The sequence below is a fragment of the Malus sylvestris genome, chromosome 5 (assembly GCF_916048215.2).
Source record: "Malus sylvestris chromosome 5, drMalSylv7.2, whole genome shotgun sequence".
Classification (NCBI taxonomy): Eukaryota; Viridiplantae; Streptophyta; class Magnoliopsida; order Rosales; family Rosaceae; genus Malus; species Malus sylvestris.
The window spans coordinates 8,968,244-9,112,422 of NC_062264.1; the positions used below are offsets into that span (position 1 = coordinate 8,968,244).

General features: G+C 39.2%; 5 protein-coding genes, 1 long non-coding RNA gene and 3 pseudogenes across 12 annotated transcripts in view; 8 read left to right on the plus strand and 1 right to left on the minus strand.

The window, feature by feature from the left end:
* The window catches only part of LOC126623235 (fatty acid amide hydrolase), a 7,868-nt gene extending 3,572 nt beyond the window's left edge, over positions 1-4,296 (plus strand). Inside the window, exons 13-20 of one of the 2 annotated variants that reach the window (XM_050292038.1) lie at positions 1-72; positions 189-292; positions 1,004-1,096; positions 1,972-2,040; positions 2,696-2,760; positions 3,062-3,123; positions 3,631-3,726; positions 3,860-4,296. The exon at positions 1-72 is cut by the window's left edge and continues 12 nt beyond it. In XM_050292038.1, coding sequence (XP_050147995.1) covers positions 1-72; positions 189-292; positions 1,004-1,096; positions 1,972-2,040; positions 2,696-2,760; positions 3,062-3,123; positions 3,631-3,726; positions 3,860-3,919 — 621 coding nt within the window. In that variant the 3' untranslated portion in view covers positions 3,920-4,296. Of the gene's footprint in view, positions 73-188; positions 293-1,003; positions 1,097-1,951; positions 2,041-2,695; positions 2,761-3,061; positions 3,124-3,630; positions 3,727-3,859 lie in introns of those variants that run through there. The other variant, XM_050292039.1, reaches the window with a different exon arrangement.
* A 237-nt stretch (positions 4,297-4,533) lies between these two features.
* On the minus strand, positions 4,534-9,270 carry LOC126623236 (phosphoglycerate mutase-like protein 1). Of its 5 annotated transcripts, XM_050292044.1 has the most exons (11): positions 9,105-9,263; positions 8,646-8,698; positions 7,849-7,913; positions 7,609-7,716; positions 7,378-7,457; positions 6,289-6,451; positions 5,755-5,829; positions 5,508-5,596; positions 5,172-5,291; positions 4,998-5,042; positions 4,534-4,915 (listed from the first exon to the last, which is right to left on the minus strand). In XM_050292044.1, the coding sequence occupies exons 3-11, from the start codon at positions 7,906-7,908 to the stop codon at positions 4,792-4,794; spliced, it is 864 nt and encodes a 287-aa protein (XP_050148001.1). In that variant the 5' UTR covers positions 7,909-7,913; positions 8,646-8,698; positions 9,105-9,263; the 3' UTR covers positions 4,534-4,791. The 5 variants fall into 5 exon arrangements, with proteins under 5 accessions (XP_050148001.1, XP_050147998.1, XP_050147999.1 ...); XM_050292041.1 differs by lacking the exon at positions 8,646-8,698 and having other exon boundaries at positions 9,105-9,270; XM_050292042.1 differs by lacking the exon at positions 8,646-8,698 and having other exon boundaries at positions 7,849-7,910; positions 9,105-9,265.
* A 14,587-nt stretch (positions 9,271-23,857) lies between these two features.
* LOC126622526 (protein trichome birefringence-like 12) lies at positions 23,858-30,974 on the plus strand (annotated as a pseudogene).
* Positions 30,975-37,684: 6,710 nt separating this feature from the next.
* On the plus strand, positions 37,685-47,869 carry LOC126624114 (peptide methionine sulfoxide reductase B5-like). The gene is made up of 3 exons (XM_050293135.1): positions 37,685-38,113; positions 47,312-47,468; positions 47,571-47,869. The coding sequence occupies exons 1-3, from the start codon at positions 37,773-37,775 to the stop codon at positions 47,733-47,735; spliced, it is 663 nt and encodes a 220-aa protein (XP_050149092.1). The 5' UTR covers positions 37,685-37,772; the 3' UTR covers positions 47,736-47,869.
* A 4,276-nt stretch (positions 47,870-52,145) lies between these two features.
* Positions 52,146-54,164, plus strand: LOC126624116 (uncharacterized). Its single transcript, XR_007623985.1, has 3 exons — positions 52,146-53,107; positions 53,372-53,469; positions 53,663-54,164. It is a non-coding gene; the product is annotated as an uncharacterized LOC126624116 (long non-coding RNA).
* A 1,288-nt stretch (positions 54,165-55,452) lies between these two features.
* LOC126624110 (uncharacterized) lies at positions 55,453-57,854 on the plus strand (annotated as a pseudogene).
* An 8,721-nt stretch (positions 57,855-66,575) lies between these two features.
* On the plus strand, positions 66,576-78,091 carry LOC126624109 (K(+) efflux antiporter 3, chloroplastic-like). Its single transcript, XM_050293130.1, has 19 exons — positions 66,576-66,903; positions 67,339-67,722; positions 67,822-67,923; positions 68,884-68,964; positions 69,768-69,869; positions 70,714-70,791; positions 72,061-72,129; positions 72,336-72,386; positions 72,969-73,082; positions 73,162-73,263; positions 73,351-73,485; positions 73,973-74,154; positions 74,258-74,393; positions 74,663-74,734; positions 74,866-74,967; positions 75,683-75,844; positions 76,646-76,735; positions 76,838-76,996; positions 77,494-78,091. Exons 1-19 carry the CDS (start codon positions 66,868-66,870, stop codon positions 77,770-77,772), a joined length of 2,436 nt encoding a protein of 811 aa, XP_050149087.1. The 5' UTR covers positions 66,576-66,867; the 3' UTR covers positions 77,773-78,091.
* A 28,503-nt stretch (positions 78,092-106,594) lies between these two features.
* LOC126624115 (disease resistance protein RGA2-like) lies at positions 106,595-115,623 on the plus strand (annotated as a pseudogene).
* A 21,771-nt stretch (positions 115,624-137,394) lies between these two features.
* Positions 137,395-144,179, plus strand: part of LOC126624111 (probable sphingolipid transporter spinster homolog 2) — a 9,190-nt gene continuing 2,405 nt past the window's right edge. Inside the window, exons 1-10 of one of the 2 annotated variants that reach the window (XM_050293132.1) lie at positions 137,395-137,691; positions 138,169-138,300; positions 139,057-139,158; positions 139,785-139,889; positions 140,046-140,121; positions 141,024-141,098; positions 141,285-141,387; positions 141,464-141,529; positions 142,314-142,389; positions 144,026-144,123. In XM_050293132.1, coding sequence (XP_050149089.1) covers positions 137,573-137,691; positions 138,169-138,300; positions 139,057-139,158; positions 139,785-139,889; positions 140,046-140,121; positions 141,024-141,098; positions 141,285-141,387; positions 141,464-141,529; positions 142,314-142,389; positions 144,026-144,123 — 952 coding nt within the window. In that variant the 5' untranslated portion in view covers positions 137,395-137,572. The remainder of the gene's footprint in view (positions 137,692-138,168; positions 138,301-139,056; positions 139,159-139,784; positions 139,890-140,045; positions 140,122-141,023; positions 141,099-141,284; positions 141,388-141,463; positions 141,530-142,313; positions 142,390-144,025; positions 144,124-144,179) is intronic. The other variant, XM_050293131.1, reaches the window with a different exon arrangement.

Here is a 144,179-nt window from a genome sequence, read left to right on the forward strand (position 1 = left end):
GTACATTCGACTGATATCTCTGATACGTGTGAGGATGTTCTTAGTCTTCTATTGAAAACCCATGGTTGTGAAGTAAGTCATCATCATTGTCATGTACTTTGTATCTTTTTGAAACTCATTCTTGTTTCTTAAGTTGAGGAATAACTTCTTTGATGTTAGCTGAGACTCTGCATGTCCATTTATCATAGATGGTGGAGATTGTTGTACCTGAGCTCCATGAAATGCGTACTGCTCATCTCATTTCAATTGGATCTGAGTTTCTCAATGCACTGAATCCATATTGTGAGGACGGGTATGTTTCTTTTGGGTTATCTATACTGGCAGGGGGAGGAATATACTTTTAAGTGGGGGGGTTTCGGCAAACTTATATAACATAAAAGTGAAAGTAAACGTAGACATAATATACACAAAAACTTCAATATCTTGAGAATATTTTCTATATTATGTGTATAATTGTCTGTTGTTTCAAACTTTTGAAGTGTCCTAGAATAACTTCAATACTTTAATCTTTAAATGTCTTCAATTTCCTTCAGTATTAAAAAGCCGCTACTAAGCATGTATAAAGGACTATAATTTTTGATTGATCGAGTATCTACATCGGAAGTTTCTTTTTGAATGAACTTGAGTAACGTGAATAAATTATGTTTTTTTTTTAAAGCATGCAGAGTACGAGATCACTTGAAAATTTAGATCTATTACAAAAGAAGCAACTCAAGTGTAATTCAAAAAATAATTATTTAGCATTTGAAGTTAATAGAAAAAGATTATGTAAAATGGGAAAATGTATAGACATACACTTAAATAAAGGGGCAAAAGACACTCGTGATAAAGTTCAGAAAAAAAAAACAATTTTATTATTGAAAAAACAAAACCAGAGACTTTATTTATAGAAAAGTCAAGAATTGGTGGGAGGTTGACATATGAAAGAATGATCCTATTTCTTTCGGTTTTTATTTATATCTGATGTTATTTTATTGATTTTTTCTTACTCTTATGTCTGTAGATATGGTGCAAAATTGTCATATGACTCACGCACTAATGTGGCTCTTTTCCGATCATTTTCTGCGTCAGATTATATTGCTGCCCAATGTCTTAGGTGAGGCAAAATAATTACCAGAAAACAATTATATGGCTGAAATCTTTAATACCTTTTGGGATGTTTGGTAATATCATACATTTATTTAAGTTCATTGTTGTAGTGCAAGCTTCTAGGAACCATACAAGCATCCTGTATCAATTGAAAACTGACTAAAGCGACTAAACATTTTTATGATATTTCGTTAGGATTCTTTTTATTCCTGAGGAATTGGAATCGTTTTTTCTTTGTAGGGACATTTTAGGTTCTGAAGCTTGTCAATATTAGTTTCTGTCATGCTCCAAATCCCAATTTCAAGTTTTACAGTAATATTTATTTGGAGGATTCTCAAAACAATGTTCCAGTGCCTATTAAACTGTCGTTAGTTTCCAATTCTTTGCAACCTGAAATTTGGCACATAGATTGTGATCATTGTTAAAAGAAGTGATTCATGGATCATTACTTTCAAATTTGTCTCTGATCATTTAACCAGGCATCTGTAGAAGCTCAAAAATAACTTTTTTCTCATATTGAAGTTGAATTTGTATCACCTATCCATAATGGGACCCAGTTGTTTCATCTGACTCTGCTGATTGGTCTTCTTTCCCACTTCTTTCGGTAGGGTTTTTTGCGACATAAATGGACTTGAGGTGGCCAACTTCCAGGCTTCCAGTAACACCTGCTCTTTAGCTTATAGATCCCCACTTGGCTATAACAAGCCTCTAAATGTGAATTCTGTTACATTTTAATGTTCTTTCCATAGTGAATTGCATTGCATTTAGAAATACTTGGTTTATCTCATTTGGAATTGGCATGGTATGCAAATGTTTCAAAGATCTCTGAAAATATACAGTAACTTCTTATGGGTTATGACAGGGTCACCTAATTTGTTTCAGGAGAAGGATTATGTACCATCATATGGAGATCTTCAAGAAGGTTGATGTCATAGTGACCCCCACAACAGGGTATGTAAAGCCTAACTGATTACTGAAGTAATGGGTGTGCACCTGTCCGCTCCTTATTCGTATTCTTATAATTCTATATAAAGCTAAACTAGATGGTGTTACATTCCAAGTTCCGAAAATGTTTCTCTTGTTTATTTATAGGAACATTGATGAGAAAGACCTGTTATTTATGTATTATATGTACTGCGAATTTTTCTTGTTGTTGAATACAGTCATCGTGACATGTTATTTCCATTTCCTGGGCCTCTTTCATTTACTTTTTTTAGATGTACGTTTTCATTTTCAGAGTTCTTGAAACAGATAAAGTTAAAAAAAAACACGAAATACCAAACAAGTTTATAAAATTCTCTGGGAAAATTTTACAATGCCACTTTCAATTTGGGAAACATCTTCTGTTGAAAACTCTGCAAAACAGGTCTTAGTTATATTTTTGTGTGTTTGAAGATAGATGTCATCACTAGTCAGTGGTCTTATACTCATTTTCCACCTCTATAAGTAGCGCTGTTTTTTTTTATTTTCTTTCTTTTTTTCAAGTGTGGGTACCTTTGTCATGAATGACCACAATTTAAATCATGCATTTTTTTCTTTGGTAGAAACTCAGAATTTAACTGATATGCACACTTTTTCCTTTCTCTAATTATTTTGTGCAAAACAGCATGACAGCACCTATAATTCCCCCAGCTGCTCTTAAAGATGGGGAGACAGACATGCGGGTCACAGGTCAGCTGTTCTACAATCTGAATTGAAGCTTGAGAAGATAATTATTTTTGGTTTTTAATTTCTCTCTCTGGAAAATTTTATAGCAATCTCCTGATGCATGTCAAAATCATTGAATTTAAAGTGGTTGGTAGCCACACTGATAAGTTAGTATTACTTCATTGTCGTTGGAAGAATTTGAAATGTGGTATTCTGGAAGTTTTTATCTCACACTCAAAAGACACTAGTGAACGAGAAAAAAAAATGTAATTCACTTTTTGCAATCTTTCAAACTTGCATTGATGCATGGCTTCCTTGGTTTCAGGTGATCTCATGCGGTTTGTCATTGCGGGAAATCTTCTTGGACTTCCTGCTATTTCTGTACCAGTGAGTAACTTTCTTTTTTCTTGGATTCATAATTTGGTTATGGTTACTCTGGTAGAACAATTGTGCACTATATCCTGTTGTGCTTTTTTTCGACAAGTTATTCAAAGTACTCTAATGCTTGCATCAGAGACAATACTTCTTAAAACCTCCAGTTTTGAGGCCATCTAATACTAACTTCATGGAATGGAAGCCATACTTTTGCAAGTAATTATATATTTGAAGTATTAATTTGAATTATCGAAGATTTTACCAACAACAACCACAAGGGCAGATTTCTTTTAGCTGTAACTCAAGGGACCTTTTTGTTTTTGAGTTTTTTTCGGCGACGTTCTACTTTTCTGTACTTGATTCTGTCATGTTGTTATTCTCAAGCCTTCACCTATATAGGTCAAAGGCGAAGCAAGATATTTCAAATGTTATTACGACCTTCCTCATGTCAACTGTTTTTTTTTTTTCCTCTCTTTTTGGCTGACTTTCTACTTTTCTGTACTTGTTTACCATGTGCAGGTTGGCTACGACAAGCAAGGACTTCCAATCGGTTTGCAACTGATTGGCCGCCCATGGGGTGAATCTTCAATTTTGCGTTTGGCTTCTGCAATAGAGGTATCAACTTTTCAACTTTCAGTGAATGAAGAACAATTATGCGATAGAGGTTCAAGTGTTTGGGCACTCCGCAAACCCGATGGTAGAAGTAAACAACAGTTTGAAACTAAAGCATTCTTGTGATGTTTTTCAGGAACTCTGTGCCAAGTCTAAGAAGAGGCCTGTACAATATTTTGATGTTCTGAAGTCTTAACTGAACAGCTGCTCGTGCTGGCTGGATTCGCGTTTGGAAGACTAAATTATCGATATCCTATAATAATCGCTCCACAGCATTTTCGTTCAACATGATCCATTGCCAAACGTTATTTTAGTTTTAGTTTCTGTTGGTCCGCCGTTGCAGTGTGCAATAACGCCGCCAGCGCCTTCATCGGGCGCATCATTGAGCACTACAATCTCTCACTCAAATTGTCTTATCAAATGCCTCAACTCTTTTGTATGCCATTTGTCATGACCTATGAACATGCTTGTAAGTTTTATCACTGAGGATGGAGAATTGGTGGATGATTGGGGTTTAAACAAAATTGATCCTGTATTTCCTTGAACCTACATAATTAACGAGATTGGTTTTCAGCCTTTGCTCTTATTGCTCGAAAGTCGAAAATCAAACCTAGAATCTAACCTCCGTACTATCTAATTCTATGTCGATTCGCCAAGCTCAGTTTCAGCTGTTTGTTTGCTGGACACCCAGTACTAACAACGTCTGAAATTGAAACAGGTCATTCACTACTGTCGACTGTTAAGCAACGAGGACGAAAAACGCAAACAAAGAGGACTTGCCAAGTATGCCTGTGGGAGGGGACCAAACCATTGCAACCAGAATTACTCTTTTGTCTATAAAAGTGAGCAAATGCTGATAGTTCAAGGACTAAAACGCCGATACGCGACCACAGGACACTGCTGTTTGTACTTGAAATAACCATTTACCATCATCAACAATACAGGTCTCATACAATGCAACCCTGTGCTCTGATATTTTTCATGGACAAACCAGACGCTACCATTTTATGCAAGCACAATATCCGAATTTGTCCACCACTTCTAGCGTCTTCCTTTCTTTAGTGCAATTTACACTTGAGTTCGGACCTTTTCTTTCCCACGGTACTTCTCATCAGCAACATCACTAGGGAGATCCAGCCCCGAAGGAATCTTTCGTGGATAATCAGTTGTTGATGAATCGGACCCTGCCATACTGGAGAACGAACAGAAATCGTAAGAATCCTAATCAAACAGAAGGAATCCCTTTCGTAACTAACGAAAAATCACACACTCACCTTCTGTCAACAATGACCATGGAGCGAAGCTCGCAATTTGAAAAGCTGCAATGACATAAAAGAATTAAGAGTGTTAGCCTGATAACCCGGAAAATAAATGCCTAACAAGTTTGTTAACTCTAGTACTATTGAAACATCTACTAAGCTTGTGATCCTTGTATAGAGTGCACTTACTGTTTGGACATTTCTTTTTTCATCGAAGGATGACAGTCATTTCCTAGTGCGTTTAGCGTGTGAGACAAGAACCCGTTATGAGTAACAATCGCTATTTCTTTCTCTTTCCTTGTCCACAACCTGTGAAGTGACAGGGAGGCACCAAACCCGTATAAGTTTGATCATACAAGAAAACGAGCAATAAAAAAGTATCGATCTTATGGAGGATGAGAGCATCAAAAGGGCTGATAAGCTTAAAAACTCGAAAGTTTATGAAACGACAATAGATAGCAACACCAACGGAGCATGTGCTCCATAAGATAGCTTCTTGCTTCTGATGGTTACAAGATAAGCTACCAGTTCATGAATTTCAATCCCCTAGCTGCAACTTCCTCTGTCGTCTCCCTCACATCGGCCTTCCACAATATATCCTCATCAGTTTCTATCTGTAAAAACTAAAGATATTAGCATATAACAATAAAAAAAATTGAAAAAAATTGTATAGCAATCCAAATGTACAGCCACCAAAAGATGAAAAGCACCATAAAGTAACTTAAAACCACTAATTCCTCCCCCAGTAATTGTTAGCTATCCAACTACTTGCCAGCGAAAAATCAACCGCAGGAAATAGAAACTGATAGTCGCTGATGTTCCTCCTGTTATCACAGGGATGAACGCCCTGCAACCAGAAATTTACAACATAAAATTTAAAGCCCAGAGCATCAAATCAATAAAACATCAAGACTATGCACTAACGCTACTAAGGACCAAGTTCACGATGAGTTCTAACAATTTCTTATTTAACATACAAAAATAAACAAAGAGGTTTTATTGACATCTCTTCTGATCAATTTGATCAGAAAATTCTGACATTATAAAATACTTGGCAAAGACAAGCCAAGTTAAGCGATGCTACACCACAACAATGTAACTATCAAGGGACAAATCAAATAACCAAACTTGCCTAAGAAAACTTAGCTTTCTTCCATAGATATTGAAGATAGCCACTAGGTTAATAATGTTCAACAATTGAGGTTAAACTTGACCCACATTAAGTTGCATAGGATTCACTCACGTCCAGTTCAAATAAAAAATAAAATCAAAGAAGTCAAAATAATTTGGTTATTAACTGACATACCAAATGTTCTCGACAAAGCTCTACTGCAATGATTGGTGGGCAGTTGAGATTTGAAATTGATGGGCGTTCACTATTTCCTGCATTTGCCACCATTAGAGGCGGTACATCCGTTCTATCCTTGTAACCCTCGCCTCCAAATACTCCGACAGCCGTTTGCAGAGTCCTAGTCAGTCAAACCAACTTTAATTACAGCTTAACAGAATCTAAAAATGGAAATGTTTCTCCAGGGAGGAAGAATCTTCAAGAACAGATTAAGCAAGTTCATCAATTGTAACTTGGCTATTGCATTAACAACGAAATTTCCAAAAAAACTAGGCTTAATTACAAAGAAACAAGTGTAATATACTTCTTTTCTTTTCAGTATCTTGGAAGAAGAAGATAATTTAAGATTTGGCTCAAATCCTATCATCTCTTCAACATAAAATAACAAAGAAAAGGTTCTGTTTGTGTAACCTCTACAACTCTAAGTACTTGTTATCATGTACTCTGTGAATTCCGAATCATAAATAAAACAAGTTATTTTCGTCTCTGTCATCTTGTAACTAGAACTCTGGGAGTTGCCGTCACTGACTACCAGTGTCTATTCATGTCAGAAAGATTATAATACCCATGTCCAGGAATCATACACCAAAAATTTCTCTGAAAAGAAATAGATATGTTAGACAACTCCGAAATTGTTTCTATCTGCTAACCAAAAACCTAATAAACAAAAATCTCTTGACAGAAAATTACAGTTTAATTTCCAAATGACCCCCCAAATTACCATATTTTCAACTCTAAAAACATAGTGTTAAGATCAAGATTCTTGAATACAATTACAACCCAACCTTTTTGTTTTATCTCTCCTCTCAAGCTCCTATATACACACAACTTAGTCCAACTAACCAAATTATGCCTTTACAGTTTTTCAAAATTTTTTCCATGAGAAAGATTCACGAATTGGATCCTTTTCTACCGTTATTTGTTTGTTGTACTCAACCTTTCAAGCGGAAAATATTTCAACAAAACATAGAGAGATTAATAAAAAGCACTACCATGAAAGAAAAAGACAGAGAGGTAGGCTAGATTCGGGAATTATGGCATAATTACCTTAGCAAAGGAGATGTAATGACTAACTCAATCCTCTTGGAAAGCCCACATTCATGAACATGCTTACGCAAATTATCAACCTGCCACCACAGTAAGAGAACAATTCATAAATTATCTTTGATGACAATGTCTTTACTTGTAGAAGGAAAATATTCGTTACAGACTTTGTAGTTCTCAAAGTTTTCATAACATAGTATCTGTATAAGAAAAAGTTGTTGATTTTCTTCCCACCTGCTGCCAGCCTAGTGGAGTAAGGCGTGCATCAAAATATTCAGGTTTCATGTATGCTTTGTAGTTCTTAGCTCCCTCTACATTGTGGATTCCTTGTCCATGCCTCACCTGGATGAATGGATTTGTAAAATCATGTTTTGCGAGAAAAAAGACAAGAACAAAGACAATATTGAATGTCCCTCAAACCAAAGAAAACCACAACAAACCGTATGCAAATCCAAAATCAAAGTCGGTACCAACCAGGTGAAGAGTTTTGCATCGGTGCAGCGGAAACAAACTTGGACCAGAACCATTGTCCATAGCTGCTGCTTAACCAGTAAAAGTTACTTTAACATTAGAACAGAATGAGAGTACAATCAAAATAAGGACTTCAAGCCAGTATTTGGTGAAAATTATAGATATAAGTATATAGCCGCAGTTAAAGAATTTGAAGCTTGGCAATGATGAAAATAGCATGTTAAAGAATAGATTCATGTGCATCAGTACCTCTGGCCATGAGAAGTCCAACCACAAAGTTAATAGATCTTACAATCAGCCATTACTACAGTACAAATTTTAGTAACACGGCTTGTTACTGTTTCAAAATCATCATCCGTTGCAGAACCCAAATCTCCCAGAACTATCCAAATTCATCGTTTTTATATAGTGAAGACTTCGGGGGGAAAATTGTAGTTACTAGGATGCATTCATGACTTGACATATTCTTCCTAGGAGTAAATGACCTACAACAGAAGCCTGTCACAGTACAAGTAGAGTCTATGGAAGCGAAGTGCTATACAACAGTGTATTGTCAAGACTCAGGTATTAGCACCAACCAAAGTGCATTTTATCAGATATCATGATTCATGAACAAGTTCTGTACATTTTCAACCATTGGGTGATATCACCATCCAAAGCGCAAATCATAAACTATCATCGACAACTCAATCCACTGACATACGCAAATGTTTATGCGAAAAACTTTGAAACTGTAATTTTGTCTGCCTCTATAGTGATTGGGTTAAAAATAATTGAACATAAAACAAATGAGAATGGACCTCTGGAACCAATAGCAATCCGTGTCCCTCAGTTGCATAAACAATCGTGAGCACTGGATTTCAACCAGAAAAAGAAAAAAAGAAAGCAAATTTAAGAGTTTAACCCAGTTACTTAAAAACAAAAAAGTGATCAGCATTCCCCAACGAGATGATCCAAAACCAAAATCATTCATGCAGTTTGATTGGAGCATTATAATACATAAAATGATAACACACTTGATGATGTAATTCTAATAAAGCCAGGATCTTACCATCCAAATTCACAAATCAAAGATACCAAACGATCATCTAAGATGCTATTATCCAAATCATATTACATATCCAAAAATGCAGGAAGTAAGAAATCTGAGATATTAAAACAAACCCATGTTGAAGAATTCACCAAAAATAAACTGCAAGGTAAGGAATTGGAAATATAAACAATGAATATGAGCATAGTTTGGAGATGGAAGAGTTTACCAGGGCAGGGACAGACACAGAATATACGCTAACTGCAAAAGGATGGTGATATCTGGGCGGTGGGGGAAGAGAGGAATGTTAAAGAGGAGGAGCTGTGATGGTGATATCTCTATATCTCTACTCCAAGTGAGAGACTGACTGACTGACTGACTGTCTGGACCTCCCAATTTTTTGCTTTGACTTTTAGGCATGTTTTCATCTCTCGTGTAGATTGTGTGGACCATAAAACTGGAGTCTATTGTTTTTTGTGTTTTTTTTTTTTTTTTTGTATTTACGACGAGGCTTTCCAAAACACAAAATTATTCTTTATTGCTTCATAAATCTTAAATTGGTCATTGCAGCTCTTGAAATTCAAATTTAGTCTCACCTTGCCTCATACCATTTAAGTTCGTAAACAAATCAAGATTGTAAACATGGCATGAGGGAGACCCATTTATGTTGTAGTTTTTTAAATTTTTATCAAACATTCTTCTACTAATTATCAATGAAAAACTATGACTTTTCATTTCAATTTGCCAATTAATCACAAAACTCCTAAAATCTAGTAGATATGTCTTATCATATAACATTTCTAAAAGAAATTCTCTCTCAAATAAAAGTCATTTGAAATTCTAAAATTACAACAAACGCTATTAACATATAATCATGAAACATGATATATGCATGCACATATACATTAAATATAACATTATTGGTGCGTTATGTATCTTAACTTGGGTTCGTATTAGTATTTTAGTAGACTAAAAGACAAATTGTGGTACGTTATGTATTTTTTTATTTGGTATATATCAAGCTACTTGTGCGTTTTTTTATCCTAAGTTTGATATGTACAAAGCTAATAGTACGGATGTGTAACCCTAAGATAGGATATAACTTTTTCATATATAAAGAAGTGTTCTATTGTTTCTCGAAAAAAAAAATAAAAAATAAAAAAATGTGTTCTATTTTTCTACATTAAGTCGGATAGCCTATTGAGACGCCTCTGCCCAAAGGTGCTCTTTTGAAAGCCGATCTCTATGGCAAGAACCTTTCCACACCCAGAAGTCTTCAACAAAGGCCACTTGAGAAGCCTTGTTCTTGTTGTTGTTTTTTTTGTTTTTTTAACAAACAAGTATTATATACAAGAGGGGTGAGTTTAGTCTCACAATGAATTAACAATAATGTGGTTCGAACTCACTTTTGGCAAGAATCAAACCTAAAACCTCTCTTACAAATGAAGAGTACTAAATGACTAGAAGCCTTGTTGTTGTATCTTGTTTTTTTCTTCTTCTTCTCAAAAGAAGAAACAGAAGACTAGGGGTGGAAAAAAATACCGAATATTCCAATCCGAACCGAAAAAATCCCGAAAGTGAACCTAAAAAATACCAAACAGAAAATCCCAAAAATTTCGGTATCCAATACCGAACCGATCTTGAACTTTTGGTACAGGAATCGGTCTCACATTTTCATTCTTTCAGTAATCCCGAACCGAACCAAAATGAAAAAAAAAATTATTTAATTTGAAATATATATTTGGAATTGTAATAGCCGTCGGATTTGGTTGATATTTAATCTCAACCGTTGAATACAAATCAAACCCTCAGAAACTCAGTCACTCTCTTTCTCTGTCTCTCGACTCGACCTCACTTCACCACCCTCCTCGCTGATTTCTCTCTCCGTCTTCAAATCCGGCCACGCCCACATCACACAAGTGACTCACCTCTCTCTCTACTGACTTATCACATCTCTGATCTCTCTCTCTTGACTTCTCATCCCTCAGACCCTCATTGTGGAGGAGCCTTCCTTCACGGCACAGAGGCAGAGCCATGGCCACCGGCGCCGCTTACCTCTCTGATCTTTCTCTTTCTCTCGACTTCTTCATCCAGATTCTAGTGCATTGTGCATCGATTCTCCCCCGAATCAGGTAAACTTTGGAATTAATTTAGGGTTTGAAATTTAATTTCGGGTTCAAATTCTAGATTAGGGTTTGTGAAATTTAGCACTTGGAACTGATATGGAGGTAGAAGATATGTAATGGCTGAACGATAGTATTAGAAATTTTAGTGTTTCTACCCTCTGAGCATGTTCTTCTCACCAATGGTTTTTGTTTTCATAAGAAATAAAGTAATTTTCATCGGTTTTTTACTCGAACATTTACACTCCATTCTTATTGTCTTTCATTTTGAATTTGTCACAAATTTGCTAGATGTTGGAGCTCATAAATAATTGATTCTACCATTCTTATAGGCCTTAGCTTTAGCAAAGAAAGCATTGTTGGTTGAACGTTCTTCTCAACGGGTTTCTAGGGTCTTTAACATTGTCTTTGAGGATTTGGAGGTAAGCTGCTTTATTAGTAGTGTTATTGAATTCAACTTTTCATATGTTGGTCTAGAAACAATATGCAATTTCCTAGTCTTCTATGTTATTATGATTGCTCTGCCACTAACATGGAAACAATATGCAATTTCCTAGACTTCTATGTTATTATGGTTGCTCTGCCACTAACATTATGAGTCTTTTTAAGAACATTATCATGCACTGATCTTTGATTTAGTGAGTGGAAACCATAATGGTTCATTTACCTTGATTTATGGTTGCTCTTAATCTGTGTAATGGACTTGAGATATAATTGTAGACATCGAAATTTCGGTAAATAAATGTTGACCGATAAATCAAAGTTTCAACGCTCATGTATTACATAAATTTCACACGTAGCGTGTGTCTAAACAAAAAAATCGAAATAAGTTGGAAAAGTCATCAAACAGGACACGTGTCAACACTTGGCAGAAACGACTTATTTCATCTGGAATATTATATTCAAAATTAGGCCTTGGAAAATTCTATAAATAGAAGGCTAATTCATTCATTTAAGGGAGGAATTCATATTACACCTTGAAGCTCTGAAGCTCTGAAACTCCGAAGCTCTCAAGCAAATCCCGAAGGATCAAGAAAGCCCTTTTCGTTCTTCATCAAATCCTCCTTCAAGATCAAGCCCCGACGGCCCTTGAAGAAAGTGTTCTTCGTTCTTCGTTCTTCGTTCATCATTCTTCCAAGATCAAGCCCCGACGGCCCCTTGGATCAACAATCATCCACCTTCAAGATCAAGCCCCGATGGCCCCTTGAAGAACTTCCACCAAATTCAAGATCAAGCCCCGACGGCCCTTGAAGAAAGTGTTCTTCGTTCTTCGTTCATCGTTCTTCTAAGATTAAGCCCCGACGGCCCCTTGGATCAACAACATCAACAAATCCACACGTCCAACCGTTCTTCAAGATCAAGCCCAAAAGCCCTTGGAGATCCGTTCATCACTGTTCTTCAAAGATCAAGCCCAAAAGCCCCTTTGAAGATCCGCTCAAATCCACCTTCAAGATCAAGTCCACGGCCCTTGAAGAACGTTCATCCTTAGATCAAGCCCAACGGCCCTTTGGATCAATCGCACATCCACAAATCAACACCTTACGGAGATTGAATCAGAGGATCAAATTTGAGAGAGATCGTAACCCAAAATTTTCAAATACAAATATTTGTTTGTGCACGTTGTTCTTGTCTCTTTCGTTTCAGGAATTTTCCGTGTTCACAAATTGGCACGTCCAGTGGGACTGTCTTTACCTCTCATCTCTTCCTCCGTTCAAGAAATATAAGCACACTTCCAAAATCAATGACATCAAGGAAGGCTCAAGCTGTTCCCATAACCGGCGCAAAGAACAAAGGCGCCCTCGTCGCAAGTGGTGTCACTTTGGGCATCACGACTCGAAGCAAAGCAAAGGTTACTTCTGCCACCTCTTTCACCTTAGCCTCACTAAGGGCACCAAGGGGGGAAAGACCAAGGGAATACTCTGAATCCATGCTCTCCGATGCCGATTCAAGCGGCAGTTCAGCCATGTAAGTCATGACCACTGGAGCAACTTCAATCGATGAATAGCTTGCTCAAATGAATGAAGCAATCACAAGGCTAACTCGAACTGTGGAAGAAAAATACTTGCAAATCGCAGCATTAGTCAACCGACTGGAGGCGCAGGACAGCGAGAAACCCGACCCAGAGGATGATCCACTAAAGGGAGGAGCTGGCAGAGACGAAGAACCTCCGGTGAGGAAAATAGATGGGAAGCCGAAACCAGACCAAGCAGCGGCGCTCATGGGATCTCTCTCTATCCAGCAGCTGCAGGAGATGATCACCAACACCATCAAGGCACGGTACGAAAGGAGCTCTCATGCCTCCACGTTGTACTCAAAGCCTTACTCTAGGAAGATCGACACCTTAAGGATGCCGATGGGCTATCAACCGCCGAAGTTTATGCAATTTGACGAAAAGGGAAACCCGAAGCAACATGTCGCACATTTCGTCGAAACCTGCAACAATGCAGGGATGGAGGGAGATTACCTCGCTAAGCAGTTTGTGCGCTCGTTAAAAGGAAACGCCTTTGAGTGGTACACGGACCTGGAGCCCGAGTCCATCAACAGTTGGGAACAGTTGGAAAGGGAATTCCTCAACCGCTTCTACAGTACCCGCTGCACTGTGAGCATGATAGAGCTGACGAGCACGAAGCAATGGAAGGAAGAACCAGTCATGGACTATATCAACCGATGATGTAATCTAAGCCTCGACTGTAAGGACAGACTCTCCGAGATTTCTTCAATCGAGATGTGCATCCAGGCCATGCAATAGGGTTTACAATACATCATTCAAGGTATCAAACCACGAACTTTTGAAGAATTAGCCACCCGTGCCCACGACATGGAGTTGAGCATCGCCCACCATGGAAAGAAGGAGCCAATCACCGATTTCAAAAGGGATAAGGTGTTTACTTCAAGAGCAGACAATCATGGGAAAAAGCCCGCCAAGAAAGCTATTACCACCAATACCACCCCTATCAAAACCTCATCCGCGCCCGTCAAAATCTCTTTCAATAAAGCAAGGGAGATAAAAAGAAGTGAGCCTTCCCACACCCAAGATAGGTACAAAAACACCTTGAGGGAATTGGAGCAGAAGGTATACCCTTTTCCGGACTCCGACATGAACGCAATGCTGGATGACCTGCTGGAGAAGAAGGTGATTGAGTTACCCGAATGCAAACGCCCTGAAGAAATGAATCGCATCAATGATCCCAAGTACTGCAAGTACCATCGTATCGTGGGTCATCATGTGGGAAAGTGTTTCATCCTAAAAGAACTCATCATGAAGTTGGCACAACAAGGACGGATTGAGTTCGACCTAGAAGACACAGCTGCGATGCACACCACTACGGTCGTGTTCGGATCCTTTGATCCCGTGCTTCTTCAAGAAATGCCTGACCGCGCTCGGCAATACTCAAACCACACTGCATATTCTGCACCACCGTCACTGGGGGCAAGCAACCAGGACGCACCTACTGACGATGACAAAGGATGGACATTGGTGACCTATAAGAGGACAAGGAAACCGAAACTGCAAGTTATAAAGCCAAAAGGGGAACAAGGGAGAAAGCACCGCCGTCGCGGTAATAGGAAGCCTAAAAGAAACATAAGAGCTGCTAAGCCAATATATGCTGGGGAACCTGCGGAGCAAAAGCCACGCATTCCCGTCTCCTTGCACGAGTACTTCCCGGATGACTTCTTCCAACATTGCACTATCACTGCATGTCACATGGTCGAAGTAGAAATGGAAGAACCCTTAAAAGGCAAAATTGTCGCCGCTGAGGGAGAAAATACTCTAACACCTGAAGAAGGTCTGCCAATACACTTTAGCATCGAGGAAGCGCTACAATTGCCAAATAAGATACGAAGGGCATTGGCAACGGTTTTAGCGAGTCAAAACGACCACGAAGTGCAAGAAAGCAAGAACAAAGGCTTGAGGCCTTGTCCACACGAGTGTGCCACTTGTTGTGCCGCCGAGGACACAATCCACTTCACCGACGAAGACTTGTTGCTAGGATCCAAGCCTCACAACCGACCTCTCTTCGTCTCTGGATACGTAAGGGAGCACAAAGTCAGCCGCATGCTTGTGGACGGCGGGTCAGCCATAAATATCATGCCAAAGTCAACAATGACCGCAATCGGCATCAAGGTGGATGAACTATCCCTAAGCCGTCTACTAATCCAAGGTTTTAACCAAGGAGGACAAAGAGCGATGGGCATGATCCGAGTGGAGATGACCATTGGTGAACTCAAGTCAAGCGTAATATTCCACGTGATTGATGCAAGAACTTCCTACGGTTTGCTCTTAGGAAGGCCTTGGATCCATGCGAATGGAGTAGTACCGTCCACCCTTCACCAATGTTTAAAATTTTACCGAGAACGAGTGAAGGTGATCTATGGCAACACCAAGCCATTCACCGAAGCCGAATCACATTTCACATACGCCAAGTTCTACATGGATGAAGACATGGTGCCCGAAACTCTTCCAAAAGAGATTAAATCCATGAGCAAAGCAGCACCTAAAAAGCAGGAGTGGCAAGCTATGCCCAAGAAGCAAGAAGAAGAAGCTATGCCATCTTCAAGCAAAAACGACGATGAGCTTTCTAAACATGCAACAACCAGAGGAAGTAGGACGGCCTCAAATGGACCAAGTATACCCGTCTTTCGATACATCCCGACGTCGAGAAGAAAGAATGGTCAATCCCCGTTCGAAACTGCAGCAAGCAAAGCCGATGCACGGCGGCACATAGATAATGTAAAGTTGCTCAAAACGAATGCAGTTTTGCCTTTGACACAGCTAGGCGACACTAAGGTTGTAAAACCATCACAAGGCTTCATAAAAGGCCTGCCAAAGGGGGTAGAACCAAGCTTTCTCCCAACCAAAAGGATCGAAGAAGGTTTTGATCCAAACGCCTACAAACTTATGTCGAAAACTGGGTACAACTTCACCTCCTCTGCAAATTTGGGAAAGAATGATTTGAACACCGTCAAAGACAACGAACGTGATCTCACTAAAACTCAGAAGAAGTTGGAGAATCATGGTTACGGGGTCAGCAACAACAAAGCTGGACTTGGCTTCACACCAAATGCACCGGTGAAGATCTCCAGCAAGGCAAAAAATGCTAGCGCTCAACACATCAGCGTAAGCATTATACAAGATAAAGAGGAGCCTCAACCTACCCCCCCGGACATCAGTATTCAATAGAATGAATTGTTCAAAGCCCAGAGTTTCGGCACCTAAACTCATTGGCGGTCAAAAAAAAACTTCCGTCTTCAAAAGGCTTAACACGTCAGTATCTCGAGGCTCTGTTTTCAAAAGGTTATCGAAACCTAAGAAGCAAAGCAATACGACTAGCTTTCCTCCACGACAATCAGTTATGGAAAGACTTGGAGAAGCCAAAGAGCCTTCCAAAAGAAGAAAGACGACACCAGAAGTAGAAGAGATCGATCGCCTGGCAGACAAGGATGACGTTCGAAGTTCCATTCCTTCAAGAATGAAGCGCCAAGCAATTTTGGAGGTTAACACAGTTGGATCACTGAAAGTGAAAAGGCGCACCATCATTCACACTGGACAATCTTCATGCCAACAAGCTCGAGAGGTTAACACCGAAGAAGAAGCCCAAGACGTCTTCCACATCACAATCCAAGAAGATGAAGAAGATGAAATCCTCGAGGAAGATGTCATTGCAGCACCGTCACAACTCGAAGATGGGGGGCAAGCCACAGTTGACGATCTCAAAGAACTCAACTTAGGCACAAGTGAGGAACCGAAGCCTATCTTCGTGAGTGCATTACTAAGTGCAGACGAGATAGAGAAGTATTACCAGCTGCTATTAGAGTACAAGGACGTCTTTGCTTGGACCTACAAGGAAATGCCCAGCCTCGACCCTATCATTGATGTGCATCATCTTGCAGTCAAGCCTGGAACGCGACCAATAAAGCAAACTCAAATACGCTATCGATCCGAGCTCATCCCACAAATCGAGGCCGAGATTGACAAGTTGATCGAAGCAGGCTTCATTCGAGAGGTGCAATACCCCAAGTGGATCTCCAAAATCGTCATAGTCCTTAAGAAATATGGACAAATACGTGTTTACGTGGACTTCCGAGACCTCAATGATGCTTGCCCAAATGATGACTTCCCTTTGCCAATCATTGAAATCATGGTGGACGCAACCACTGGCTATGAGGCACTATCATTCATGGACGGCTTTTCTGGATACAATCAAATTCGTATGGCTCTTGAAGATGAGGAACTAACAGCCTTCCGCACTCCAAAAGGTATCTACTGCTACAAGGTGATGCCCTTTGGTCTGAAGAATGCCGGAGCTACATATCAACGCGCAATGCAGAGGATCTTCAATGACATGCTACACAAGAACGTAGAATGCTATGTAGATGATGTGGTGGTCAAGACAAAGAAAAGATCAGATCACTTGAACGATTTGCGAGTAGTGTTCGAAAGGTTGCGAAAATACAACCTCAAGATGAACCCGTTAAAATGTGCATTTGGCGTCACATCTGGAAAGTTCCTTGGCTTTATTGTCAAGCATCGTGGCATTGAAGTGGATCAATCAAAGATCAAGGCCATTCAAAGCATGCCCGAGCCAAGAAACCTGCACGAGTTGAAAAGTCTACAAGGACGGCTAGCCTTCATCAGACGTTTCATCTCCAACCTTGCAGGGCGTTGTCAACCGTTCAGTAGACTCATGAAGAAAGATGTTCCGTTCGTATGGGACAAAGCATGCAACAATGCTTTTGAAAGCATAAAAAAGTATTTATCAAGTCCACCTGTCCTGAGGGCGCCTGTACCAAGGAAACCGCTCGTATTGTACATTGCTGCTCAGGAAAGTTCAATTGGAGCACTCTTAGCACAGGAAAACGAATCCCAGAAAGAATGAGCGCTATACTACCTCAGTCGAACGCTCACCGGCGCTGAGTTGAACTATTCCCCAATAGAAAAAATGTGCCTTGCCTTGATGTTTGCCATCCAGAAGCTCAGACATTACATGCATGCTTACACCATCCACTTGGTTGCTAAAGCTGACCCGGTCAAATACGTCATGTCCAAGCCAGTTTTGACAGGACGACTAGCTAAATGGCATTGCTTTTCAATCAATATGAGATCATCTACGTCCCAGCTAAAGCCGTCAAAGGACAAGCGCTAGCAGACTTCCTTGCCGACCATCCAATCCCAGCCGATTGGAAAATCTCAGACGACTTGCCTGACGAATAGGTGTTTTACATCGACATATTCCCGACATGGACGATGTTCTTCGACGGATCTGCACGAGCAGACGGAGCGGGGGCAGGAGTAGTATTCATGTTGCCACAAAGGCAAATACTACCTTATTCATTCCAGCTAAGCGAATTATGCTCCAACAACGTCGCTGAGTACCAAGCACTGATCCTCGGGCTCCAAATGGCAATCAACATCGAAATCGCAGCCCTTGAGATATACGGCGACTCCAAGCTCATAATCAATCAACTTCTGACTGAATATGAGGTGAGGAAAGATGACCTCGTCCCATACTTCCGGCCGGCAACACAATTGCTACAAAGGTTTGAGGCCGTAACACTAGAACACGTGCCAAGAAAAGAGAATCAAATGGCAGACGCTCTCGCCAACCTAGCCTCGAGCATGACATTAGGAGAAGACGAAGCTACAAACGTGTCAGTCTGCCAAAGATGGGTAATCCCGCTTGTCACTGAAATAGTACTAAGTGATACAAACGTTATTTCAATACTTCCGGTCAACGTTGAAGAATGGAGACAGCCTCTGATCAACTACTTGGAGCATGGAATACTTCCAGATGATCCAAAACACATCTCTGAAGTACGTCGACGAGCACATCGCTTCCTCTATTACAAAGGGACACTCTACCGGCGATCTTTTGAATGAGTACTTTTGAGATGCCTAGGCGAGGAAGAAGCCAATCAAGCCATGGAAGAAGCACACTCAGGAATATGTGGAGCGCACCAGTCCGGACCAAAGCTTCATTTCCAGCTCAAAAGAATGGGTTATTACTGGCCAAGCATGGTAAAAGACTGCTTAGAACACGCCAAAAGGTGCCAAGCCTGCCAATTTCACGCCAACTTCATACATCAACCGCCTGAACCATTACACCCCACATCTACTTCATGGCCGTTCGATGCATGGGGATTGGACGTCGTAGGACCAATTACGCCAAAGTCATCTACAAGAGAGGCTTACATCCTGGCTGCAACAGATTACTTCTCTAAGTGGGCTGAGGCCATACCCCTGAAGGAAGTCAAGAAGGAAACTGTCATCCGTTTCATCAAGGAACATATCATCCACCGATATGGTGTGCCTCGCTACATTGTCACCGACAATGGAAAGCAATTCTCAAACCGACTCGTGGACGAGCTCTGCGAGAAATACAAGTTCAAGCAACACAAATCCTCCATGTATCATGCTCCGGCCAACGGTCTTGCAGAAGCATTCAACAAGACATTGTGCAACCTCCTGAAGAAGGTAATCGGTAGAACAAAGAAAGACTGGCATGAAAGAATAGGAGAAGCATTGTGGGCATACAGGACAACATATAGAACCCCTACCCAAGCTACACCTTATTCTCTCGTATATGGCGTGGAAGCTGTTCTACCGCTTGAATGTCAAATCCCCTCGCTAATGATGGTTATACAAGAAGGCTTGACCGACGAATAGAATGCAAAGTTGCGCCTTCAAGAGCTGGAAGCGCTGGATGAGAAAAGACTCGAAGCCCAGCAACACTTGGAGTGTTATCAAGCACGACTCTCCAAGGCCTTCAACAAGAAAGTTCTCTCATGTTCTTTTCAAATGGGAGATCTCGTCCTTTCATTGCGTAGGCCTATCATCACAACTCACAAGACAAAGAGCAAGTTCACGTCAAAATGGGATGAACCATACGTAGTACAAGAAGTCTACACCAATGGCGCCTACTTAATCACGGCAGAAGACGGCTTGAAGATCGACCCTATCAATGGCAGATTCTTGAAGCGTTACTACCCCTAAAAGGCAACAAACTCTTGCTTTTTGTTCGCACGAGCCTAAACTGCATGAACCAAAGCTCCTGGCCCGTAAGAGCATAAACTGCATACATCACCAAAAAAAACAAAAACAAAAAGTATTTTGAACTACGTTATGACTTGATCCCTCCTCAACAAAGGGTACGTAGGCAACTCGAAGTGTCAAAACTTCAAATACAGTCACACCATCTAAAAGAAATAATAATAATAATAAATAACACTTTGAAGATTGAAGAGCAAATTCAAGAACATAAATGCTTTATTTCTTTGAAAGAAGGAGTTGGCTCCAATGCCATATTACAAGAAGATACTACTTGAAAACTATGTCCCTAAAACTACGAAGGCGATCTTCAAGCGAGCCTTCCAAAGTCTTCAGAGTCTCTACCTCGGCGGGGGACAAGATGGGTAACTCCATAGTCATGCCTTCCTCTCATTCTAGGCGCGAAATCTCCTCTTGGTACTGAGAAAGTGTAGTTCCCTGCTCCGCAAGAACACTTTCAAGTTGCGATGTTTCGATTACCAACTGCTCCCGCTCTCGCGTCAATGCATCTAGACGCCCCTGGACAGAAGTTAAAGCAACCTCCGTGACTTGATAATCTCCTGAAATAGCTTGCTGAAAAGACCGGACTTGAGCCAGTGATGAGTTTATCGCTGCTAGCTGATGAGCTCTAACATCTGGACTCAACTTCCCCAAGGAAATAGCACGCAAGGAAGAATACTCAGTCTAGGCGGCCATAAGTTCGACAATCTTGATCTTCAAGGATGAGGAATCAACGTTAAGGTTGTCGATCACGGAAACAAACCTCAACAAATCCTCATTGAGCAACATAAGGTCTTCCAGCGGACACTTAGAAATCCTCTCCTCGATATGACCCTTGATCTCCATTGCCGCACCAAGACTGATGCGATGGATAAGTCGCTCAGTACCGCTAAGGTTCGGCCCTCTCAAAGAGATCTCAGAGCTAGCTGGCAAAAGTGTTGGGCGCATGACGGGTTCTGGCATACCTCCACCTACACATGGCAAACTCGGGAAGTTCGGCAGATTCGGAACAAGCTCCGTACCAGGCGGATCCCCGATCTCCCTGTCTGTAGGTAGGTCACCTACAAATAGCATCTCCGTGTACAAATAGACATCTGCAGTTGCCAAATCAAGATGACAAGAAGGCCCAACCTAAAGGAGACAAAGGAAGGCGTTAGAAACGAAAGCCAAAATAATGAAAGCAGAAGGAATAAAAAAAAAAGTACATACATCTCTCTCAAATGGCGCGCGGTCATCAAATTGAGGAGGTCTAAACACTTCATTCTTCCTATGGCGAAAACTGACATCGTTGTCGACCTGAGCATCCTCAAGTGGTCGCTTGTTTGAAACTTGTTGACGCTGCTGTAAAATAAATCCGTCTTCGTGCGAGTCAACTTCATCTCCCGCCTCTTCAGAAGCATCCGGATGTCGAGGAGACAAGTGTGGGCGTTGATGAGCTAAAGCTACAGGTCTATCTTGTAAGGGAGCCGCACTCACGCAATCAAGAGGTACTAGTCGCATAGAAACCACAGGACAACCCTCTCTCGACATATCATCGCTTAAGTGAGAAGAATTGGTACCACTTGCCGTCCCCGAGTTCTTATAATGTGTCTTTGACCACCAACGTGCGTAAACACGGGTCACTGGATTACTCTTGAACTCATCCTTGGGCGACAGCGTGATAACAGCATTTGTGCATGAACGAGTACAAGACTCCCAATGCATGTACACGGCTTGTAGGGATGCCGATTGGTTCTTTTCCTTCAACTTGCCTGGCACGTTTTGGACAAAACCAAAATGCCTGCTGAAACGGTGGGGACTATATGATTGAACAATGCATCGGTCTTCTTGCCGCAGAGAAACAAACCCCGAGCGAAGACTTATAACATAAGACAAGTCTGAGGAGTGGAGATGCGAATTGTCTACGATGCCTCGCCGCACCGAGCCAACTCTCACTAAGGGGTCCATCTTCAAAACTGCACAACTTTTAAATAGCGTTCGCGCTTGCAAATCATCAAGGTTCTTCGCGGAGAGCACACCAGAATACTTCGTCATCAAAGGCCCTAGCTTGGCTTCGGTCAATGAAGAAGGCCTTGACTTATCCAGAGTCGACAAAGAAAAATGAGTGCCAAAATATTCACCCAACCAACCATACACATAGTGGTAAGGAAGCACAGCAGTACGATCTTCAGTGCTTGCCGAGTCAGAAACCATGCTCAAGCCATTGTAAATGTTGGCTAAGACCGGAATAGCAAGGCTAAAAGACTCACCTGCAGCCATCTTGCTAGCAACTTTGAAAACTCCAGGACGAACTAAGTTGACGTCGCCTGCGGGGAAAACAAACTTACAAAGCCAACAAGCTAAGAAAGCAGCCAGGTAAGACTCCTCCACATGCTCTGATGCTATGCCAGATCCTCAAATGCTCTCAACTCGTCAGAAGAGCGACGCCTGGTTGCGCCAATAACACCGGACGGGTTTGAGTCGCCCTTTGGCCTAGTGGTCTTGTTACGACCAATTTTCTTCAAAGGCTTCTTATACCTCATGGCCTCCTAGTACCAAAATCGGATCCATGAGGAAATCCTCACGCCTGATTTACCTTGAGCATCCTGGAAAAGCCTGTGATACGCCCAAAACAAATAGGGGCAACTTGCAGGCAATCCTCGATTATTGCAAAGAGAAAGGTCCTCTGCACTGGGAACAACCTCGTCGTAAAACTTGCCTTGGATCGGCAAGCCTCCTATCCTGTGAAGATCCCAAAGTGAAATCGACATCTCCCCTTGTGCTGTGTGAAGTGTGTTGGTGGCCAAACACCAACGCTCTAAGAACGCACGAATAACAGAAGGATGGCAACCGTAACTAAATAAAGATGCATACACAGCGTGGTAAAGGCCCACCTTAGTAAGCACATCCTTAGATCGGCTTAAGACATCTTCGAGCCACTCCTAATAAAACTCATCAAAAACGGCCTCTCCAGCAATAGACAGGGTACCATTCCAAGCCATGGCTCCGATGCGGATGTGATCACCAAGAAGCTTAAATGAGGCCGAATGATTGTCACCAGCATGGTGCGACGGATTCAAGATAAGAATCTTCGAAATGCGCGCATTCTTCTTCGTATCTGTTTGGACAGAATCTACCACATCCCAAGATACTTCGAAAGACCATGACTTAATATGCATGGAGTTATCTTTCGCGGGAAGAGCAAGCGCTTTAGGACTAGTCAGTGGCTCGTAAAGCTTCAACGTCGTTCCTCTGTCTTGCGAGTCACCTGCCTGAGCAAGAATGGTAAGGGTGCTGCCCTTAAAGCACTTAAAAAATACCATGACCTGAAAAAAAAAAAAAATTAGGGGGTACGCATATTATAAATAGACATTATATATATGAACATGACAAGGATGCCGTGCACCTTTTCGTATATATAATTTTTTATATACAAACATTGTGATAGTACCTGCACCTTCCATATATATATTATTTTATATATACAAACATGGTGATAGAACCTGCACCTTCCATATATATATATATTATTTTATATATACAAACATGGTGATAGAACCTGCACCTCCCATATATATATATATATATTACTATATATATACAAACATGGACGTTGTACCTGCACCTTCCATAGATATATATTATTTTATATATACAAACATGGTGATAGTACCTGCACCTTCCATATATATATATATATATATATTATTTTATGTATACAAACATGGCGATAGCGCCTTGCAAATATATATGTATGCGAATAAGCCTCACAGAGTAAAGGTTTCACAAAGGGCAGGAATGACGTGAGGCAAAGCAGCAACCAGGAAGGACGTGATGCAGTGCAGCAATCAGGAAGGGCGTGAGGCAGTGCAGCAAAGACGATGGTTGTGCAATGGTTTTGCAGTGGCGGTAAAATGCAGCGAGAATGCAGTGGCTGCGCAATTGGCTGTGAAACTGTTGTGTATCTGTGGTGTCCAGAGAAACAGACGAACCTGCGCAAAAAAATGAAGCAGCAAGCTTCTGGGCAAATAGACAGAACTACACTTGATAGGTTAAAATTTTCAAGCCGATGGGAATGGAATAAGGATCGAGTACCTGTCTAAAAGCCTCACAGGAAGGCTTACTTATACACACCAGAAATTGAAAAAAAAAAAAAAAAAAAAAAAAGGATCAACATTACAGAGCACATGCAGTGAATGATGATACTCACACAAGCAGCAGCCTGCACAAAATTCTTTTGTTAAAGCTGGTAAAAGCTTTAACAACCTGCTGGCCCATGTTGCCCGACACTGCAAGCAGCATATTTGGGGAAAAAACAAGAATATGCTGCTTTAGTTGTGTTTTGAGATTGAATGATTTCATTGCTGAGTTCACTGGCACCCTCCTCCTCTTTGTTCACCAACCCATGAGCAAGATCAAGAAAGCTGCGTCATGTCTTTCACCGAGCCCCACCTAAAGCCTTTTATGCCCAGAGTTCAAAAAAAAAAAAAAAAAAGAGGTGCACGGCACCGTGTGACATAAATATATATATATATAGATTGATTTGCATGAATGGTGCACGGCACCGTATGACAAAAAGAAAAGTGGTGGCATAGCATCAAAAAAAGGGAAAGAAAAAAAAAATATATATATATATATATATATTTGCATGAATGGTGCACGGCACCATGTGACAAAAAGAAAAGTGGTGATATAGCATTAAAAAGGGAAAGAAATTTTATATATATATATAACAATGGTGCTAAAAAAAAAAAGGTGCTCAGGCACCAACAAAAAAAAAATGTATATATAGACATTAAATGAAATAAAGCTCATTTATTGATATTTCTGATAAAGTTACAAATATATACATATACATAAGTCAAAATAAACATACAAGAGGGAGCCTTCACAAAGGCTGCTTAGGAGAAGTCTCAGTACTAGGCGAAACCCCAGGGGGAGGAGGCACCGACGGTTGATCGTGCGGAGTTTCATTACGCGGTACAGCCCCAGAAGACGAAGGCAAATGCTGTTGGAACAAACCCACAAACCTCTGATGATCAAGTAAAATCTGACCATCAGATTCATGCATCTGGTCAATCTTTATCTTCATGTTTGTAACATAGTTATGTGCGAGCATGTGCAACTGTTTATTCTCATGCTTAAGCCCTCTAATCTCCTGCTTGAGACTCATCACTTCAGCCGCCAATGATTCAACTTAACGGGTTCGGGCAAATAGGCGTTGGGCCATATTAGACACAGAACCAGCGGACTGCACACTAAGAGCCAGAGAGTCCTTAACAGCCAACTCATCAGACCGTTTGGCAAGTAGTCTGTTATCTTTGGGAGTGACGAGGTTCCTGGCCACCACCGCAGCTGTCATGTCATTCTTCATTACCGAATCCCCAACGGTAAGGGAACCAGTAGGGGATATGAAGGATGGGCGCCATATGTTGTCTGGAGAAGGCAGGACTGCCTATCCACCAAGGTTCAAGTCAAAACGACGGTCAGAGGGGCCATACATTTTCAGAGGTGTTGAAGAAAGAAGAGGTCGGACAAATCAAGATTTTAGAAGTGCAAGAAGGGAGTTTCTACAAGCGAAAATTCAAGTGTGCTTTGAAACGAAATGCGTGCCTCTATAAAAATCAACACTCGACGGGATTTCAGAGATGGAAGAGGCGAGCTCAGAATTCGAAGAGGCCAATTCAAAAATCGAAGAGGCAAGCTCAGAAATCGAAGAAGCATCTTGCTTTTCCAGACGCATTAGCACCCGTCACGCGCAAACTTAGCTTTGCGGAAATCACGGGCAATTTGTTAAAGCTCCAATCCCAGATATCGAAGAGGCGCCAGTCTTTTTCAGCCTCGTCAGCACCCGTCACGCGCAAGCTCAGCTTTGCGGAAATCACGGGCAATTTGTCGAAGCGCCGATCCCAGATATCGAAGGGGCGCCAGTCTTTTCCAGACGCGTTAGCACCCGTCACGCGCAAACTCAGCTTTACGGAAATCACGGGCAATTTGTTAAAGCGCCAATCCCAGATATTGAAGAGGCGCTAGTCTTTTTTAGCCTCGTCAGCACCCGTCACGCGCAAACTCAGCTTTGCAGAAATCAGGGGCAATTTGTCGAAACGCCGATCCCAGATATCGAAGGGGCGCCAGTCTTTTCCAAACGCATCAGCACCCGTCACGCGTAAACTCAGCTTTGCGAAAATCACGGGTAATTTGTCAAAGCGCCGATCCCAGATATCGAAGAGGCGCCAGTCTTTTTTTTTTGCCTCGTCAACACCTGTCCCATGCACACTCAGCTTGGCGGAAATTACGGATAATTTGTTGAAGATTTCTGATAAAGAAGAAAGCACGTGAAGCCATACCGATCAATCACGCATTGGTTGCCGACACGAGTAAAAGAATAATACCTCTACAGGTATTAAAAGACTTCCTATAACTGTCCACCTTCACCTTCCATAGCAAGGCAGACATACATAACCTTTCTTCATCTCCGAGAACCTTTCTTCATCTCCGAGAATGCCTTGCCAACGAAGCCTCTCGAGTCACTCAGTGTTTCTTATTCCTTGGGGTACCTCTGCAAACAAATGACACCAAAGCAAAAGTATCTCATATCATCAGGGTAGAAAGCAAGAGTATCTCATATCATGCGTTCTCCCTGTCCTTTCCTTTGTCCTTGTTCTTACCTACAAAGACAAGGATAAAGAAAACAATATGCTGGAACCTCCACTCAAACTCAGATGCCACATTTGCCTGGAGAACAAATAAGGCAAGTGAAAATGATACCTTGCAGCATGTGGAGACAACGTGCAGAAGAAACAAGCTGAGAAGAATGCAGTCTTCACAGTCAGCTCAGCAGAAGGAGTCCGAGCTGAGGAACTTAAGAAGCTGCCACATCTGCCTGAAGAAACAAGCAGAGAAAAATGCAGCCTGCACAGTCAGCTCAGCAGAAGGAGTCTGAGCTGAAGAACTAGAGAATATGCTACATTCTGCCAGAAGAATAGATAAGACAAGGGAAAATGATACATTTAAGCATGTGGAGACAAGCACAACAAAGCACATGCCGATTCATCCGCTACTTCTTCAAAATCAAAAGTATTTCATATCATCAGGTTTGCAATCACTCTGGACGGTGAACTCGTTTTGACCCTCAAATTCTTGGGTCGACTTACTAGGCGTTGTGGGCTGCACATGCCGATTCACCACCCTTGAATCAAATCCTTAAAGATCAAGTCACCAACTGGAAGAAGAGCCCATCAATCTTGAAGATCATACCGTTGACCAAACTGCCCAGGTGTGAATTAGAAAGATTGAACAAAGCAACAAGTCGTCACCTCCACCTCGTGCCTGTTTGCCATGTGTTCGAGTCAACCTTCAAGAATCAAGCCTTAACGGCCCTTAAAGAAGCTTCCAGCCAAATTCAAGATCAAGCCTCGACGACCCTTGAGGAAATCACAAGTCCAATTCAAGATCAAGTGTCTACCACCCTTGAATCAAATCCAGTTCAAGAATAAGCTGTGGAAAGTCAATAATTTGAGGAAACCAGAAAATCCTCCAACCCAGTTCAAGAATAAGCTGTGGAAAGTCAACAATTGGAGGAATCCAGAAAGTCCTCCAATCCAGTTCAAGATCAAAGCTGTGGAAAGTCAACAAGTGCAACAAAATACGTGCCGATTCATCCACTACCAAAGCCAAGGATCATCTACCACATGAAACTCCTTGTGGTCCAATTGCAACCTTCAAGATCAAGCATCGACGGCCCTTGAAGAAATCTCCAGCCCAATTCAAGATCAAGCCTCGATGGCCCTTGGATCGACATCTACAGTAAGGGACTTCAAAACGCATCTCCTACACGTGACAAGCACATGTATACGACGCACCTTGAAGTGGGGGCATTTGTAGACATCGAAATTTCGGTAAATAAATGTTGACCGATAAATCAAAGAGACAAGAACAACTTTTGTTTTCTTAAACCTTCAAGATTTTGAACTTGGTAGCATTGTTTAAGAGCTTAATCAACCCTTGTTAATGTTGATGAAAATTGGAAACATAAAGATCTATTATGGAAGTATTCTTTTACTAAACCATCTGACACATAAAAATGCTCTATTCTCACAATCACAACTTTTGTTTTCTTAATAGACTGTATGGCAACATAAGCATTTTACGTTAAGAAACTATATAAGAATCAAAACTATTGACGAAGTTAAGTCTTATCTGAATGTGTATTACAACTTCAATAGGGCAACATATAAATTTGACAAAAGCACAATACACATGATCAAGTTTGCTACATAAACAAAAGATACGATAAAATTAGCTTGACATCAATTGGGAAATGATTGCACAGATTGGTATATATGAAGTTAATGGCTCAAAAAAAAATTGTATTGGTTGCTCAAAATAGATTGCACAAACGCGCATATGACATATTTTAGCCCAAAAGCCCAATATGTCAAGTTTCCGCCTAATAGCCCAAAAGCCCAAAATTATTTCGGAATTCCCAATTTGTCCCGAAATCCAAAAACTATTTCGAGATTCCTTAAATTTGGGATTCCTGAAAATTTGGTTTGGAATCGGTCTTGAAATTAGAATTCCCGAAAATTTTGGTTTGGGAATCGGGACATGATTTTCGGTTCGGTATCCCATACCGAACCAGCCTTACCGAAGACATATGCTTGTCCATAATGGCACCAAGCTCATCTCTCCCTTCTTCCCATGGCTCATTCTACTAGCCCTCTTCCTCATTTTCCTCTACTCATATCCCTTCCCTTCCACACACCCTCTCTACCAACCTCTTTCTCCAAAAGAATCCCCACTTTCCCCTTATGCAATTTCTTCAAAGGCCACTAGGTCCACGACCCCAACCGCAAACCCATGTATGATGAGACCTGCATGGGAAATGCCTAAGGAACAAGAGGGACAACATGGGAATCATCAACTCTTGGAAATGGGTCCCTCAAGATTGCGTTTTGCATCAGATCAACCCAGCTTGGTTTCTGGGTCGGATGAGGAAGATGAATGTTGGGTTCGTGAGGGACTCGCTGAATGAGAATTTTTTGGTGTCGTTTCTATGCATTCTGAGAGTGGCTGACGCAGGTGCTAAGAAGTGGAAGAGGAATGGGGCTTAGAGATGAGCTTATTTTCCTAACTTCAATTTTACGATGGGTTATCATCGGGCAGTGTTGCTTACCAAATATGAGTAAGATTTCATGAGATTGTTTTGTTTTTGCTATTTTGTTTGATTTATGAGCATGCGTTGCGCCCTGCATTTATCTTTTTAACTTTCTACGACTGTGAAATTTGATTGGATTGTGAATTTGCTATTGTAAACCAGATTGTTGATTGGTCTAGTCTATGAGAAGAATGCAACTTTTGTGTTAGATTAAGCACTTTTGGTCATTCGTTGGCACTGTCATTAAGAGTTTTCGGGATATAACCGTGAGCTACTTAATTTTTGTATGTGCAACGCATCCTAATGAAGTCATTGGAACTTTGATTTATTCTTGCTTAAGGGAACCGGTGGTGGTTTTAGTATTTCCCTAAACTGGAATTTAATCTAGAATATTGTTAATTCTCTTTGTTTGTACCATACTTAGGACCTCTGTATTTAGATCTCGTATAAATAATCGGAGGACTCAAATGTAATTATGTAATAAATGAAAGGACAAATATGTAATAAGTGATGAGCCCTTATTCTATAAAAGGACTCCTCACTCTCCTCATTGATAGAGGCCAATTCTTAGGCCTAACTCTCACCCTCTCAAAGCCTCGCTGTCACATTATAGAGGCTCTCTCCCTCACAATTCTCTCAGAGAAATACAATATTAGTGTGGACGTAACTCAAATCTTGGGGTGAACTACGATACATCTTGTGTTATTTACTTTCTTGCAGGTTCACGGTCGGATTTACGTTGTTCTAAGACCCCTCCGATTTTGTGCATCAACACTCTTTTTTCTGAGTTTCATTTTCATGCAAGCGAGTAATGAAAATGGAAACCTCACATGCTCATAGTTGATTAAATCAAGATGGCAGCCAAAACAGGACACGCGTGGGGATCAAGATGGATTGAAAGGAACGTATCGAGTAGATGTTGATATTCCAGCCAATGAATGGGCAAGCATTTCTGATTTTTATGATGTCCTAGTTTTCAATACAGGGCACTGGTATTACTTTTCTCTTTCTGCTAATTCACCAAAGCTGTTGATTAACGAATTAATTGATTTATTTCTATCTTTTTTTTTTAAGTTGTGCCATGTCTAAAGAGTGTTGACAATAAGGGTCTTAAGATTTTATTTCCCTAACGTCATGTTTTGTATGGTCCTCTTTAGTAGTCTATTTCATTGATGAAATGGCCCGTTCGGTCCTTAATCATCAATGTGATTTTATTGATTAATCAATGCCAGGAAAAGTTTGTGAACATGGAGATAATTTAATTTCTTTTTTAACACACACACACACTCGGACAGAAAGAGAGGTTACAGTCTGGTTTTTGAAAGTAACAAAAATAATTAAAAGTAATTGAAAAACTTTTCAAAAGCAAATCATTAAGCTCACTCTACAAGTATCCAAGATTAATCCTAGTAGGTGTACCTGGGAAGCTTTTCCTCTATCGCCCTAAAAGGACATCATATGGATTAAAAGGGTCGATCATCCTAAATTTACGATTCATTTGATATTGAACACACCAGCGTTACACTCAAATCTGTTGTTGAGTTTGTTACTTTGATATGGCACCTCATTAGTTTATTACATGTCTGGTCTCTGTTATCAGTTCATATTCTGTAGAAACCAGTTGCTAAAGAATTTGTGCTTTAACTAGGTGGCATTCTAATAAATTTCCAAAAGAAAGTCCTCTCATCTTTTTATCGTGCGGGCGAACCAATACTACCGCCCCTTGATATGTCAGATAAATTTAAAGTTGTTCTTGAGAATATGGTATCATACATACAAAAGGATGCCGTTTAGAGCAGATGCCCATCCAGCAATTTGGTTGGGATAAAAGGATGTCGTTTTAGTCTGGGGCCAGGATTGCATGCATTGGTGCTTACCTGGTGTACCAGATACATGGGTTGACATATTATCAAACCTGATTCACGTTGGGTTGGAGATAAGATGGTGAACAACACTTGGTACACTTATGACTGGAAATTGCATACAAGGATGACTTTTGTAGAAGTCGAGTTGAGCAGAATCATCAAATTCTTTTTGTAACAATCGCGTCGCAAGTTTAATTGGAAATTTGTTGACATCTTTTGATGGAGGAAGGCGGCTGTCTGTTCTCTTTGTTGCGAAGGAGAATGACAGGGCACAAATTCAACTGAAACGTAACAAAATCAGACCACGAAGCAAAAAATTTGTAACAAGTGAGTAGCATTATAATTCATCATTTTTCATTGAAATTATTTACGGAGTCAAAGAAGGTTATTCCTGGATAGATCATGGTTTTCTCGATCCTCTAGGTTAAAACAGAATTGTGAAGCATTCATGATGGGGTTTATGCATGTAATTCAAACTTTGCGTTGCTTAAAATGCTTGTTTTTAAACAGTAGTTTTTACACCCAATTGTACAGGTATTCAAACTTTTGATCCTTTTCAGTTTGTGAGGAGATGTGAGAGAGAGAGTTGGTGTCATATAAGTCCAATGAATTTAACAAGGCTAGGGCTAGGGCCACAAATAATATTAGCATGCGGGCTTTGGCCCAAAACTCAGTGTTTTCTGCTTCCGAGTTCTCAACCTTAAAAACATCAAACAACCTAAATTCCTCTGAAAATGGCGTTGAGAATCCATCTTCTTTCCCTAAAACGCCCCCACCAACCTCCAAACTTCCACACCAACAATGGACGCCTATCTCTGGATTCGTTCCACCTTGGCTTGAATCTTTTCTTCCAACAACGATGTATCAGCTACAATGGATTCCATCAAGCTTTATAATCAATCATGCCCTACTTTCTTGCTTCTAGCCACATTTTCTCTCTTGATACTTGGAATTCAGTGGAAGAGAACTAAAGTGAAGGGTGAATTGCAACATTTGTTTCTACTGTTTCAACATCTCCACCAGAGGTAATTGACACTGTGATGTTGAAGACACACTTTTCAACCTCAGAAGCCCTGATCCTCTCAACATATGCTCTAAACTTCAACATTTGTTAGCTAACAACACACCTTCAACATTTGTTGGCTGACAAGAAGCAATGGACGGTGCTTATTTCTTCATGTGGGTCGTCCACTTTTATAACATATTTTTAATTATTACGAGTATAAAAAGCAGTGTAAAAGCGTTTGGTGAATTTTAATATAAAAGTTATATAATTGTATATGATGAAAAAAAATGGCATGGTAACGGGGCAGTGACAATGACAACGGTGGCAAGAACAATGGTGGCAATTATGGTGGTGGCGGTGGTAATGGTAGTGGTAGTGGTGGGGTATGGTTGTGTGCCAATAGAGGAGTGTGGTGGTTGGGGGTGTAGTGGTAAGAATGGTGGTAAGGGTAGTGACAACAATGGTGGTGTACTGGTGTTTGTTGTTGTGGTGGTTGTGGTGGCCGTGGTGGCGATTGTTGTATGTATAAAGAAGGATAATATAGGGTTTTTAGAGTGTAAGAACTTTGAACTCGAAAGAAGTGAACTTTGGAAAGAGAACTTGCTTGACGTTGTTGACTGAAAACACTTTTTTTTCTTCTTTTTGGATATACCATATATGGGCTTATAAAAATAATTTGGTACCCCAATCAAATTTGGGCCCTGGACAAGTGTCCTATTGGTACTGGGTTAGGGCTAACCTTATTTACTGAAGTAACGGAAATCAATCATGCCTATGTATCATGGTGTGCAGTGGCGAAGCTACATAGGGGCGAGGAGTGGTGTCCGCCCATCCCCTCGCCGGAAATCATGCCCAAGAGCGGTGGTTCCACCCCTCTGGTCCCGTCGGAAGTGATGAAGTTCTATGTTTTCTGGGTTCATTGTTGCTGTGCACAGTGGCGGATTTACATAGGGACCTGGGAGGTCCCAGGACCCGTCGATGACCTTGAATCTTTGCTTGAAATTTTTCGGGGACCCCTCGTACTGGAAGAAGAAGGCATGTGCAAGCTACAACGTCAGCGTCTTCACGGAGAAGACGACTGCACGAAGAAGAAAGAGATGTTCTTTTTTTAACCCTAGCTCAAAACGCTCGTTTTGGCAATTTGTTTTACTTAAAAAAAAAACAGAAAGATTAAAACAATTGGAAAAATGCTGTCGTTAGTCCTTGTTTTTGTTTTAACTCCCCAGGCCCCCAGCACGTCCCCCATAGTCCCATCCTACTTTCAACATCCCGATGCCCCCTTTTTACATGTTCACCTAATCTCCATTTCCCCAAAATTGTCAAAATTCAAGTTTGTTTTTTGGTATTCTAATCTAATCTCAATTAAATTATATTATATATTGATGGAGATTTATAGTATATTCTTGATAGTTTTATGTTTGCATACTCATTTGATTATTGGAATTTTGTTTATTGGTTAATTGGTATGTGTTTTTGTGTTTTTTTATTAATAATGTATTGTAGAAATAAGAAAATAGGAGATCAATGGTTGAGTGACAACTTAGTTATTTATATTGAGATGACCCTGCTGAATATTTATTATATGAAATTGTTAGGGTAAAAATTGAATTTTTTTATTATAGATTAATTGATTATTGATATTGATTAACTGAATTTTTGTTTATTGAATAATTTATATGATTATTGGTATTGATTGGTTTATTAGTTATTAGTCATATAGTATATTCTGCTCTAAGATTAAGAATCTAAGATTTTTTTTCTTCGCATTATACAGTTAATTAATATAAAGATACTATAATGAGCCTATTATGCGAAGTTTTTATAGTATGAAACGTCGTTGGTAACTATTGTAATGTGTTCATATTGATAAAACCATGGAAGATACTACTATAAAAGGATTTGATTGTTGTGATTTTTTTGAATCTTGCACTCTTTAAGTTCGCCCATCCCCTTGACAAATCCTGGTTTCGCCACTGATGGTGTGGGACTGGTTTCCCTCCCACATAACAATTAACAATTTAATCCACTAACGTTGTGATTTGACAATTGATGATTGATTTTTTTTTATTGAACAAACAACATTATCTACATTAAGGGGGAGATGGTGGGCTTAGCCTCACAATGAGCTAGCAATAACGTGGTTCAAATTCACGTTTGGCGAGAATTGAACCTAAGACCTCTCACTTACCAATGTATAAAGTGGCAATGATTGAATTTCTTGTTTTTCGGTCAAACATTATAAAATTTATTAATAAAGACGACTAGCACAAGAGAAGGATAGCCCAAAAGAAAGGCAACCCAAAACAAACAAGTAAAAGCACAATCCAACATAATAGAAAATACAATAAATTGAAAAAGAAAAAAGAAAGACCACAGGCTCAAAAAAGGGAAAACTCCAATTGAAACCCTAGATCTGAAAAAAAGAAATATGCCGCATCCTCTAAGCTAATTGCAGCACCTTCACAATGCCAACACCATCAAGGTGACGAACCAAGGAACCAAACATATGAACGGAAAATAGAGGTGGCCAAGCCACCCGCGTAGTCAGCACTCCCATAATCTTACCAGATAGTGCAAAAAGCACTTTAAAAGCCACCGAATGCCAGAGCATTCTTCTGAAGGAGAAACTTGGAAGAGCCATCCAATGGAATGACTAACCAAGGTTGATGATAGAGGATTCGTGAAGAGGAACAACAACTGGGGAGGAAAGATGCATAATAAGTTGAGATAAACTCAGAGAAAAATTGAGACAAGAGCTCAAAAGAAAATGAGACATAAGCTCAGAGTACAGCACCAAAGGATAACAGATGTTACTGGAGACAAGGGAAAGAAAGAAAACCAGAAAGAAAGCATAAAAAGAAAAAAAGAAAAAGGAAGGGATAGACCAAGACGGAGGGAAAGAAGGGGTTTGAGGGAGGGCTTAGTGGGCTAGAGGGGAGAAAGAAAAGGAAGAAGAGATGAGGTTGCTTGCTAACCCTAACCAGGGAGGAAGGAGTCGGGGGCGAGCAATTGGCTTGGGGGGTCTGTGCAAGAAAATGAGGGCGACCAAGGTTGGTACTTTGATAGGCTCCACATTGTCTCACGACTCTTCTAAGTTCTTGATTGAATTTATTGTTTAAATCATTAGATAAGCTATCTGAGCACCACCGACTATATCATTTGCTTTAAAAAATTGTAGTTAAACAAATAATAAAAGGGAGCTTTAAAAAGAGTTTGGGCTAAGTTTATTTTAACTAAAAATCATGCTATAATTTTATTTAATGAAAATGAATTAAATATTAACGAAAAAGCCTTAAATTTTAATACAAAGGACAAAATAGCTTAAATTTTAATAAAAATGACATAATTTTAATAATAAAAAAATTAAAAAAATGACCAGACACGCATGCCTCTAGCACAAACAATGTTTATCAAATTGAACACTATTTATGAAACTAAACACTATTTATGAAACTAAAACATTATTTATGAAATTGAAACACTATTTATGAAACTGAACGCTACTTATGAAATTGAACAGTACTACACGATTTATTGGTCAAAATGAGACAAAAGCTCAGAGCACATCACCAAAGGATAACAAATGCTACTGGAGACAAGGGAAAGAAAGAAAACCAAAAAGAAAGCATAAAAAAAATTAAAAAAAAATAGAAGGAAGGGATAGACCAAGACGGAGGGAAGGAAGGGGTTTTAGGGAGGGGTTAGTGGGCTAGAGGGGAGAAAGAAAAGGAAGAAGAGATGAGGTTGCTTGCTGACCCTAACCAGGAAGGAAGGAGTCGGGGGCGAGCAGTTGGCTTAGGGGGGTCTGTGCAAGAAAAGGAGAGCGACTAAGGTTGGTTTTGACGTCTAGGTTGGTACTTTGATAGGCTCCACATTGTCTCACGACTCTTCTAAGTTCTTGATTGAATTTATTGTTTAAATCATTAGGGAAGCTATCTGAGCACCAAACGACTATATCATTTGCTTTAAAAAATTGCAGTTAAGCAAATAATAAAAGGGAGCTTAAATGAAAAGGGCTTGGACTAAATTTATTTTAAGAAAAAAACCATGCTATAATTTTATTTAATGAAAATGAATTAAATTTTAATGAAAAAGCCTTAAATTTTAATAAAAAGGACAAAAGAGCTTAAATTTTAATAAAAATAGGGCATAATTTTAATAATTAAAAAAATTAAAAAAATGACTAGACACGCGTGCCTCTAGCACAAACACTGTTTATCAAATTGAACACTATTTATGAAACTAAACGCTACTTATGAAATTGAACAGTACTGCATGATTTATTGGTCCAATTTCATAAATAGTGTCTAGTTCTTGGTCATGTTTTATAAATAGTTCCTAGTTATATTGGGTCCAGTTTAATAAGTAGTGTATAGTAATTGGTACAATTTCATAAATAGTGCCTCTTTTTTAGTCATGTTTTATAACAAATGCTACTAGAGACAAGGGAAAGAAAGAAAACCGGAAAGAAAGCATTAAAAAAAAAAAAACAGAAAGAAGGGATAGACCAAGACGGAGGGAAAGAAGGGGTTTGAAGGAGGGGTTAGTGGGCTATAGGGGAGAAGGAACAGGAATAAGAGAGGAGGTTGCTAGCTGACCCTAACGAGAGGGGAAGGAATCAGCGGCGAGCAATTGGCTTGGGGGGGGGGGGCTCTCTGCAAGAAAAGGGGAGCAACCGGGGTTGGTTTTGACTTCTAGGTTGGTACTTTGATAGGCTCCACACTGTCTCACGACTCTTCTAAGTTCTTGATTGAATTTATTGTTTAAATCATTAGAGAAGCTATCTGAGCACCAACGACTATATCATCTGATTTAAAAAATTGCAGTTAGGCAAATAATAAAAGGGAGCTTTAATGAAAAGGGCTTGGACTAAGTTTATTTTAACAAAAAACCATGCTATAATTTTATTTAATGAAAATTAATTAAATATTAATGAAAAAGCCTTAGAATTTAATAAAAATGACAAAGGAGATTAAATTTTAATAAAAAAGGACACAATTTTAATAATAAATTTCTTTAAAAAATGACCAAACACGCGTTCCTCTAGCACAAACACTGTTTATCAAATTGAACACTATTTATGAAACTGAGCGCTATTTATGAAATTGAACAGTACTACATTGTTTATTGGTCCAATTTCATAAATAGTGCCTAGTTCTTGGTCATGTTTTATAATTAGTGTCTAGTTATATTGTGTCCAGTTTCATAAATAATGTATAGTGATTGGTACAGTTTCATAGTGTCTCTTTCTTAGTCATGTTTTATAACAGATGCTACTGGAGACAAGGGAAAGAAAGAAAACCGGAAAGAAAACATAAAAAAAAAAAAATACACAAAAGGAAAGGATAGACCAAGACGGAGGGAAAGAAGGGGTTTGAGGGAGGGGTTAGTGGGCTAGAGGGGAGAAGGAAGACCCTAACTAGAGAGGAAGGAGTCGACGGCGAGTAATTGGTTTGGGGGGGGGGAGGGGGTTCTATGCAATAAAAAGGGAGCGACCAGAGTTGGTTTTGACGTCTAGATTGGTACTTTGGTAGGCTCCATATTGTCTCACGACTCTCTAAGTTCTTGACTGAATTTCTTGTTTAAATCATTAAAGAAACTATCTGAACATCAATGACTATACCGTTTGATTTAAAAAATTGCAGTTAAGCTAATAATAAAATGATAGGCCCGCAAAACAGGGTGCATATTCTATTGCAGTTGAACTAGTCCTATCTTGAAATGGGCTTGCACGTTCTGACGTACTCTCCCCTTTCTTCCTCCAAGACCATAATCTTCAACAGCACCACCATCACACCCACTCTCTGCAACCTCCTCCGCCCTCCAAACCCTAAACCCACCTCTCTCTTCCGAACCCGTTTCACAACTTTACCCCCAAAACACATCGCAAGCGTCATACCCGCTGCTGGGTTTGCTGGGTCTTTGCACCGCAGCAAGCGGAGCTTTCGTGGCGGGGTAGTTGTAGCCATGGCTGCACCTGGGTCGACCCAGAAATCTGAGGAGGAGTGGCGGACCGTGCTCTCTCCCGAGCAGTTTCGGATTCTGAGGCTGAAAGGCACAGAGTAAGATGCACTTTTGCAATTGTTAGTTTAGTTGCTTATTTATTTTGATTTAGACTTGCAGTTTTATTGCATTAAATATATAGATTAGAGAAAGAATTCGCAGTTTTGAAGGTGTTTTGATTTATTTTTGTTTATTTAGTTGGTACTTATTACAAAATTCACGTATTTTCTGGCAAGTTTTAATATTTGGAAGAATTACATATTGATTGAAATAATGGATGTGCTTTTTCATTTTGAACTGCTTTGGTTAGTATCTTTCATTATTGTCCGGTCAGGAGTCGGTACTACATAATACATACCGATTAGAGACTGAGCTAATGTTAATTATTGTTCTTCATCTCCTTATCCATCATATCTAATCTGGAGATTACATTAATACTAGCTTGGGTTTATGGAATTCTAAATGAAGTTCATCATGTCTAGTAGCAAAGGCAGCTGCTTTTCACGAAATGAGCGAGTTCCGGTTTTTATCTAAATATAAGTGGCGAAAACAAGCATCATTAGGGTGTCATATAAAATGTTCTGCTTATAAACATTGGCATGTTGATTGCCATGATCACGACTTACTCGGGGAACTGATTAATATGATGAGAGAGATGATATGAGTTGTATCAAAAAACCAAATAATTCAGATTCGGTACTGAAATGGGCGCAAAAAGGTCCATGCTCATAATGTATGACTATGAGCCTAAAGTTGATTGTGATCCTACGGTAGACATTTATCTCCTTGGGATCGATTAATATAGACTGAAGACATTAAACATTATACAAGTGGAGTTGCAATAGGGGATGCTGCTATATTTAAATTGCAACAGTTATATCTGTACACTTACATAAAGATTTCAAGTATTAATCTGTGAGCAAATAGACCCACAATTTGTCGATCCCTCTTGAAGTTTTAGGAAATGTGATATCAGATATGTAGTCTCTGACGTAGCAAGTGTTCAGTTAATGTCTGTAATTTCTATTTCGTTTCTTTGTTAATTTCAAGAGGACCCTTAGATTCATTCTAATTACTGAAACTGTGTGCATCAACATTTAACTCCGCCTATGTCTTACATGGCCGGTCCCAAGCCCGGATAAAGGAGGAGGGGGAGGGCGTCAGGTAGTCGACAGCCGGCACTCCATGATCACGTCGAATCCTTATGAAAATGAATCCAGAACAAAATCGCGCTAAAGCTAGGGCGTCACCCGTAAGTGGCGCGCTGTGTGGCCTGAGCACAGTGATAAGTGAGCAAGGGTCGCTGTATCTCCATCGGCACCCGGATGCAGTGTTAAATGAGCAAGGGGGCCATAGAAACTTCTTTTCGAACGACTCCACTCAAAGTTGTTTGGGAGCATATGCTCCTATCAACTTTACCCGGGACACACAAAAGAAGTACTTTGATCCTATTAGACAGGGGAGGGTGAAGAAGTTAGGACAGAAGGGTAGAGTTCAAGAGAGCAAAATGCGTTTAGGAACGTGGAATATAGGAACCTTAACGGGAAAATCTATGGAAGTAGTGGAAGTTATGGTGAGGAGAAGGATAAATATTATGTGCCTACAAGAAACTAAGTGGGTTGGTAGTAAGGCAAAGGATCTAGAAAACTCAGGGTTTAAACTTTGGTATTCGGGCACAAATAGAACGAGAAACGGTGTTGGCATCATCGTGGACAAGACCTTGGTACAAGATGTTGTAGATGTCAAGAGGGTAGGAGATAGAATCATGGCAATCAAGATTGTAATAGGACAAGAACTTATCAATGTGATTAGTGCGTACGCACCTCAAGTAGGGTTGGATACGAGTTCGAAGGAGAAATTTTGGGAAGATCTTGGAGACTTGGTGCAAGGAATTGCTCAGACGGAGAAGTTATTTATAGGAGGAGATTTAAATGGACACGTGGGCAGGGAGACAGGCAACTATGGAGGTTTTCATGGTGGCCATGGTTTTGGGGAGAGAAACGAGGATGGGGAAGCTATCTTGGATTTTGCAATGGCATATGATCTCTTCTTAGCCAACACCTTCTTTAAGAAGAGAGAAGAACATGTGATCACCTACAAGAGTGGGTCGTCAAAAACACAAATAGATTTTCTTCTAATGAGGAAAGGGGATCGTATAACTTGTAAGGATTGCAAAGTTATACCAGGAGAGAGCGTGGCTAATCAACATCGCTTGTTGGTGATGGATATACATATCAAAAGAGTAAGACAAAAGAACAAGACTTGGAAGTGCCCAAGGACTAGATGGTGGAATCTAAAAGAAGAAAAACAAGTCATTTTCAAAGAGAAGGTAATCACCCAATGTGTGTGGGATAGAGAGGGGGAAGCTAGCCAAATGTGGGATTCCATGGCTAGTTGTATCCGAAAAGTAGCAAAAGAGGTATTAGGAGAGTCCAAGGGCTTTGCCCCACACCAAAAGGAATCTTGGTGGTGGAATGAGGAGGTACAAACAAAGGTGAAGGCTAAGAAGGAATGTTGTAAAGCCTTATACAAGGAGAGGACCGATGAAAATGGTGAAAGGTATAGAAAAGCGAAGCAAGAGGCGAAAAAAGCTGTCAGAGAAGCTAAGTTAGCGGCTTACGACGATATGTATAAACGACTAGATACCAAAGAAGGAGAGTTGGATATCTATAAACTATCTAGAGCAAGGGAAAAGAAGACAAGGGACTTAAACCAAGTGAGGTGCATCAAGGATGAGGATGGAAAGGTTCTTGCTACAGAGAACGCGGTTAAAGACAGATGGAGAGGTTATTTTCATAATCTTTTCAATGAAGGACATGAAATGAGTGATTCTTTAGGGGAGTTGAGTAACTCAGAAGAGTGTAGAAACTACTCTTTTTATCGTCGAATCCGGAAGGAAGAAGTGGTTGTAGCTTTGAAGAAGATGAAACATAAAAAAGCAATAGGCCCAGACAATATACCAATCGAAGTGTGGAAACTTTTGGGAGAGACAGGTATAACATGGCTCACTGACCTTTTCAATAGGATTTTGAAAACGAAGAAGATGCCAAATGAGTGGCGAACGAGCACTTTGGTGCCTATCTACAAGAATAAGGGCGACGTACAAAATTGCATGAACTATAGGGGTATTAAGCTAATGAGTCATACAATGAAGCTCTGGGAGAGAGTCATTGAGCATAGATTGAGGCAAGAGACACGGGTTTCGGACAACCAATTCGGGTTCATGCCAGGGCGCTCAACCATGGAGGCAATCTATCTCTTACGAAGATTGATGGAAAGATATAGAGATGGGAAAAAGGATTTACACATGGTCTTTATAGATTTGGAAAAAGCGTATGATAGGGTCCCAAGAGACATTCTTTGGAGGATTTTAGAGAAGAAAGGAGTACGAGTAGCATATATCCAAGCTATAAAGGATATGTATGAAGGAGCAAAGACTGCCGTAAGAACTCATGAAGGACAAACCGAAAGCTTTCCCATAACTGTAGGATTACATCAAGGCTCATCCTTAAGTCCTTACCTTTTTGCGTTGGTAATGGATGAGTTAACAGGACATATTCAAGATGATATTCCTTGGTGTATGCTTTTCGCAGACGATATAGTGTTGATAGATGAAACTCAGGAAGGGGTAAATGCAAAGCTTAACCTTTGGAGAGAAGTGTTGGAATCTAAAGGTCTTCGCCTAAGCCGATCAAAGACAGAATATATGGAGTGCAAGTTCAGTGCAAATGGAGGCCAAAACGAGTTAGGGGTGAGGATCGGAGATCAAGAAATACCAAAAAGCGACCGTTTTCGTTACCTAGGATCTATCTTGCAAAAGAACGGAGAATTAGATGGAGATCTCAACCATAGAATACAAGCTGGATGGATGAAGTGGAAGAGTGCATCCGGCGTGTTGTGTGACCGCCGTATGCCATTGAAGCTCAAGGGAAAATTTTATAGGACGGCAATAAGGCCGGCGATGCTGTATGGCACAGAATGTTGGGCGGTGAAACATCAACACGTACACAAAATGGGTGTAGCGGAGATGAGGATGCTTCGTTGGATGTGTGGGCACACGAGAAAGGATAAGATTAGGAATGAGGATATCCGGGGTAAAGTAGGAGTAGCCGAAATTGAAGGAAAGATGAGAGAAAATCGGTTACGGTGGTTTGGACATGTGCAAAGAAGGCCTACTGACGCTCCGATTAGAAGATGCGACTATGGGACAGAGGTTCAGGGCCGAAGGGGTAGAGGAAGACCTAGGAAAACTTTGGAAGAGACTCTAAGAAAAGACTTAGAGTACTTGGATCTAACGAAGGACATGACACAGGATCGAGCACAATGGCGTTCTAAGATTCATATAGCCGATCCCACTCAGTGACTTGGATTTTCCAAGTCTCCAACCGAGAAGTTTTCCTCACTCGGGAAATTAAGGGAACACTACCCCAACCTACATGCTCCACTCAGAAAGCTTCAACATACAAGCTTCAACAAAAGAAAATTCAAAGAACTTAGCGAAGAAGGCTTTGGTGTATTTAACACAATACGTTGAAATGAAGGAAAGCTTATTTATTGATATCCCCGATCAGTTACAAATATGTATATATACATGAGTCAAAATAAACACACAAGACGGAGCCTTCACAAAGGTTGCTTAGGAGAAGTCTCAGCAGTCGGTAGAGCCCCAGAAAGAGAAGGCACCGGAGGGGGATCATTTGGAGCCTCAGTACTGGACAGAACCCTAGAAGGAGGAGGCATCAGAGGTTGATCATTCGGAGCTTCATTACGCGGTACAGCCCCAGAAGACGAAGGCAATAAATGCCTTTGGAACAAACCCACAAATCTCTGATGATCAAGTAAAACCTGACCATCAGTTTCCTTCATCTGGTCAAGCTTCCTCTTCATGTTTGTAGCATAGTCATGTGCAAGCCGGTGCAACTGTTTATTCTCATGCTTGAGCCCTCTAATCTCCTGTTTGAGACTCATCACTTCAGCCGCCAAGGATTCAACTTGGCGGGTTCGAGCAAATAGGCGTTGGGCCATATTAGACACAGAACCTGCACACTGAACACTGAGAGCCAGCGAATCCTTAACAGCTAACTCATCAGACCGTTTGGAAAGTAGTCTGTTATCTTTGGGAGTGAGAAGGTTCCTGGCCACCACCGCAGCGGTCATATCATTCTTCATCACGGAATCCCCAACGGTAAGAGGACCAGTAGGGGAGACGAAGGATGGGCGCCATATGTTGTCTGGAGAAGGCGGGGCTGCCTCTTCAACAAGGTTCAAGTCAAAACGACGGTCGGAGGGGCCAGACATTTTCAAAGGTGTTGAAGAGAGAAGAGGTCGGACAAATCAAGATCTTAGAAGTGCAAGAATGAAGCTTCTACTGGTGGAGATTCAAGTGTGCTTTGGAACTTAATGCCAGCCTCTATAAAAATCTGCACTCGACGGAGCTTCAGAAATCGAAGAGGCGCCTGCTCAGAAATCGAAGAGGCGTTTGCTTTCTCAAAAGCTGGGCTGCTTAGAGATCACGAGGGTTGATCTCAGAAATCGAAGAGGCGTTTGCTTTCTCAAAAGTTGGGCTGCTCAAAGACCACGAAGGCCGATCTCAGAAATCGAAGAGGCGCTCGCTTTCTCAAAAGCTGGGCTCCCCAGAGACCACGAGGGCCGATCTCAGAAATCGAAGAGGCACCTACTTTTCCAGCCTTGTCAGCACCCGTCACACGCACACTCAGCTTTGCAGAAATTATGGGCATTCTGTCGAAGACTTCTGGGGAAGTAGAAAACACATGAATCTTACTGTTCAATCACCCACTTCCCACATGCAACAATAGCTCATGGGTACCACAGATAACTTTGCCAAAGTTCTCTGCCAAAGTTGAGCACGTGAAGCTTGCAGCTCCCACTACATCGCTCTGACCAAGAAGGGTAAAAGAATAGCAAAGAAACAGCACTAACAAAGTTTAGACCCATAAATTTTGAAGGTCTAGCTACCATATTATTACCCACAAGGGTAAAGGAACAGTACCACTGCTGGATAATTGGAAAGTCCCTGTGTGTCAACCTCTGTGCTTCGTGGCAAGGTAGACTAGCAAACATGCCCAACCTTTACTCACATTCGAGAAAACACTCCCAATAAGATTGCTTGCTCCAAAATCGAAGAGGCACCGTCCTCCGAATCTCGAGAGCCAGACTCCCAACATGACTACTTTCTTAAAAATCGAAGAGAGGGTAAAGGAACAGTACCATTGCTGGATAATTGGAAAGTCCCTGTGTGTCAACCTCTGTGCTTCGTGGCAAGGTAGACTAGCAAACATGCCCAACCTTTACTCACATTCGAGAAAACACTCCCAACAAGATTGCTTGCTCCAAAATCGAAGAGGCACCGCCCTCCGAATCTCGAGAGCCAGACTCCCAACGTGATTACTTTCTCAAAAATCGAAGAGACACTGCTCCCCGAATCTTCGAGAGCCAGACCCCCAGCATGATTGCTTTCTCAAAAATCGATGAGGCATCGTTCTCCGAATCAATCGAAGAGGCGCTCGCTTTCTCAAAAGCTGGGCTGCTCAGAGACCACGAGGGCCGATCTCAGAAATCGAAGAGGCACCTACTTTTCTAACCTTGTCAGCACCTGTCACACGCACACTCAGCTTTGCAGAAATTATGGGCATTCTGTCGAAGACTTCTGGTGAAGTAGAAAGCACATGAATCTTACTGTTCAATCACTCACTTCCCACACCGTGCTATGACCAAGCAGGGTAAAGGAATAGCATTACTACTTGTTGTTAGGGAGACTCCTATATATGTCGACCTCCATCCCCAACGGACAGGCAGACCTGCAAAAATGCTCAACCCTTCATCATATCTGAGAGGGCACTCCCAACGAAGCCTTTCGAAATATTCAGCTTTCTTTCCCCCCGATAATACCTCTGCAAACAAGCTATACTAGAGCAAGAATATCTCATATCATCAGGGTTAAAAGCAAGAGTATCCCATATCATGCTTTTTCCCTGTCTTTTCCTTTGGCCTTGTTTTTACCTGCAAGACAAGGAGAAAGAGAGCAATCAGTCAGCACTTGGAATCAAGCTTCCAGCCAGGAACTGACTGCCTGGAACCCCTTACCTGATTACTTACCTGGCATTGCTCTCGAGTACTCATCTTCAACATCTTATGTTTCCAGGGAAGATTCCGCATCTGCTTGAGGAACAGATAGGGCAAGTGCGAAGGATACAAGGAAGCATGTGGAGACAAGCGTAACAGCACACGTGCCGATACATCCATTACTCTGTCAAAAGCAAAAGTATCCCATATCAGCAGGGTGGAACGTACTCTAGATTTGATGGACTTGTTTTGACCCTCAAATTCTTCAGTCGGCCTTATACTCTGGAGGAAACCAGAAAACCCTCCAGCTCAGTTCAAGAATAAGCCTGTGGAAAGTTACTTCTTCAAAAGCAAAAGTATCTCATATCATCTCTTCTCATTTTTCTTCTCTTTATCCTTCATGCTGCTGCAAGATGGGGAGAAGGTGAACAATCAGTCGGAGCTCTGATTGCTTACCTTGTCTGTCACCTCTTTCAGCAGACCCCCTAGCTCGGCGACTTGGGGGACTCCTACTACATGGTTTGTATCGCGCTTGACCAAGCTTGAGACTACAAGTAAGCTTCAAGAGAAATTGATACATTACCTTGTGCATCTCCACCAGTTAAAGATACCACCCCTGGATGGAGGAAGAGTACTTCCAGAGAAGATGCCACATCTACCTATGAGACAGATAAGGCAAGTCAAGACGACACCACACTCCGATACTTAGAAGTTTCGTGATTACGAGATCATTCTCCCACAATATTTCCTAATGTCATTTGTACTAAATCATTCACTTGTACTCACTAAAGGAGAGCTTGAACCTATGTACTTGTGTAAACCCTTCACAATTAATGAGAACTCTTCTATTCTGTGGACGTAGCCAATCTGGGTGAACCACGTACATCTTGTGTTTGCTTTCCTATCTCTATCCATTTATATACTTATCCACACTAATGACCGGAGCAATCTAGCGAAGATCACAAAAAGCGACCGTTTTCACTACCTAGGATCTATCTTGCAAGAGAACGGAGAATTAGATGGAGATCTCAACCATAGAATACGAGCTGGATGGATGAAGTGTAAGAGTGCATCCGGCGTGTTGTGTGACCGTCGTAGGCCACTGAAGCTCAAGGGAAAATTTTATAGGACGGCAATAAGGCCAGCGATGTTGTATGGCACAGAATGTTGGGCGGTGAAGCATCAACACGTACACAAAATGGGTGTAGCGGAGATGAGGATGCTTCGTGGGATGTGTGGGCACACGAGAAAGGATAAGATTGGGAATGAGGATATCCGAGGTAAAGTAGGAGTAGCCGAAATTGTAGGAAAGATGAGAGAAAATTGGCTCCGATGATTTGGACATGTGCAAAGAAGGCCGACTGACACTCCGGTTCGAAGATGTGACTACGGGACAGAGGTTCAGGGCCAAAGGGGTAGAGGAAGACCTAGGAAAACTTTGGAAGAGACTCTAAGAAAAGACTTAGAGTACTTGGATCTAACGGAGGACATGACACAAAACCGAGCGCAATGGCGTTCTAGGATTCATATAGCCGACCCCACTTAGTGGGAAAAGGCTTTGTTGTTGTTGTTGTTGTTGTGTGCATCAACATTTGACGCCGTCTGTGGGAAACGACACAAAAAGCTATATCGGTTTTCTTTCATTTTTCATCTCACCACCGTGAAACCTCACCATTGTCCACCGTGGAGGAGACCAATTCCTAGGCCCTCTCACCCCCTCTCAGAGCCTCACTCTCATTACAGAGGCTCTCACACTCTCTCCCTCACAATCCTCTCAGAAATACAATATCAGTGTGGACGTAGCCCAAACTTTGGGGTGAACCACGATACATCTTGTGTTATTTACTTTCTTGCAGATTCACGGTCGGATTTACGTTGTTCCAAGACCTCCGGTTTTGTGCATCAACAAAATTTGTGGGACTTATTTATTTTTCCTACTTCGTTCCAATTAAAACAGCAAAGGAAATCCATGATAGGCTGCATCGAAATTGCTGTTGCAAGATCTTCAGAAAGAAAACATGAATTGCTGCATTGAACATCTAAATTAATCTATCCTAAAACTTTCATTACAAAGGTGTAATGTAACATTCTAACATGCTTAATACTTCATGATGATATGTAAATACAAGAATGAAGACTGACTTGTGATCTGGACATTATTTGGTGCTATAAAGGTATCCGGGCACAGGAGAATATGACAAGTTCTTTGAGGAGGGAATCTATACCTGTGCAGGATGCGGGACTCCTCTCTACAGATCCACAACCAAATTTAATTCGGGTTGTGGCTGGCCAGCTTTTTATGAGGGTCTTCCTGGGGCAATAAATTTTAACGTGAGTAAGCTTCCTTGTGTTAATCCTTATGTTTTTTGTTTCTTAATCTTAATTTAATTCAAGCTCTCAGTTTTACTGTTAATGAAATTCTTATGCTATCAGCCAGACCCAGATGGGATGAGGACTGAAATTACATGTGCGGCTTGTGGTGGACACCTGGGTCATGTATTCAAAGGAGAAGGTTTTCGAACACCCACAAATGAACGCCATTGCGTTAATAGTATTTCACTCAAGTTTGTCCCTCCCAGTTCTAGTCCATCTCAGTGAAGCGTTTGTTCCTCCCAGTTCTAATTCATCCCATTGAAGCCCTTCGCATGTTACATTTCAATACCGTAAGTTACTGTCAATAAAGTGGTTGTTATGTAAAGAATAAAGATTGATGGTGAAACTTTTTGTGCTAATGTTGTCTCTCTTCTTTTTATATGCTTTAACTAACATAATTTCACCAAATGGGACTTCTTTTGCTCCCATTCCTCCAGCGAACGCAGATTATGTTCTGTCTGAGTTCTGATGTATAGGAAATTAGGAATGGACTCATGCATCCTAGTTATGCTTTGCATTCTTGCTTTAACGGAAGATTTGTGTAAGGGTTGGTTTGGTATTGCTGTGCTTTAAAAAAAAATTGTTTTTGCTGTGCTGTGAGAATAAGCAGCTATGAAATAAAGCAGCAAAATATTTAGTAAACTTTTTTTGTAAAAGTACTTTTGGAAAAAGAAGCAATATTATAGTGTTTGGTAAATTTTTATGTAAAATAAGTGTGACTGTGTGAAATAACCAAAAATGGTATAGTACTAGATATATCATTAATTTAATTTTCTTAACAAATAAAGGTGAATTACTAAATATACTTTATTTTTAAAAGAAAAATATTTATAAACTTTATCTTAAACATATAATCCGACGTTTAACAAGAAATCATAATCCAATGTTTAACAAGAAATCATAATCCAACATTTATGCTACTTCACGTTTTCAACTTTGTTTCAAAGCTCATTTTTGCTGCTTCATATTTTCAGCTTTATTTTTTTCACCAAAAATTGTAAAAATAAGCTGTTTTTAAGTGTTTATCAAACATCTTTTCTAACTCAACTTTTTTTAATACCTACTTTTTATAAAAGCATCTCAATACTAAACCAATATTAAAAGGGTAACATGGTTTTGTTCGTTTCTCGTGGGGAAACCCTTATATGATGTCTATTGAGTAAAAAGAAAACCTTGTGTTTCGACAAAAAAAAAGAAAAAAGAAAAAAGAAAAGGAAAATCTTGTGTGCGTCCTCATTGTAAAGACTTCAGCTGCTGGTCAGGTTTATTATTGTGAGAGGGTTGAAGTAATATACGCACATTGTGTGCGTGAATATCTTTACAAACTGATAGCAAGGTTGAATGGTTTCGTGTGTTAGAACTTGAAAGGATCTTGTAGAAAGACATCCTTCGGAGTCAGGGTACACGAACTTGAACTAATAAGGCATCGGCTAATAGCTAGTTAAGGTTTGATTTATAACTGTTGATGCACAAAATCAGCGAGGACTTTGGTACAACAGAAAGTATCAGGTTCGTAACCTTCGCTTGGTTGCTTTGATCACTAGTGAAGATAAGTACGTAAATGAATAGGGATAGGGAAGCAAACACAAGATGTACGTGGTTCACCCAGATTGGCTACGTCTACGGAGTAGAGGAGTTCTCATTAATTGTGAAGGGTTTACACAAATACATAGGTTCAAGCTCTCATTTTGTGAGTTCTAGTGAATAGTTTAGTACAAAATGACATTAGAGATTATTGTGGGAGAATGATCCCTATTTATAGAAGAGAGTTTCTAGTTTTGTTCTGACATTGACACGTGTCGTGTTGTGATTGGCTTCTGATGTTGACACGTGTCGCGCTGTGATTGGCTTCTGATGTCGACACGTGTCGCATTGTGATTGGCTTCCTGGTTGAAGGGAAGCTCTTCTGGGTCCTTGACGGTATAACGTTGACCGGTGCTCAGTAGTTTCAGGATTGGTCAAGTATGGTACAAACAGTGCTCCCCTAAGTTCCCGAGTAAGGGAGGCTCCTCGGTTGGGGACTTGCAAGATCCAAGCTACTGAGTAATCACGAAACTTCTAAGTACCGAAGTGTGGTATCATTTTCATGTGCCTTATCTGTCTCATATATAGATGTGGCATCTTCTCTGGAAGCACTTTTCCTCCATCCGGTGGTGGTATCTTTAACCGATGAAGATGCACAAGGTAATGTATCAATTTCACTTGAAGCTTACTTGTAGTTTCGGGCTTGGTCAAGTGCGATACAAACCCTATAGTAGGAGTCCCCCAAGTCGCCGAGCTAGGAGATTTGTCAAAGGAGGTAACAGACAAGGTAAGCAATCAGACTTCCAAGCAAGCAACCTGGATCGGAGGTTTGACCTCGGCTTCCTGTTGATTGTTCTCCTTCTCCTTGTGTCGTAAATAGCACCAAGGATAAGGAGAAGCAAATGGAAAAGAGATGATATGAAATACTTTTGCTTTTGAAGAAGTAACTTTCCACAGGCTTATTCTTGAACTAGGCTGGAGGGTTTTCTGGTTCCCTCCAGAGTATAAGGCCGACTCAAGAATTTGAGGGTCAAAACAAGTCCATCAAATCTAGAGTACGTTCGACCTTGATGATATGGGATACTTTTGCTGTTGACAGAATAGTGAATGTGGTATGGAAAGGTGTCATGCTGTAGTGATCTGTTTCAGCTCACCGTTGAACCTTCTGCTTCAATCTTTTGCATGGCAGAAGTGGTGTGCAACCTTTGCATTTAAATGGTCCTTCAGAACATTCCTTCATAGTGACTTATCCACGCTTGGCAGCTTCAGTGTAAAGAGCCAATATCTGATCAACTGTCATGAGGTATTTGCCGGTGGAATTCATGACCTTGACAGCAGTTGAGGATGAGTACTCGAGAGCAATGCTAAGTAAGCAACCAGGCAAAGGTCTCAGGCAGTCAGTTCCAGATTGGAGGTTTGATTCCATGTGTGGACAAGGACAAAGACAAGGACAAGGAGAAAGCATGATATGGGATACTCTTGCTTTCGACCCTGATGATATGAGATACTCTTGTTCTTGGTGTGGCTTATTTGCTGAGGTATTATCGGGGGAAATAAAGCTGAGTATTTCGAAAGGTTATGTTGATGGTGCCTTCTCGAATGCGATAAAGGGTTGAGCATTTTTGCAGGTTTGCATGTTCGTGGAGGAGGGAGGTCGACGTATATAGGGATTTCCCAATAGCAAGTAGTAATGCTATTCCTTTACCCTTCTTGGTCACAGCAATGTAGTGGGAGCTGCCAGCTTCACGTGTTTTAACTTTGTCAGAGCACTTTGAAAAAGTGGTATGTGGTATCTAGAAAGCTGATGTTGCGTGTGAAGATTACAGACAAGCTTTAGCTAAGGAAATCTGGCTCTCGAAGTTCTGAGAGCTGTGCCTATTCGGTTTTCGAACAAGCAATCCCGTCGGGGATCTGGCTCTCGAGATTTGGAAAGCGGTACCGCTTCGGTTTTTGAGAAAATAATTATGTTGGGAGTCTTTTCTCGAATGTGAGTAAAGGTTGGACGTTCTTGCCAGCCTGTCTTGCCACGGAACATGGAGGTCGACACACATAGGGACTTTCCAGTTGTCAAGCAGCGGTGATGTTCCTTTACCCTTGTGGGTAATAGTAGGGTAGCTGGAACTTCGAAATTCTCGCGCCTAAACTTTGTCAGAGATATTTGGCAAAGTTATATGTGGTACCCGAGGAGTTGATGGTGCGTGTGGAGAGTGGTGATTGAACAGCAAGATTCGCATGCTTTCTACTTCACCAGAAATCTTCGACAGATTGCCCGTAATTTCCGCAAAGCTGAGTGTGCGTGTGACAGGTGCTGATGAGGCTGAAAAAGCAGGTGTTTCTTCGATTTTTGAGAGCGGCCCTCGTGGTCTCTGAGTAGCCCAGCTTTTGAGAAAGGAAGCGCCTCTTCGATTTTTGAGATCGGCCCTCGTGGTCTCTGAGTAGCCCAGCTTTTGAGAAAGCAAACGCCTCTTTGATTTCTGAAGCTCCGTCGAGTGTAGATTTTTATAGAGGCTGGCATTAAGTTCCACAACACACTTGAATCTCCGCTAGTAGAAGCTCCCTTCTTGCATTTCTAAGATCTTGATTTGTCTGACCTCTTCTCTCTTCAACACCTTTGAAAATGTCTGGCCCCTCCGACCGTCGTTTTGACTTGAACCTTGGAAAAGAGGCAACCACGCCTTCTCTAGACAACATATGGCGCCCATCCTTCATATCCTCTACTGGTCCTCTTACCGTTGGGGATTCTGTGATGAAGAATGATAGGACCGCTGCGGTGGTGGCCAGGAACCTTCTCACTCCCATAGATAACAGACTACTTTCCAAACGGTCTGATGAGTTGGCTGTTAAGGATTCTTTGACTCTTAGTGTTCAGTGTGCAGCTTCTGTGTCTAATATGACCCAACGCCTATTTGCTAGAACCCGTCAAGTTGAATCATTGGCTGCTGAAGTGATAAGTCTCAAACAGGAGATTAGAGGGCTCAAGCATGAGAATAAACAGTTGCACAGGCTCGCGCATGACTATGCTACAAACATGAAGAGGAAACTTGACTAGATGCAGGAATCTGATGGTCAGGCTTTACTTGATCATAAAAGGTTTGTGGGTTTGTTCCGAAGGCATTTATTGCCTTCGTCTTCTGGGACTGTACCGCATAATGAAGTTCCAAATGATCAACCTCCAATGCCTCCTCCTTTTGGGGTTCTGTCCAGTACTGAGGCTCCGGATAACCACCCTCCGGTGCTTTCTCTTTTTGGGGCTCTACCGACTGCTGAGACTTCCCCTAAGCAACCTTTGTGAAGGCTCCCTTTTGTTTGTTTATTTTGACTCATGTATATGTACATATTTGTGGCTTATCGGAAATATTAATAAATAAGCTTTGCTTCATTTCAACATATTGTGTTAAATACACCAAAGCCTTCTTCAGAAAGTTCTTTGAATTTTTTTTTCTTTTGTTGAAACTTGTATTGTTGAAGCTTTGTGAGTGAAGCATGTAGTTTGAGGTAGTGTTCCCTTAATTTCCCGAGTGAGGAAAACTTCTCAGTTGGAGACTTGAAAAATCCAAGTTACTGAGTGGTTGTGAGACTTCCGAGTATCAAGGTGCAGTAGCATATGGTGGGAGTCCCCCAAGTCTTTAGGCGAGGAGAGTTGCCGAATGAGGTGTCTTGTTTGTTACTAATTTGTCAAAGTAACGAAGCCTTGTTTTGATGTCACACCTTCGTATATGCCTTATCTAAAAATATTTCCAACTTTTGTGTGTTTGATGCTGCATGCTACTGATTAGACAAGATCAAGTGCAATTAGTAGCTTTTCTCTCTTTTTGATGAGTACTTGTGTCCTACCCAACTCCCTTTTTTGTGTTATTCTTCTTTTTCATCTTTTCTTTGGTGTATGGGAGCTTTTTTTTTTTTTGGTGGAATTGCTTTTCGTTTCCACTAATCAGCCTGAGTCGATGCAATATAACACCATTCTCTATAGCTCAGATCGCAAAGTCATCTTCATGAAAGTTGTTCCTTATCTTGTGAACTACAACATATCCAAATTTGAGATCCATCGGAGTAGTACAACTCCAGAAATTCAGGTATGATGAGTAACTGTTCATCAATTTTTTGTTAACCCGTCAGACTTGTTGTGAGCTTCGAAACTCCATTTTTTCTTGTTCAGCTCAACATATTTTCTTCATCGAAGTTATTCCTCACCTTGTCAGCTACAACATATCCAAATTTGAGATCCATCGGAGCAGTACAAATCCAGAAATTCAGGTATGATGAGTAATTGTTCATCATTTTTATGTCAACCTGTCAGACTTGTTTTGAGCTTCGAAACTCCATTTTATCTTGTCCAGATCAACATACTTTCTTCATTGAAGTTGTTCCTCACCTTGTCAGCTACAACATATCCAAATTTGAGATCCATCGGAGCAGTACAAATCCAGAAATTCAGGTATGATGAGTAACTGTTCATCATTTTTATGTCAACCTGTCAGACTTGTTTTGAGCTTCGAAACTTCATTTTCTCTTGTTCAGATCAACATACTTTCTTCATCGAAGTTGTTCTTTATCATCGTTTTCATGACATATCAAAAATTCAGAATGAACTAACGGTTAAATATTTCCAGATCTTCGAAACATCACAGCAGCTTTTAAATTTGCGGGAATCCGACTGTCGTGTTTGGAGCCTCAACACTTTAATTTCCGTCGCTCAAACAGAAACGATTCCTTCTTGAAAGTTGTTCATCTGCTCAAGAACTATAGGGTGTCCAAAATTCAGCTCCACTGGAGAAGAGCAAAGGTTGCAGAAATTTGATAGATGAAAGGAGGCGGAAGAGGAAGAGAGGGAAATAGGTTGCTTGGGTTGGATTTCTAGTTAAACTTGGGATTTTGGCTTGTTGTTTGATTTATTATAATATGTTTGGAAACATATACATAATTGCTTGTTTGTTTATGACAGGGATGTTGTGGGTGTAGAACAAAACAAATGTTTGCGTTGACCCGTGTTTTTGTACAGGTTCAAGGGAATCTTGGTTTTGTGAACAAAATTTGTTTATTTGTCACAAGGTTTTGTGTTTGGAAAATAGTTTAATAGGTAAGGTTTATTGACTATAGATTTTTGCTTGGGTATATAGCGTGACTAGTTGAAGCTATTTTTAGGATACAAAACTTTTAGCTTCGCACTATCTTGATGAAGAGTGTGCGAAGCTTTTATATGTTTTGGTGTTGAAATTTTGTATTGTAGGTGAAGCATTGGGGTTGAAGCTTGATAGGTGAAGCTTTATAGGTGAAGCTTTGTGTTTAAAGCTTTATAGGTGAAGCTTTGGGGTTGAAGCTTGATAGGTGAAGCTTTATAGGTGTAGCTTTGGTGTTGAAGCTTTATAGGTGAAGCTTTGTGTTTGAAGCTTTATAGGTGAAGCTTTGGTGTTGAACCTTGATAGGTGAAGCTTTGGTGTTGAAGCTTTATAAGTGAAGATTTAGGGTTGAAGCTTTATAGGTGAAGCTTTGGTGTTGAAGCTTTATAGGTGAAGCTTTTGTTGGCATCATAAATTGATTTTGCTTCACACTATCTTGATGAAGATAGTGCGAAACTTTTGAGATTGATATTTGTCCTCCATTGATGAAGCTTTTGTTGGCACCATAAATTGATTTTGCTTCACACTATCTTGATGAAGATAGTGCGAAGCTTTTGAGATTGATATTTATCCTCCATTGATGAAGCTACTGTGTTCCCCCTTTGGATTTTTTTTTTTGAAGGGGGGAACTGAAACATTTGAAATTTGAAACTCCCTAGTGTTAGAAGTTTGAAGATTTTCCATGTGGGGCTTTCTCACGGTTTGAATTTGAATTTTGAATATCAATAGCCATGTTGAACTATATATAAGAAGGATAAGTTTCCATTCTTTACCTTACCTTCATTTGCTCATCTTGTAGTGATTTTTGAAGACATAATGCTCTTTACTTGAGAGGGATTCTGGCATTGCTTTGCTGCACCATCTTCAGGTTGGTAGTCTTCTCCACTAGATCAGATGTTTTCATTCTTGTTGAATTGTTTGAGTGTTCATGTATTTTGTTAAGAACATAATGAACTGGTTGAGCTTTTCTGCATGCCCTATGAGCTTCCTTATGTTTTGATCCTTCATGTAGTGATAGAGTTTGTTTCTGTTTGTTGTAGATGTCGGAGTCTGGAAGTCTTAGTGATGAGGGCTCCCCTAGCTCTAGCTCTAGGTTTGAGCCTGCCATGTCAGGGTCTTCATGGCCTTTGTTAGAGTCTGGTATGAAAGAAACGTTGGATGATCCTCACAATTGTCAAACCTTAGCCAATATTGGTTCTTCCTCCATGCTAATGGGTGAGGGGGTTATTTGTGACGCCATACCCATATTTCGTTCTGATCCTCACAATTGTCAAACCTTAGCCAATATTGGTTCTTCCTCCATGCTAGTGGGTGAGGGGGTTGTTTGTGACGCCATACCTATATTTCGCTCTGAGTTCACAGCGGACCATTTAGAAAATAACTTGTTAGATAGCGAAAAGCAGCTTGAGGCCCTAAGGCGATCATGTAGTATCCCCCGTAGTGTAGGAATATGTTTGGTGCGTTGTGAAGAATTGCCTTCTGAGCCGCCCACGAGTCATGTTATGTTCTATACCCAGACATTAGTGACCTTGGGGGTAAATTTACCTTTGCATCCGTGGTTGCAACAGATGCTGTCTTTTATTGGTTATGCACCGGGGCAACTCAACCCTGGTTTCTGGGATACCTTGATCGGGTTTTATATTATTTGGATGGAGTGTGGATTAGGTGAGCCTTCCTTCCATCAGTGGCGCTACTGTTATAAGATGCGCCCGATGAAAGCATGTACTGGTTATGCCGAATGTGCATGTCGGAGTGAGAGATAGCGTGTTGTCTTTGATAAGAGAAAGGCGTACTGCACATGGAAGAAACGTTGGTGCTTTCTTTATAATGATTGGGAGCATGCTAAGGGTGTCACGCCTGAGCGACGTGTTCCTACTCACTTCCAAACTGTAGGTTGTAATGTATCCATTTTCTCATTATTTGCCATTGTTGTGATTTTCTCTTGCTTCTAAGATTTTTCTTCATGCAGTGACACGAGGCACCATCAAACTCTCCGGACAGGAGCTAGCTGATGCAGAGAAAGTGTTGAGGGTGCCCAAAGAAGATAGACACTTGGGTAAGCTACGACCCTTGTTTCGAAAGTACGGTTTCCAGCCCTTAGTTTCCGAGTGCCAGAGACGAGCGAGTAAGTTGTATCCTCACTTGATCCTTGTTCTGCCTTTTTTTGTTTATATAGATATATAATGTGGTATTCCTTACTTTGATTTTCCTTGTTCAGTGGAGAAGGTGGGCAAGAAAGTGGAGACTAGCACCAAGAAAAGGAGAGTGCCCATGTTAGTTCCTTCAGAAGACATCCTGTTTCACAAGGAAACTCGCAAGCACCGAGTGAGACCAATCATTAAAACTAAGTCTTGAGAAGAAGTCTTCAAGGTTGCTGCCTCGAAAAAAGCTGAAGCTGAGGCCATTGGATGTGCTGTTGCCATAGTTGCCGGGGAAGATAGGCGATTGTTGCCTCCTCTTCCTACTATCAATCCTATCTTTCCTCCAGTTAGGGAGCACATTGGGCAGAAAGGTGATCCTAGTTCTAGCAGCAAGGGTAAAGATAAAGAAGAGGTTGGCAGTGTCCATTGGAAGGATTTGAAGGTTGCCATGCGGCCAAAGGACTTTGGGTATATCAACAATTGCTTGGCAGGGCGTCGATTCACTTTCGATGAGCTCGGAGAGCCTTTAGCTAAAGATGAATCAGATTGTGACCGGATGTTGAAGCTGTCTTCATATGTGAGTGTTACTTTATCATTTCCTTGTTTTCTCCTCTTTATTAGCATTATTTTGGTAGCGATGATCGTCTTGTCATGCAGGTCATGGTTGAGTATCACGACAGACTGCGAGAGGCTGAGCGATGCAAGGTGAAACTGAAAGAGAATAAGCAGCTTGTGAATGATGCCAGAAAGACGAGCAAAGCTTTGGCTGAGGCCATCCAAGTCAGGGATCAACATTTTGAGAGTTTGAAGAGGCGGAATGGTGAGAACTTGAGACTCAAAGTACAGTTGGAGGCGACTAAGAAACAGTTGGAGACAACTATGCTCGAGGTTTCCAAGGTTAAATGGGAGTTGGATAGTGCCTTGGTTAAGGTTTCTGAGCTGAAGAGTAGTATCCCGACTGAGAAGGAAGCTGCTGTGAAGGAGTTTTTGGGTTCCCCGGCCTTTCTCCATGTCCTTAGACCTCGCTGTACCCGGGAAGTTCACTTTGAAAAAAGGAAATGGATGGCTGTCCTTGATCGTTATGATGATGGAAGCGTTCTTCGAAAATACCGTGAAGAAATAGATGAGCATCATCGAAAAGGTGAAACCTTCGACCTTGCCGTTTATTCTAGCAGTGCAGATGAGTCTGGTGATGAGGCTAGTGTTGATGAGCAGAGTCATCAGGGTGATGATGAGTTTGGAAATGCAGAAAATGGCGGTAGGACTCAGAGTGATATGATCAGGGGTTCAACCTCAGATGAGGATGACTAGAAGTGCTTTCACTTTTTGTATGTACTCTACCTGCACTAGTTTGTTGTTTGTATGGCATGTGCCATGTGATAAGCCTGCGAGTTTTTTTTTTTTTTTTTTGCGTGTTTATGAGTGTTTGTATTATCAAGCTTCAAGTGTTTGCATTATCAAGCTTCAAGTGTTTGCCCTATCATTGATGAATGTTTGGCTATGTTTGCATAGATCCTTTGTATAGTCTTGTTGACACATACTTAGATTTTATTTTGTATTGGAAACATGTGCGCTGAAGCTTCAACACTTGAGTGTTTCATTGCTCAGAATGTAAAAGAGTTTAGGGCCGAGTTGGCTAAATCACCTCTTTATTGAATTCATACCAAATGGTCTTTGTTACATAGGATGCCAAATGGCTGTAGCTTAACACTTGTACAATGTGAGTCTATTTGTAATAGTACTTCAAGTGGTCAGCATTCCATGGATGGCCCAGGGTCTTGCCGTCGGAGCTTCTGAGCTTGTAGGAGTCAGGGCGGCTGATGCTGACGACCTCGAAGGGTCTGTCCCAGTTAGGACTGAGTGTTCCTTCACTCGGGACCCTATCACAGAGTAATCTTTTCTTCAGTACCCAATCTCCCACTTTGAAAGAGCGAGGTTTGACCCTTGAGTCGTAGTAGTTGGAAATGCGCTGCTTGTAGGCGACATTCCTCAGGTGAGCCTGATTTCTGTGTTCCTCGACTAGATCCAGATTGAGGGTGAGTTGTTTGTCGTTCTCACTCTGCATGTAATTCTGGATTCGGTATGTTGCTTGCTCAAGCTCAACCGGGACAACTGCTTCTGTACCAAAAGCAAGTGAGAATGGAGTTTCTTCTGTGGAAGTCCGATATGAAGTGCGGTATGACCAAAGAACTTGGGGTACGAATTCTGGCCAACAACCTTTAGCTTTGTCCAAGCTAGTTTTCAGAGTGCGCTTGATTATTTTGTTAACGGCCTCGACTTGTCCATTAGACTGTGGATGGGCTGGAGAGGCAAAACATAAGTTGATGTTGAACTTAGAGCAGAACATCTTGAACTTCTTATTGTCGAACTGCCGCCCATTGTCTGTGACTATCGCATTGGGAATGCCGAATTTGCAGAGGATGTTCTTCCATACGAAGTCTTCTATTTTTCCCTCAGTATTGGTTGCCAAGGGTTCTACTTCAGCCCACTTTGTGAAGTAGTCAACTGCAACGATTGCATAGCTAACCTTGCCCTTCCCTGCAGGCATTGGGCCGATCAAATCAAGTCCCCATTGGGCGAAGGGCCAAGGGCTGATCATAGGAGTGAGCGGCTCGGGAGGGGAGTGAGGGATAGTTGCGTAGCGTTGACACTTATCACATGAGCGAGATATTCTGATGGCATCTTGGTGGAGTGTTGGCCAATAGTATCCTTGGCGAAAAGTTTTGTGTGCTAGGGATCGAGACCCATCATGATCTTCGCAGACTCCTTCATGTATTTCCCGAAGGACAATTTCCGCCTCTGCAGGTGTAAGGCATCTTAGGTATGGCAGGGTAAAACCGCACTTGTAGAGTTGGTCATTAATGATCAGGTAGCGGGCAGACTTGTATCGAATCTGCTTAGCTTGGACTTTGTCAATTGGGAGGGTGCCATGAGCAAAGAATTTATAAATTGGGGTGATCCAACTATCTCCTTGTTGTAAATTGCACACTTCCGCAACCATGGTGCTTGGTACTGCCAACAATTCGACATGAATTTTTCTCCCAATCTTGTCTTCCACTGCCGAGGCGAGGCGAGCCAAAGCGTCTGCATGACGGTTTGCCGCTCGAGGAACTTGGGTGATCTGGTAGTGGAAGTGCTTGAGCAAAAGTCGCGTTTGCGCAAGATATGCTGCCATGGAGCTATCCTTAGCATCAAAGTTGTTTGTGACTTGGTTGACCACTAATTGGGAGTCACTGAAGATATCAATTTGTTTAACCCCAAGATGCTTGGCCAAACATAAGCCTGCTAGAAGGGCTTCGTATTTCGCCTCGTTGTTCGATGCCTTGAATTTGAAACGAAGAGCGTATTCTATCGCCACTTTGTCAGGGGCAGTGAGGACTAATCCTGCTCCGCAGCCCTGTTGGTTGGATGAGCCATCAACATACAGACTCCATGCTAGGGTTGTTGATTATATCTTCTGAGCTTCCGATGGTAATGAAGCTACTGCTTCAGGTGTAGAAGCAATGTCAACAGGATATGTGAAGTCGGCGATGAAATCTGCTACTGCTTGACCTTTTTCGGCTGGTTTTGGTTGGTAGAAGATGTCAAACTCACCCAATGCTATCGCCCATTTGATCATTCGCCCAGACGTGTCAAGACTCTGGAGTATCTATCGAATAGGGTGACTAGTAAGCACGATGATGGCGTGTGCTTGGAAATAAGGGCGAAGTTTTCGAGCAGACATGACCAATGCTAGAGCTAATTTCTCAATGTTGGAGTATCGTGTCTCCGCATCTTGTAGGGCCTTGCTAGCATAGTAGACGGGCCGTTCGACACCACTGTCCTTTCGAATAAGAACAGAACTGACTGCTGAAGCCGAAACCGATAGATAGATAATGAGAGTGTCACCAACTTCTGGTTTGGAGAGCAGAGGGGCTTTACTCATGTACTCTTTGAGGTTCCTGAATGCCTTGGCACATTCCTCCGTCCATGTAATGTACTTCTTATTTCCCTTGAGTGCTTTGAAGAAAGGAGCACATCTGTCTGTGGCCTTAGAGATGAATCTGGTTAAGGCTGCCACCTTGCCAGTAAGGCTTTGGATGTCTTTTGAAGTTACTGGCTCTTTCATGTCGAGGATTGCTTTGATCTTTTCGGGGTTAGCTTCAATGCCTCGTTGGCTAATCATGAAGCCTAAGAATTTGCCAGAGCCCACGCCGAAGGCATATTTGTTGGGGTTCAACCTCATTCGATACCTCTTTAGAATGGTGAAAGTTTTAGATAGGTTGGTGATGTGTTGGTCAGCATGTTTGCTCTTGACTAACATATCATCAACGTAAACTTCCATGCTCTTCCCAATCTGTTCGGCGAACATTGAATTGACCAGTCTTTGATAAGTTGCTCCTGCATTCTTTAGGCCGAAAGGCATGACTTTGTAGCAATATAGTCCCCTGTCAGTAGTGAAAACTGTGTGTTCTTGGTCTGAAGGGTTCATGAGGATTTGGTTGTATCCTGAATAAGCGTCTATGAAGCTCAAGAGCTCACACCCTGCCGTAGAGTCTATAAGTCTATCAATGAGAGGAAGGGGGAAACTATCCTTCGGGCATCCTTTGTTTAGGTCGGTGTAGTCGACACACATTCTCCACAAGACCTTTTGAAGCAGGAGACTTTCCTTGGTCGGATTTTTCTTAACAAAGACAACATTTGCTACCCATGTTGGGTAATTGACTTCACGGACGAAGCCTATGTCCTTGAGTTTTTCAACTTCTGCTTTCATCGCCTCGTATCGTTCAACATCATAAGATCTTCGCTTCTGTTTTACTGGTTTGGTATTGGGATCAATACTCAAGTGGTGACAGATGATATCGGGATAGAAGCCCGGCAAATCTTTATATGACCAAGCGAAGACCTCGACGTTCTCTTGCAAAAATGAGATCAGCGACAACCGAATGGGTGGTGACAAAGTGGTGCCAATCTTCACCATGCGATCTGGATGGTCTTTGAAGATAGAGACATTATCTAACTCTTCAGCGGGTTGTGCTTGCTGGGTGAAGGAGTCATCTCGAGGGTCATCGGGTTGACTGTTGCCATTATGAAGATCCGAGTTGGCTTCATCTGGACTGGTCTTTACTACTTGGTTATGTATAGAGAGGGTCTCCTTGGGGACAGACAGGTGTTGTTGCTTAACTGAAGTGTTGTAACATGATCGAGCACTAAGTTGATCTCCCCTGATGTATCCATTGCCGAAAGGGGTTGGAAACTTCATCAACAACATATGTGTGGATACCATGGCCTTGAGATCATTGATGCTTGTGCGCCCAAAGATGACATTGTATGCCGTCGGGCAATTGACCACTAGGAAGTTAGTGGTAATAGTAGCTGTGTAGGGGCCTGTACCAATGGTGAGGGGTAAGTGTATACTCCCTAAAGGTTGCACGATATCTCCAGAGAAGCTTATCAGAGGAGAAATCGAGCGATCGAGCAAGTGTTCAGCTACATTAAGTGCCTTGAAAGCTTCAGCAAACATGATATTGACTGAAGCACCTGTGTCTATCAGGATTCGTTTCACATCAAAATTTGTTATGTGAGCCTCCACAATCAGCGGGTCGTTGTGAGGGTAAATGATACCTCTTTCTTCCTCAGGGTAGAAACATATTGGATCCTAGTTAGGCTTTTGATACTTGCCTCCCCTGATGTCTTCCACGTGAAACACTTGATGGCCAGGTCTCAAAGTTCGTTCACTGTTTTTCATAGCCCTATTGGAAGATTCAGACATGGGTGTGCCGCCGCTTATAGAGTATATCACATTCACCTGGCGTTGGTTACGGTTATCCCTTGGAGGGTGAAGGAGGAACTGATCAATTTTTCCTTCACGTGCCAAAGCTTCAATATGATCACGGAGGATGATGCACTTCTCGTCATCATGGCCATTATACTCGTGGTAGCAACAAAACATGCCCGTGTTCTTTGTAGACTTGTAATCTGGCTGTCTTGGCTTTAGCTTTGGTATCAGGTGAGCTATATTAGGGTAGATGGCCGCGCATGTAGCGTTCAAAGGTGTGTATGTCTCATACCTCGGGGTAGGGACTGTCTTGACACGTGATTGGCCCACTACGTTGACTGCCTGGGGACGGGCGTTATTGTGATGATATCTTGAGTTATCGCGATAGTGCCCCTTATTCTTTTTATTAAAATTAGATTGGTGAGGATGGAAATCTTTCCTTTTGCCCTAGGATTGATATGTCTGTTGACTTGACGAAGCATTAAATGAGGCAGGGGGTGTGTTGCTGCCGTTTGGAAGGTTGAGGTCTTCTCATTCGGTTGGATCTGGCCTCCACTCCTTACTTGTTGATAAGGGGTGACTGTAGGGGGTTTCCCTTGATATGTCATTGCCTCGGCGGAGGCATGGTTGTAAGCTTGTGCCATCACCTCAGAGTAAGTCTTCCAAGTGTTGGCATTGATCATGTACTTGAAGAAACAGTCACGTAAGCCTGCCGTGAAGGCCTTGAGGGTGGTCTTGTCATCTGCCTCAGCGTAACGAGAATACTCATGGCTGAAGCGGCCAACATACTTTCATAATGACTCGTCCGACTTCTGGCAAATAGTGTACATGTCATCTGCGGAATGCAAACGATCGGTCTGGAAGATGTGTTGAGAGACAAATAGCTTCCTCAACTCTTCAAATGAGTCTACTGTCTCAGGTGGAAGACGGCAATACCAGTTTAAAGCTCCGCCAGAGAGGGTGAAGGGGAAGAGAAGGCACCGTTCTTCGTCGGTGTGTCTCCGGTATACCATGGTGGACTCAAAGAGGTTAAGGTGTTCAATCGGGTCTTCCTTTCCAGTATAGAGTTGTAAGCCAAGTTTCTGCTTTGTCTTTGCTTGGAGGGGGGTGTTGAGGATCTTTCTTGTGAGGGGGCCAGGCCTGGGTTGGTTCCAATTAGGTATCTCGGCTTGACGTTCAGCCTTCAACTTGTTTACTTCATCCAGGAGCTGTAGGACAATGAGGTCCTGAGTGGAGTCATGCACCACTGAAGTTTTCTTCCGTAAGTCCCCATCGCCTCTTGTAAGTAGGAAAGTTTGATCAAGATAGCATGATTTTTCCTTGGACTCGCCACACTGACTCTTAGAGTGAGTATGTCGGAATATTTCCGAGTCCCCTGTACCTTCATGTTCTTCTGGGACTTGTTGCCCATTCCCTAGATTGGCTGCTGGCCTGGGTCGTGGAAGAGGACCGAGTCTTTCAGAAACTCTTGGGTCATTGATCTTTGAGCTTATGTGGATGAGATTCTCTCGACGTTGCTTTAGGAAGTCTCGACAATCGCGATAGACGGCTTTTGATCCTTCCACTCCCTCTGTGAAGATGTGCTTTCCTTTACTTCTTCTGCTTCGGGTTGAAGCAGCTGGGTTGAGAGAAGTCTCATGTTGATTATCACATTGATGTGTAGCTCGATCCCTATCAGGGATGTCCGTGTTGGATATCGGTGACCTTCCTTGTTGGGGGGCATTCAGATGATTGTTGACCTCAACAGGGGCGACGAGCTTGTGTGTTTGAGCATGCCTAGCCTCGTGAAGCATCTCAAAAAGTTTTTCATATTGTTCCTGGAGGACCTCATTCTTCATCGCTATCTTGTTGTTCTGAACCTCTAGCTCATCGACTTTAGCTTGAAAAGTAACTCTATTTCCCTCCTGCTTTCGTTGCTTCATACTAGGTCCAAGGGGGGTGTCATTCTGTGTGCTATGGCTTCTTTCGCTCCCCATGTCGGAGAGAGATGCTTGGCTAAAAGAGAGTGTACGAGATGTGGAAACCAGCTTGACAAAGCTGAAGAGAGTGGGAATAAGTGTCGTTTCCCACAGACGGCGCCAAATGTTGATGCACAAAATCAGCGAGGACTTTGGTACAACAGAAAGTATCAGGTTCGTGACCTTCGCTTGGTTGCTTTGATCACTAGTGAAGATAAGTACGTAAATGAATAGGGACAGGGAAGCAAACACAAGATGTACGTGGTTCACCCAGATTGGCTACGTCCACGGAGTAGAGGAGTTCTCATTAATTGTGAAGGGTTTACATAAATACATAGGTTCAAGCTCTCTTTTTGTGAGTTCTAGTGAATAGTTTAGTACAAAATGACATTAGAGATTATTGTGGGAGAATGATCCCTATTTATAGAAGAGAGTTTCCTAGTGAATAGTTTAGTACAAAATGACATTAGAGATTATTGTGGGAGAATGATCCCTATTTATAGAAGAGAGTTTCTAGTTTTGTTCTGACATTGACACGTGTCGTGTTGTGATTGGCTTCTGATGTTGACACGTGTCGTGCTGTGATTGGCTTCTGATGTCGACACGTGTCGCATTGTGATTGGCCTCCTGGTTGAAGGGAAGCTCTTCTGGGTCCTTGACGGTATAACGTTGACCGGTGCTCAGTAGTTTCGGGATTGGTCAAGTATGGTACAAACAACAATTAAGACATGGATTAAGGACAACACAGCACAACGAGCTTTTATGTTTTACCTTGAATGCTATTGCTAATGACATATTCCTCAAGTTTATACTTTCTAGCTGCATAAGTGAATTCCCAGTGAGGGGCTCTATATGGGGCTAGAAAAGTGGTGAATATAGCCAATTTTAAAGTTCCAAGGAATTTTTGGAGCTTTATAAAAGAATATCTCACAATGAGGGGCCATTTTTTTCGGGTTCTATAAGGGGCTATAAATATTTATTTATGTAGTAATTTGATTATGTGACCATTTTTTTTGTGTGTTAAACTTTTCTTAAGTTGATTTTTAGACGTGTTATCTTAATTTTCTTTTTAAGAACCTTTCAACCTAAAAAGTTCAAACTCTGATGGTTAGATTTCATCACTTATGAACCGTTCGTTAGATTAGATTCTCTTATTTCAATCTCATTAGTTGAAAGATATAAACCCTCACTTCGCGCTCAGAAATAATTTGATTTTCAGGTACAACACAACACTTTACCTAGCACCAATTGGTAAATTAGTATCATACAATTTTCAAAAAAATTATTAGAAAATTTCACATACCAATGCCCAGAAACGTTAAATCAATATGAAATTTTAATTCTTATGGAGTTTAAAACAACCATTAATTAGCCAAATTGGAATAAATTACAAACACACACAACCAAATGTTTCATCATATAACAAGGGGCATTTTAGGACTAAAATTTTGTAATCTGAGTCACAAGGCAAATTTAATGAACTCTTTTTTTTTTTTTTTGTTAAAACCCAATAAACGGGTTTAAGTCAGGATAAATATATATATATAATGTGTTAAAGTTTTAAGAGGGCAATCTAAATTTTTAGACTAATAAAAGTGAGCCTATTTAGTAGAATAGCTTCTATCATTTTATGTCTTAAGCATTAAACATACAAAGAAAATGTAGGAGGATCTTTGGAACAAAAATATGTACGAAAAAGGAATAAAAAAAAAGTAGAATGAGAGTATAAGTGTATTCGCAAGTGAAGGAAGAATGACTCACATAGATTGCTACTTTTCTCGTAGAACCCATTGTTTTCTGGGGTTGGATGTATCCCAATTTTATGTTACCCAAAAATGGAAATGGCTAGCCAAGGTGGTGGATCTAATCCCATTTTCCGGCTCATTAGGATGAAAATTCTTTGTAAGACTTAATATAGTAGTCTCATGAAGGATAAATCCCCCATTGGTGATGCTCTAACTAAGGATGATGCCTTCTTTTGCTTGGTTTTTGTGTAGACAGGTTTTTTTATACACCTTCAAGTAAGTTTCCTAGGATGAGAACCCCCCCTAGGATGAGAACCCCCCCCCCTCCCCCCACAAAAAGAAGAAGTTATAATTGTGCTACTAGAACCCAAGAGAGGAGTTGTTATTAGCACTTCGACTCATTGATCCCAACATCCGATGATAAAGTTTGACAGCGGCTTCAAAAATGGGGAGGCTTTAAGCACACCCTATGGGAGCAGAAACACTGTGAATCTTGAGGTGCCCTACTACACTACTTTGAGCGCAATCACTTATCACGTATGAAAATATGAATGGTACCATCAATTTTAGATACAAAACATGCAAAAATGAAAGTACCTCGTTACCTATGCTGTGGTAAAACCAAGCCAATTTCACCAAAGAAAAAGAAAACGTGCACAAACGTTGGTGGTTCTATCTTTTCTGCCTTATCTGCAAAAAGTTGTGTCAGATAATTACAAGTGGCAAGGTCTTTGCAGCCTATGGTAAATCGCCAGGTGGACAGACGCAGTATACGGAAAAGTCATATCGGCTTTTGTCATTTAGTTGACGTTGAAACCCCTTTCTCGTTGCTCCAACGCCCGCCTCAGCCTGCCTCGAGTTGTCGACAGACTCAGTCGCATACAATCCAAGCTTACTGGATTAAATCTCTCTCGTGTGCATTTTTCGTCCTTATCTTTTGCTTCTCCCTCTCTTTCTTTCTCATCTTTGACTCAGAGGGGTCAAATGACTTAGCTCTCTGTGTTTTCCTCCATATTTGCAAAAGTAAATTGTGGGTTTTGTAAGAAAAGCAAAATAAATTGGGGGTTTTTCTTTTCTTCAATGTGGGTTTTCTTCTGTCATCAGCCTCAGCACTATGTTGGAGTCGGTGACTTATATCGGAAGCTCTAAGGTAAAGTGGCTCCTACCTCTTTTCCTTTTCTGTATATTTTCATGCCTACCAAATGATGAACTGAAAAGATGTTGTCTTTCTTTTGGTGACCATCACCATCAGCAGGGAACAGCTTAAAACAGTTTGGATTTTTTTTTACAGAAGTATTCTAGCTCATCTAATCTGCGATGAAATGATGACTAATTTGTCGAATAATTCAAACTGTCATCTATGTGCTCAAATTTTTGCCAATTTTGTCCTAATATTATTTTGTCAAGTTTTCAATCCTCCACAGGAAACCAGAACATGCAATCATCCAAAGTTTCGGAATTTTTGTTTAAAATCGAAGGCCATTAAGTTCTCCATTCTTCTTTGCTCCTGCATTTTAATAGTGGAGTAAGCTAGTTAAATTGTTTAAGTTAATCTAGCCTATATCTTGTCTTCTCTTCCTTGCAGGGATACAGCACTATCAAACAAAAGAGCCCATCTATGGCCTGCTCTCTATCCATATCACGGCTTTCTGGGCGTTCTTTTATTCCGTATTCCAGTAACCATCAAGTGCATCCATTATCATATGCCACTAATTACAACACAAGGCATCCCCCTTTTGCTCCAAGAAACTTTTTGGGAAATCCTTTGCTAGCTTCCTCTGTCTGCGGATGGAGAGGACTTTATCTCTCAAACCACAGACCAGTCCATTCAAAAAGATTGCGAACGCATGCAGGACTTGATGTTGCGAGTGCTGTTGATGTCATTAATGATTTGGGATTTGATACTTTGACGTTCTTAGCTGTTACTGTCATTATCGTTCCGGCATTCAAGATCATTAAAGCTAGCCCTGTAAGACTATTGTTGGATCGTACCTATATTATTGTTACTTTTCTAAATTTACATGAAATCTCTTCTTAGCTGAAATACAGTATACGCTATGGTTTTCAGATACTTGGTTTCTTTTTTGCGGGGATTGTACTCAATCAATTTGGCTTGATTCGGAATCTTACAGATGTGAAAGTTTTGTCTGAATGGGGGATTCTTTTCTTGGTAAGCATTCTTTGTTGATGTGTACTGTCGGAAAAGTTAATAATATCTGGCCTTCTATTCTTATGCTGTACCTGTACCATGTCTATGAATACTGCAAATTCATCACCTTGCTTTGTGAACCTGTGATAGTCCTTGGTGTTAGCTCGATGTACATTATTTGTATATTTTCTGTCATATTCAACTACTGTCGTCTATGAGATTTGACTCAAGAACAAAGTGGAGACTAAATGCCATTATTCAATTGGTCATTGCCGATATACATAGTTGTGTATTCCCCAACAACTTAACCTTTTGGGGTTCAATAGTTGTCTAACATGGTATCATACCCTTGATCACATGAGGTCATGCCTAGAACCTCCTACTGGCATTCACCATCTTTTGCTGGTTAGGGAGGTGCAGGTGAGAAGGGAGGGTGTTGTCTTGATATGCATGCTTGGATCATTCTCTAACTTAAGTTTTTGAGGTCTAGTGGTTGCCTAACACTTGAGATAAGACAAAAATTTCTTTTTCTGTTACAAAGACAGAACATTTTCCTTTTCCTTAGGGCCACCCTTGTGTACTTCATAGAAAGAATGAAAATCATTTATTCTCGTATGTACTTTTGATGTTCAAACATAAGTACATCCATCTTAAATTTTTTTTTTCTATTGGTTAATTACCGGATTTACCTAACTGTGACACTAAGAGGAAGAAAGATGATAAATATTTAGGGTTCACCGGCTGGACATACTGAGGATTATGGACAGGGAAAATACCTGGGAAGGTGTTTGGATGAAGTGTCCTCTGCTTTGCAGTCTTTTCTTCGATGCTTGTGCCATTTTTCTTTCTGCAATTTGCATTCTCCCACAAGTTAAAAGAATATGATTTTCTACAGAAGCTTATATTCCTCTCTTGGTGATATGTTGGTGCATACCTTTTACACTGTTTTCGTTTTGTTTGACTGTTATGTTTCCCTTTCAGCTGTTTGAGATGGGCTTGGAGCTTTCATTTTCGCGTCTAAAGGCTCTTGCAAAATATGCCTTCGGAATGGGATTAACTCAGGTAATTTGTAGACAAAAAACAATACTTGGTGTTTCTAGTATCTATCTGGTTGTGTAAATTAGACGATAGTATTCTCTTTATTGAGGATAATAATGAAGTTCAAACTGGAGTAGTTTATCATCAGATATATATTTCATATAACTGAAAAATTGTACTTTTTGAGGTTATTTCAGATTTCATGGTTAAGGCACCCAAAAAAAGAAAGAAAAAGGTGATTCTTCATAAGGAATGGAATAAGATAGGAATTGAGTTGCTAATAAGAAGCAGGAAGAAATGGACGTTGCATTTCAATGTTTTGTTTGCTTAACAAATTAATTGCACGGAACCAAATAATTTAATTATATTTTTATATTTCTCATTTTTGTGAAAAGTTATTTATATAAACAAATTACTTTTCGGTAACAAATATCAATTTTTAGATCTCTCTCTCTCTCTCTCTCTCTCTCTCTCTGTGTGATCAATGAGGGTTGATAAATTATAATTAAAGTAAGTTCTGAACTTCTTATTGAATAGGCATAGGGGTATTTGCATTGCTTAAGGGCTAAGGCTCTTGCAACACCTTTGTTGTGGGAGAATTTCATGAAAGGTTATTTTCGTCAAGCTGGAAGCGTACTTTGTGCTGTTGATATATAATTTTAAACACCTTCGAATAGTACCATTGTCATTACGTAGTCCTATAATTGCTCTTTGCCCTGGTCTTTTATGCTAAGCTTCTGTTTGCAGTTTATGAATGCTGCACAAATTGCATGGAAAAACACAAATAGTGCTGCTTGAAATTTTGACCTTTTTTTCCCCTCTTGAAGGTCGTATTATCTACTCTTGCTTTCACAGCCTTCGAACTTCCACCTAATGGTGCTATTGGAACCCAAATTTTGACGTTCCTCTTTAACTCAAGGCCTGATTTGGTGAGAGCTCTGTTCCGTAGAACACTTTTAGCATTTGTTTCATCTATATGTAACACGATATCACCATTCATCTGCTCTTGTGATGTTTTGAATCTTTTGACTTAGTTACTTGTTTGATTCCACTTTATATAGTTTTCAGGCTTGCATCCACATTTGGTGCAGTGTTTACAGTTTTCTTCTATAATTCTCTTCTTTTGATTTCAACTTATGTGAACCATACTTTCTAACTTGATTATGATTTGAGCTAATGGGCATGGTCACTAAGCTAGTGGCTAGTTGCACATATCAGGTCTTATATTATTCTTATCTGTCCTTTGTATCCATAAATTCACGATGGTATTACTTCTATGTTCTTTGTTTGATATCTTATTGGTCTTTGGTTCATTGGAAGGGGTTCAAGCTCTGGGCCTATCTTATTCCTAATCCATTACCCCACCCTCCCTCACAACTAACCTGAGGAGTATAATTTTGTTTTTATCCCAAGTGTCCTTTATACATTGAAGGGGTTCAAGTTCTGAACGCATCCTAATCCTAACCCATTACTCCACCCTCCCCCACATCTTGGGCTAACTCTACGAGTATAATTTAGTTTTTGTAAAGATTTGACAACTAATTTAGTTATAGTGGTAATCCAATTTTCTTTATTATCTTTATCCAAGTGCTTGTCCTGGTAAAATATTCAAGTATGATATATTTGTTTTGTTAAGTTAGTAAGCCTTCTTGATGTTTAAAATCACTATTGGTTTGTCTTTCAGTGTCACCAACTGGAGTGTGATACAGACAGACCTCTGTCCTTGTCCAAGCCATTTTTAATTTTTATTTTATGTTCTTCCTTTCGTAATAGGTCAACATCAGAAGCATTGATGAAGCCGTAGTGATTGGTGCTGCTCTCTCTCTGTCTTCTTCAGCTTTTGTACTTCAGGTAATTTAATTACGGAACTGCAGAATTTTTCAAATGAAGAAATCTGTTTCATTTAGCTGCTATTAATGATTGGTGCTAGAAAATGGTTAGTTATATTCGAGAAAAAAGTGATCATTTTCCTTCTTTCTTCCCCCTTGCTAAGCTAAAGTCGCGTGCTTTATATATTTCATTTTCTTTTCCTATTCTTTTGGGAAAAGGCTTTGTTGTTGTTGTTTATTCTTTTGCTTTCCAAGTTTTAGTAAGAACGCTTTGATGATAATTTACTTCTTACCAGGGGTAATGGGCAATCTATATAGTTGCAGATTGCACCATGACATTTCAGTTGTTGGGTTAAATTTAAACTGACCAGGAACTTAGCTGTACTGGCTTTAAACTTAAAAGTCCTTTTCACAGTTAAGGATTGTTTGTTGTCAAGCTTTAAAACCATGCTTTTAAGCTAGTTACTCAAAAGCTCAATCACCATACATATTATGAACTATGAAATATAGTACTTGTATGCTGTCTATTACATATCTTATTTACAACAAATGTTTTCACATATTTAAATCGAAGCTGAACCTATTAACCTAAAAAGGAGATTAACTGGTTTTGATTAATTGTCATAGACACCTGAACATTAACAATATAAAATAGTTGTCTAAGGAAGTGTAGGAAGAGTTTTCTGTTTTATTGTTGTATTAATGGTGCTTGTATGACTTGACTATAGCACCTCACCAGCAAATAAAGCATAATAATTTAGTAAGAATTGACAAGAAGTATGCATGTGTGTATCATCCGCTTACCAGCATATCATATCTTTTATCCAAATTTTGGTCCCTTGAATGGGTATAATCCATGTAACACGTTTATTTATTTATTTATTTTTAACTAGTGTATCTGAGTCTTTGACTCGACTAATCACTAGGCCCCCCGCCTGACCCCACAACATTTGGGGAGTGAGAAACTCTAGCATTTGCTAGGTGGTACCATGGGAGAGAGTCGAACCCCAGACCACTTGCGAGCAAACCAAGGATCTGACTGCTAGACCAACAACTCTTAAGTTAATCCATGTAACACATTTAAGATCCTAGTTTGGGGAATTCAATGTCTTAGATAGTTTTGACAGTGTCCCTTGTTTCAATTTCATTAACTTTTTACCTTTACAAGTTCTAAAATGGACAACAATGCAGAATGTCTACTTTATTCCTCGTACCAAAAAAATTTCTGTTAATTTATATGTAATAGATTAATGACCATTTAATATCGCTGCTTACATAGAATAATGTATAGCTACTTGCAGAGAAAGGTGAACTCCCTACAAGATTTGGGTCAGCAACTCTAGGGATACTTCTTCTACAGGTTCTATTCCAAACCACGCTTGGAGTTATATTTTTTCTTCTTTCCCTTTTTGGGTTTGTTTTGATTTGTTGAATTGAATGGAATAAGCAATGGTGTTGCATTTTCTTTTACTTCCCATTCTGGATTTTGATAAGGTCGCCATGCAAAATATACAACAAGAGTATGATGTCAATAACTTTGGGCCCCCCACTACTTGATATTTGCAGGACATAGCAGTCGTACCTCTCTTAGTCATACTTCCAGTGCTGGAAAGTCAGGTATACGAGAAATTCAACTAATATTTTTCAACAGTTATAGTTGAATATACAATTTTGTTAATGTCATTAGGATTACTGAATACTGATGGTAGAACATAAAATCATTGTCTCCTATATATAATAAAAAAAAAAAAGAATTAATCGTATGGCTGTGAGTACTGGGTGTAGTAGACCACTGTTTATCTCATATGTGATCTGTGCAATGTCTTTTGTGAAGAGTCTGGAGTATGGAAGAAAGAAATTCCAGTGAAAATCCAACGTAAAGCTCAAACTGATTTGGAAATTTTCATTTCTAATTTCTAGGTCCAATCCAAAATATATCATCAGTGAAGGATACTCAATGCTTGGATGAAGCTTCTATTATATTAAATTATTAATACAGGAAACCTGTTTTTATTATCAACGCCTTCATGTTTTGAGGGAATTTTATTTTATCATCCATCCCTGATTTGTGTCGTCACTTTTTGCACCTTTTATCTTGACCATGATGTTTTATTTCTTTTCGTTTTCTTTTTAAACATTTTTCCTGCTTTCAGATACTAGTCACTTATTCAGCATTCCTTCATTTTTATTTTTCTTCAGAACCTAGCAGAGGAAAGTATATGGCCAATGCTTCTGAAGGAAAGTCTAAAAGCCTTAGGTGGACTTGGTATTCTTTCTCTTGGAGGAAAATTCCTTCTTAGACGAGTTTTTGAGGTGGGCATTGCAAACAGAACGGCTTAAACTCATTTTGTATATTTTGTTTCTGGCCACTAAATTAAGTTTGTAAAATCAGTTTGTGGCAGAAGCAAGGAGCTCTGAGGCTTTTGTTGCACTTTGCTTATTGACAGTTGCAGGGACCTCACTTCTCACCCAGAAGTTGGGTTTCAGTGATACGGTTTGACATTCCTTCTCATAGATGGAGAATATCTGAGATTATCATGTCCTCTATTTATGTAATAGTTGAGTTTCACTGTATATGCAGCTTGGAGCTTTTTTGGCTGGAGCACTGTTAGCGGAAACAAATTTCCGGACTCAAATTGAAGCTGATATAAGGCCATTTCGAGGCTTACTTCTTGGATTATTTTTTGTAACTACAGGGACGTCTATTGACATGCCGGTACAGAAGTACTGTTTAGTTTCAAACATCATTTTATGTTTCTGGATTCAAGCTTGTTTTCTAAACTTTTCTTCTCTGAAAATGCCATTTTTGGAAACTTGTTTGGCTGCCTGCTTGTTTTGACACGGTTCTCTTTGTTTAATGTTTCAGTGACAGAATACTGTTAGTGAACCCAGGCACCAAATAATTTATTTTTTGTATGAAAATAGTTAACTTGGTTATGACTATGCTTTTTATTCTGTTTCCTTTAACTGTTTTATTGATCTGGTAAATGGTCCTAATGTCTTGAAATATAAACCAATAAAGATGAAATTTAAGGTCCTTATTTCTTTGACCTATGTGATGTGAACTTATCTCTCTTTGTGTTCAGTTCTCATATAAAACATTTACAGATGCACCAATAATAGAAAAAGCAGAATAATCATTAATCATTCATAATTTAGCCTGCCTTTTCTTTTACACAAGTCATATTTTCTTTTATATGCAGCTTCTGTTCCGAGAGTGGCCGAATGTGCTTTCGCTCTTGGGAGGTTTGATTGTCATCAAGACACTGATAATAACAGCGATAGGCCCTCGTGTTGGACTTACCTTACAGGAAAGTGTAAGAATAGGGCTGCTTCTATCTCAAGGAGGCGAGTTTGGATTTGTTGTTTTTTCGCTTGCAAATAGGTGAGTTATAGACTCATAACTTGTTATATCAAACAGAAAATAGTATGACTGAACATTTCAGGATTTCTATCTGTTTAAATAACTTCCTGCCTTGTCGAAACAGGCTTGGTGTGCTGCCACTCGAGCTTAACAAGTTGCTTATAATTGTTGTTGTCTTGTCAATGGCATTGACCCCATTGCTTAATGAAGCTGGAAGAAGGGCTGCTGAATTGATTGATGACAAATTTGGTGCCGAGGATGTGAGTTCCTACATCATGTAGGAATTGATTGATGAAAATTCTGGCATTGATGTGTCTGGATTGATTTTTCATGCATCAACTTTTTAAATTACAGCTCAAGGCTATAACATTACTCATTTAACGTTTTATCAGAAACTGAACATAATTTATTTATGATAAATCATCAAGTAGTATAACCATCCAGTTTTTCCTAAATTAGTTTTTGATTTATAATACTCCCATATCTTTGATATCAGTTTAGTGCCTGAATTTTAAACAAATTTGTACAGAAAGCTGCTGAGGTGGTGAACTTTGATTCAAGTGAACCTGTTGTCATTCTTGGATTTGGACAAATGGGCCAGGTAGGTTTAACTTATGTTGTTCTGCAGTATTATAATTGCGAGTGAGCTGCGGGTCTCAGATCCAATTGTAATTGCGATTGCTCTCTCTCTCTCTCTCTCTCTCTCTCTCTCTCTCTCTCTCTCATGTCCAGGTCCTTGCCAATTTCTTGTCCACTCCATTGGCGTCTGGGATAGATAGCGATAATCTGGGATTGCCGTTTGTAGCTTTTGATATGGATCCTTCTGTGGTGAAGGTCAATGAATTTTCTTTTCGTTGCTTTCTATGTTAAAGAGGATTTTATATGAATGACTGCTAGCTCAGTCCGAAATATTTGGACTTCTTGTTTAGTCTGAAATAGTTGACAACTTGTAATAAAGCAGGTGAAATCTTCTTAATTGCCATAATTAATTGAGGAAGTCTGGATTTAACAATTACAACAGAAGTGAATTTTGAATTGTCAGTTATAAAGTACTATAGAATTTTACACACCATTAGAATGAAATGATTGCCACCCACCAAATTGGTTTTTGTATAGTTGTAATATTTTCTGATAGCATGAAAACACCAAGGATCTCATCAACAATGCAGTAATCTTGATATCATAAACGTTATATTTAACAAGCCTCAAGAGCTAAACTATGGTAGACACACCTTCTAATATCATATGCTGTTTGGGGACTCTAATTGCATAATTGCATTAGAAGCTGGGAATCAGTGATGAAAGAGTGAAATATGCTTAATATGCAGATTGGAATTTGCTACCCAGATAAAGTTTATTATTGTTTCCATTTAATTCTCCTTAAACCTTATTAGTTTTGTTTTTGACACTTGGAGGAAGTTTGACATCTTTAACAAATGGAAAATCTATATATTTATTGCAGTTCTATATTATTATTTTTTAAAAGTACGTTAAAGATAAATTGATACTTGGTGATGACATTAAATTGCTTTCACCATTCGATTTACAGGCGTCTAGGAAACTTGGTTTTCCAATTTTGTATGGGGATGGATCACGTCCAGCAGTTTTGCAATCTGCTGGCATCTCTTCCCCCAAAGCTGTCATGGTTTTGTACACTGCGAGGAGTAGAACTACTGAGGCCGTTCAAAGGCTTCGACATGCTTTCCCAGCGGTAATGCTCTCGCTCTCTCTCTTGTCAATCCATTACAAGAACATAGGATGCAATCACGCTAAGTAGACAGAAACTTTATTTGGGTCCACTAGAAACCACAGCAAAGGGAAAAAATTGTTCTCAGGAGCTTGTGAAGTTTCAGTACCTGTCATAGAAACATTGCCCCTATTATTAAACATGTTTTGTCCATGTCATCCAATCTTGGGCTAAAAGCACAGGTTTCAAATTTGCTATTGCTGCATGAATTATCCTTGAATTGAGCTTCTCTTGTTTTGGATTTCAACTCAATGTAGGATATTCAGTGGTTTTAAACCCATTTTTATATGAAGCCCGAAATTGTTTTTGTTTTCATGTTCTTTATACGGTTTTCCACTGACTTTGTTACATTTCTGTTTGCGCGCGCGTGGGGATGGGGTTCTCATATGCATTATCTTCATTCCAGCTTTTCTAAATTCATCTGGACCCTGACGTGGTTTAGTTTACTGCTTACAATCATAGAAGTTCAAGAGTAAGAAATATTACTTATTTATACACATAGAGTGACATCGTACAATTTGTGCCTCAAAGGAGTTTCCCATTGAACTCTGATTTGAAGGGCATTGTAGAAACCTTTAAATTTGATATTGACATCCAATTCAATTTGAGAGTCCCAGTCTTTTTTGGCTATACATTGATTGCACCAGCTCAAGTAGTACGAAGGCTAAATTCCTGCCAATATAGTTTCCTGTCTTATCGGATTTTAAACCCTTTTGTATACTTCTCCACTGTGGTCTGAATATGGTAAGAATTCTGTATTGGCAGATCCCTATTTATGCCAGGGCTCTGGATCTCAAGCACCTTTTAGAACTGAAGAAATCAGGTGCAACAGATGCTATTCTGGAAAGCGCAGAGGTATCAAGTTAATTCATTGTTATTGTTTGTGTTATTGAATACATTAACTAGCAAGTCTTTTTGTTACAACTTGACACCTAATTAATATTTTAATTCTTGCAGACGAGTTTGCAGCTGGGCTCCAAGCTTTTGAAAGGGTTTGGAGTTAGGTCCGATGACGTAAACTTTCTTCGTCAACTCATTCGGGATTCTATGGAACTGCAAGCTCAAGGAGTGAGCAAGACTGATGAGAAAGAACTTAATGATCTGCAGCCTATGCAGGTATTTGCAAATATCCTACACTGAAACTGATTTAGACTTGATTTACAGCATTGTAGCCACGCCATGAATTTTAATTGGTTGATAATTTTTTATTCATGTTTCAAGTTAAGAAGTTTGTGGTAATTTGATCTTTCAAGAATGATACTGGCATTTAAAATGGACATGATGGTTTGTCGAACCAAAGATACCTTAAACATTACGAGAAAGTTATAGTATTCAGTTTCGCTGAGGCATTTTTCTAAGTTTGATAGGGTGCCTGAACTAATGTGAACTGTCCATTTGCTTCTGCTAACATGCATTCCTCCTCCCCTCCCCACCTCCTCCCATTTTCCTTGTTTCTTATATAATCATGCGACCTTGGATACCCTTAATGACATTTTGAAGACGCAAAATTTATAGCAACATCAAGTTGAGCTACTAGAATTACTATGTAAAGCTTATTGATGCAATGCAGTAGAATGATCTATGTATAATAACGAATGGGTTTGGTTGACAAGGTGAGAGTTGCGGACTTAATTGATGACGCTGTACCCCTTTCACCAACTCCATCAGAAGACAAATCATGGGGGTTAAACGAGGAAGATGCTTCTTATAGCTTGACATTTGAGGGGGATGTGGATGCAGCAAAGCATGACAGTGAGCTCCACCGGTCAGAGCATACAGAAGAAAACAAAGAAGTTTCACACCGTGGCTTTGATACAGAGAACGGTTTTGCAATGAAATCACAAGACATTGAGGGATCTACCTCTTCCGTAACAACAAAGGATGAACCGTAAGAAAGGTGGGAAAATAGTTTATAAGCTTGATTTTCGGTCCAATGAAATCATAATTCCTTGATGAAGGTGTCGAAAACTAGTCTGTTTTGCTTGAGACTAGCAATGCGCACTGGAACAAACTAAACTCTCCGATACAGTATTCTTTGTTTCAGGAAACAGAGCGAGGAGCGATAATCCTTTTTTTCAAACCACATGCATGTATATTTTTTTCAATTCTTTGTTTCCTGACAATGTCGACCCCATTTAGTGCGGGTAAGGCTTTGTTGTTGTTGTTTCCTGACAATGCTCGAGAAATATAAGACAAAATGTTTTAGTTTTAGTGGTTTTTTCTTTTGTTCCTAAGTCTTAAACCATGTGGTTTTACTTCCACCAAACCAAAAACAAAGGTGCACTTGGGGAAAAAAAAAATGATATGCACACGCTACACAGCTTCGTACACACTTGCGGTTAATCTTGTTCAATCTTATGATTTGGTTTATTCAATTTAACGGTCATAATTAAAGAAGGGTGTGTGGGTAGTTAAAAATGGTGTGCATGAGACTTATTAGGTAATCTTCAACCGAATGAGATATGTTTAGCCCTCCGTCCAAATTATAGTCCTGTAAAAAATTATTTTTTTAATGAACAGTGTCAAACCATATTTATATACCATCTCCAACCGAAAGGGGTTAATTATTTTAAATTTGTTCTTTAATTTTATTGGTTAATTAAATTAAACTGCTATATTAAAATAAAATTTCCAGACATATTTTGAGTGTCACTTGTTGTTAAATGTTATTTTAAGTTTCATGTTGTTAAGTTCTATTGACCAGATTAGACTCATGGTCAAACTGCAAGACGTTTGCTCTGCTCCCCCGTGGAATATAGGAACCTTAACGGGAAAATCTATGGAAGTAGTGGAAGTTATGGTGAGGAGAAGGATAAATATTATGTGCCTACAAGAAACTAAGTGGGTTGGTAGTAAGGCAAAGGATCTAGAAAACTCAGGGTTTAAACTTTGGTATTCGGGCACAAATAGAACGAGAAACGGTGTTGGCATCATCGTGGACAAGACCTTGACACAAGATGTTGTAGATGTCAAGAGGGTAGGAGATAGAATCATGGCAATCAAGATTGTAATAGGACAAGAACTTATCAATGTGATTAGTGCGTACGCACCTCAAGTAGGGTTGGATACGAGTTCGAAGGAGAAATTTTGGGAAGACCTTGGAGACTTGGTGCAAGGAATTGCTCAGACGGAGAAGTTATTTATAGGAGGAGATCTAAATGGACACGTGGGCAGGGAGACAGGCAACTATGGAGGTTTTCATGGTGGCCATGGTTTTGGGGAGAGAAACGAGGATGGGGAAGCTATCTTGGATTTTGCAATGGCATATGATCTCTTCTTAGCCAACACCTTCTTTAAGAAGAGAGAGGAACATGTGATCACCTAGGAATGTTGTAAAGCCTTATACAAGGAGAGGACCGATGAAAATGGTGAAAGGTATAGAAAAGCGAAGCAAGAGGCGAAGAAAGCGGTCAGAGAAGCTAAGTTAGCGGCTTACGACGATATGTATAAACGACTAGATACCAAAGAAGGAGAGTTGGATATCTATAAACTAGCTAGAGCAAGGGAAAAGAAGACAAGGGACCTAAACCAAGTGAGGTGCATCAAGGATGAGGATGGAAAGGTTCTTGCTACAGAGAACGCGGTTAAAGACAGATGGAGAGGTTATTATCATAATCTTTTCAATGAAGGACATGAAAGGAGTGCTTCTTTAGGGGAGTTGAGTAACTCAGAAGAGTGTAGAAACTACTCTTTTTATCGTCGAATCCGGAAGGAAGAAGTGGTTGTAGCTTTGAAGAAGATGAAGCATAGAAAAGCAATAGGCCCAGACGATATACCAATCGAAGTGTGGAAAGTTTTGGGAGAGACAGGTATAACATGGCTCACTGACCTTTTCAATAGGATTTTGAAAACGAAGAAGATGTCAAATGAGTGGCGAACGAGCACTTTGGTGCCTATCTACAAGAATAAGGGCGACGTACAAAATTGCATGAACTATAGGGGTATTAAGTTAATGAGTCATACAATGAAGCTCTGGGAGAGAGTCATTGAGCATAGATTGAGGCAAGAGACACGGGTTTCGGACAACCAATTCGGGTTCATGCCAGGGCGCTCAACCATGGAGGCAATCTATCTCTTACGAAGATTGATGGAAAGATATAGAGATGGGAAAAAGGATTTACACATGGTCTTTATAGATTTGGAAAAAGCGTATGATAGGGTCCCAAAAGACATTCTTTGGAGGATCTTAGAGAAGAAAGGAGTACGAGTAGCATATATCCAAGCTATAAAGGATATGTATGAAGGAGCAAAGACTGCCGTAAGAACTCATGAAGGACAAACCGAAAGCTTTCCCATAACTGTAGGATTACATCAAGGCTCATCCTTAAGTCCTTACCTTTTTGCGTTGGTAATGGATGAGTTAACAGGACATATTCAAGATGATATTCCTTGGTGTATGCTTTTCGCAGACGATATAGTGTTGATAGATGAAACTCAGGAAGGGGTAAATGCAAAGCTTAACCTTTGGAGAGAAGTGTTGGAATCTAAAGGTCTTCGCCTAAGCCGATCAAAGACAGAATATATGGAGTGCAAGTTCAGTGCAGATGGAGGCCAAAACGAGTTAGGGGTGAGGATCGGAGATCAAGAAATACCAAAGAGCGACCGTTTTCGTTACCTAGGATCTATCTTGCAAAAGAACGGAGAATTAGATGGAGATCTCAACCATAGAATACAAGCTGGATGGATGAAGTGGAAGAGTGCATCTGGCGTGTTGTGTGACCGCCGTATGCCACTGAAGCTCAAGGGAAAATTTTATAGGACGGCAATAAGGCCGGCGATGCTATATGGCACAGAATGTTGGGCGGTGAAGCATTAACACGTACACAAAATGGGTGTAGCGGAGATGAGGATGCTTCGTTGGATGTGTGGGCACACGAGAAAGGATAAGATTAGGAATGAGGATATCCGGGGTAAAGTAGGAGTAGCCGAAATTGAAGGAAAGATGAGAGAAAATCGGTTACGGTGGTTTGGACATGTGCAAAGAAGGCCTACTGACGCTCCGATTAGAAGATGCGACTATGGGACAGAGGTTCAGGGCCGAAGGGGTAGAGGAAGACCTAGGAAAACTTTGGAAGAGACTCTAAGAAAAGACTTAAAGTACTTGGATCTAACGAAGGATATGACACAGGACCGAGCACAATGGCGTTCTAAGATTCATATAGCCGATCCCACTCAGTGACTTGGATTTTCCAAGTCTCCAACCGAGAAGTTTTCCTCACTCGAAAAATTAAGGGAACACTACCCCAACCTACATGCTCCACTCAGAAAGCTTCAACATACAAGCTTCAACAAAAGAAAATTCAAAGAACTTAGCGAAGAAGGCTTTGGTGTATTTAACACAATACGTTGAAATGAAGGAAAACTTATTTATTGATATCCCCGATAAGCTACAAATATGTACATATACATGAGTCAAAATAAACAAACAAGATGGAGCCTTCACAAAGGTTGCTTAGGAGAAGTCTCAGCAGTCGGTAGAGCCCCAGAAAGAGAAGGCATCGGAGGGGGATCATTCGGAGCCTCAGTATTGGACAGAACCCTAGAAGGAGGAGGCATCAGAGGTTGATCATTTGGAGCTTCATTACGCGGTACAGCCCCAGAAGACGAAGGCAATAAATGCCTTTGGAACAAACCCACAAATCTCTGATGATCAAATAAAACCTGACCATCAGTTTCCTTCATCTGGTCAAGCTTCCTCTTCATGTTTGTAGCATAGTCATGTGCGAGCCGGTGCAACTGTTTATTCTCATGCTTGAGCCCTCTAATCTCCTGTTTGAGACTCATCACTTCGGCCGCCAATGATTCAACTTGGCGGGTTCGAGCAAATAGGCGTTGGGCCATATTAGACACAGAACCTGCACACTGAACACTGAGAGCCAGTGAATCCTTAACAGCTAACTCATCAGACCGTTTGGAAAGTAGTCTGTTATCTTTGGGAGTGAGAAGGTTCCTGGCCACCACCGCAGCGGTCATATCATTCTTCATCACGGAATCCCCAACGGTAAGAGGACCAGTAGGGGAGACGAAGGATGGGCGCCATATGTTGTCTGGAGAAGGCGGGGCTGCCTCTTCAACAAGGTTCAAGTCAAAACGACGGTCGGAGGGGCCAGACATTTTTCAAAGGTATTGAAGAGAGAAGAGGTCGGACAAATCAAGATCTTAGAAGTGCAAGAATTGAGCTTCTACTGGTGGAGATTCAAGTGTGCTTTGGAACTTAATGCCAGCCCCTATAAAAAGCTGCACTCGACGGAGCTTCAGACATCGAAGGGGCGCCTGCTCAGAAATCGAAGAGGCGTTTGCTTTCTCAAAAGCTGGGCTGCTTAGAGACCACGAGGGTTGATCTCATAAATCGAAGAGGTGTTTGCTTTCTCAAAAGTTGGGCTGCTCAAAGACCACGAAAGTCGATCTCAGAAATCGAAGAGGCGCTCGCTTCCTCAAAAGCTGGGCTCCTCAGAGACCACGAGGGCCGATCTCAGATTTCGAAGAGGCACCTACTTTTCCAGCCTTGTCAGCACCTGTCACACGCACACTCAGCTTTGCGGAAATTATGGGTATTCTGTCGAAGACTTCTGGGGAAGTAGAAAACACATGAATCTTACTGTCCAATCACCCACTTCCCACACGCAGCAATAGCTCATGGGTACCACAGATAACTTTGCCAAAGTTCTCTGCCAAAGTTGAGCACGTGAAGCTTGCAGCTCCCACTACATCGCTCTGACCAAGAAGGGTAAAAGAATAGCAAAGAAACAGCACTAACAAAGTTTAGACCCATAAATTTTGAAGGTCTAGCTACCATATTATTACCCACAAGGGTAAAGGAACAGTACCACTGTTGGATAATTGGAAAGTCCCTGTGTGTCAACCTCTGTGCCTCGTGGCAAGGTAGACTAGCAAACATGCCCAACCTTTACTCACATTCGAGAAAACACTCCCAATAAGATTGCTTGCTCCAAAATCGAAGAGGCACCGTCCTCCGAATCTCGAGAGCCAGACTCCCAACATGTCTACTTTCTCAAAAATCGAAGAGAGGGTAAAGGAACAGTACCATTGCTGGATAATTGGAAAGTCCCTGTGTGTCAACCTCTGTGCTTCGTGGCAAGGTAGACTAGCAAACATGCCCAACCTTTACTCACATTCGAGAAAACACTCCCAACAAGATTGCTTGCTCCAAAATCGAAGAGGCACCGCCCTCCGAATCTCGAGAGCCAGACTCCCAACATGATTACTTTCTCAAAAATCGAAGAGACACTGCTCCCCGAATCTCGAGAGCCAGACCCCCAGCATGATTGCTTTCTCAAAAATCGAAGAGGCATCGTTCTCCGAATCAATCGAAGAGGCGCTCGCTTTCTCAAAAGCTGGGCTGCTCAGAGACCACGAGGGCCGATCTCAGAAATCAAAGAGGCACCTTCTTTTCGAGCCTTGTCAGCACCTGTCACACGCACACTCAGCTTTGCGGAAATTATGGGCATTCTGTCGAAGACTTCTGGTGAAGTAGAAAGCACATGAATCTTATTGTTCAATCACCCACTTCCCACACGCAACAATAGCTCATGGGTACCACAGATAACTTTGTCAAAGTCTCTGCCAAAGTTGAGCACGTGAAGCTTGCAGCTCCCACTACATCGCTTTGACCAAGAAAGGTAAAAGAATAGCAAAGAAACAGCACTAACAAAGTTTAGACACATAAATTTTGAAGGTCTAGCTACCATATTATTACCCACAAGGGTAAAGGAACAGTACCACTGCTGGATAATTGGAAAGTCCCTGTGTGTCAACCTCCGTGCTTCGTGGCAAGGTAGACTAGCAAACATGCCCAACCTTTACTCACATCCGAGAAAACACTCCCAACAAGATTGCTTACTCCAAAATCGAAGAGGCACCGCCTTCCGAATCTCGAGAGCCAGACTCCCAACATGATTACTTTCTCAAAAATCGAAGAGACACTGCTCCCCGAATCTCGAGAGCCAGACCCCCACCATGATTGCTTTCTCAAAAATCGAAGAAGCATCGTTCTCCGAATCTCGAGAGCCAGACCCCCACCATGATTGCTTTCTCAAAAATCGAAGAAGCATCGTTCTCCGAATCTCGAGAGCCAGATACCACATACCACTTTTTCAAAGTGCTCTGACAGAGTTAAAACATGTGAAGTTGGCAGCTCCCACTACCGTGCTATGACCAAGCAGGGTAAAGGAATAGCATTACTACTTGTTGTTAGGGAGACTCCTATATATGTCGACCTCCATCCCCAACGGACAGGCAGACCTGCAAAAATGCTCAACCCTTCCTCATATCTGAGAGGGCACTCCCAACGAAGCCTTTCGAAATATTCAGCTTTCTTTCCCCCCGATAATACCTCTGCAAACAAGCTATACTAGAGCAAGAATATCTCATATCATCAGGGTTAAAAGCAAGAGTATCCCATATCATGCTTTTTCCCTGTCTTTTCCTTTGGCCTTGTTTTTACCTGCAAGACAAGGAGAAAGAGAGCAATCAGTCAGCACTTGAAATCAAGCTCCCAGCCAGGAACTGACAGCCTGGAACCCCTTACCTGATTACTTACCTGGCATTGCTCTCGAGTACTCATCTTCAACATCTTATGTTGCCAGGGAAGATACCGCATCTGCTTGAGGAACAGATAGGGCAAGTGCGAAGGATACAAGGAAGCATGTGGAGACAAGCGTAACAGCACACGTGTCGATCCATCCATTACTCTGTCAAAAGCAAAAGTATCCCATATCAGCAGGGTCGAACGTACTCTAGATTTGATGGACTTGTTTTGACCCTCAAATTCTTCAGTCGGCCTTATACTCTGGAGGAAACCAGAAAACCCTCCAGCTCAGTTCAAGAATAAGCCTGTGGAAAGTTACTTCTTCAAAAGCAAAAGTATCCCATATCATCTCTTCTCATTTTTCTTCTCTTTATCCTTCATGCTGCTGCAAGATGGGGAGAAGGTGAACAATCAGCCGGAGCTCTGATTGCTTACCTTGTCTGTCACCTCTTTCAGCAAATCCCCTAGCTCGGCGACTTGGGGGACTCCTACTACATGGTTTGTATCGCGCTTGACCAAGCCTGAAACTACAAGTAAGCTTCAAGTGAAATTGATACATTACCTTGTGCATCTCCACCAGTTAAAGATACCACCCCTGGATGGAGGAAGAGTACTTCCAGAGAAGCTGCCACATCTACCTATGAGACAGATAAGGCAAGTCGATACCACACTCCGATACTTAGAAGTTTCGTGATTACGAGATCATTCTCCCACAATATTTCCTAATGTCATTTGTACTCTAATGTCATTTGTACTAAATCATTCACTTGTACTCACTAAAGGAGAGCTTGAACCTATGTACTTGTGTAAACCCTTCACAATTAATGAGAACTCTTCTATTCCGTGGACGTAGCCAATCTGGGTGAACCACGTACATCTTGTGTTTGCTTTCCTATCTCTATCCATTTATATACTTATCCACACTAATGACCGGAGCAATTTAGCGAAGATCACAAAAAGCGACCGTTTTCGCTATCTAGGATCTATCTTACAAGAGAACGGAGAATTAGATGGAGATCTCAACCATAGAATACGAGCTGGATGGATGAAGTGTAAGAGTGCATCCAGCATGTTGTGTGACCGTCGTAGGCCACTGAAGCTCAAGGAAAAATTTTATAAGACGGCAATAAGGCCAGCGATGTTGTATGGCACAGAATGTCGGGCGGTGAAACATCAACACGTACACAAAATGGGTGTAGCAGAGATGAGGATGCTTCGTGGGATGTGTGGGCACACGAGAAAGGATAAGATTGAGAATGAGGATATCCGAGGTAAAGTAGGAGTAGCCGAAATTGAAGGAAAGATGAGAGAAAATCGGTTCCGGTGATTTGGACATGTGCAAAGAAGGCCGACTGACGCTCCGGTTCGAAGATGTGACTACGGGACAGAGGTTCAGGGCCGAAGGGGTAGAGGAAGACCTAGGAAAACTTTGGAAGAGACTCTAAGAAAAGGCTTAGAGTACTTGGATCTAACGGAGGACATGACACAAAACCGAGCGCAATGGCGTTCTAGGATTCATATAGCCGACCCCACTTAGTGGGAAAAGGCTTTGTTGTTGTTGTTGTTGTTGTTGTTGCATCTATCGTATTCACTTTATTTGATCATTTTAAGATTTTCGTAACTATTATTTTAATTTACATTTTTTTTCGCTAAATGTTATTCCTAAACGTGGACCTATTGATCCTACTTGATCGGATTGGTGGTGTTCACTTCAATGCGTTACTGTATTATATTCATACACATGTAAATAAATTAGTACAACACGACAAATTTCATTGAAAGAAATTAACAAAAGAAAAAAAAAGTAAGTTAGTGCAACACGATAAGTTTCATTCACTGGAATTAGCAAAAGAAAAGAGATGTCCAAAGACTTCGTCTTCCGTCTTTTTAATTTGGGAATTATTCTTGGGAAAAGGCCAAATTACAATTATACTCATGTATTCTACTTGAATTTTCACTTTCGCCCCTATAATTATTTTGTTGCATATTTTGTTCAAATCCGTCAACTATGACACAATTTCGAATTAAAAACTTGTTGAACTTCAAATTTGGAAATTAAAAAAGAATTTGTAGAAAAGGTAAGAAGTTATAGAAAGATGCAAGGTAAAAATTTACGAGTGGTAAAACTAGTAGGGTACCTTTTGTCGGACAGAGACGGTTGGGTCCTTTTGCAGCTGCTGAGGCCCAAAAAACGGGCTGTGTACTAGGCCAACTTTGACCAGCCCGGTAGCCCTTCGGTCATGTTTTGGCATGGTGGGTTCCACTAATTTTTGGTCCAGCCTTCGGTTGAAGATGAATTTTGTCCAAATCAGGTCATATTTTGGCCCTATAGCACCTTAGGCATTTTCATTAGAGATGGCCTTAGGATAAGCTTGTATGAGGGTATATCTAAGGCCATCTCCAACTGAATGGTCCAGAGGGTCAGATGGCCGAAAATAGCCTGAAAACCGTCTCCAACCGAGGGCTAGGTTAGAAAGCTGTGGAATCTGAGAGGACCCTATGGAATCGGAGAGGGTTAGAGGGCTAGCTGCATACAGCCAGCCAGCCAGCCCGAGGCTGGCTAGAAAAATCATCTTTCCTATCGGTTATAACCAACATGAATGCTTAAGAAAAAAAATTCAAATGAAACGATTAGCTGACGTTGCATTTGAATTTTTATTTTTTTTACAGTTTTATTATTATTTTTTATTTACAAAAAATTTCTTTTAACTTCTATTTTTCATATTTTTTTTAAATTCTATTTTTTTCCTATAACTTTTATTTTACAAAATTTGTTTCATATATTTTTTTTAAATTCCATTTTCTCCTATAACTTCTATTTCACAAAATTTGTTTTATTTTATTTTAAATTCTATTTTTTTCCTATAACTTCTAGCTGACGTCACCATGATGTCAGCTACCAACGGCTAACTAACGTCACTTAGCCATTGGATTTGAATTTAAGTTGTTGTAGTTTTTAAATTCAAGTTAATGTTGTTTTTAAATTTTATTTGTAGTTTTTAAATTTAATTCGTCGTTTTTAAATTTAAGTTGTTGTTTTTAAATATAAGTTGTAGTTTTTGAATTTAAGTTGTTGTAGTTTTTAAATTTAAATAATAAATTATGTTTGTCCCTTTGGCCCTCGGTTGGAGACGGAGGCAAATATGGCCTTGTACTGTTCATTAAAATATTAATATCTTGGAGGGCCAGAGGGCTAAAACGAGTCATCTGGCCAGCCATCGGTTGGAGATGGCCTAATGTTAGGGCCATGTTTAGCCCCCGTCCAGATTATACCCATGCAAGAAATTATTTTTTAATGAACAGTACCAAACCATATTTATATATCATCTCCAACCGAGCTGGCCAAAGAGCTATAGGCCAAAATATAGCCTGTTTTGACACAAAACCCATCTCCAACCGAGGGATACTATTTTTTAGCCCCCTCAGTAATTTATTATTTTAAGTTTGTTCTTTAATTTATTGGTTAATTGAATTATACAATCTCAATAATTTTTCGGATATGATTTTGAGTGACATGTATCAATAAATGTTGTTTAAGTTTCATGTTATTAAATATTTTAATTTTACTTGCATGTTAACAACTTAGACATTAATTCAAAGATCACAATTTAATTGAATTACAACTTAATTGAAATACATCTTAAATATTAAAACTACAACAACTTAGATATTAAAGATTACAACAAATTAGGAGTTTAAGGAGTGTGAAGAATTGAAGTAAAATTAGGTAAGATAGTATGGAAGGGGAAAAAAATAATGAGAGGAATTGTGTAGAAATAGCTTAGGTATTTATAGAAAGAAAAAAAAATAGAATTTTTAATTTTTTTTTAATTTCGTCCTTAAAAAAATCAAAATCTAACGGCTAGCTGACATCAGCTAGCTAGTGGGCTGTGACAGATTGGGCCCCTCAAATCGGGCTGGTTGGCTGGCTTCCTTTGGCCAGCCCGCAAGCCTTATGGCTATTTTATGGCCCAGTGGGTCCTGGAAGCCTTTTGGCCCTGCTCTCGGTTGAAGACAGATTTGTGTCAAAACGGGCTATATTTTGGCCTATGGCCCTTTGGCTGGGTCGGTTGGAGATGGCATAAATGAAATATCTGTGCTATGACACTCAAAGAATTTATCAAATATTGTCGTGAAAATTCTATGTTAGCAGACCCATACTTTTGCCAGAGCTCACTATCACGAGCACCTTTTCGTAGTGAATGGTGTGAAAAAATCAATTATGCTGGGATGTGCATGAACGTTATTCTTATAACTATTTTGACCTGACACATTCATCGGTATTGAAATTACTTGGTGCATTGCAGACAAGCTTAGTTGTTTTTTTTTTTGGTTGAAACAAGGATTCATAGAAGAAACCCAGGGCATAAAGCCAAAAGAACACTGAAAGCCAATCGACTAACCCAGAGACTTGAAGAAAAAGATAAACAGGACACATAAGATGCCTCTAAGAAGGAAACCAGCATCAGCCCGTCTACCCACTCAAAAAAAAACCCCCAACCCTTACATTGGAGGACACGTAATACCATCCTTGTTCAAAATCCCCACGAGAGAAGATAGAGGTCTCACAACCCAGCTGATGCGAGAATTACTTGACACACAAATTAAACCCTCTTTTTGACAATTGTAGTATAGATGTAAGCAGGGATCGTTCTAAACCGGGGATTAGGAGGGATTGCTAAATCACTTGAAAACTAATTTAAAAACATAAAAACAAAGTTAAAAATGTAAACAAAAGATTTTAAAACAAGAAAGTAAAAGGGGGATTTGAGTTTGGTGAAGTTGAAAGTAAAAATGAATAAACTAAAAACTTAAATAGATTTTAAACAAATTTGGGTTGAATGGATAATGGAAGGCTAGCTAAGGGGTTCTTCTCCACACATGTCTTGCTTGCATACAAAATGATTTCCAATTGCATTTCAATAACTTATTAATTCTCAACGCCCCAAATTAACCGTGAATTGCACTAATTAACCCTCAGTTTTTCCACAAGTTATTGGGTTGGATGATTGCATACGACAACCCAAAACATTCCCTACAAGTTCCCTACATGAATTGCATAATAGAGATACAAGCAAGAATCATTAAGTTCTATGAAAAACATAAGCATTGACGAGGCACTCGTTACTATGATTTGCATGAAACTTATGCCAAGGATTTACTTAACACAATCGTGACTAGCGACTTTTACTACTCATGAATATAAGTTCATAACGATTAGGTGAAATTCCCTTATACTCTAGCATCATATTTATGCATGCAAACTAAGTATGCATCCCTAATCAACATACATAAACATGTTATCAATCAAATAGATAAGTAAATCGAATTCATAACTTATGAAACGCAATTAAAAGTAATCAAATCATATTGCAAGCATTAACATGGTTTCGAATCCCCCCCTAGCCAAGGGGGGTTTAGTTCCTCATTATTACAAAACAAAGATAAACAAATTTAAACATTGAAAAACAAAGGAAAGAAAGCACCTAAACGTTCCAACGATCCATGTTGGATAGCAAGTGCGTCTAAGGACTTTTCTCCTTCTCTTTGCCGCAACAACAAGGTTGGAATGATGTTGAAGGGTTGGTTATTTGGAGGAATGGATGGGAAGGGGTTTAGATATGTAGGAGAGGCAAGGAAAGGCTTGGAGAATGGTTAATTTCTGGATCATTTGAATGAGGTTGCTGCCATGGTATTTATAGGAAGAGGATGGACATGTTTAATGTAAAAATCTGGTGGAATGAAGTAGGTAAGGCATGGCAAGGTGGAGAATTGTTGGTGAGGGTAGGTTTTGAGTCATCCACTCACATGTCATGGTGAGTTAAGCATTGCATCATCCACTCAAATGTCATGGTGAGTTAAGCATTACATCATCCACTCAAATGTCATAGTGAGATAGGCATTGCATCATCACTAAAAAAATCTGGTGGAAGTAAAACAAAGGGAAGGCCACGGCATTGATGAATTTTATGGGGTATGCATGGTTTTGAGTGAAGTTTTGGCCAATCCTTTTAGAAATTTATCCCTTCTTGCAACTTGTATTTGTTTCACCAGATTTTTAGCATGTTCTTAGCCTCTTTTGTCTTCAAATTCGTCCATCCATCTTGCTCATATCATATGTAATCCATTACAAGCTCAAAACTGCTCCAAAATGCACCAAAATGCACTTTCTTGCTACCTTAGCCCTTTGGACCTACAAACACACGAAAATGGCTTAAAGTACTAAAATAACTAAGAACTAATAACGTAAATGCAAGAAAACTAGTTAACTAAGTCGCATAAATATGCGTTTATCACCAGCCGAAGCCGCACATCTCCAGTGACAAGTTCCTCGTGACAAAGTCAGCCGCCATATTTACAGATTGTGGAATCCACGACCAGGAGCATGATTGAAAGGTCCTCCCCACCTCCCTTACACGAGTAAGGATAAGGAGGAGATCCCAATCACAACTCAGAGAGGGAGAGTTGAGAGATTGAATAATAACTTGCATATCCACCTCAATCACCACCTTCTTTAATTAAAGGTTCTTTACAAGTAAGCATCCTTCTAGTATTGCTAAAGCCTTCGCCATCGCTGCATTTACCGCATGGACCCTCACGCAACGCACCGCCCAACAGACCAAGGAACAATCCTTGACAACCACCCCGATGGAACCATATAGAGAATCCCTCATCCAGCAAGCATTGATGTTAATCTTGACCTTGTTAACTGAGGGAGGAGACCACAAAGAAGGATGAGGCAAACCTGGTAAGGGAGAGGTCTTGGTAAGGGCTGATGTACGAAGAGAGGTAGATGCCATAATAGAGGAATCTAGAGCAGTGGCGATAACGCGAATAGTTCTGTAGGGAAAAGGGTTGGTCGTATTGAAAACTGCATAACATCGGGCTCTCCAGATAAACCAGCAAGTAAACGCCAAGAGTGAAATAACATGGTTTATGTCTTCCTTTCTCCCCTGAACTGAATTGACAACCGAGCAAAACCAATTTGCCAAATTGGTGATAGAACTCTGATTAATTTGAAGGTGCAATGGGCCACTATACCACACTCATGAAGCCCACGGGTAGAGAAGAATGATATGCTCAATGGTCTCATCATGTTTAATGCTTATGTAGCACAGGGGGGACGAAGCACATTGCCGTAAAAAGAGATTGAACTTGGTTGCCCAAGAATCACGGAAACCCCTCCAAAGGAAACTCCGTATCTTGGGGGGGGGCTTTACATCTCGAAATCCAGTCCCACACCCGAGGGTCAATGGTACAAAATGAGGTAGGGCGATCATGTCTAAGTGGAGGATGATTGTTATAGCACCAACTATAATCGGACTTCACCGAATATAAGCCATTCCTTTCAAAAGGCCAGATTAGCTTATTGGGAATTGTATATGGCCCGGTATGGATATTTAAAATGGCAACACGGTCCGCCTTCGGAATGAAGTCAGAAATAAGAGTAAGATCCCAATTCCTCGATACAGGATCAAGGAACTCAGCCACTTTTGACTCGGTGAAGATATCTGAATGTAGGGGAGGGGAAGGGTGTCCCATAGGGATGCCCAAGACCTAATTATCTGTCCAGAATCTAACTTCGTGCCGCCCCAAAATTTTCCATCTAGCTTCCTTGAGGATGAGCTCTCTCACTTCTAGTAGACTAGCCCAAGCCCAATAGGTCATTCCACCTTTCTAAGCCTCTAGAAAAGAGACATTATGAAAATAAGGCTCCTTTAAGACCCGAGCCCACAAGGAATCAGGATCATGAATCAACTGCCAACATTGTTTCGCTAGCAAGGCAATGTTAAAATCTTTGAAGTTTCGGAACCCATTCCTCCATCCCGCTTAGGGCGACCCATGTCTGTCAATTTTATCCAGTGTATCCCCCAATCTTTGTCCACTCCCGCCCACCAAAACCTCGCCACCACCACATTAATTTCATTGCACAGCTTGTCCATCAATCGAAAAACACACATTGGATACATAGGTATTGCTGTAAGCTCAAGAAGGTACTCAAGAAAGCCGAGAATGAAATTCGACCATATGAATCCACTGAATGTAAGTGCAAACATCTTGTTAGCTTAAATTGTTATATATTTACATGAGATAATTTGTAGAAAAAATGTTTGGGAGGATCTAGAGCGAGATAATTGTTTGCACAATTTGTTTAAATTACAAATAGATATAGAGCTTCTAGCTTAATGGTGACCCATTGATCCAAGAAAGGGCCAATTGATCTTTCTGAGTCCAGTCTTCATATTCAGGATTGATAGTAGTAAGGTTGCCAGCATCATCCTTGAGAAAGGGGGCAGGACATTCTGAAGACCATCAATAAAATGCATCAGGCGGCAACTCTTGAGAGTGGGTACAATTTGAGCGAGCCAAAGAGGGTAAGACATTAGGGAAGGTGGAAGAATCGGTGGAAGAATGAGCGTTAGTAGTAAAAGCAATGAGAGTAGAGAAGAGAGAAAAAAAATTGGACGATGAGTCAAGTACTTTGATGCCATGAAAGATTAAGCACTGCAGAAAAGAACATCAAGAGGATTTTGGTTGAACTTTGGATAATTTACATTGATCTCAGTACATAGTATTTATACAGTTTTACAAAGGCTTTACGAGGGTTGACAATTTGCACAAGGAAAGATTCAACAAATCAATATTTACGTAAAGTGAAGCTTGATAAGGCAAATGAATGTAATCATGAAACCATCTTTTAAATAGATGATTTCGTGCTCAGCATCTTGTCTATCAAGGGTATAGTCACTAAGGCCTGGTTGATTTGGTGGGTGATATTGGATTGGAGTGGGTAGATTCAATATACATTGAAGTAAGAAAAGGATGTCAACTTCCAATTCTTTTCCTTCCACCTTGATACGAATTTTTTTTTTTTAAGAAAAAAAGATTTTTTATTGTAAAGAAATAATAAAAATACAAGAGCGGACAAGAAGTTCGCAGAAGCACAAACAAAACAGAATAAATAGCAACATTGCCGTGATGCTTAGAAACTATGAAAACAACACAAAACTAACTAATAACTGCATTCTAGTTACGCAAAATTTCTAAAAAAGACAAATCTCTAAATTATGTAGTAACTGATGCCCACGTAAATGATCATAACTGAATTTGTCCCAAAGATCCTCCTTTTTACTGACTTTGTAGTCTTCAAAATTCAGTTTGTTTCGTTTTATCCAAATGATCCAAAAGATAGCTGAAACTATACATTCTCACTTAATTTTCTTTTCATTTTCTGATGATTTATGTTTCTCTACCATAAAAGAATAACAATGTCAATGTTTCTTAACCATAAGAGAATAACAATGTTTGAGTAAAACCCAACTGATATCTTAGTAGGATTGAAAGGGAGAAGTTTTAGAAATTACTAATCCATATTTGATGCAGCCTAGCTGCCCAAGACAATTAATATGGTCTATGTATTAAACATGTTGTTGGTGGTTTTTCATCTTTCAAAGTCATTATTAATTAGATGTCTAGAAACTATAAGCTTTATTATTAAATATTTATCTTATCAATGTATTGTAATCTCCCTATTTAAAGGGTTCCATATATAAGATTAAGTAGTTAATTGAGTGAATTATAGTTAATCCAAGAAGAGAGTGAGTTTTGTCCCTTCACAAACCAAGTGTTAGACTTGGTCATGTTGAGTGAATCACGATTATCAATGTGAGTGATTCCGTTGTCCCTGGTTGAGTGATTCCCAAGTTCTATCCCCGGAGCGACCCCGAGTGAATCTGTTGCCCCTGGTTGAGTGATTCGTAGGTCTCTATCCCCCGTCTCCTTGAGAGTCCATTGGTTCTCTACTGCGTCAAGTGGTATCAGAGTAGGTTTTCCACTGTTCGTCGTCCCGTAGAGACAATCGTCTTTTTGATTGGTACTGTAGTAGCCTTTTGGTTGGGTATTGGAGGCGCTCAACCTACAGGAACTGTTCATGATATTTAAAAAAGGGTGGGGGTTTTTACGAAACTTCGCCCTAATCAACAAATAAAAATCAATTAATGAAATAAAAAAAATGTGGATGATTTGTATATAGACTTGTATAACCTTTTTGTTTCTTTTCTATTACCTCTTTTGTTCTATTTATATCATACTAAATTTATTATTGTTACTATAGAAGAGTGTCTTTTATAACGACAAAAAAGATCATAGGAGAGATTTTTCATCTGTTTGAATATTGTTGATGCACAAAATCAGTGGGGACTTTGGTACAACAGAAAATGTTAAGTTTGTGACCTTCACCAGATTGCTCCGGTCACTAGTGTGGATAAGTATGTAAATGGATAGAGACAGAGAAGCAAACACAAGATGTACGTGGTTCACCCAGATTGGCTACGTCCACGGAGTAGATGAGTTCTCATTAATTGTGAAGGGTTTACATAAGTACATAGGTTCAAGCTCTCCTTTAGTGAGTACAAGTGAATGATTTAGTACAAATGACATTAGGAAATATTGAGGGAGAATGATCTCCTTTTATATAAGAGAGTTTCTAACTTTGTTTTGACATTGACACATGTCGTGTTATGATTGGCTTCTGATGTTGACACGTGTTGCGCTATGATTGGCTTCTGATGTCGACACATGTCGCGTTGTGATTGGCCTCCTGGTTGGAGGGAAACTCTTTTAGGTCCTTAACGGTATAACGTTGACCGGTGCTCAGTAGTTTCAGGATTGGTCAAGTATGGTACAAACACTACTCCCCTAAGTTCCCGAGTGAGGGAAGCTCCTCGGTTGGGGACTTGCAAGATCCAAGCCATTGAGTAATCACGAAACTTCTAAGTACCGAAGTGTGGTATCGTTTTCACTTGCCTTATCTGTCTCATATATAGATGTGGCATCTTCTCTGGAAGTACTTTTCCTCCATCCAGGGGTGGTATCTTTAACTGGTGGAGATGCACAAGGTAATGTATCAATTTCACTTGAAGCTTACTTGTAGTTTCAGGCTTGGTCAAGCGCGATACAAACCATGTAGTAGGAGTCCCCCAAGTCGCCGAGCTAGGAGATTTGCCGAAAGAGGTGACAGACAAGGTAAGCAATTAGAGTTCCAAGTAATCAGTCCCAGATCAAAAGTTTGATTTCGAGTTCCGGCTGATTGTTCTCATTCTCCCTATCTTGCAGGCAGCAAGAAGGATAAAGAGAAGAAAATGAGAAGAGATGATATGAGATACTTTTGCTTTTGAAGAAGTAACTTTCCATAGGCTTATTCTTGAACTGGGCTAGAGGGTTTTCTGGTTTCCTCTAGAGTATAAGGCCGACTCAAGAATTTGAGGGTCAAAACAAGTCCATCAAATCTAGAGTACGTTCGACCCTGATGATATGGGATACTTTTGCTGTTGACAAAGTAGTGGATGTATCGGCACGTGTTATGTTACGCTTATCTCCACATGTTTCTTTGTATCATTCTCACTTGCCCTATTTGTTCCTCAAGCAGATGTGGTATCTTTTCTGGAAGCATAAGATGTTGAAGATGAGTACTCGAGAGCAATGCCAGACAAGTAATCAGGTAAGGGGTTCCAGGCAGTCAGTTCCTGACTGGAAGCTTGATTCCAAGTACTGACTGATTGCTCTTTTTTTCATTATCTTGCAGGTAAGAACAAAGCCAAAGGAAAAGATAGGGAAAAAACATGATATGGGATACTCTTGTTTTTAACCCTGATGATATGAAATACTCTTGCTCTGGTATGGCTTGTTTGTAGATATATTATCGGAGGGAAAATAAGCTGAGTATTTCGAGAGACTCTGTTGAGAATGCCCTCTCGGATGTGAAGAAAAGTTGAGCATTTTTTTTATTTGCAGGTCTGCCTGGTTGTGGAGGATGAAGGTCGACATATATAGGAATTGTCCCAACAACGAGTGGTAACACTGTTCCTTTACCCTTCTCGGTTATAGCAATGTAGTGGGAGCTGCAAGATTCACGTGTTTTAACTTTGTCAGAGCACTTTGAAAAAATGGTCTGTGGTATCTGGAAAGCTGATGTTGTGTGTGAAGATTGCAGATAAGCTTTATCCAAGGAAATCTGGCTCTCGAAGTTTAGAGGGTGCCTCTTCGATTTTCGAACAAGCAATCATGTCGGGGATCTGGCTCTCGAGATTCGGAGAACGGTGCCTCTTCGATTTTTGAGAAAGCAATCCTGTTGGGAGTCTGGCTTTTGAGATTCAGATAGCGATGCCTCTTCGATTTTTGAGAAATCAATCATGTTGGGAGTCTGGCTCTCGAGATTCGAAGAGCGGTGCCTTTTCGATTTTTGAGAAAGTAATCCTGGTGGGAGTCTGGCTCTCAAGATTCGGATAGCGGTGCCTCTTCGATTTTTGAGAAAGCAATCCTGGTAAGAGTCTGGCTCTCGAGATTCGGGGAGCGGTGCCTCTTCGATTTTTGAGAAAATAATCCTGTTGGGAGTGTTTTCTCGATGTGAGTAAAGGTTGGGCATTTTGGCCAGTCTACCTTGCCACGAAGCACAGAGGTTGACACACATAGGGACTTTCCAGTTATCAAGCAGTGGTGCTGTTCCTTTACCCTTATGGGTAATGGTAGGGTAGCTGGACCTTCAAAATTTATGTGTCTAAACTTTGTCAGAGACCTTTAGCAAAGTTATATATGGCACCCAAGAAGCTGATATTGCGTGTGGGGATTGTCGACATATTTTACTCAGGAAAATCTGCTTCTCGAAATCCGGAGAGTGGTGCCTCTTCGATTTTTGAACAAACGGCCCTGCTGCCCTTTCTTTTATAAGGGCACCAATTGGGTGCAAGAAGTACATTCAAAAAGTTATTGCTTGTAGGAATTTTCCTCTTATTTTCATACTTCAGAGATTTGTTGGACCTCATTTCTCCTTCATCATTTCTGAAAATGTCTGGCCCATCCGACTGTCGTTTTGACTTGAACTTTGGTGAAGAGGCAGCCATGCCTCCTCAAGACAACATATGCCGCCCATCCTTCTTATCCCCTACTGGTCCTCTTACTGTTGGGGATTCTGTGATGAAGAATGATATAACCGCTGTGGTGGTGGCCAAGAATCTTCTCACTCCCAAAGATAACAAACTACTTTCCAAAAGGTCTGATGAGTTGGCTGTTAAGGATTCTCTGGCTCTCAGTGTTCAGTGTGCAGGTTCTGTGTCTAATATGACCCAACGCCTATTTGCTCGAACCCGCCAAGTTGAATCATTGGCGGCTGAAGTGATAAGTCTCAAATAAGAGATTAGAGAGCTCAAGCATGATAATAAACAGTTGCACAGGCTCGCACATAACTATACTACTAACATGAAGAGGAAGCTTGACCAAATGCAGGAATCTGATGGTCATATTTTACTTGATCGTCAGAAGTTTGTGGGTTTGTTCCAAAGGCATTTATTACCTTCGTCTTCTAGGGCTGTACCGTGTAATGAATCTCCAAATGATCAATCTCCGATGCCTCATCCTTCTGGGGTTCTGTCCAGTACTGAGGCTCCGAATGATCACCCTCTGGTGCCTTTTCTTTCTGGGGCTCTGTCGACTGCTGAGACTTCTCCTGAGCAACCTTTGTGAAGGCTCCATCTTGTTTGTTTATTTTGATTCATGTATATGTACATATTTATAACTTATCGGAGATATCAATAAATAAGCTTTGCTTCATTTCAATGTATTGTGTTAAATACACCAAAGCCTTGTTCAATAAGTTCTTTGAATTATTCCTTTTGTTGAAGCTTGTATGGTGAAGTTTTGTGAGTGAAGCATGTAGGTTGAGGTAATGCACCCTTAATTTCCTGAGTGAGGAAAACTTCTTGGTTGGAGACTTGAAAAAATCCAAGTCACTGAGTGATCGTGAGACTTCCAAGTATCAAGATGCAGTAGCATACGGTAGGAGTCCTCCAAGTCTCCGGTTGAGGGAGTTGATGAATGAGGCATTTCCTTTCTAAGTGGTAGCCCAAAACTCCTACTTTATATATATTTGTTACGAAAGTTGTTGGGCCCAAAGAAGAGGAAGCCTAGGCAATTTTTTTTTTTTGAAATTTTTTTTGAATTTTTGAATTTTTTGAATTTCCGAATATATATATATATATATATATATTAAGCTTTGTAGGTGAAGCTTTGGTGTTGAAGCTTTGTAGGTGAAGCTTTGGTGTTGAAGCTTTGTAGGTGAAGCTTTGAGATTGAAGCTTTGTTGGGTACCATGAATTGATTTTGCTTCACACTATCTTGATTAAGAGTGTGTGAAGCTTTTGTGCATTAAGCTTTTATGGGTGAAGCTTTTGTAGGTTAAGCTTTGGAGTTGAAGCTTTTGTTGGGTACCATGAATTGATTTTGTTTCACACTATCTTGATCAAGATAGTGTGAAGCTTTTGAGAATTTGTAGTTGCCATCCATTTGTTAAAGCTTTTGTTGGTGAAGCTTTGTTGGGTACCATGAATTGATTTTGCTTCACACTATCTTGATCAAGATAGTGTGAAGCTTTTGAGAATTTGTAGTTGTCCTCCATTGATGAAGCTTTGTTGAATTTCCCTTTTTTTTTGGGGGGGGGGAAACTAGAAATTTGAAAATGTGGGAGAGACAACATATACAAATTTTGCTTCCACACTGTTGAGCAAGAGATTGTGATGCAAGCCACACCTTGTAGTAGTCGAAGGTTTGGATGAACCATATAAATTGAATTTTCTTTGAACAGTCTTGATCAAAAGTGTGTGAAGCTTTCTACGAGTTGTAGTTGCCCTTCATTGATGAAGCTTTTGTTAGCACCATAAATTGGTTTTGCTTCACATTGTCTTGATCAAGAGTGTGTGAAGCTTTTGAGAATTGTGGTTGAACTCCTATGATGAAGCTCTTATTGGCACCATAAATTGGTTTTGCTTCACACTGTCTTGATCAAGAGTGTGTGAAGCTTTTGAGAATTGTGGTTACCCTCTATTGATGAAGCTCTTGTTGGCACCATAAGTTGGTTTTGCTTCACACTGTCTTGATCAAAAGTGTGTGAAGCTTATGAAGCTCTTGTTGGCACCATAAGTTGATTTTGCTTCACACTGTCTTGATCAAGAGTGTGTGAAACTTTTGAAAATTGTGGTTGAACTCCTTTGATAAAGCTCTTGTTGACATTATAAATTGGTTTTGCTTCACACTTTCTTGATCAAGAGTGTGTGAAGCTTTTGAGAATTGTGGTTGCCCTCCATTGATGAAGCTCTTGTTGGCACAAAAAATTGGTTTTGCTTCACACTGTCTTGATCAAGAGTGTGTGAAGCTTTCTACTAGTCGTAGTGTTTGCATTGTTACAGAGGAGAAATGTCTGAAGCAGATGCAAGAGGGCTGAATAGCTTGATCTTCGTATGCCATGCACTGAAGTTGTTGTTAGCTTGCAATAAGACTTTGTTGGTGACTATAACTCTTGTTGGGCATAAGTGCTCCCCTAGTTGAGTTGTCAAGCTTGAGGGTTTTTGATTATTTGTGAATGTTAGGAGTTCACATGTACAAGTTGTACCACTCGTCTTCTGGTAGACGGAATGAATGGTGAGTTGCTTTCATCACTTGGTTGGTGGTACGAAGGTAAGTTCCTTCTTCACCAAGTTGGTGGCATGAATGGCAAGTTGCCAAATGATATTAGAGTACAGGTTGTACATTTCATCACCTAGTTTGTGGCATGAAGGAGAGTACGAGTTGTACATTTCATCACCTGGTTGGTGGCATGAAGATAAGTTCCTTCTTCACCTGGTTGGTGGCATGAGTGGCAAGTTGCCAAATATTAGAGTACATTTCATCACCTGGTTGATGGTATGAAGGAGAGTATGGCTTATACATTTCATTACCTGGTTGGTAGCATGAAGATGAGTTCTTTCTTCACATTTCATCACCTGGTAGGTGAGAATAAGGGCAAGGTGTCGAGGCACATTGTAGCAAGTGTCGAATGACACAAAGTATGTTGAACCCTTTCGAAGCACAGTTGGCTTATGTATGAATGTGTTGGAATGTATGATTGAACAAATGTATTGTGAAGTTGGTCGTTTATTTGTATAATCTTGTTGACATATACTTAGACTTTGTTTCATGTTGGAAGCATTCATGTTGAAGCTTTAAACCCGAGTGTTTCATTGCTAGGAGTGTAAGAGGATTAGGATAGAGTTGTCTAAATCACATCTTTATTGAATTCATGCCAAATAGTCTTCGTTACATAGGATGCCGAACGGTTGAAGCTTAACACTTGTACAAAGTGAGTTTACTTGTAATAGTACTTCAAGTGATCAGCGTTCCATGGATGGCCAAAGGTCTTGCTATAGGAGCTTCTAAGCTTGTAGGTGCTAGGGCGATTGATGCCAACAATTTCAAACGGTCCATCCCAGTTTGGACTAAGTGTTCCTTCACTCGGGACTCTGTCGGAGAGTAATCTTTTCTTCAATACCTAGTCCCCCACTTTGAAAAAACGAGGTTTGACCCTTGACTCATAGTAGTTGGTGATGCGCTGCTTGTAGGCAACATTCCTCAAGTGATCCTGGTTTCTGTGTTCCTCGACTAAATCTAAGCTGAGGGTAAGTTGTTTATCATTTTCGCTTTGCACGTAGTTTTGGACTCGGAATGTTGGCTTCAGCTCAAATGAATGAGAGTACGGGTTGTACATTTCATCACCTGGTTGGTGGCATGAAGATGAGTTATTTCTTCACATTTCATCACCTGGTAGGTGAGAATAAGGGTAAGGTGTCGAGGCACATTGTAGCAAGTGTCGAATGACACAAAGTATGTTGAACCCTTTCGAAGCACAATTGGCTTATGTATGAATGTGTTGGAATGTATGATTGAATGAATGTACTGTGAAGCTGTTCGTTTATTTTTATAGTCTTGTTAACATATACTTAGACTTTGTTTCATGTTTGAAGCATTCATGTTGAAGCTTTGAACCCGAGTGTTTCATTGCTAGGAATGTAAAAGGATTAGGACCGAGTTGTCTAATTCACCTCTTTATTGAATTCATGCCAAATAGTCTTCGTTACATAGGATGCCGAACAGCTGAAGTTTAACACTTATACAATGTGAGTTTACTTGTAATAGTACTTTAAGTGATTAGCGTTCCATGGATGGCCAAGGGTCTTGCCATCAGAGCTTCTAAGCTTGTAGGAGCCAGGGCGACTGATGCCAATAACTTCAAACGGTCCATCCTAGTTTAGACTAAGTGTTCCTTCACTCGGAACTCTGTCGCAGAGTAATCTTTTCTTCAATACCCAATCCCCCACTTTGAAAGAACGAGGTTTGACCTTTGAGTCATAGTAGTTGGAGATGCGCTGTTTGTAGGCGACATTCCTCAAGTGAGCTTGGTTTCTGTGTTTCTCGACTAGATCTAAGTTGAGGGTAAGTTGTTTGTCATTTTAGCTTTGCACGTAGTTCTGGACTCGAAACGTTGCTTGCTCAAGCTCAAATGGGACAACTGCCTCTGTACCAAAGGCAAGTGAGAATGGGGTTTCTCCTGTTGACGTCCGATACGAAGTGTGGTATGACCAACAAACTTGGGGTACAAATTCTGGCCAACAACCTTTAGCCTTGTCCAAGCTGGTTTTCAAAGTTCACTTGGTTATCATGGTAGTGTCCTTTACTCCTTTTACTAAAATGAGGCTGATAGGATGGAAATATTTCCTTTTGCCCGGAGATTGATATGTCTGTTGACTTGACAAAGTATTAAGTAAGGCAAGGGGAGGCACCGCTACCGTTTGGAAGGTTAAGGTCTTCTCGTTTGGGTGGGTCTGGCTTCCACTCCCCACTTGCTGATAGGGGATGGTTGTTGGGGGTTTCTCTTGGTATGTCCTTGCTTTGGCGGAAGCATGGTTATAAGCTTGCGCCATCACCTCAGAGTAAGTCTTCCAAGCAGTGTTCTAAAAAATGGTATGGGCGGCCGCCTAGGCGTTAGGTGTCGATGCTCCACCGTGATTAACTCGAAATCGCTTATGAAATCAGCAAAGATATTAGGCGGTATAAGACGGCCGCCTAAGTGGGCTAGGCGACTTCGACGGATGCTGGGTGGTTTGGGAAAAAACGTACTGTTGTAACACACAACCACTTTGTCTCTCCGAGCCTTGTCGTTGCCCTTTCGATTTGCTTGAAATGAGCCTCGACATGGTCTACGAGAGAGAGAGAGAGAGAAAGAGAGAAAGAAAGAGAGAGAACAATCTTTGTAGGTTAGAAGTTTACAGTTGCAGCCTTGCAGAGAGGGGTAACGGCGGCAAGTTGTAGACGATAAGTCTAAATCCGCCTAGGCCGCCTAGGCGCCCGCCTAGATCCCGCCTGGCCACCTAGGCGTTAGGCGCCTGCCCGCCGCCCGACTAGCGCCTAGCGTTTTTTAGAACCTTGCTTCCAAGTGTTGGCGTTGATCATGTACTTAAAGAAACAGTCACGTAGGCCTGCCGTGAAGGCTTTGAGAGCAGTCTTGTCGTTTGCCTCGGCACAACGGGAATACTCATGGCTGAAGAGGCCAACATACATACGTAATGACTCGTTTGGCTTCTGGCGAATAGTGTACAAGTCATCCGCAGAGTGCAAGCGATCGGTCTGAAAAATGTGTTGAGAAACAAATAGTTTCCTCAATTCTTTAAATGAGTCTACCGTCTCAGGTGGAAGACAACAATACCACTTTAGAGCTCCGCAAGAGAGGATGGAGGGGAAGAGAAGACATCGCTCTTTGTCGGTGTGTATCCGGTATGCCATGGTAGACTCAAAGAGGTTAAGGTGTTCAATCGGGTCCTCTTTTCCAGTATAGAGTTGCAAGCCAAGCTTCTCCTTTGTCTTTGCTTGGAGGGGGTGTCAAGGATCCTACTTGTAAGAAGGTCAGGCCTAGGTTGGTTCCAATCAGGTATCTCAACTTGTTGTTCGGCCTTCAACTTGTTTACTTCCTTAAGGAGTAATAGGACAAAAGGGTCATGAGTGGAGTCATGTACCATTGGAGTTTTCTTTCGTAAATCTCCATCTCCTCTTGGAAGTAGGAAGGTTTGATCAAGAGCATGTGATTTTTCCCTGGACTCGCCGTACTGACTTTCAAGGTATGTCTGTCGGAACATCTCTGAGTCCCCTATACATTCATGTTTCTCTATGACTTGTTGCCCCTTCCCCAAATTAGTAGCCAGCCTGGGACATGGGAGGGGACCGAGTCTTTCAGAGACCCTTGGGTCATTGATCTTTGAGCTTACATGGATGGTATTGTCTCGACATTGCTTTAGGAAGTTGATGGCAGTCGTGAAAGACGACTTTCGATCCTTCCACTCCTTCTATAAGGAGGTGTCTCCGCCACTCATCCTGCTTCAGGTCGAAGCAGTTGGGTTAAGAGAAGTCTCATGTTGGTTGCCATTTTGATAAGTAGCTCGCTCCTCAATAGGAATACCTATGTCAAGGGCAAATGACCCTCCGTGTTGGGGGGCACCCAGTTGATGGTTGACTTCCACAGAGGTGATGAGCTCGTGTGTTTTAGTATATCTAGCCTTGTGGAGCATCTTGAAGACCTTCTCATACTCCTCTTGGAGGATCTCATTCTTCATCGCTATCTTGTTGTTCTGAGCCTCCAGTTCATCGACTTTAGCCTGAAAAGTAAACTTCTTTTGTTCCTTCTTTCGTTGCTTCGCACCAGGTGCAAGAGGGGTGTAATTTTGCTTGTTGTGGCTTCCTTCGCTCCCCATGTTGGAGAGGGATGCCTGGTCAAAAGAGAGTGTACGAATGGTGGAAACCACATTGACAAAGCTGAAGAGAGTGGGAATAAGTGTCGTTCCCACAGATGACGCCAAATGTTGATGCACAAAATCAGTGGGGACTTTGGTACAACAGAAAATGTTAAGTTTGTGACCTTCGCTAGATTGCTCCGGTCACTAGTGTGGATAAGTATGTAAATGGATAGAGACAGGGAAGCAAACACAAGATGTACGTGGTTCACCCAGATTGGCTACATCCACGGAGTAGAGTTCTCATTAATTGTGAAGGGTTTACACAAGTACATAGGTTCAAGCTCTCCTTTAGTGAGTACAAGTGAATGATTTAGTACAAATGACATTAGAAAATATTGTGGGAGAATGATCTCCTTTTATAGAAGAGAGATTCTAGCTTTGTTTTGACATTGACACGTGTCGTGTTGTAATTGGCTTCTGATGTTGACACGTGTCGCGCTATGATTGGCTTTTGATGTAGACACATGTCACGCTGTGATTGGCCTCCTGGTTGGAGGGAAACTCTTCTGGGTTCTTGACGGTATAACGTTGACCAGTGCTCAGTAGTTTCAGGATTGGTCAAGTATGGTACAAACAAATATCAAATAGTTGAAAAGATTAGATTGGTTGATTGGAACTCTCCACCAATTTATGATGAGTACGTAGATGATGACGTGTTTACAATTTATGTGGGAAGACAATAGTCTTCTCGGAAGCTTCGAGGTAACCAATTTTCACTTTGTTATTCACCTCAAAGCTACCATGATTGTGATGTTTATGATGCTGCCAAGTATTTGGATGGAGTGATTAATGAAGGATCCCATTTGAAGTGGAGTATGTTTTGTGGGTTTAATATCCTTAACAACCTTGGATTCCCTTTTGGTATGGTTGCTGAGATAGATTTGAAAGGTCATCCAAAAGATCGAGGAAAAAAGAACGATTCGAACTCGAGGACGAGTTCTTTCCGAGGAGAGGAGTATGATGCAGTCCAAGACAACTAATATGGTCTATGTATTAAACATGTTGTTAATGGCTTTTCATCTTTCAAAGCCATGTTTTAATTAGATGTCTAGAAACTATAAGCTTTAGTATTAAATATTTATCTTATCAATGTATTGTAATCTCTCTATTTAAGGGGCTCCATATGTATGATTAAGTAGCCAATTAGTGAATTAAAAAAAAAGTAATCTAAGAAGAGAGTGATTTTCTCCTTCCTGAACAAGCATTTGGCTTGGTCGTGTTGAGCAACTCTACGATTAGCAATGCGAGTAATTTTGTTGCTCCTGTTGAGTTATTCCCAAGTATCTAGCCCCATCGTCCCCATAGACTCTTTGATTTTTCCTGCGTCAATATTCTTCTTTGCTTTCCTAGTCGATCATGGTGTTTTCTAAGGCTCTAATCAATAACATGGACACTTTTCTCCTTTTTATTTATCTATTTTATTGTTGATAAGAAACAATTGTATTAAAGAAGAATAAACACAAATAGGACAGATTTTGGATCCTCTTCTCTACCAATTAGTAAAAAAAAGGGGACCCGATATGTGAGTGCAAAAAGACAAAAAAAAATAGTTGGAACCGAGTGCTAGTGAGGATGTGGGTGGGGGAAGTCGAGGGGAAAATGATAAAACTTGGGTTTAGGCTAGATTGACTACAATACTCATCGCTGCAATTTGTAAGTGTGTTTCTACAAAAGCTGACTAAAATCTGAAAACGCGTTTGCCAGAGACTATTACAGGTTGGAAGAATACGCTGTACGCCAATGGAACAATTCAAAAGCATGATTTGGAAAGCTTTGAGCAGGAAATACACTCCAAAACGAAGACCAACATGGGGTCAGCAACAATACTTTCAACCTCTAAAGTGAGGTTTTTTTAAATCATATTCTTTTTCATGACATCACACTATTCCATCTTAACTCGCAATATTCATGCGATCTCACTTAAAAAGTATGTTATTCTATCATCTCATATATATTTTTAAGTTAACAACCTAATTCTGTTATATTTATTTTATGAAAAGAATGAAGTTGCATGATTTTTCATGCAACTTTCAATTGTGCATCAATATGTGATTTGAAAATTTTGGTTACTCACTAAGGGCTCGTTAATTTGGTGGGTGATATTGGATTGGAGTGGGTAAATAGTAACAAACTAGATTCAATGTACGTTGAAGTAAGAAAAGGATGCCAACTTCCAATTCTTATCCTTCCACCTTGGTAGGAATTTTTTTTATTTTTTAGAAGAAACAAATTTGTATTGCAAAGAAACAATAAAATTACAAGGACACTTTTTTCTTTTTTATTTATCTATTTTATTGTTGAGAAAGAAACAATTGTATTAAGACCAACAATAACCCTTGAAGTAAGTTCTAAATTTTCCCTTCTATTCTCCCTCCATTTCTCTCCATCCCTTTTTCTAAAATTGGTAGAGCCCAGAGAATATGGCGCACCCATGTAGGACTATCTGCCCTGATGTCTGATGGGTAACTGAGCCCAACGACTCTTTTATGATCTTCTATAAATACCTATGTATTTGTTCAAACATTCACACAAAACTCATTTTTCTCCTACAATTCTTCCAAAACCATTTCTTCCCATTTACAATTCTTCCAATCTCTATCATGTGTCTCACATTCTTCCAAGGGTGGGAGATGGTCCTCTTCTTGACCAACAAAAGATAGGAACACACAACTACCTCACTGGCCACCAATGAATTAGCAATAATGCTATCCTTGCTAAACACGCCAAAGTTGTATACTAGTTTTGACTTTTGAGATTTTTAGATGAAACTTGAGGTTGAAGTTATCAAATTGTTCAGTTTGATATTATTTCTCATCTGATCCTCGTTTTGGCTTAACTGGTTTTCCTTGCCCCTAGATATGGATGCCGCTGTAGGCATCATTTTGTCCCCGGCTCTGCAGGTTCTTTTCGACAGACTGGCATCCCCAGTCCTACAAGGGCTTGCTGATATCCTGGGTTTCAATTTTGACATCTTCCAAAGCCTGCAGCATTCACTGGTGCGGGCTCAAGCTACTCTTGAAGATGCAGAAGTGCAACAATTCACCAACAGAACTGTCAGACTCTGGCTGGCGGATCTCAAGAATGCAGTGTGTGATGCTGAGGATCTTCTTGACGTCTTTACTGTTAAACAAACTGCCATGATTGACCAAGACTTTGGCAAGCAGACAGTAGAAAGCTATACAGTTCTTACTGATAAAGTCAGGAAGATACTCCAGAAGCTAGAAGTGACTGTAGCTGAAGGATCTTCTAAGTTGAAGATTAGAGAGCCTACTCAGCCAAGGTCAGATCGACAATCGGACAAAAGGGAGACTAGCTCTTTCATCGACTCGAGGATATATGGAAGAGATGATGACAAAGAGACGTTAGTCCAACTGTTGATGTCTTCTCAAACTGTTTACCAGGAGGGATATACGTATGCATCGTGTATTCCCATCATCGGTATTGGAGGAATTGGTAAGACCACTCTTGCTCAATTAGCATACAATGATAAGGTGGTTATTCAACACTTCGATATTAGGATGTGGATTTTTGTCTCTTCTGATTTCAATGTCAAGAAGATCATGAAGACAATTATTGCGTCTATAACGAATGATGAATGCAAGTTGTCGGAGAATGAACTACTTCAGTCTCGGCTTTGGCAATTGCTGCAGAACAAAAGATATCTGATCGTTTTAGATGATGTTTGGACTGAAGACCAGGATGATTGGGACAAACTAAGACCTTTGTTTAGAGAGGGTGTTGATGGATGCAAAATCATTGTCACTACCCGCAGTAAAAAGATCCCATTCATGATGGACTTCCCAAATTCCCCAATGTATTTGAGTGGTTTGACGGATGATGACTGTTGGGCTTTGTTCAAGCAACGCGCTTTTGGACGAGGAGAAGAAGAGAAATATCCGAACCTTTCGCTGATTGGGAAACAGATTGTCAGAAAATGTGGAGGTGTGCCATTAGCAGCAAAAAGTTTGGGAAGTTCAATGCGCTTGAAAAGAGACGAAAAGCAATGGTTGTCTATGCGAGATTGCGAACTTTGGAAATTAGATGAAAAGCAGCATAAAGTTTTGCCTGCCCTCATGCTGAGCTATCATCATCTACCATCACATCTCAGAGAATGCTTTTCATTTTGCTCAATTTTTCCAAAAAATTATGAATTCAAGAAGGAGAAGTTAATTCATATGTGGATGGCATCAGGCTTAATTCTACAAGATGGGAGCCGGCGGCCAGAAGACATTGGTGATGAATACTTTGCCGGTTTGTTGTGGTTGTCTTTCTTTCAAGAAGTAGGGGGTGATGGTGGGGCCTTAGTTGGATACAAGATGAATGATGTTATTCATGATCTTGCACAATATGTAGCAGGAAATGAATCCTTGATGCTGGAACATAGTGCAGCACAGATTCGCCATGCATCTGTTGTTTACAAGTACAGAGCAATTGGAATTCCAAAGGAGCTACTTGAAGCAAAACATTTACGAACTCTCTTATTGATTGGAGAATCCGGCTTGTTAAATAACAGAAGTAAAATGTTTTCAAGTTTTGGGTACTTGCGTCTACTAGACCTGAGCAGTTGTGGTGTTTCTGATTTGCCAGAATCATTAGGTGGCTTGATATGCTTGAGGTATCTTGACCTATCTTACACACCTATTTTTGAGTTACCTCACAGCACAAGGAATCTCTGCTCTTTGCAGACTTTGAACCTATTTGGTTGTCGGAATCTTATACGGTTGCCAAGCTTGGTAAAGATGATCAGCCTAAGACATCTCAATCTAATTGGATGTGTAAGTTTGGCTTCCATGCCTCTTGAGATTGGAAAATTACAGAAACTTCAGACACTGCCATTGTTTGTCGTCAACAGGATTCCAAAGGCCCTTAGTACGCTGGAAGGTTTAAATCTTTATGGAAAGTTGAATATTACCCGCTTGGAGAATGCAAGATATGCAGAGTCAGCTGGATTGAAGTTGAAAGAAAATCTTGAGTCATTAGGGTTATATTGGGGACCACGTAGTGGATTTGAAGACGGTCAAGAATCATTTGGGAAACCTAAAGCCCAGCGTGAAGAATTTGCTTTCAGATATCAGACAGTGACAGGACAACGTGACACTCTGGAAAAAATTCTTGAAGGCCTGGAACCTCACCAAAATCTGAAAAAGCTGATTATAGATGGCTACCCAGGAATCAGATTTCCTCAGTGGGCTCTCCCAAATCTTGTTGCCGTCAATTTCACCAACTGTACAAATTGTGAGCATCTTCCTGCCCTTGGGAATCTTCTGCTACTCAAGACTCTTTCTCTGCATAGAATGGATGCTGTGAAGAGAATTGGTGTAGAGTTATATGGTGATGGTATGGACGTATGGTTTCCATCACTCGAAGAACTATTAATAAGTGATTTTCCTAACTTGGAAGAGTGGTCAAATGCAAATGGTGGAAGCGCATTCCCTAGATTGAAGAAATTAACTGTCAAAAGGTGTCCTTGTTAAGTTTTCCTAGTAATCTGATATATATGTATTGGATTTTAGAGGAAGTTGAAAAGACAGAGAGAATGAGAGACAAAGTTCTTTTCACCACTGCAACCCTGCAACTACACAGAGAGCACATTTTATTCATATTCATTCCTTCCTTTTACATCAGTCATCACAACCGTCCAATTACATGAGCCAATGTGATTTTGACACATGGCAGAACAAAGCATATGAGCATTTGACAAGAGACATGATCTAAGATCATAAACTTGGCATATGAGCACAAGTTATCACAACATAACACAGCAACTCAATAGAACAAAGATAAAATAGATAAGTAAATCATTTACTAACATGAAATTAGTAATCAATTTACTTTTCAACACTCCCTTCTAAATTGTTAACTGATTTCACACCCAGCAAACTTCTCAAGTTGTTGAATCTGTCTTTGGGAAGAGCCTTGGTAAAGATGTCTGCAATTTGCTCTTCACTCTTGCAGTAAATCAGATCAATGGTACCTTCTTGAATTGCATCTCGAATAAAGTGAAACTTCCTGCCAATATGCTTGGTTCTTTGATGGAACACGAGATTCTTGGACATAGCTATAGCTGAAGTGTTATCACAGAATAGTGATGTTGCTGCAGCTTGCTCTTCTCCAAAGTCCTTGAGCACAAACCTAAGCCAAATGGCTTGAGATGTTGCTTCAGCTGCACTAACATACTCTGCTTCTGCAGTTGAAAGAGCTACACTGTGCTGCTTGACTGAAGCCCATGAGAATGCCCCACTTCCAAATGAAAAAGCATACCCTGAGGTGCTTTTCATATCCTCCTCAGATCCACTCCAGTCACTATCGCAATATCCAATCAGCAAGACAGATTTTCCATTCAAATATTCAATTCCAAAGTCAATTGTTCCTTGAATGTACCTTAGGACTCGTTTAGCAGCTCCATAATGTTTCTTGGTAGGCTTGTGCATAAATCGTGCAAGTACACTAGCAGAAAACATAATATCTGGTCTAGTTGCTGTTAAGTACAGAAGACTTCCAACTATTTTCCTATATTCACACTCATCTGCAGGTTCACTTCCATCTTCTCTTCTCAGTTTATCAGTTGCAACCAATGGAGTGCTCACTGATTTGCAATCTTTGAGCCCAAATTTATCCAAAAGTGTTAGAGCATATTTTTTCTGATGTATAAATATACTCCCTTCAGTTTGAGTTACCCCCATTCCAAGAAAGTGATGAAGTAAACCCAAATCTGACATTTCATATTTGCACATCATTTCAGCTTTGAATTCTTCCATCATTTCTGCATTGCTCCCTGTGTACACAATGTCATCAACATAGATTGACACGATCAAGATGCCAACACCTTCCTTGCTTCTCACATATAAAGTTGCTTCACTTGAGCTTTTGTGAAATCCACAGTGAATTAAATATGTGTCAATTTCACTGTACCAGGCCCTTGGTGCCTGTTTTAGACCATAGAGAGCCTTTCTCAGTCTATAAACCTTGTCTTCTGCCCCTTTAATCACAAAACCATCAGGTTGATCAACATATACCTCTTCCTCAAGAACACCATTCAGGAAGGCTGATTTAACATCTAATTGCCACAGTTTCCAACCTTTCTGTGCAGCTAGTGCAATGAGTGTTCTAATAGTATCTAACCTTGCCACTGGAGCAAAGGTTTCATTAAAATCAATCCCTGGTTTCTGTGTGTAACCTTTGGCTACAAGCCTTGCCTTGTGTTTTTGAATGGAGCCATCAAGATTCAACTTTGTTTTGTATATCCACTTCACACCCACAACAGGTTTACAACTAGGTCTGTCAACTAATTCCCATGTGGAATTCTTTTCAATCATCAATATTTCTTCTGTCATAGCCTTTTTCCAAGCCTCATCTTTGACTGCCTCACTGAAATCTTCAGGTTCAATGATGCTCATGTTGCATTGAGCATATACTTCACTCAGACTCTTCCATTTCTGTGGGGTATGGTCATAACTTCCAGAGATTGGAATTGGAGAACCAAGTGAATCAGATTCTTGAGATGCTTGCAGATCTCCAGTTGATTGTGATCTCAGAGGAGACTGCATTGACTGAGATGAATCACTTGAATCTGGATCAAATTCAGATATCCTTGAGCTTCTTTCATCATTCCAAGGACAAGAAACTTGAACCGATTCATTAGTTTCCCAGTCCCATATTACTTTCTCATCGAAGATTACACTTCTTGATAGTTCAACCTTTTGAGTTCTCAAGTTGAAAATTCTATATCCTTTTTCACAGTTTCCATATCCAACAAATACTCCCTTTTCACCAGTTTGCTCCAGTTTGTGTCTTTTCTGTGAAGGAATGTGAATATAACACATGGAACCAAATATCTTCAAATGTTTGACACCTGGCTTCCTCCCACTAAATGCCTCAAATGGAGTAATGTTGTTCAGAGCACTTGTTGGACATCGATTTTGCAGATACACAGCTGTGTTGACAGCTTCAGCCCAAAACTTCAAAGGAATCTTCTTTTCAATCATCATAGTTCTTGCCATTTCAATTATTGTCCTATTCTTTCTCTCTGCAACACCATTTTGTTGCGGAGAGTAGGCAACAGTCAATTGCCTTTCTAATCCCATATCTTCACAGAACCTTGAAAACTCTAGAGATGTATATTCTCCACCCCTATCACTTCTGAGTTTCTTGATTTGATAACCACTCTGCAGCTCAACCATGGATTTAAACCTTTTGAAAATGTTGAAGACTTGAGACTTGTGTTGCAAGAAAAATATCCAACACATCCTAGTGTGATCATCAATAAATGTGAGAAAGAATTTGTTGCCTCCTAGAGTAGTTATCTGCATTGGGCCGCATATATCAGAATGAATAAGTTCTAGAGGCTGTGATGCCCTCCAAACTTTTCCCTTGTCAAATGATTCCCTGTGACCCTTCCCTGTAGCACATCCAGAGCAAACATGCTCAGAAACTTGTAGTCTAGGTAGGCCCTGCACCATTTCCTTCTCTTGCAGAAGCATCAAACTAATGTAGTTTAGATGTCCATATCTTCTATGCCACAACTGAGCTGATTCTTCAACAGTTGCTCTATTAACCATATGAGGATTAACATATTCCAAACTTAATGGAAAGCATCTGTTTCTTTTCATGGGAACACTTGCAATTAGATCTTCCATCTGCCTATCTCCATAAATATCAACCATGTAATCACCAAACACAAGCCAATATCCATGTTCTACCATCTGCCCTACACTCAATAAGTTTTCATCCAAACCAGGTACAATCATAACTTCTTTAATATACCTAGTCACACCTTTCATCTCAATCACCAATGTGCCTTTGCCTATTGACTGCACTAAATCTCCAGTGCCCATTTTAACTTTACATCTCACATTCTTATCAACATCAATCAGCAAGGATTCATGAGAGGTCATATGATTGCTACATGCACTATCTACATACCATATATTCATACTTCTTCCAATAGTAGCAGAATGGCAGGCATAAAACATGGTTGCAGATTCTGTTACCTGATTCGCATAGTTTACAAGTTTTCCAGACTTGTTTGATTGATCACAATCCTTGATGAAATGACCGAACCGATTGCATCCATGACATTTCGGCTTCCCTTTAAACCAGCACTCACCATAGTGCAGTTTATCACAATGCTTGCATTTTCCCTTAGACTGATCAGATTTTCCTCCTTGATCATATTTGCCACCTCGATTAGCAAGATTCTGAGGTTTAGGATCCCATTTCTTTCCTTTTGATTTCCAATCCTTCTTTGGTTTAGAATTACCAAACGAGAGATTTGGTTGTGTTCCTTTCGAATTCAGATTCAGAGTACTGAAAGCTCTTTCAATGGTGCTTTCAGCATGCCTATCAAGACGTTGTGCAAACCCTCTCAAAGCTGCAATCACCTCTTGTACCTCTATAGTTTCAATATCCTTAGTTTGTTCAATTACATAACAGACAGGATCAAACTCCTTCGTTAAGCTTATGAGTAATTTCTGAACTAATCGTTCTCTGGGTAAATCTTCCCCATAACCCTTCATCTGATTTACCAACTCGAGAAGACGAGTGAGATATCCAGATAGAGTTTCATCATCCCTCATCCTTGTGTACTCGAAATCACGGCGTAGACCCTGCAACTTGATGGATCTCACTTGCTTATCACCGTGAAATTCCTGATGTAGGATATCCCAAGCACCCTTTGAGGTCTCTTCGTTTGAGATTCTGGGAAAGATATCATCCGAGACAGCTCCTTGGATTATACCCAGTGCCTTAGCATCCTTCATTAGCTTGTCGCTCAGAGAAACTCTCTCCGACTCCGATGAACCTTCATCTCCAATCTTCTTATCCTTCGATTCTGAAATTTCAAACCCCTTTTCAACTAAATCCCAGATTCCATGTGATTTGAAAATAGTTCTCATTCGGATCTTCCAGAATTCATAGTTGTCACCATTGAATATTGGAGCCCGAAGATCACTACCACCAGATCCAGCCATTTGAGACTTGAATCGACAAACTGAGTCGGAAAGTTCACGTTGGATTTCCGAGCACAGTACTCACAGATCTTACGCCCCGATTCCAGATAGAACCTGAGCTCTAGATACCATGTTAAGTTTTCCTAGTAATCTGATATATATGTATTGGATTTTAGAGGAAGTTGAAAAGACAGAGAGAATGAGAGACAAAGTTCTTTTCACCACTGCAACCCTGCAACTACACAGAGAGCACATTTTATTCATATTCATTCCTTCCTTTTACATCAGTCATCACAACCGTCCAATTACATGAGCCAATGTGATTTTGACACATGGCAGAACAAAGCATATGAGCATTTGACAAGAGACATGATCTAAGATCATAAACTTGGCATATGAGCACAAGTTATCACAACATAACACAGCAACTCAATAGAACAAAGATAAAATAGATAAGTAAATCATTTACTAACATGAAATTAGTAATCAATTTACTTTTCAACAGTTGGCACATATGCCATTACCTCAGTTCCTTGAGCATTTGGAGCTGCGGGACTGTAATCCAACGATGACGTCCATATCAAGTTTAAGTTTGCTTTCTGTGCTTGTTCTAGAAAAAATTCCAAACTTGTTCTCTTTGCCAGAAGGGCTTTTTGCATCGGCTAGTCTGTCTTCTTTAAAGATCTTGTCGTGCCCCAAGCTTCGTTCAGTGCCTTTGGAGATTGGAACCCTCACTGCTTTGAAATCACTGACTATTAGTTGGTGTGATGAGTTATCCTATCTGCCACAGAGTTTGCAGAACCTCAGGAGTCTGGAGTCTCTGGAGATTAGTGACTGTCATAGTCTAATATCCATGCCAAATGGTGGAATTGCAGGTCTAAGTTCTCTTCGAACTTTGTCTATTGAGAACTGCAGCAATCTGACTTCTTTGTCATCAAGTTTGGAGCATCTCAAATTTCTCGAGCACTTGACAATAATGTATTGTCCAAAGCTTGGTTCTTTTCCAGAGGGCGTGCAACACCTCTCTTCACTTCGAAGTTTCACTATCTTGAACTGTCCTTGGTTTGATACTCTACCTATTGGATTAATGAATCTTCAGACGCTGCACTGCTTGGAAATTAGTAGCTGCCCCAACCTAAATGCTTTGCCAGATTGGTTGGAGAATCTTGCTTCGCTTAGATCGCTTACCATATCAGATTGTCCTAATTCAAGAGTTCTGCCACCAGGCCTCAAGTATCTCAAAGAACTCCAACACCTCTCTATTCAAGAATGTCCCGAGCTAGAGGAAAGATGTAAACAAGGCAGTGGTGAGGACTGGTTGAAAATAGCTCATGTCCCACACAAGTACATTGGCTCACCTGATCAGGCCATGCAGTCCGACGAAGCAAGCACATCCAGCAGCTCTTCTTTTTGAACATCTGTGCAGTAAGCAAAACTTCTGTTTCATCATCATCAATGTGTTATCATCATTATAATCGTCATTCCTCCCGGCGGGATAAGGCTCTGTTGTTATTGTTGTTGTTGTTGTGTTTGTTTCCCGTACGTTTTTTGTTTATATGGATGAAGTTGTCAACAGGGAATAAGAACTTTCTTGTTTATCAACCTGCTGCTTTTTTTGAAATTGTCGCCATGTTACATTTCATGCTGGGGTTTAAACCTCGTTTGGAGTATACGATAGGCATTAGCCTTCAAACTAGAAACTACACTTGAAACTTTGCACCTAAATGGAATTAGGTAAATTAAAGGATGTTGCTCTCAGTTAATTACACTTTGATGCATAAGGTAAATTTTGCTAAGATGCAATCAGTGTTTATTATGATATAGTACAACCTAAAATTATGATTATAGAAAACTTACAAAATTAAATACTAAATTGATGTAATTTGGAATTTACTAGAACTTTGAGATTTAAGCCTCGTTTAATATATGAATATGACTATTCCCTATATTGAAGGCAATCTAAAGGGAGAAATCCATACAACTTTCCTATTTTGTCTAAGTTTAATATTACTTATTATGAAAAGTTGTCTCTTTTAATTCTGTTATTCTTGTAGAAACTATCTCTTTATGCGTATCCTTCGATTTGGACAAAATATAAAAATTCTCATAGTTTTCCTCCTTCAAAAATACCTTCAATGTAATGAATAGTTCTATCCAAGTTAGTTCCCCCTATCAAACGAGGCTTAAAGTCCTAAAAACCTAGCATAAAACATTAACGAAAATAAAATAAAATTAGTTAGGGTACACGCAAAAACAAAAAGAATTTTCCCTGGATTTTCTATTTATTGACAGGATAAAAAGTTTGCAAAAGACAACTGACCTTTGCTTTTACAGAGGGTGCAAACTTTTTTTTTTTTTTTTTTTTTGCCCTATAGCATCTTTCTTTTGGTTTGTACTCAAATTTTCATCAAAGTTTGGAAAGATACTGGTATCCAGAAATTCTACAATTAAACTTAATGATAATATTCTCAAACGCTTTTTTCTTCGCCTTCTCTTCTCAAGAAGAAGAAGAAGATGGTTTCATGGGTTGAGAGAACCAGTGAAATTTTCCAGGTCTTTTTATCCGAAAGGAAAAAAATGAGGACACAAGAAAGAAAGAGAGAGAGAAAAAAAAAATTCTAATTGAAATCTAATTTTATTTATTTATAATTATATTTGGTAGTTGGACCCAAATAACTGTTAAAAAAAATTAGAGATTTTTTTAGTATACCATGAACAGAAAATGATAGAGAGACTAAATTTATAAATAAAATGATATGATTATTATTGATTAGATTATTACTTAAGTATTGATTAACATAATTATTTTCTATTGATGACACATTATTTGGTTTATAAATTTGATTTAAAACTTTGATCTTCCTAACATTACCAACCATGAACATGACGTGATAGATTAGAGACTGGAGAGTCTGTGTGGTCATTTATCTTTTATGTATACTACTATGCTTGATAATCCCACAAATTAGAAATGATGACAAAAAGTATTCAAGAGAGAGTGTATTTAAATGATTTAGGGAAAAAAAAGCTAAGCAGCTTATAAATAAACTCTATTGTGGCCTATTTTATCTTGAGGGAGAGAGAGGGTGAGGTAACAATAGAAAGAAAGAGTGGTGAAAATGTAGAATGCTTAGCGATTGTGTGATTCTCATATGCCAGTGCTTTTATTTATAGTAAACCAAGATGAGAGAATTAACTTGTCCTTCAAATAAGTACAATCCTATAGGAAAGGATTGCTAGAATAATATGGGTAATCTAAAACCCAATATAACTAAGATTTACACAATCACATTTTAAATAATATTTATAACACTCTTATTTTAAATAATATTTACATAATCACATTTTAAGTCATCTTGTCGACATTGATTAAGGAACATGCTAGTCTCAACCAAGAGAACTTGCATATGGAAATAAGTCTCACAAAATCCGACTATGGTAAAACCCAATATGGAACAAAGCCATGGTCAAAAGAAAATGGTGAGTTAATGCAAAACCAATTTAAACGTCCACGTGACGTACACAATAACCACCCCAAGATGGGTGTATCGTTAAAACGTAGTCAGGTAGCAAAAACTCAAATGAAAAAATGTTTCTAATCATAAGAAAAAAAAGTACATTAAAATCAAGCGAGTATAGTTCAAGATATTCCCCTTGAGTTTGACATATTTCCTAAGAGAACTAACAATGTTACAACTCAGAACGTTTACGTAGACCAATTCCTTGAACAAGCTTCTGGAAGGTAGACTTCGAGAGTGACTTGGCGAACATGTAGGCTAGGTTGTCTTGGGAACAGATTTACTTGACTTCAATGTTCTGATGTTTTGTTGCTAATGAGAGAAAAATAACTTTGGCGCAACATGCTTGGTTTTGTCTCCTTTTAATGTGTCCCTTCTTGATTTGTTTGATGCTTGTTGCGTTATCTTCATGAATTGTTGTACGGACGTTAATGACATAAGAAAATCCGCAGGCAGTGGCGAAGCTAGAAATTGTCGGGGGAAGAGGTGAACTTAAGGAGTGCATGGTTAAAAAAATTACAAACCAACAAGGGATAAAACATCAACTGTTGCTAACTTTCCTTGGCATAACGTGGGATTTAGGTTGGCAAGGGTCATTTTGGAGATAATGTCTACGAATTGCTTTGCGATAATTAGGTGAATAATCAAGCATTCGACTTATATATCCAAGGTCTTATAGTATTGTTTTATTACGTAACTGTATAATGAAAAAAAAATCTTAAACTCTTAATCGTAAAGCAGACTATACTAATATAACTAATCACTAATTAAACTAACAATTCAATTAATCAATACCAAAAATCATACAAATTATTCAATAAACAAAAATTTAATTCAACTAATCAATATGAATAAGTATATACATTATTCAATAATTCAATTAATCAATCAATAATCAAGAATTCAATTTTTACCCTAAACAACAATTTCATTCATCAATACTCATAGAATTTATATTGATTATCACAACTCAATAATGATATTAGTGTACCTATAATTGTATATTAATTAAATAAAAATAATCAATTAGGTTTGAAATAATATAAATTTAGAAAATAAAAAAATTTATCTCAAATTTGGGAAAGGGCTGCTGGCGTGGCGTTTTGATGCTTTCTAGGATTGGGGCACACATTTGAAAATTGAAGGGATTTGTCGTTTGGCAGATGTGGAATGGATTAGATGGGAAAGGGGAACAGTGGTCCCCGGCAATATTATAATTTTTTTCTTCAGATAGCAAGCAAAATGATGCCGTTTTACTTTTAAAATTAAACAACAAAAGCCATGCGCATAGGGAGCCGCGCAGTAGTATGAACAAACAGAAACACCACCGTGTTTCTGACCAAACCAGAGGGGTTTAGGACTTGGTCCTAGGCATGTTTTCCAACGGGCGGAGTGGCGACCGCCACTCCTTGCCCTTATGTAGCTTCGCCATTGTCTGCAGGTGCTTCGAATATGTTCCCTTACTGCTTTCAACTAAAAGCATTCTCGAGTAGCTTCATGTAAGGTAAGAATCTTAGCATGGTTGGAAGAAGTCGCAACCAAGGTCTGTTTGATTGACCTATAAGATATTGTGGTGTCTTCAATAGTAAAGACGTAACCCATTTGAAAACGTGCCTTGTGTTGGTCAAACAAGTACCTTGCATCAGCATAACTAAAAAGGAAAGAATCAACTCGAGAACCGAGGGGGCGATGACTCTTTTTGAGAATTCGTAGGGATAGAACAAACCTATATCTATCGCACATTTGAGGTAGTAGAAAATGTCTTTAACACCTGCCTAGTATCTGCGTGTAGGCGTGTTGCTATATCTTACTAAAAGATTAATAGCAAATGAGTTGTTCGGTCCAGTGCACTAAGCTAAGTACAATAAATGCCAATTGCACCGATGTATGGAACTTCATGTAAGAATAAGGTTGAGAATTAGACAGAAAAATGACTTTGAGGCACGTTAATATGTTTTACTTAAAGTGATATTTGCCCCCACTCTAATATGAGTTTGCTAACGGGTCTAAAGCAAATCACTTCCAGGATACAACAAAGTTTGGAATTTTAGTTTAGTAAGAACTGAAATTCCCTTAAAATCTTCTAAAAGGAAATTGTATGATTTTGATGGAGAGAAAGAGGATAAGAAAATATTGTTCGAAGAATTGTATATATCCAAATATGCAGCCAACATGAGCTATATATAGATACTATGAAACCCCTTGAAGATGGATCAAAGTGTGCATATAAAAAGTCAAATTCTTTCCTGCATCATTACCACCGAATGGATGCATCTTTTGATCAAAGTCGCACCATGCTGCAGCCTTTTATTTTTCTAAAAAGATGCAATCCTAAGCCATGCTTCTTCAATCCAAAAGACACGCCAAATGGAAAGAAAAAAGGCACGGCGTTGCAGCCTAAAGGCACATGACTGCAGCCTTTCTCCCATTATACACGCAAGCAACAACATATATATATATATATATATATATATATATATATATATATATATATATATATTCAATTCCAAGAGACATGGCATTGCAGCCAGTCTCTCACGCAACAACATATATATATATATATATATATATATATATTAATGAAATACACAACCACTTCAGGCTCCAAGACCTCTTCCTCTTCTTTATACGGTTTTCCTCTGACTTTGGTACATGTCTATGTCTCTGCGTATGATTTTTCGACGAAGCCTGATATAGTATTTTTTCCTCTTCATTATACAATTTTCCACCGACTTTGGTGCGCGTGTGTCCGTGTATGTGCAGCAGACTGTGGAACCAATATATATGATATTGACATCCAATTCAATTTGAGAGTCCCAGGACTTTAAATAATTACATTGGTTGCATCAACTCAAGTAGTCCGAAGGCTAAATTCCTGCCAATATCATTTACTTTCTTCCGAATTTTAAACTCTTTTGTATAAGCCCAGGTGTTGATAGAAGAGAAAATTCTAAAAGCAGATGAAAGGCTGAGATCGTGAAAAGGCACGGAAGGTGACATTATAACTTAGTGAAAGGGTATTCGTCAGCAAACGGACAATCTCTATATAAGGGAAGAGGGAAATCTGGAAGAAGGGGTTCACGAGACTCTACTGACTACTGAAGAAAAAGATCAAGATATGGTTTTTAGATACTAACTCCAAGAGGCCTGTATCACATTCTTCCTTTCCAATCTCCACCACCATGTTGTTAGAGATTCAATAATAAATATATAAATTATTATTATATACATACACATATATATAATGACTTGGTGCTGCATTGTGCAGCGTGTGTGTGTGTATGATAAAGGGTGCTGCGGTGCGCAGCAAATGTAATTAGTTGAATGGTTGTAACTTTTAGTTAAAAGATATGATGCTTACTCAAATTGTATGAGTAGAATTAAAAGATGTAATTAGTCAATATTTATTTTCTGAAAATATTAAATAGAAGACATGTCTTTTTTATCAACACTATTAAAAAGAGTTGTATATCTTCAACTAAAATGAAATGACTCGATGAATGGGTGCTTAATGCCTATAAATACCTATTGTGGCATAATGTTTCATATACAATTTCAGAAATTTATTTCTACATTCCTTGCTCTCTACTCTCTCCATCACATTCATACAATTTCTTTCTAATTATTTCTAAGGGAATATAATTCGATTTTGCTAATCAAATATTCCATTCTTTGTTGTATCATGGAAGTGATTTGCCAAGAACCTTTTAGCAAACTCATTTGAGTGGGGGCAAATAACACTTTAAGGAAACGATTCAAGTCGTACCTCAAAGTCATTATTTGGATTATTCTCTAAATTTATACATTTACTCTAACAATCTTAAAGTGTTATTTACGTCATGGAGAACAAATCTGATAACATGACTTTGAAGATTATCTATCAAGATGTCTACAAGTTAGACAAATTTGATGGATCAAATTTCACTCGATGGAAGGACAAAATGCATTTCATGCTTACTATTCTAAATGTCATATATGTGTTGGACCCGAAATTGGAGCCTATTTGTGAACCAAGTGACAAAGACTCGGACAATATAATTGCCGATCGATAGAAGCATGAAGAAGATGAATTGGTATGTCAATGACACATATTGGGCACATTATCTGATCGCTTATATGACTTGTACGCACACATTCAATCTCCAAAGAAAATTTGGGAAGCACTTGAACACAAGTACACAACGGATAAAAGAGGTACCAATAAATTTTTAATGTTCAAATATTATGAATTTACTATGTTTGATAACAAACTCATCCTAAACCAAGTTCATGAATTATTGGTCTTGGTCTCAAAGCTTCATGAACTTAAAATAGTTATTCCGGATCCTATGATAGTTGGGGCTATTATGGCAAAATTACCCCAAAATGGAATAACTATAGAAAGAAATTTCTACACATGGTGGAAGATATTAGTTTCGAGGATTTGCAAAAGTTTATTCAAATTGAAGAGGAAACTCGAAATCGTGATAAGAATTTTGCAAATCAAGATTCCTCCAAAGTTCACATTGTCGAAGGAAACAAATATAAAAAGGACTTCAAAGTCAAAATTGACAAAGGGAAGTTTAAGAAGACCAATTCCAACAACAATCAAAAGAATGCAAATGGTGTCTGCTACTATTGTGGAAAGAAATGCCATTAGATTTGTGATTGTAGACACAGAAAAGCAAGTGAGGAATATGCCAATAAGACCAATAGCGCAAATATGGTGGAAAACTCTGGAATTGATAACATTGTTGCAATGGTATCAATGATGCATTTTGGCATGATTACCGAACTAAATATGGTAGCGGCAATAAAATCCTCCGACTAGTGGCTCGACTCAGGGGCTACTATACATGTGTGCAATAACAAGGCACAATTCAAGACATATGAAACATCAACTGATAATCAAGAGGTTTTAATGGGAAATCATAATTCTGCCAAAGTTCTAGGAAAAGGAACCGTTGAATTTCAGTTTACTTCTGGGAAGAAATTGACGTTGCTCAATGTACTACATGTTCCAGAAATTAGAAAAAATCTTGTGTCTGCAAATTTATTATGTAAGAACGGTATAAAGACTGTTTTAGAGTCCGACAAGTCAATAATGTCGAAAAATGGAATGTTTTCTGGGAAGGGATATTCTTGTGATGGGATGTTCAAACTAAGTATTAATAATAAAATGAATTCTTCTACTTATATTGCTGAATCTTCCGCTCATTTATGGCATTTACGTTTAACACATATAAATTTTAGATCTTTAAAATACATGCATACACTTGGTTTAATTGCTTGCAATGATGATTACAATGATAAATGTGAAACATGTATTCAAGCGAAAATGACTAAGAAACATTTTTCAACTGCTGAAAGAAATACAAATTTATTAGACTTAATACATTCTAACATATGTGAATTTAATGGTATTTTAACAAGAGGAGGAAAAAGAAATTTTATCACATTTATAGATGATTGTCCTAAGTTCACTTATGTTTATTTATTGTCTAATAAAGATGAAGTTTTTTAGTGTTTTAAACGCTATAAAGCTGAAGTTGAAAACCAAAAGTGAAGGAAAATTAAATGCCTTCGTAGTGATAGAGGTGGTGAATATTTTTCACATGAATTTGATATTTTTTGTGAAGAGTATGGTGTTATACATCAAAGAACTACACCACAACAAATGGTTTGGCAGAAAGAAAAAATAGGACACTCACTAAAATGATTAATTCTATGATGATTAATGCTAATACTCCAAAATATTTATGAGGTGAAGCATTGTTTATTGCATGCCATATACACAATAGAATTACATCTACAAAGACACATGTGTCACCATATGAAATTTGGAAAGAAAGAAAACCAAATTTGTCATATTTGAGAGTATGGGGTTGTATAGCTTTTTATAAGGCACTCGATCCTAAGAGATCCAAGAGGAATTAAAAGCATATTTGTAGGATATGCAGAAAATTTAAAGGCATATAGGTTGCTTAATTTAGACTCAAATACAATAGTTGAGTCTAGAGATGTCGAATTTATAAAAAATAAATTTTATAACGACTACTTAGTGTCTAGAAAAGAGAATGATCAAACACCTTTCTCTAATCCGTCTACTAGTTATTCTCAATGTGAGAAAAGAAAACAGTCTGAAACTATTAATGAACCAAGGAAAAACCAAAGGGTAAGAAAAGAAAAGACTCTAGGCTCTGATTTTATTTTGTTTCAATCTATTGTATTTTTAGTCGAAGGAAATAGAACAAAGGTTCTTAAGAAATACCCATATTGTTGAATGTTAAGGATGATCCTAAAAGTCTACGCGAAGCATTGACTTCAAGAGATGCAGCCTTTTGGAAAGAGGCTATAGATGATGAATTTGAATCATTAATATCTAATCAGACATGAGTTTTAGTAGACTTGCCCTAAGGATCAAAAGCAATAGGTTGTAAGTGGGTATTTAGAAGAAAATACAATACAGACGAGTCTATTCAAACATTTAAAGCCAGGCTAGTTGCCAAAGGTTTTAAGCAGAAAAAAGGAATAGACTATTTCAATATATATGCACCAGTAGCTAGGCTCACATCAATTAGAATATTGTTTGCATTGACATCTTTATATAATTTGCATGTGCATCAAATGGATGTGAAAACATCATTTTTAAATGGTGATTTGGATGAAGAAGTCTACATGAAACAACCAGAAGGGTTTATTCTCTCTGGGAATGAAAAGAAGGTTTGTAAATTAGTAAAGTCGTTATATGAATTGAAGCAAGCACCAAAACAATGGCATGAAAAGTTTGATTTTGTCATTTTATCATATGGATTTAGACATAATAGTGCTGATATATGCATATACTCTAAATTCACAAATGATTATGGTGTTGTTATACGTTTATATGTCGACGACTTGCTAATTTTTGGTACAAACATGAAAGGTGTATTTGAAACTAAAGAGTATCTAAATTCAAAATTTAAGATGAAGGACTTGAATAAAGTAGATACTATTTTGGGAATTAAAGTAAAAAAGCATAGTAGGGTTACGCTTTGTGTCAGTCACATTATATAGAAAAATTGTTTCTTAAGTTTAAGCATCTACAAATAAAAGAATCAAATACCCCTTATGACCTTAGTGAAACTTTGCTTAATAATTCTGGTAGGTCTGTTGCATAGCTTGAGTATGCTAGTGTAATTGGAAGTTTAATGTATGCCATGCATTGTACCAGACTAGATATCACATTTGCAGTAAGCAAACTATTTGGATACACTAGTTATCCAGGTACTGCTCATTGGAAAGCAATAAATAGAATTTTTGGTTATCTTAAAAGAATTGTTAACTTGAGTTTAACTTACTAAGAGTTTCCAACAGTATTTGAAGGATATTCAGATGCAAGTTGGATAACAAGTGCTAATGATAGTAAGTCTACATCAGGGTGGATTTTTACAATTGCCGAAGGAGCAATTTCTTGGGTTTCGAAGAAGCAAACATGTATAGCACATTCAATTATGGAATCTGAATTTATAGCATTAGCGGCAACATGTAAAGAAGCAAAATGGATTAGAAATTTGTTATTGGAAATAGAGTTGTGGCCACAACCAATGTCATCCATTTCTTTATACTGTGATAGTGATACTACTTTGTCTAGAGCATACAATAAGGTATACAATGGAAAGTTTAGACATATTATCTTGAGACATGAATATGTCAAGCAATTAATAACTGATGGATTTATTAATATAGTTTATGTTAAATCAAGTAATAACTTGGCGGATCCGTTAATGAAAACACTTTTAAGAGCTTTGGTAGTTAGTACATCTAGTGGAATGAGGCTAAAACCCTTTATTGAAAATTAGCCACCAATAATGGTAACCCGACTTTGTCTAGAACATCACTAGTTTAAAAGTTTAATGGGTAATAACAAGTTATTGATAAGTGGTTGTGAAAGCATTGAAAATTAATATATAACTCATTACAGGATGATCAGTACAAGACTGCTATGTTTAGGAGGATGAGTTTTATCTTTTAATGAGGTTATTTGTACTTATGTCTATAGTAGCAGGGACATGGGAAGGAACCTCACCTATATGAACATAAGAAGTAGTGCCGCTTCTACCAAGAGTTGGGTTTTCTCTTGTAACTGTTCATGAAATCAGGATGAAACACAAGGCTATAATACTGCTTAATTAGTTCAGAAATTTCTTTAAGGAAATAAGACATAATCATGTGTGTAGTGATTTCAGTTTTAACATAAAAATATGTGGTTTAAACTTAGGTCACAATCGCATTCGTTATAACTTTGAATTACTTACACTAATTAAAGGTTTAATTCGAAAGACACATTTATTGTATGCATGATTATATCAGTCTGTTTGTGGTTAATTATAAAGAGAGAAATGTTATTATATTATTGAAATTGGAAAGGATTGTTAGAGATTTCAATAATAAGTATATAAATTATATATATATATATATATATATATAATGACTTGGTGTTGCATTGTGCAGCGTGTGTGTGTATGATAAAGGGTGTTGCGGTGCGCAACAAATGTAATTAGTTGAATGGTTGCAACTTTTAGTTAAAAGATATGATGCTTACTCAAATTGTATGAGTAGAATTAAAAGATGTAATTAGTCAATATTTATTTTCTGAAAATATTAAATAGAAGACATGTCTTTTGGATCAACACTATTAAGAAGGGTTGTATATCTTCAACTAAAATGAAAGAACTCGATGAATGGGTTCTTAATGCCTATAAATACCTATTATGGCATAATGTTTCATATACAATTTCAGAAAATTATTTCTATATTCCTTGCTCTCTACTCTCTCCATCACATTCATACAATTTCTTTCTAGTTATTTTTAAGGAAATATAATTCGATTTTGCTAATCAAATATTTCATTTTTTGTTGTATCCTGGAAGTGATTTGCCAAGAACCCTTTAGCAAACTCATTTGAGTGGGGGCAAATAACATTTTAAGGAAACGATTCAAGTCGTACTTCAAAGTTATTATTCGGATTATTCTCTAAATTTCTACATTTACTCTAACACATGTATTAAGCCATGGGCTTTATCCCATTTGATGCCACATTTGTAACCTCATGCAAACATATAGTGTTATTACAGTGAACGTAGCCCAGTTATGGGTAAACCACTATATGTCTCTGTGTCTATTTTATTATTAGTCCCTTACTGGATATCATTGCCCTAAACCTAAAACCCCACGATATTCACATCTTTCAATTCTTAAAAACCATTGTTACTAACCTTACCAGATTTTGGCGTTAACAGTATGCTTATTAGACAATGCAGACACACAAACTCATGTAGAGATATTCTCACACGAACAGGTTGGTGTATAAATTTATGCTTTAACATTACATATGCTTGAAATTGATGCTAAGCGCTCACATACGAGTCCGAGTTGCAGTAGTTGTAAGGGGTAGGCTAACACCTACACTGGTTCCAATGTGAACGTAACGGTACATGTAAATATACACGTAAAATTGTTCCTAGCTCGAACACTACAAATAAAGGAACCACGGCGTAAGCATACATTATGAGCACATATATCATATAAAAACATTCCATGAATAATCTCTCAAATCAAAGAATCACATAAGTGGTTACAAAACTAATAGTAAAGCACAACACTGAAACTTTGTTAGAAAGATTCAACAATCTCATAAATCGCAACATCGTCATTGTGTAAAACCTTGGTGGTTTTTAAAGTAAAAGCAAATCATGAGACGATATAAAAGCATCATGTAAAACATTTGCATTAACTAATTATAAGCCAAGCAAAGCATGACATAAAAAAAAACACATCATAAAACCACTGTCGAAAACATATAGCATAATATAGTTTAGAAATAAAGGCCCACACACACAGTGTAATCGTAGCCGCTTTGCCGCGCACACTCTTTGTAATCTTTGGGGAACTTTCCTATAGTGAAAACTGTAATATAGTTAATAGCGGAAATAAGCAAATCACAAATACAATTAACCACTAATCTTGTGAAGCCATTGCAGCAGAAAAACTAGAGCTCTTCTACACTCAACACTACTGTATGCAATTAGCAAACAATGGGGCTTGTTCTCTCTGTTTTTCGTAATCAGTGTGAATGCAGGGACCTTTATTATATATCCTAAGTGGTGGCATTTGATTAGGTTACTTCCCATCATGTAATCCTAATCAAATTGTATAAACAAATATCCTTATCATCACAAACCAAAGTTATCATATCAGAATAGTTAATCCTATTCATACCAGGATTACTTCTAGCATTATATTCGATCAAATACGTTCCCTGATAACTTTATAAGTCTATTCTATCCCAATCTCTTATGACTTCAATCCTTTAAGCACGTGATAAACTAAGTGTGCAGCTCTATTTAGATTACATTCTCCCACTAAAGCCAGCACTTGTTTTCACACATGCCACCATATAAGAAATCATACTTCAGTGGCCATGAGAATAGGAACAACAAAATCCCACTAATAAGTTTATGTCATATGCCAGCATTCATGAAGAACTAAAGGGAGTCATGTCCTTAAAACATAAACTCTATCCCCTTAATCACTATCATGAAACTATCATACACATGAAACTCCAACAAGGCAAAATTAATACAACATGCATGCTTGAATGTTTTTGTAATGCACCTCGTATTATATTCCACCCTTAATAAAACTAGTAAACTAGTCTTCTTCATTGTCTCACATTAAGACCTTTAAGTTGCCTTATGTAATAACAATTAAATATAAATTGTTTTCCAAATAACACATTAAAAAAATGTATTGTATTTTAACTATAAACTGCAAACATGGGAAACTTCTGCAACCAGCAGTTTATTACTTTATTAGCTAAGATAAACTGTAAAACTTTAATGCATGTATCAAATAATTAAGGTTGAAAACAAGAAAATAATGTAATCAAACCATAGGCTCCCACTAGTCCATGATATCAAGGCTCTCTAAAACCCCCATCTTACGTATGTGCTTCTTAAAGACCACCAATGGAACTGGCTTGGTTAATGGATCAACAATCATGGAAGATGTTTCCATGTAATCTATTTTAACCAAGCCCTCTACCACCTTCTCACGAGCAACAAGGAGCTTAATATCCAAATTTCTGGTAGCATTAGACATTTTGTTATTCTTGGTAAAAAAAATATGGCTGCATTGTTGTCACAATAAAGTTGTATTGGCCTTGAGATCGAGTCGACTATTTTGAGACTTGTGATAAAATTCTTCAACCAGACTCATTAATTAATTGCTTCACAATAGGACAAGTACTCAACCACCATTGTTGATGATGCCACTATATCTTGTTTAACACTCCTCCAAGAGATAGCTCCACCACCCATCATGAACACATAACCAGAAGTTGACTTCAAATCATTGGGACAACCTGCAAAATCTGCATCACTATATCTTTCTAGAACCAGTTGATCATCAGTTCCTTTGTAAACTAAAATATGTGATTTAGTCCTCTGAAGTTACCTCAATACTCTCTTACCTGCATTCCAATGTGCATCACCAGTGTTGGACTGAAACCTCCCCAAAACACAAATTGTAAAAGCAAGATCAGGTCATGTACAAACCTGTGCATACATTAGGCTCCCAACTAGTGATGCATATGTCTTATCTTGCATGGCTTCTTTCTCTAAGTTATTTGTAGGACACTGTTCTTTACTCAATTTGTCTCCCTTGGATATCGACATTTCTGTAGTTCCACACATTGACATATTGAATCTCTTCAACACTTTTTCTGTATATCCCTTATGCAACAACCCTAGTAACTCTTTCTTCTTATCCCTTTTAATCTCGATACCTAAAACATATGCGGCCTCAACCAAATCCTTCATTTCAAAATGGTTTTGGATGAAAGACTTGGTGTCATCTAAGAGACTCATATTGTTCGTGGTCAATAAAATGTCATCTACGTAGAGCACCAAAATAATAAATTTGCTCCCACTAATTTTCAAGTAAATGCATGCATAAGAGGGATTCTCAACAAAACCATGCTCCCTTATAACTCGATGGAATTTTAATTACCACTGTCTCGACGCTTGCTTTAATCCATAAATGGATTTCTTCAATTTACAAACTAAGTGTTCTTTCTCTTCCTCCACAAAACCCTCTGGTTGAGCCATGTATATGTCTTCTTCTAAATTACCATTCAAGAAGGCTGTTTTTACATCCATTTGATGTAAAAGCAAGTCAAAATGCGCCACCATTGCCATAATAACTCTGAATGCATCATTCGTCGATACTAGACTGAACCTGTCTTTATAATCAACCCCTTCTTTTTGAGTAAATCCCTTTGCAACTAGCCTCGCCTTATGTCTTTCGATGCTTCCTTTCAAATATCTTTTTGTCTTAAACACCCATTTACAACCTATCGGTTTGATGCCCTGAAATGGTTCTACTAATTCCCAAACATTGTTGCTTTCCATGGAACTCAATTCATTTTTCATTGCCTCAATCCATTTGTCGAAGTTGGCACTAGTCATGGCTTCCTTGAATGAATTAGGGTCTTCAAATTCTAACAAGTGTGATTCACTTTCAGCAAAATAAACAAAATCTTCCAGAGTGTTAGACTTTCTTACCCTAGTTGATCTTCTCAATGGAACAATAGGTTGTTGCATTAATGTTTGTGCTTGTATGATTGGTTGTCCATGCTGCATGATTGGTTGTGCTTTATTGGTGACATCTGCATACACTTCAATCTCATTTTGAACCTCTACATTTTCACCTTCTTCATAATTATAAGGTAGCTGATCTTCATGGTTGTCATCAACATCAATATTAGTCATTTGCCTAGGAATATCAACCACGATAGTCACTTTACTATGATCTTCAATCTTTGCTCCATTCTCGATAACCGCATCTTCTCCTTCCTTAAACACAAACTTGTTTGGATTGGAAGTAAAGTCATCATTACCTTGAGTGTGTTCCAAGAAGATTACCCTTGCCGTCTCAACGATATTCATGCTGTAATTAGGGCAATAAAATCCATAGCCCTTGGATCTGTCTGCATAACCCACAAAGTAACAGCTAATGGTCTTGGAATTTAATTTCTTACCATTAGGATTGTAGACCTTTGCCTCTGTTTGGCAAGCCCAGACATGAATGTGTTTTAAACTAGGCTTTCTCCTAGCCCATAACTTGAAAGCAGGGCCGGCCTTGAGGGGATGTGAGGAGTGCGACCGCATAGGGCCCCTCGTTTTTTGGGGCCCTTAAATTTAATAACCTTTGTAATATACTAGATATATACTATAAACGTGAGCGTATTAAACAAATCTATCAGAGCTGATTTGGCAAGCGCTGCTTTTGCTATCTACCTGGGCACGGTTTCGAGTCCTTGCCTGTCCATATTTTTAATTATGAATTTTTTTTCAGCTATGTTTATTTCATATTGGGCATGTTTTGAGTTTTTTTTCTTCTTCAAATGTAGATATATATATATATATTATTAGATATTATTAGATACAAATTGATACATCTACATCCTCATCAAGAGTATTAAACAAGAGTTGAGGATCAATACAAGCCCAAATATACTTCCCTCCATTTTTGAATGCAAAGATGCCACAGAGTGTGCTGCACAATTACCTTCTTTGGCCTTTTTTAGCTACACTATTGTTTTCTTGTTTTAAATATATGAAGTTATTTTCTTTCATTATAAAAGATAACTTTTGCTAATAAATCTATAATAGGAATATCATAATAAATTAAAATTTTAAAAGTTTGAAGATATAATCTTTAGAAGCCTAATTTTCTTTTCATATATGATATCATTTTACCATTTATTTTCTAGTCACTATTTGATGGTCATCTAATTTTCATTTATTTGAAAACTATTTTGTCATCCATATATCAATGATTTGTTTAACACATAAATTTTTCTTGAGATGAAATATGGATGATAATAAAGAACAAGAATGGTTATAATTATCATATTTGAATGGTGATACGCTAAGTACATATCCACCATACCATGCTTTTTCTATTAAAAAGCAAGGAGTTTCGAACCCAAAAACATAAGGGATGCAGATAGATACACAAACCCAATACACCATGTTTCATTTTTATTTATTTTCTTGTGCGTTATATCAATTTGTACACATAAAAAATAAAAAGTATAAAAGAAAATATAACAACCAAAATTTTAGGCCATGTAAGGGCCTCGGTTTGGTCTTGCACAAGCCTTTAAAATCTCAAGACTAGACCTGCTCGAAAAGATTCCCTTCCACAGCTTTGCTAGGAACACTATTAAGAATGTAACTCATTGTTCTCAATGCCTCACCCCACAAAAAATCTGAGAGTTTTACCTTGCTCATCATGCTTCGAACCATGTCAAGAAGTGTTCTATTTCTTGTTTCTGCCACCCCGTTTTGCTCAGGAATTCATGGAGTGGTATATTGAGCAACAATACCATGATTTTGCAAGAAAGAAGCAAAAGAACATGGATGTCTACCTATTTGATCATACTTTCCATAGTACTCATGTCCCCTATTAGACCTTACAACCTTAATTTTTCTTTCCAATTGGTTTTCAACTTCCTTTTTGTAAATTTCAAAAACTTTTGGGGCTTTAGATTTTTTAGAAATTAAATAAACATAACAAAATCTTGAAAATCATCAATGAAGGTGATAAAATATTTATTTCCTTCAATAGTTTGTGTGGGAAAGGACCACAAATGTTTGTATAAATGAGTTCCAAAAGTCGTTTGCTTCGTGTGGAACCTTCCTTCCTAGACTTAGCTAATTTTCCTTTGATGCACTCCACACAAAAAATCAAAATCATTAAAATTTAATGGAGGCAAGATTTCATCTTTCACTAAGAGTTCCATCCTTGGTTTTGAAATATGACAAAGTCTTTTATGCCATAAGTTTGACGACTGAAGTGACTTTGTTCTTTGCTCTCAATATTAAAGATAACTTGATTATTCTTAAGTGAAAACTCAAACATGCCATCAACCAAATATCCAGTACCAATATGGGGAAGAATTATAAAAAAATATTGAAGCCAATCTTTATTCATAGTAAAATAAAACCCTAACAAAACCAATCTTGAAACTGAAACAAGTTTCCTTCTCATCGAAGGTACATAAACAACATTTTCCAAATCTAATTGAAAACCAAAATCCAAATTAAGCCTAATTGTGCCTAGAGCCTTGAGTTCAACCCTTCTCCCATTGCCAACGGATACCTTGACTTCATCTTTATTTGGAATTTTCCTTGTTATGAAGTCCTGCAATGAGTTCATAACATGAACAGAAAAGCCAAACTCAAGCCACCAAGCACTACTAGGTATATAAATCAAATTACTTTCAAAACAAGCAAAAACCTTTTTACCTTTTTTAGCTTCTTGCTTAGCAAGCCATGCTTTATATTTAGGACAACTCCTCTTCATATGGCTGGCCTCTTTACAAAAGTGACATTTGAAAACCAAAGGTCTGTTAGGTTTAAAAACCCTCTTGGAAGATGAGTGAACATTTCTAGTATGATCTTTCCTGATGACATCCGAGTTTGATGCCCTAACATCATTTTCCTATGTAAAAATGCCATATTTTTTTTATGTGTAAGTGAGGAGTTTGATATCCATTTCACCATTTTCTTTGTCCATTTTCTCCTTTTCCTAACCTCCTCACTTACACATATGGAGATTAACTCATTGATATCCCATTTCTCACATAAACCATTGTAAGACACTTTGAGTTGAGTATATGTATCGGGGAGTGAATTCATAATAACATGCACAAGGAAAGTTTCACATATGGGTACCTCTAATGTTTTCAGTTTTCCAGCAACATCAATCATTTTTAGAATATACTCACGCACACTCTTAACACCATCATACCTCATGGTTGTCAGTAAATTCATAAGGTTCCCAGTTTCACTCTTGTCTGACTCTTTGTACTTTTTTTCAATGTATTTCAAGAAGTCATTTGCCATTGATGTCTCTGGAAAACCACCACGCACCACGTCAGCCATTGATCTCTTAATAATCATCAAGCAAATTATGTTGGACCTTTCCCATTTCTCATGCTTGGATCTCTGGCTTGTTGTGATTCCATCAGTGGGCACCGATGGTTCCTCAGTTCTCAATGCTAGATCCCAGTCCATCACACCAAGCACTATCTCCAAATCTTGCTTCCACTTTTTGTAATTAACTCCAATTAGAGGTTCCACCGTATTCAAGCTCATGGAATTGAGTTTCATCATTGAATACACAACATGCAAAAAACCCAATGCCTTATGTCACAAGTCTCTACATTTTTTGATTGAAGAGAACTCGTGAACCTTTTTCTTAATCCTAATACTATCATAGTTTTGTTTGAATTTCTATAGCGATATCAACATGCCTTTGTGGTTAGTAAACATGGTTGGATTCTAACAAGAACGTATAAAACATTATGCCACTTGAAAACCAAAAAATATGAATGATAATTTTCTTTAGATAACTAACGGTCATGTTTCCAATACAGTGCAAGTACTGGTGTTCAGTTCTTTGTACAACATATGAGGAAGAAGAGCTTTAGCTAATAAATGCGTATAATTTATTTCTTTATGGATTGGAACCAGTCCGTATTTTGCAAAAGAAAGAAGACAATTTCTTGTGCTTTTCACATAGGGTTAAAGATAACCACTAACCTTGTGAAGCCATTGCAGCAGAAAAACTAGAGCTCTTCTACACTCAACACTACTGTATGCAATTAACAAACAATGGGGCTTGAGACCTTTACTTGGCAATTCATCGCACACTATGAAGACTATTGAAAAAGGGGACTCATATTGCCAAAATTGGTGTCCATAAATCGGTGATCGCCACCATATGCCACCATACAACCCCACCTACGAGTGGTTGAGGTGGTGGCTGAAAAAAGGAATACTCCATTGCTGGAAAAAATATTTTGCTACTGTAAGTGGAATATTCCGTAATCGGACGAAATATTATGGTAAAACTAACAATAAGTAATAGAATATTCAGGTCAGATCGGGTTGTTTGTCTATACTGGGTCATCGAGTCATTGTTGTGCGAGCCGGGATCCTCTTCGGATTCTAGGTATTTTTTCCGGAAAACCTAGAGACTTCTCCTATTCGAGTCTGCGCCATTTCTCAACCATTTTTCATGTGGCATATATCAAAATGAAGTTTGGAATTAGAGTGACAAGATTATACCTAACCTGAGGAAATAAAAATAATAATAACTTACGGAATGGGTCATAGCTAAGGATGGGCAACAGTTACGGTGGGCAGGTAATTGCGGTTATTTACTCATACCCGTTTATGCTTATACTCGCATAACCGTTTATCCGTTGAGTAATTTTCTAACCGTTTATAAACGGTTAACCACATCTATAACCGCATACCCATTTAACTATAACCGTTTACCAGTTTCTTAACCCATTTACCCTTTTTTTTCACCCGTCTACATGTTTTTTTAACAACTTAAAAAATAAAAAATAAAAAATTGTCATAAATTTCTTTTTCTGACAATTAAATACCGTTATAGGTACATTTAACATGTATTTCGGTATTTTAATCTTTTAAGTCCTCATACCATTTCAATAATCATAAAACTTCTAAAAACTCAACGTAGTCATTATCTTGAACACTAGATAATTCAAAGCTCCAAAATATTTCAAAACTAAACTTTCCAACACTCTAATGCTTTAGGATTTTAATTTTTTTTTTACATATATTAAAATAAATGGGTAAATGGGTACCAGTTATAACCACGGTAATACCCATAACCACCCATTTAAATTTCACGAGTAAACAGTTATACCCATAACCGTTTATTTATCTAAATAGTTACCAATAACCGTAACCTTCAATTTTAAAATTGACGAGTAACTACAGTTACTCATACTTGTGGGTATTTTGCCCATCTCGCCACTACTACTAAGACCACCAATTACCATATCATCCATTACCCCCGTCCAATGATCGTCAAAACTTCACCGTTGTGACCACCACCTTCACAGTTGCGACCACCACCACAACCTCCATCACCACCAATCACCACGTCCCACCACCATCATAACATTTTCCACCCCATTACCCCTGCCACCATGACCATCACCACCTCTACCTTTACGACCACTATCACAACCACTAGCACCACTATCTCCACCCCATTACCCTCACCACCACTCCAACCACCATTGCTACCAATACCATGCTTGTGTCAACCACCACCTCTAAGTTAGTAGACCCCATATTTTTGCCAAAGCCTAGTGTCACGGGCACCTTTTAGTAGTGATTGGTGCAACAAAATCAGTTCTGCTAGGAGATGCAGATATAAAATAATTTATTTTCATGCCAAACTATATGAGCGCAGAAATACTTAGGCCATCTTCAACTGAATGAGGGCCAAAAGGCTATGTTTAGCCCTATAGCCCTGCAAGAAATTATATTTTAATGAACAATGACACGCCATATTTTATAAGGAAAACTAATGAAAAGGGCTTGAAAACTTTGAGTTTTAATGATAAAGACAAAATAAAGGGTAAAGTGAATAGTACCAGGATTGACTTTTTAGTGTAAAAATGTGGTTTTTCGTTAAAGTGAACAGTACCGGGAGCTTTTCGTTAAAGTTCCCTATTTTATATCATCTCCAACTGAGGGGGCCAAAGGGCTATAGGCCAAACATAATTTATTATTTAATTGAATTAATATAGTTAATTAAATTAAAATACCATATTAAATAAGATTTTCGGACATATTGGAAGATTATTGAAAGAGGTGGCCATTTGAAAATTATTGAAAAAAAATTAAGGAAAAGATTATTGGAAGAGAATAGAATGTGAAGAATTGAAATAAAATGAGGTAAGATAGTATGAAATGGTGAAAAGTATGTGAGAAATGATGTAGGAAAAAAAATTAGAAATTAAAAAACAATCGTCAAAAAAAATGTCAAAAAAAAAAAGTAGGCTGGGCTCATTAGGCTGGTTGTAAATAGCCAGCCCGCTGGCCTAATTTGGTGGTTTTAGTCCAGTGGGGCCCACAAGCTATTTGGTCTAACCCTCGGTTGGAAACGATTTTCGTGTCATTTCAAACTATTTTTAACCCTATGGCTCTTTGGCTAGGTCGGTTGTGTATGGCCTTAAGTGCTACATTTAAATAGATGAGATACACAACTTAACCATGCAACTACACACAGAGAATCCAAATCCCCACAAACAACATATGATTCCAAAATCCAGATAATTACTCCAACTTTGTTTTGTTTTATTTCTCTGGGAAGGAGATACTAGTGGGGAGAAGGTTTCATATCCAAAATGTTCCCTAAGTTATGTCATCTTACTTTGGTCTATGTGGCTTAAAATAAATAGAAGTAGTTGTTAAGATTGTCCACCATCAATCATTTTGGTTGTTCTATGAATTTTTTTTGTTAAATTGAAGGCATTTTTGTCAAACCACCAATTCAAAATGAGGAGTTGATTTGACAAAAATACCTTTAATTTAACGGAGATTTCTCACCGAATGATCAAAATAATAGATGGTAGATAATATCAAGGATCACTTTTTTCTATTTTAAATGAGAGGGACCAAAATGAAGGATGATGACAATTTCAAAGACTATTTTGACTAAATAGTTATGAAGAGAATAATAATTTTTGGAAACATTGATGAAGAGAGATTTTATTCACACACCCCAAATTACTTCTCCCACATCCTTTTAATTTTTTAATTTTTTTCTATCAAGTGTTAGTGATGTGTAAAAAATATTAAAAAATTAAAAAGATGTGAGAGACGTAATTTAGGGTGTGTGAATATAATCTCTCTTGATGAAACATTGTCAAACTCAAACTCCAAAAGCGGTCAAATATTAAAGTTTGTGGAGCTTTACTGTTAAAACTAGCAAGAAACGAAGCCATCGGGAAGGCGGGAGGAGGGTTGAAAGACGCACACATCCCCCACACAACTACCATTCCAAGTTCCAACTTTCAACTCAGAAAAAATAAAACCATTTACATTACTTTTTAACTAAAGATAATTTTTACCAGATTAAAGAATATTAAAAGTATATTTTACTCCACCTCTATGGCTCAAAAGGAAGAAGCAACAAAGTCTTCCGAAGAATCCAAGCCCCGTCTGGCGGAGACAGCCATGGTTATTGCTTCAACAGCAGCTCCCGCTCCTTCCTGGTTCACGCCCAAGAGGTTATTGATTCTCTTACACTTTAGTTTTTTTTTTGGGTTCTGTTTGGTTGCTGAGAAAATATGGAAATCGAGAGAAAGTCTTGACCTTTTTATATCTTTTTGGATTTTTTTTTTTTGGTTACTTGGGTCTGGAAAATACACGGTATTTGTATGTGGGTTTCAGAAATTTTGGTGATTTACTGGAAATTCGGTTTTTCTCCATTGTGGGCACTTATGCTTTTTCTGTGAAAATTATGGATGGAAAGGGAAAATTGTGAGAATTGTTGGATGCTTAATGAGTTAAACCAGTTTGAAATTGAAAGGATGAGGTGATGTATCATGTAAATGAATGCTGTGGAGTTAGAATTTATTTATAAGTTTGAGCTTTCAGCTGGGTTGAGACAAATGTCATTTGAGGGTTTTGCAAGACTTTTGAACCACTTTACTATCTCCTTATTTGTTCGGTGCGTAATAAATGTCTTTCTGTTGTGATTGCAGGTTACTTGTTATCTTTTGCTTGATTAACTTGATAAATTATGTGGACCGAGGAACAATAGCAAGCAATGGTGTCAATGGGAGCCGCACAACTTGTACAGATAGTGGTATATGCACGGCTGGTACCGGGATACAGTAAGATTCTAAGAACTATCTGATGGTTTCCTTATTTCTCTGGTTTTCATATTTGGTTGTTTTTATGCATTGCTTGATTCCATTTACTTGAATGTGCTGAGTTTTCAGGTTTTTGTCTGTAATCATGTTCTAGGTGCTACGGTACAGAAACGTTATTGAGATTTCTGAAATAAACAAGTGTGCATCTGTATCAATTTTTTATTGATATAAAAAAATTCATTTGGTTTTCTAAGAGCACTGTATTTGAGAAGTTGCACAAAATTGTTCTCCGATTAATATACTTAGCTATGGTGTGTGAAACATACCACCAACTACAGTCTGCATCAGTATTGAGACTTTGAGGTCGAGGCAGTTGTGGATTGTCTGCATTTTATCCATTTTTAACCAATTTCTGTTCTTTTTACTACACGGTGCTTGCAACATGCAGTCTTTTGAGATAAGTATCTTCCTTTCTAATATAATACTTGCCTAACACTTCTCACAAGTTCCTTGGGTATATGATTTGCATAGAAATGCTTTTGAACAATTGTTTGAAAAGCTTTGTCCAGGTCACCTTTTATACTTCATTTACATTCTATGCCATTGTTTTTGTTATTTTTAAGCTACTCGTGGGCTTTTCCTTTTCTTGTATGTGTCTTGCATGTGATAATTGTTTTCCATTTTCTTTTTCCTCTTTTCTGATAAATGTTTTACTTTCCATAGAAATAGAAATCATCCTTGACTGTACTAATATCCTTAATTTCTTTTTGTATGTAGGGGGGAGTTTCACTTGAACAACTTTCAAGATGGAGTTCTATCATCAGCTTTTATGGTTGGACTTCTTATTGCTTCTCCTATATTTGCATCATTAGCAAAGAGGTAACAGTCACCTGATAGTATAGACCACACATCAAACAATAGTCATACATTTATGTCTGTCTATGAAGACAATTTTGTTGTGTGCACTCGCGCACACGCACACACCCCTTTATGTGCACATCTATGAATAATTGGATACACACATGTAGATAAGCTTCAAGTACAAACACTCTACATGCAGACTTGTTTCATTTGAAAATCAGGTTGGTTTTCGCTCCATTCTGCTGACAAGTGGGTTTAAATTTTAGCACTTGGGCTTTGGGTTTCTGGAGAGATATAGGGTGCCGTCTATGACGCAGTCAATGTATTAAAAGGCAAAGGCATCCCATGGATAGCCCCGCCTAGGCGTGAGGAGAGCCTCACGGTACCTCAAATTTTAATATATGTTATATAATAATTATATTTATAAAATAGAATACTTTGTAAAACAAATAATTATAACTAAATCAAAGATAATAATTATATTTAGTTTTAAAAGACTCGCCTTGGGGCACACACAATCTTATAAGAAGTGGACTATATATGTGTGTGTATATATATATTTGTCTCTGTGTGTGTGTGTTTGCAGATATGTATAAATTCAGAAGCATTTGGATTTCTTATTTATGCAATTTTAAATCTTTCAGTGTAAGTCCCTTTAGGCTCATTGGAGTTGGATTATCAGTTTGGACCTTTGCGATAGTTGGTTGTGCTTGTTCATTGGGTTTCTGGTCCATTACTATTTTCCGCATGTAAGTAACTTATATCCTTCTTGTTTTATTGATATACCTTTTCCCCCAGTTTGTTGCTCCTTGATGTCTCATTTTTGAGCAATCCCATAATGTGGGTTATTGTTTGATCATGTTTGTTTGTTTTGCTTGTTTTAATTCCTTTTCTGTTCTCTAAAGGCTAGTTGGTGTTGGCGAAGCTTCATTTATTAGTCTTGCAGCTCCATTCATTGACGATAATGCCCCAGCTGCTCAGGTATGGTATCTTTTGTTTCACGGCTGCCTAACATTTTAAATTTGTTGGTTTCATTATGTTTTTCATTCCAAAATAAAGATGGTGGGATATAATTTTGAAGATTTTGAACCTTATTAAAAAAAAAAGTAAATAACTCGAAAGAAAAAACTACATTACCTTAAGATAAGTAGTTATCTCAATTTTATGCAACAACAACAACAACAACAAAGCCTTTTCCCACTAAGTGGGGTCGGCTATATGAATCCTAGAATGCCATTGCACTCAGTTCTGTGTCACGTCTTCCTAAGATCCAAGTACTCTTAAGTCTTTTCTTAGAGTCTCTTCCAAAGCCTTCCTAGGTCTTCCTCTACCCTTTTGGCCCTGAACCTCTGTCCCGTAATCGCATCTTCTAACTGGAGCGTTAGTGGGCCTTCATTTCACATGTAGTTATCTCAATTTTATAACTAAATAAAATATATAAGCAAAATAGTGTGACAAAACCCATTTAAAATACGGCATCTAATGGATTATAAAAGTTTAAGTTGTACTTTATGTTGAGTTGTCGTTTTTCTGTTTTTTTTTTCTTTTCTTTCCCTATATAAAGCCACTGTAACGTAACTTGGTCGCTGCCTCATTCTTAGAATGCCATGTGTTATCACTCTGCAGTAGTGTGCCATAGAACATGTATGATTCCCTGTTAGAAATATGTTAGAGTTGCAGCGGTAGTTGACTTTTTCTAAACTATAAATAGCTTTTCGATATGTTCTTAGTAGTAGGTTTTCTTTTAGCACCCACTACCTGTCCAATCATGTAGATATTCTTTTTGATGTTGTATACACCTCATTGCTTTTTTATTTTATTATGTAAAATCATCTATTTTTAGATTTGCTGTCAATTGACTTATGCTCTGTCTATTATTTCAGAAAACTGCGTGGCTTGCTATATTCTACATGTGCATACCAAGTGGATATGCACTTGGCTATGTTTATGGTGGGGTGGTAAGTTATATTTAATTGCGACGTGGGTTAGTTTCATGGGATATATGGTGTCTTGACCCAAATAAAATTTTCTAGATAGAACTCTTTATATAAAAAGTGCATGTTCGTTTACGGTTTGAGGGTCCTCACATGTTTCCACGAATCACGTTGATCCTTTTTTGGTTATCTGTTGTTTATATTACATAGGTTGGAAGTCACACCAATTGGCGTTATGCATTTGTGGGGGAAGCAATCCTTATGCTACCATTTGCTATTCTAGGATTTGTTATGAAGCCTTTGCAGCTGAAAGGTCTGATTTGAGGCATCAATCCATTTTTCTTCCACCACATTTCTAAGGGTCGTTGCTAAGCAATTTGTTATTACAGGTTTTTTTCATCCTGAATCAAAAAAAGCACTTACAGCAGTGGAAACGGCTGTTGAAGAAGTTCAAGGTACTGATACTTATGGTAATGTGGAAGCTGTATCTACAGATAATGAACCTTTATAAAAACAAACCCATGTCCTCTCTCTGAGTAGCTGCAGAATAGCTTATGATTAATTGGAACCTCTCTAATGGGCTATGTGGATGTGATGGGCTATGTGAATGTGAAGCATTCATCGATAAATAACATTGTGATTTAGGATTTTACCATCAGTTTATACTGCATAACTGCATTCTTTAGGAGTTCTATTAATTTATATGATAAATTTTTCTTAGATTTTCCTTTTGGGATAAAAACTAAGTTGAGGTGAGTTGACATGGAAATTTAAGTTAGGATACGTCCGTCCAATAAACTTTTATGAAAAATCTCTAAATCCCCTATCCTGTAAGAGGAGTTGCTTCACTAGTAGGTTTCCTCATTTCCTTAAGTTTTCAGGTAGCAAAAGCTCATGATTCTGAATAAATTCTGAATGTTGTGCTATGCATTACAAAGTAATGCTGCTATGTGTCACGTTAGTTAGCAGTGCTCTTTGGCATAATAACAAATTTTTGAACCATAAATTCTTAAGATGTGAAGGTGTAAAATATGTAATTCAAAACTTCTGTTATGTTAGTTAATCACCTTTTCCTTTGTTTCTGCCTCTCTTTCTTGAAACAGAAAGTACTGCTGATTATGTTTTATTAACTTTTTATTTTTATCAGGATAGTGAAGGTTTCTGTTCTGTTAACTGTATTATAGTTACTCTTTTCCTTTGACATTGCTAATTTTGTTTTGAAACTCTGCAAAAATTCAGGTATTTCGAATGGTAAAGATGCTTCCTATTCGATGAAGAAAGATGTGAGAAATTCTACCTTACAAAAATCTTCCAAGTGAGTCACTCATCCTTAAGCTCATATGTATGTAATAGATTTCTTAGTTCTACAGTCAAAGATCTTGCAAAATATTAGACAAATATGAAATCATTAAGACATCTAGTTGTAGCAAAAAAATTAGATGAAAACAGTGTTTCATCAAAACACTAAAAACTACACAATTTTGATTGTTGAAATACAATCTGGAGTGGGCCTACAACAGGTGTCCCTCAATTGAAGCTACCTCTGTGTAATACAATATCTAAAATTTGTATGTGTTTGTATATACCTAGACACACAGCCACCACCTTGATGGGGATAAGCTTTCGGCTTTTTAGCCAAAATGATCCCTGAGATTTGAAATCAATACAAGTGGTCCCTAAGATTGTCCACCATCAATCATTTTGGTCCTTCCATGGATACTAGTTATCTTAAATAAAGATTAAAATGACAAAATTACCCTCAATTTAATAAACAATAGATCAAAATGATTTGACAAAAATTGAGGGTATTTTTGTCATTTTATCCTTATTTAATGGAGATTTTTCACGGAATGACCAAAATAATTGACGGTGGACAAACTCAGGGACCACTTCTATCGATTTCAAATCTTAGGGACCAAAATGAGGAGCTATGCAAATCTCAAGGACCGTGTGAGAATTAACTAAGTTTACAAGTTCTTGAATTTTGGTTAGCTTTGCTCAACTTGAAACAATATTCCAGCTATCATAAATACAGTCCTTTTTTGCTTAAGGGATAAGAAACACAAACTTTATTAGAGAAAATGCAAGGAATACAAGAAACGTGGACTCGGAGTCCATGAAACACTGTTCAAGTTAACTAAAAGACACTCCATTTTTTAACGGATAAGAAACACAGGATTTGTTAGAGAAAACAAAAGGAATCCAAGAAACATGGTCATGCATTCCATGAAACACCTAAAAGAAACTTAAGAAATACTCCATAAACTTCATTCTCTATTTCAGTTTTTGTATCGTTTTAAGTGGTCAATTATTTCCATGCTCACCCTGTTCATTCAGAGACAATAGTTGAATTACACAAGGAACATAGAAATTTGGAAAGAATTAAAAGGGTATTAATGAAATATCGTTTAAATGGAACATTTACATATCAAACTGAATATGTTGGACGTCAATTGGCATCGAATCATTAACCAGGTGGACTTTTAATTGAATCATTTATGAGAATTGGAAAGATTAATTGTAAGCTGGACCAGCCTATGAAGCTGGTGTAACTTGCTCAGGTGTGTTATAATGTAGACCACCGTTTTCTCCTCATAATATATCCTTGAGGGTAAATTGAGCTTCTTGTTTAAATGGTATGCCCATATTTATCATATTAATAGTCTCCGTTATAAGTTAATAGTCTCCATTATAAGTGTCAAATAAAGCGACTGTGAGAGGTCTCAGTAGGCATTGCAAGGAATAGGACAAATAGCTGGTTTCGTATAATGAAGTATATGTGGGTTCCACTTGCATGAGCATGACAGTAAAGCATTACATGCCAAACTATTGTTTCGTTTAACTTTGTATGTTGTGTCATGTGCTATTTGCTCATAAGTTTTAGAAGTTATAGTGAATATATATATATATATATATATGTATTTGATACCTGAGATCTTATTTTATGGCAGGTCAAAGGGTGCATCAAACATAAAGAATGAAATATCAAGGTTTTTGAATGATATGAAGGTGCTGTTGGTGGATAAGGTTTATGTTGTGAATGTTCTAGGTATTTATCTTTTTCTTTCCCCACCTGCTTTACCTACCAGGGTTTGTATATGGATT

Bases quoted from the DNA above. Each gene is read 5' to 3' on its own strand.
- LOC126624114 (XM_050293135.1), top strand. From the start codon at position 37,773: ATGGGCTTGCACGTTCTGACGTACTCTCCCCTTTCTTCCTCCAAGACC. The intron at 38,114-47,311 runs GTAAGATGCACT...GGTGCTATAAAG, and splicing joins CTGAGGCTGAAAGGCACAGA to GTATCCGGGCACAGGAGAAT. The intron at 47,469-47,570 runs GTGAGTAAGCTT...TTATGCTATCAG, and splicing joins CTGGGGCAATAAATTTTAAC to CCAGACCCAGATGGGATGAG.
- LOC126623236 (XM_050292041.1), bottom strand. From the start codon at position 7,908: ATGGACAATGGTTCTGGTCCAAGTTTGTTTCCGCTGCACCGATGCAAA. The intron at 7,717-7,848 runs GTTGGTACCGAC...CCATTCATCCAG, and splicing joins GATGCAAAACTCTTCACCTG to GTGAGGCATGGACAAGGAAT. The intron at 5,043-5,171 runs GTAAGTGCACTC...ATGTCATTGCAG, and splicing joins AAAAAAGAAATGTCCAAACA to CTTTTCAAATTGCGAGCTTC.
- LOC126624109 (XM_050293130.1), top strand. From the start codon at position 66,868: ATGTTGGAGTCGGTGACTTATATCGGAAGCTCTAAG. The intron at 72,387-72,968 runs GTATACGAGAAA...ATTTTTCTTCAG, and splicing joins TTCCAGTGCTGGAAAGTCAG to AACCTAGCAGAGGAAAGTAT. The intron at 75,845-76,645 runs GTAATGCTCTCG...CTGTATTGGCAG, and splicing joins TTCGACATGCTTTCCCAGCG to ATCCCTATTTATGCCAGGGC.